At 39.7% G+C, this 144,179-nt stretch overlaps 1 protein-coding gene across 3 annotated transcripts; it reads left to right on the top strand.

Moving 5' to 3' along the window:
* Positions 1–46,063: 46,063 nt before the first annotated feature.
* On the top strand, positions 46,064–105,956 carry LOC148017404 (uncharacterized). 3 transcript variants are annotated; one of them, XM_087663192.1, is made up of 5 exons: positions 46,064–46,681; positions 47,983–48,176; positions 48,271–48,601; positions 105,405–105,421; positions 105,496–105,956. In XM_087663192.1, the coding sequence occupies exons 1-5, from the start codon at positions 46,589–46,591 to the stop codon at positions 105,539–105,541; spliced, it is 681 nt and encodes a 226-aa protein (XP_087519318.1). In that variant the 5' UTR covers positions 46,064–46,588; the 3' UTR covers positions 105,542–105,956. The 3 variants fall into 3 exon arrangements, with proteins under 3 accessions (XP_087519318.1, XP_087519320.1, XP_087519319.1); XM_087663194.1 differs by having other exon boundaries at positions 46,065–46,681; positions 105,383–105,421; XM_087663193.1 differs by having other exon boundaries at positions 46,068–46,681; positions 105,383–105,956.
* Positions 105,957–144,179: the final 38,223 nt, after the last annotated feature.

Raw genomic sequence — 144,179 nt, 5'->3', positions numbered from 1 at the left:
GGAAGCGCTCCAGGACTTTATGAATGTACTCCCTCTGTGACAAGTAGAGGAGTCATTGATGCCTGTCGCGTCTAATGTGCATACCAAGTATGTGAGAGGCATGTCCCAGATCTTTCATCTCAAAGCTCTTTTTGAGCTAAGCCTTAAGAGCATCTAGCTCATCATGAGCTCTCCCTGCTATCACCATATCATCCACATAGAATACCAAAATCAATAAAGAACCATCACGGGTGTTCTTCGTGTTAAGACACGGATCCATAGGATTCCTGCTATAGCCCTGTGACTGTATAAAGGCATCAAACTTGTGATACCACTCCCTAGGTGCGTGCTTCAAGCCATAAAGGCTTTTCTTCAATTTGCACACTAGGTGCTCCCTACCAGGTTCTGCAAAGCCCTTAGGCTGCTCCATATAAATCTCATCATGCAAGTCCCCATGTAAGAAATTCGTCTTGACATCCATCTGGCATAAATCCAAGTCAAGACTAAGTGCAAGGTGGTCATCTTAACCATAGGAGAAAAACCTCATCAAAGTCCACACCATGCTCCTGCTTAAAACCCTTTGCTACCAATCTAGCCTTGTATGCTGGCTTGGGATGTCCAGGGGTACTTTTCAGCTTGTACACCCACTTGCATGGCAAAGCCTTCTTGCCCATAGGCAAGGAGTCCAAATCCCAAGTATCATTCTTATGCAAGGAGTCTATCTCAGACTGCATAGCCCTCTCCCAGTGACTGTCACCCCTGTGCATAGCCTCATAATAAGTGAAAGGCTCTCCTACATCTATAGCCAAGACATAATGCATCGAGCGTTGAAATCTATCAGGTGGATATGTCTCTAGTAGACAATCTCACGACAGGCTCTGATGCCTGCCCAGCTGCCTGTCCAGCACCTTGACCATGACCATCTGCTGCAGCTATAGGCTGTCCAACTAGCTATGCGGGAGCTCTCGACTCCTCCTAAAATATGACCTTGCGGATCTTAACAACTCTCTCAGGCTGTTGATGCATCTTGTCTTGATGGAAGACTATATCATGACTACGGATGACTTTCTGCACCTATGGATCCCAAAGACGGTAACCCATCTCGTCTGCTCCCCATAACCAAGGAGAATGCATTCAACACTCTTAGGATCCACCTTACTTCTCTTGTCCCTAGGCACATGGAAAAATGCCTCACATCCAAACACACGGAGATGCACATAAGAGGGAGGTTTTCTAGTCCATACTTCCTCTACAACCTAGAAATCCAAACCACTAGAGGGTTATCTGTTTATGACATGCACAGCTGTACTAACTGCCTCAGCCCAAAAGCTCTATCGTAGGCCTGTGTGGCTAAGCATACTACGTACACGCTCCTGGATGGTTCTATTCATCCGCTCAACCAAACCATTCTAGGGGGGGTGTAGGGGGCGGTCAACTGACGCTTAATACCCCTATCATCACATAACTACTCAAAAGCACGTGAGACATACTCACCCCCATTATCTATCCTTAGGCATTTTAGCCTATACCCAAACTGGTTCTCAACCAATGCAAGCCATCTCTAAAACACAACCAAGACATCGGATTTTAGCTTAATGGGATAAGCCCAAACTTTCTGTGAAAAATCATCTATGAAAGTAACAAAATACTTGGCACCACCCATATACTGACAAGGCATAGGCCCACAAACATCCGAATGTACCAATGCCAAGGGCTCTCTCATGCGTGACCAGACTTCTTATGCCTAGACCTAGTCTGCTTGCCATAAAGACAATGCTCACATGAATCAAAACATGCATAATCAAGGGGCGGTAAGTACTGCAAACCAGAAAGCATTTTCATTCCCTTCAAAGACATATGGCCCAAATGGGCATGCCAAAGAGATACATGTGGGATAGAACCCACAGACAAAACATGATCAAGGAAAGAAGTGGATACAATTAAGGGATAGAGGCTGCCAGCCTTGGCACCTCTCGCAATCACAAATCTACCATGAGTGATCTTCCATGCAGAGTCTCCAAAAGTTACATGATAACCTGCATCATCAAGCTGTCCAGCTGACATGAGACTGCATGTCAAAGTAGGTACATGACGTACAACTTGCATAACAAAACTGCTGCCAGAAGGAAACTGCAACCTAACATCACCAATGCCCACAATATCAAGAGAACTGTCATCACCCAAGCGCACAAACCCCGAAACAGTATGGTATGAATGAAACCACTCTCGGCAAGGTGTCATATGAAAGGATGCACCTGAGTCCAAGAGACAACATTGTGCATACATAGAGTGTATCTCTGTCATCTTCGAAGCACTAGAAGAAGCTACAAGGATATAATTATCATCAACATCCTCAGGTTGCATAACATTGATCTCTTCAATTTTAACACTGGACTTTGCAAGCACTATGTTGCTGCGATTAGAAGACTTATCCTGCACTTTGTCTTTCCCCTTATCTTTGCGCCTTTCATTGTGTAGTTCATGGCATTGTGGCCTAATATGGCCCCTTTTCCCACAATGGTGACAAGTAACATCTGCATTGCTGCCACGGGATTTGCTACGTGACTTCCACAAGATGGATCGAGATTTCTGAGAATCCCGTCCACGGCCACTGCCACTGCCATGCTTTCCATATCCATCATTCCTGCCTCTAACTGTCATAGCACGCGACACATGAGAGACATCCAAATTCTTACGGTTAACCTCTTCCTGCAGAAGAGCACTCTCAACATCAGATAATTTCAAGGTAGTAGTAGAGGCACATAATGCAATGCGAAATAGATCCCATGACTCATTAAGAGTACCAAGCAAGAAAAGAGGAGTGACATCCTCTGCAAAAGTGATGTCCTGCGAAGTCAAATTCTTGAGTATAGCATGGAACTGGCTCAAGGACCTTTCTTGTCATAGAGATTCTTGATTTTATCCCACAATTGCCATGCACTCTATTCTTCCTCAAATACATTGTAATGAACCTGTTCTGTGAGAGATTATACAATAGTGGACTTGCATAACTCATCAAGCTCAAGCCATTCCTCATGTGGCATAGTTGCAGGGCAGATGCCCGCTCAACCTCAATGGTTTGATCTGCGATTTCTATACCAACACCTGCCAAATATGGCTCTTCCAGTAAGAGTAAATCATACCATCAAGCTTAGTGATGTTGAAAATAGGATGATCAGTGTTGGACGGACTCGCTATAATGCAAGCTAGAAGACTGCAGACAATTTAAAACTGCTTGTTGTTTATTGCAGAAAATGACCAAAAAATCACCAAAATCGAGAGAAAATGGCAAGAGAAGTGTAACCAAAGCTGCTACCCCCACCAAGTACTAGTGAAAGTTCATCATTTCAAAATATTTCAGCATTAAAAATCCATGTCAGTCCGGAGTTATATGCTTGTTGTAATAAATGACAGCAAGGTACTGCGAGAGGCAATTGCTGACCAAATCACTACACCAAGTCAAGAAATGACAGCCAAGACATGACCAACCATAAACGGGCATAAATTAGCACCACACAATCATCAAGACCCTAAGCAAACACCCAAACATGTCACCAAAGCATCCGTCAATGAGTAGGCATACCCTCTGGACAATAAGGCAAAGTATACATAACATTGGCAAGACATGGCACCAATAGGTGTATGCTCACAAGAGTGCAAAGCCCAAGCTCAGGTCAAAAATAACTCCAAGATATCAGTGCATGAACCATGCAACATGTAAGTGTAAGAGATCCCAAAGTCTTAAGTATCTACAAAATGCTTAAATAGCATAAACCTCCTGCTCAATGTCGGTCAAGCATACAAGATGCTCCCACTGGCTCAAAAGGCAAATAAACGAGCTCAACAGCTCAAGCAAACCAAGTCAAAGTACCAAAGATAGGTAACCAAGACAATGCCTCAATAGCATCCAAGGTAGTAATGGAAAAAGCCAAGTCGTAATGGAAAAATCCAAGTCAATGTCCAACTGCTCAAGGGAATACTCAAATGAATGTCAAGACGAGCTCAAACAACTGCTATCCACAGTCAAAGCATAAAGCATTCACCAAGACATCATAACCCGTACTGGGTAGCCTAGGCATAAACCATGTCATAGATGAAATGTCAGCTACAAAGAAGTGACAGTCAAACCCAAATCGAGCTCTAATCTTAGCTCAAAAGCATTCCGGAGCATAAATAAGGCATGTGGCATAGTCCAAATACATCATGACATCATACCGAGTAGCCGGGAGCACCACGTGACCAATAGGCATAACCCAACTGTAGCATAAATAGCTTCAGCCCTAAAGTTTCCAATAGCATATAATCTCTATAAAATAAGCAAATCAGTGCTCAATCCAAGCTCAAATCCATAGGCAAACCATAGGCATACATTCCCATATGTATAGGCACCAACCGGGCATAATCGGGCATCAAATGCCAAGACCTGTAAGCATAAAATTGAAGTAACATGTGGCTGCCTTGTTTTGGACAGATCTGGAATTGTTCAAAACATTCAATGGCTGAGCTAATTCAGCTCCAAATGCGTCTCACATAAGAGGCATAACATCCACAAGTGATCCGGTATCAATAGACATCAGTAGAAGCATCACATAAGCCATAGGCATATAAATACATGATGTCTCAAACCTAAAATCTCTTGCAAAATATTCTATGATTAGAATTTGGTAAATTTGACATTACCATCATGTCTAGAGTGTGCCAAAACCCCAACTTAGACTCTTACCTTGCTTGAATCGGGTTTTGAATGCCCGAGATATGACAAAAAGAGTGATTTTTTGGCCAGATTTTGAAACATGCGCAAAAAAAACGTGAGCTGGGTGGGGGGTCTATTGTCCCATGTGTCAACAATGGGGCCCAAAGGGGGCACAAATGGGGACCAAAGAAGGCCTATACCAAGCCTCAGCAAGCCTTGATCGGCTGGAAGCAAGTTCCAGGTGAAGGAAGCTCCAAGAGATGTGAGCTATGGCTACCCACAACCTGTGAAAGCCCTGTTTACCTAGACCTATGGACTGAGATAAATCTCTGAAATAATGAAGCAATACCTCAATGTCAATGCCCTGATGTGCCTCAATAGGCCGGGAAGAAGCTCGGGAAGCTGGGGAGTGACAGGAGCTCAAGAGAATGAGCTATGGCTGCCGGGAAGGAGACCCAATGCGAGTGGGGAGTCGATGGGAAGTTGAGAATGCCACAAGCCAAGCTCAAGAGTTGGAAGCCATGCTCCAATACCAGTTGAAAGGTGAGAATGATCGAAGCTTGCACCCGAGAGCTATGGAGGGAGAGCAAGAGCAAGAAAGAGAGAGACAAGAAATGGGAACTCCAATTGTCACAATGTGTGACCGGGCCTTCCTTTATTCAAACTATCACTAAAAAAATAAAGAATAAAGTGACGGTGATGGGCACCCGCCACTTGCAATGTGCAGTGGCGGTGACTATCAGTGTAGTAATACACGGGCGGCTAGGCGGAGGCGCCTTTACCCCCAACAATTAGAAACATCACTCTACATACCTCAACTACCTACTCATTATGCATTCTCTCCTCATGGAAAATAGCATCATGATTGTGGAAGGATAACCTTCTAATCCTGTGGATTCAATAGGAAATAGCACATCTCACCTACATCCCCATAACCAAGAAAGATGCATTTCACAAACTTAGGATCTAGCTTATTGCACTTGTCCATGGCAAAAAACCTCACAGCCAAAGATATGCAAAGGAGCATATGATGGAGGTTTTCCAAACCGTACCTCCTTTACAGCCTGATAGTCAAAAGGAGTGCATGGGGGATTGATTAATCAAATGTATAATAATAGTAACTGCCTCAACCCAAAAATATTGTGATAAGCCTACCTAGCTGAACTTGCTCCTGAATCATCCTATTCGTGTACTCAGTCATACCATTCTAGGGTGGCATATACAAGGCAGTCAACTAATGCTTAATACCCCTCTAATCACCTACTCAAAGGATTTAGATGCATACTCGTCTCCATTGTAAGCTCATAGTTATTTCTCTCGTAGGCATTTTAGCCTATACCCAAACTTGTTCTCAACAAAAGTAAGCCAATGTTGAAAGGTAGCCAAGACTTTCAATTTCTACTTTATGGGGTATGCCCATACCTTATGAGAGTAATAATCAATGAAAGTAATTAAATGCTCTGCACCACCTAACAACTTGCAGGTCATTGGTCCAGAAACATCAAAATAATGAATAAGAGCCAAAGGCTTACCCATCCGCATAATACCTAACTTCTTATGCCAATTACCAATATTTCTACCATAAAGACGATTATCACAATAATCAAAACAATTATAGTCAAGGGACCGAAGATATTGCAAATAGGTAACCATTTTCATTCCCCTTACTGACATGTGTCCAAGGCGACAATGCCACAATCATATATGTGGTATGGCAACCACTGCCAAAACATGGTCAATAGATGCATATACAAGTAAGAGATAAAGAGTGTCAAAATTGCCACCTCATGCCATGAAAAGGTTTCCACAAGTAAGCTTCCATGAGGGATCACCAAAATATACAATATAATCTGCATTATCCAACTGTCCAATCAAAAGTAGACTTTCACTCAGAACCAAAACATGGCATATATCATACAAAGTAAACATGAAGCCCCCCCTGAATCAAGTAACCAACACTCAACATACGTAGACAAGGCATAAATCAACTACAAAGCATCAAGAGAAGAAGTACCAAGTATGTAGTCATCATAATCAGTTTGTATGATATTAATCTCTGCAATATTGACACTAGGCTTGCTAAGGACAACGTTGCAATCACCATTCTTTGCACTTTATTCTTTCCCTTTTTCTTATGCTTGCCATCACATATTTTATGGCACTGTGGTAAAATATGACCCTACTTCCCCCAATAGTTAAAGGTCAATGGGGACTTAGGGCCATGGGACTTATTGCGACATTGTCCATGTGACTAGAAGAATAAGACTTTTGAGTGTCTTTGTTATGACAATATCATTACCACTCCTACAATTATTACCTCTAACTATCAAAGCATGAAAGGTGCCTAAAGCATTAACATTATTTCTATTAACTGCTTCATTCAAGAGTGCACCCTCTACATCTACAATTTCAGCCCATCAATAGGCATATTTGCATACATAGCAGTATGAAATGTATCCCATGACACATGTAATGTAATCAGCAACAACAAGGGAGGAAGTTTATCCTTAAATTCCATTCTTTGCAAGATAAGTAGCTAAAAATAGAATGAAACTCATTTAAGTGGGTGAACATGGAGGTCCCCACCTTTATATAGGTCCATGAGTTGCTTCAGTCAATACATAGTCTTTACTTGTCATAGACATTGTGAATCTTATCCCATAATGCAATGTGCTCATCAGATATAACATTATAGTAAGCCTACTTAGAGAGTGGTAGAATGATTGTAGATTTACATAACTCATCTAGTTCATCACAATCCTTTACATCAAAACATTTGGGCTTTACACCCTCATGTCTCAATGGCTTAATCTGTAATTTATGCACTAGAGCCTACCATGCTTCTACCTTCTAATAGCTATAATTTGTACCATCCAACTTCTCAATGTTAAAGATAGCATTGTCATTAGACCCACCAACCATAATGCAAGAAATAAAAGCATAATAAAAAATAAATAGGCTATTATAAATGACAGCAAAATTACCCTAATATCACAACCAAATTAAGGGTTGAGCAAGAAAAATTATAGAAGGATGAGTTGTCCACTAATAATAATCAAGTAACTATCAAATCCAAGCGACTAACCTTAGATAGAATGCATAAAATTGAAATAACAGGCTACTTCATAAACTGTGACAATATGCCAACAACCAAATATGACTGACTAGGAAAGAAAGACTAGGAACAACTAGCACTAAAGGTTGTTACAATTGTAGTGTGTCAATAACTATACATGAAATAGGCATAGACATCATGCACATAAAAGATATTGCGGTAAAGAGAAGAGAGTTGCCAAAATGCATAACCCATTGAGTAAAGCTTAATACATAACCGAGAAGCATATATATACTACTAACAACACAGTGACACAGATAAGTGCTAAGTCCAAAGTAACTGATCAAATCATCCCACTGAAGGGTAACTCCATTCAATACATATCAAGAGAGCATGTACATGAAGTGTCCCACGATTGTAGTGAAAGTAAGCAGAACTACATAAATCTAAAGCTCTATATAATATCCAAAGTAGCATAGGTAACTCCCATTGGAACAAATCAAATGTCAAATGAGCAATGCAAGCTCACAACATCAAGTACATGATATCCGAATATCCAAGATATGTGAAGCATAAGCCACAGGAGCATAAAACCTAATAGATTCTCCAGGCCTGTAACTGTGTAAGCCACTGAAGTAACCAAGGCATGTAATCATATCCAAGATCAATGTAACAGAGCCCAAATCTCAACTCAAAAGCATGCCATAGCATATCGAGAAGTACACATAAAAATTGAAGTAGCGGTGCATCCACTGAGTATCTCATAAAGCATCAATAAGCATTAGGCATAAGCTTTTCACTAATAAATGCATCCTACCTTGTTATTACAGCACATAAATGACAATGAAATCTAAGCTATTTCAAGCTCAAATCAATCCCAAAAGCATAAGCATATCATCTATGCATCAAAATAGCATCCTTGAAGCATCGAACATGCATTATGAAATTTATAGTTTGTTGTCCAAACCAAAACTACTCTATTCTTTATGAAAGAGAGAATAGAAAACTACAGTGAATCAACTCTGTGAGTGAGTACCTAGATCTATAGATCTCATTGCGCTCTTTTTTTCTAGCTATAGAATGCCTAAATTAGATACCATATACAAAAGTTATGGATATGATAGTGCTTTCAAGCTGCCATAGCTGTCCATGACTTCTACAACATGCTCTCTATCCACTCAAAATGGATAAAATGGTTCCTCATTAGCTCAATGAGCACTCAACAAGGCTCATCCAAGCCTTAGGAAGCTCCATGTGAAGCAAGCTAGAACAAGCCAAAAAAGAAGGAAAAACTCAATGCATACTTTGAGAGAAAGAAACAATGGTTGCCATGAAACCTTGAGTTGAAGCTTAGAACCTAGGCTGAAGTAAATGATGAAGAATCTCCTCAAATGGTTGACTCAGATACCAATTGAAAGGTAGGGGTAGAGTGGAAGCACACAAGTAGAAGCAAGAGCTATGGGGCAGATGGAGCAAGAGAGCAAGAGAAAGATAGCAACACCATATGTGGGAACTCCAATAGGCACAATATGTGATCGGCCTTCACTTATTCAAATGTCACTTAAAAAATATTAAATAAAGAAGTAACAATGAGAGACACCTACACCTCTACAGTGCACAAGTATGCGAGTAATGCTAGTGTAATGAATACATGGGCAATTAGGCATAGGAAGCTTTACCCCCAACATAGTCACCCCTTGGATCAAAGAGCATGAAAGAGATTATGTATAAATCATAAGCCATATTGGCTAAATGGAATCTACCTCTTTGGTCCACATGAATCAAAGACACGGCTACTATTAAAATTATCTAATCCTCCAAGCTCAAAAGATTAATGTTTCATATTTGAAACATCCAAAGCTACTCATACTAAAGGCATCAACCACGTGTAGTAGAAACCACTAAAGCACAAGTTGGACCTACAAGAGCACCTTACATAGGTTCAACATCAACCAACTCTTTTACATGTTTCCTAGCCTTACTAGCCCTCTATGTCTAGGTACACATGCATTTTCATATTGTTTTGTCCAAAGGTTCTTTAATTGTCTATATTATCCATACAAGCTGAACCATAAAGTTGTCACTCCACTCATCAATAACATCATCAACAAACTTAGCATCCACATCATATGAAGAAATATTGACATGTGCCTATGCAACATCTAAAACATCTATACTACATACATCCCCAACATCATTATGAACATCAACAATATGAAATACAAGCACCAACATCTAATCCTCAAAGAGATCCACATGGCTAAATCATAGTGTGACCATTTCTATTGCAAAAGAACAATGCTTGTTAGGAAACTTAAGACAAGAGAAGTTATCATCACAATGACTCCTATGTGTAGAGCATGGAAAGGGATGCCTTTTTCGAGCAAGTAAAGCTTGGTCGATTTGTTCTGATTGTGTGTCCTCTTGTGAGATCATAACTATTTCTTGATTTGTGTATCATCATTCATGTCATTGTGAATCTTCAATCAAAGATATACAAGCTTGATCAAAATTGATCCTATCTTTGTTAGGTAATATGGTAACAATATTATCATAAGCAGGATCCTTTACAATATCAAAAAGCTATGTTACCAATTGCTTTCCTGGAATAGCATCACCAGCAACAACAAGCTTATGGATAATGTTCTTGAATGATTTGATATGTGTTGCCATAGAATTTTTTATGTTGTATTGTAATTCAATGAGCTAACTACGAAGATAATATATTTTTGTAATAGATTTTTTCTCAAATTTTGCTATTAAATACTCCCATATAGCTTGTGAGGTTGAAAGATTACATACATCAAGCATAAGAGATTCTTGAAGAGCAGAAAGAATATACCGACGAGTTGCTTTGTCGCATTTGACCCACTCATTATAAGGAGGTTGCCATTCTTCAAAGATAGGTCATTCAGTACAAGGGTATTATCATGAGCCTGATCAATTGGTTGAGGCAAACATTCATAATTACCAAGAACAATATCATGCAAGTCATCGCCTTCAAGAATTAGCGGCATCTTTACTTTCCACCCAAGGAATCCTTGTCCTTGAAAGTGAGGAAGGGAACATTGTCCAGAAGGAAATCTATTGACAATTATCGAGTTTGACATAGCTGGCTGAGAGAATACGTATAATATAAGATCATAGAATCTACACACCATGTACAAAACAACGAGACAAAAGTGTAGCACAACAAATCATATGCAGAAGCTATGTTGTAAGGAAAGATGTTTAGTTCAAAAAACATACTCCAAAAGAAAGAGACCCAAGATAGATGAAACGTGGGCAAGAATAAAGTGACCCAAAATAGACAAAATGTGTGAGAGAAGAAATTGGTCCAACATAGACAAGAAATATAAACAACACTCAAAATGTTATTGCTTTACTTTTTGGCCAAGAATAGATGATGATTTGGCTAATTTTGGCAGAAACACAAAAACACAAGAGTGAGTATTTGTGACAAAACCTCTATCATAGAAGTCTACACGAAATGTTATTGCCTTGTTTGTTTCCTTATTTCAAGTCCAGTTTACTTGAACTGACATAACTTTTGACACAGAACTCTAAATTGAGCAGGGATTTGATAGGAATAAATCTTGTGAGTCCTAGCACATGACAAAAACTAGTTTTCTTGAGAAAGGCACTTCCTTAAGAGTTTCCCAAATAGAAACTTTTAAGGTGTCCAAGCAAAGCATATCTACAATTCAACATATATACAATCTAAATGATGATCAATGATAATCAAGTGAACTTCTTCTATGCTTAAAATTCATAACATAAGATGTTCATAACATACACAATACATCATATTTAAGCATAAAAAGAACATGAATCAATAATTGAAGAGATACTACATAGATATACTTTCTGATTATCTTCTCTAAGGAATTGGTTGTAGTCGATCATGATAGCTCTGATACCATGTTGAGATGTAGAGAGAGAAGATATGTAGAGACATGATAGGAAGAGAAGAGATGCACCATATACACTCCCAAACACTACATCATATTGATCACAATCTACATATATATAGGTGACACCTAGTCTAGATAGGGTAAGCTATATATGGCTCTCCTAACATGCCATACACATCTCCCTTTGGCCTCTTTTTTTGCTTGTCCACTAACCTTAGAGCTTTCTCAACAAACTTTGGGCTAAGCATAACTTCCACCCTCTTGGTTACATCCCCTTGTTTGACTGTCATTGTACCACTGTTCTTCATGGCATCAAAAGATCTAAGAAACTGTATGCACTTGTCGTAATCTATTTGTTGGCTGATCTTCTTGAGGTACTTGGCTAGATTGCATTGCTTGACAATCTGCCTAGCCGCATCCTCAGTTGCCACAAGTTTTTTTAGGTTGTGTACGCTCTAGTATCATAACTAGTTGAAAACATGCATCTCTATGGTTAAGTGATATTTGTTATGTTCTTCTTTGGTAAATGGGAGCCCTGCCATTTGGATTCCTACCATAACACAACAGCTCACAATGAGTTTTCTTTGAAGGATAATTTTTGCTTTAAAAATGAAGTGAGTAGAAGGAAACATTATCAAATTAGTGAAATGTATAAGCCAAAAAAAATTTAAAATCACGTCAAACAATCCATACATTTCATACAAGAACTTCGCAAAGAACTTTTCACTAATTGAAAATTCAATTCATCCTTCTCTTTGGAGTTCAATCATATTTCGATTCATATTCACCTTTCACCTTACTCCCTTTCCTCTTGGAGTGATGAGAATCCTTCCTAGGATTGGAGAATGGAGGGGTAAGGGTATTTGGTACACTGTTGGTGTGCTCTAGTATTTCAAGAGCCAATCGTAGAAGTTTGGGTTATACTCCAATGTAACATGATGATCCATGTTGTGTGGGCAAATTTCCACATGTGTGATATAGGTCAAGAGATCACCTAAGCGCATTTTGCTAGCAACATGAAGTTCTTCTTCAATAAGGATCCTATCTAAATATCGATTTAACATGACATTGTCATCTAATTGTATGTTTCATGTCATGGCCACTACTTGAAACGAAGCTAGGGCCACATAAGTGGGATCATATTCGAAAGTCTTGATGGTGTGTTTTTACTCTACACTGGCCATGATTTGAAAACCCTCTTGTTTCTATAGAAAATTGGAGTCAAATTCAACTTTTCTTGAAGGACTCCAATTTTTAGAAAATTGGTCGTGGTTCACATGATTAACTGTTGGTTTAAGGCTTCTTCTTGAGAGATTTCAATTATTGATAAGAGTATTAAGAAGTCCAAAAGAGCAACTAGTGTGGAAAAGAATGAGAGTAGTGGCAAACTTCCATGAGTTTGACCTAGCAAACACGCTTTGTGAAGTTAAATTGGATGTGAATCTGCTACAAATAATTCAATTATCACCTTTGTGAAGTTAAACTAGATGTTATATCATTGAATCTTTTGGTGTGTCCATTGAGTAGGAAGTGAATAGTGGGATCATGTGGAGAGCATTGCCATAGGGTGTAGGCATATGTCCATGGAATCTTAATAGACAATGCAATGGTGGACCCTGGCTCATCTGTAAACATCATGAGTATGGATTTATTGGAGAGGCTAGTCTGCCAATCCAAAAGGATGTCACAATAGTTTTAAAAATGACTAATGATAGCCTAAGACAACTGGAAGGAATGGTAATGCAACTCCATGTGATGGTTGCTAATATTGAGTGTGTCCTTGACTTCCTGTCATCCAATTTGTTGGAAGCCCAAGCTATCAATTGTCGCTTGGACATCTTGGATATTACATTTCGATTGTTTGGTGGATATCCCAGTTGGTTGATTGGTTTTTGGGTGTGGATTAAAGAGAATAATTTTGGATGCATACCCTGAGTGCCTATTGAATAAAAGGGCATTATCTCCCACGACAGAATGGGAGTCACTCAAGGGAACCTCAGCTATTCAAACCTCACATAGGCTTAGCTTTCCAAAGTTCATAGAGGCACACGAGAGTCACACCATGGGTGGACCATCTGCTTTCAATCTATGTATTTGCTAGCTTTGGCAGGTGATCGGGTTTTTTACATGGTTTTTTATTGAGTGCTAGCAATTCTTAAGAGAGTTCTATGATGATTGAGGAGATTTATCAAGTACTTTTAAATGAGATCATATTGGCAAAGGATTGGATTCGTGATGCTAATGTCATAGAGTTGGATCTTGGGACTCCTAATGATCCTCAACCCATAAAACTTGGTACTATGTTATCTATTGATGAGTGTGCAAATTATCTAGCACTCCTACAAGAGTTTAGGGATATATTTGTATGGGGTTATGAGAGAACTCAAGGGGATTGCCCCCTCTATTGCCATGCGTACAATCCCATTGAAGGAAGGTAGTAAGCCAGTGATATAGAAGGTTAGACATATGGCCTTTGAGCTGAGAGAACCTCTTTTTGAGGAATTGATGTATTTAAAAAAGGCTGGTTTGATCTTTCTCGTTGAACATATAGAATGGTATTCACCTGTAGTAATAAGAAATAAAAAGAACAATCAAATCCTCTTGTGTGTTGATTTTAAGGAATTGAACAAGCAAATGGTGAAGGACTATTATTTTCTGCCCTTTGTCGATCAGCAGTTGTTGGCAAGATGAGAGATACACTCTTTCATGGATTGTTTCACCGGTTATAATTAGATGGCTATTGATGAAGAGGGTAAGCTAAAAATTACATTCATTACAATCTTTTGTACTTGTGCATAACATGTGATAGCTTTTGGCCTATGTAATGCTCATGGGTCTTGGTAAAGAACAACCGACAAGATGTTTGCTTATATATCCCCCTAAAGGCCTGAAGGTTTTCATAAATGATTTTGGGGCAACCACCATGTCTCGTCAAAGACAATTGATTGTTCTACACACATGCTTTTGAGCGATGTCCTGAGTATTGCAGAGCACTGAATCCTTGGAAGTGTATATTCGAGGTGACTTATGGTTTGCTATTGGGTCGTGTTATGAGTCCGATTGGTATTGCCACCAACCCTAAAAAGGTGGTTGTTATTGCGACCTAAGCCCACCAACTTTCCCTAGGAAAGTTCATAGTTTTGTTTCATCCGTGGGGTATTATCGTCAATTCATTAATTCATTGGCCAAACATTCATTACCCTTGACAAATCTTTTATCTCATAGCCATATTTTTTAATGGACAGAAGCATGCAAAGTGGCATTTGAAGATGTTAAAATGGAATTATCCAAAGCATCGGTTTTAAAAGCTCCAAAAAGGGGTGAGGCTTTTTATATATTCACGACTATGACAAGGTGTAGTATTAGTTGTTGCTTATCCCAAATCTAGGAGGTATAGCTTTATCACCCTATTGCATTCACAAGTCGAAAGTTGGGAATTTCAAAGCTTCATTACAGCTATTTGGAGAAGGTTTGCTTGGCTATGGTATTTGCCACCAAGAAGTTCAGACATTATATTCTTTATGAGAAGGTGGTGCTTTGCCAAGGCAGAGGGATTACATGTATTACTAAACAAGCTTCAACCCCCTAATCACCTAGCCAAGTGGTTGATTTATTTGTAAGAGTTTGATTATGAGATTAGGAGCAAGCTGCCAAAGATGCAAGGTATTATAGAGTGTCATGAGCCTAAGGAAGAGTGGACTAATATTAGTGATTGCGAGGATTTATGCAAAATTGATGATGCCTCTATTTTGTCATGGTATGTGTCTATTACGTATTATCTACTAATAGATAACCCAACATAAACTTTTTCTAATTCCGAGAAAAGAAAGATTAAGTAGCAAGCACTTCGCTTTTCAATAATAGTGGGTGTTTTATATAAGAAAGGTGTAAATGAGATTTATCACTATTGTGTGGTGCCTGATGAGGTAACCTTTATTCTTGAGGAATGGCATGATTCAGCATATGGAGGCCATTTTGTTGGATGACTTATTGCCTAGAAAGCTTTACATGTTGGCTATTAGTGGCCAATGGTTTTCCAAGATGCTTTTGCATATGTTAAGCATTGTGATGTTTTCTAGAGACATGATGCTAGGAAAAATTGTAAGCGGCCACTTAATTCTATCCTTGTGACTTTGCCCTTTGAAAACTGGTTATTGATTTTGTTAGACTTGTGCACCCTTCATCTACTATGCGAAAGATTTATATCATTGTGGCGACGGATTACTTTACAAAATGGTCTGAAGCTCGAGCTACGATGAAGGACAATGCCAAGGAAACAACTACTTTTATGATGGAACAAATAGTCTACCGTTTTGGTCCATCTAAGGAACTAGTGTCTGATCATGGGACACATTTTTTGAATAAGGTCATAGAAGCCTTGACTAAAGCTTTGAAAATTAAACATAATAAAACCACCCCATATAATCTCCAAGCAAATGGACAAGAAGGGAGTATTAGCAAGTAGCTTGTAAGGCTTCTATCCAAAACTGTATCGGAGGGTAAGCAGGACTAGGACAAGAAACTTTATGTGGTTGTTTGGGCTTAAAATATGACATTCAAGAGAGTGACAAGCCACATCCCATTTAAGTTGGTATATGGGGAAGAGTGTGTTTTTCCCTTGGAATTTGAGTTCTCTCTTATCATGTGGAGCTCTTATAGGATATAGTGGATGTAGATTTACACTTTGCACTCTCTCTTCTTTCTAAAGTCACACATATCACTATGTAGCTCATTAAAAGGATATATGCTCTGGAAAAGATACCTCAAACATGTGCTAAAGCCTATCCTTGAGTAGCGAAAACGCCTATTATATTTATTCCCAAAAAAAGAGAGAGGAAAAAAAGAAAGAAAAAGAGAGAATCACAATGATACAATCACTACACCTAGGGTCCATGCTTTAGCCCTTACCCCCATACCACAATCTCAAGGCACATCAAGGGTAGGACAACTCAAGCTTGCTCCATAGACATGTCACCTTGGGCATAGCACTACACCACCAACTATGGGTCCTCAAGTGTGGGACAATGTTCTGAGTGTATTAAGAACTCAACCTAGCTTACTAATGCACAGCATGTGCACCCCGCACTATACAAGTTAAGTAGACATATACCTTAGAGAGAGCACAAATACATGACAAGTACACTTAGTGCATCTAAAACCATCAAGATTAGTGGCCAATATCTTCTACTTCCTACAACCTTCTACATATCCTTTAGTAGCAATCCCCTTCTTCATTACCACTAATAGAACATCACCAACCCCACCTCTCTCTCTCTCTAGCATCATCAAAGAATCCATTTCCACCAATATCTCTTCATTAACTAGCCCAACCATCCTCGACATCTACACTATGTTTCTATGACATTACTACCATGGGACTAGCACTCAACTAGTAGGCGGCTAAAATATTAACCATGTGAAGACTGAAGAAAGCAATAGCTTGGAAGGACCACAATTTTTCTTGAATTTTTGAGCTTTATCATTATTTTTAAATATGTGAAGAGAGTTCATCATTCTCCTATGCAAATTGTATTAACAAATGTGTAGCACTTGAGTTGAAGGCATATAAATCAATAGCTCTAGGTGCATGTAAGGAGCAGTGACCGATCACTCAACCAAAAAGAAGGTTTGGAATGCCCAAAGGGGATGGGAAAACCCTAACCCCAAAAACTTATATAAACAAGATGAGAAAGAATGGAACAATATATTCTTGTATGTGCTAACTTTTGGCTCTTCCTTTCTTGCTTCTGTCTTATGAGAAAGAGAATGAACGAGAGAGGTTGAGATTGAGGAAAAGAGCTATTATGAAGAGACAAGTAATGAAGCCTCCTTCTCTAATCATGTACTCTTTCATGGCTTATCCATGCTCGCCTCTTGCATGATGAAGGTTGTAGAGGGTGTGGAAGCTTAAAGAGCACACCTTGGATCATGGGATGCATGGGAACGTTCTTCATGTATGGAGATTTGCTTTGCACATTCACTACAATCAAATGTGGATTTGAGTGCAAGAGACTATATGAGAGGTGCTCACCAACTAAGTGATTGAAGCTCTTGAAATAATAGAAGTGTGTCCAGATGTCCTTAATAGGTTGAGCATGTGCTACACAATAGTATCTTGCATTCATTCATCTCATGTTGATCAAAAGTCAGCTAAATGTGAATGCAAATATCAATATTAAATAGCTAAATATTTTGTACTTTCATGCTCACACTTATGTCTCTCAATACATTATCTTATTAGTAAGGACATATTGGTTACAATTTTTACAAAGCCATTCTCCATGCATTATGAATGAGAATTATTCTACAAAGGGGCTAAAAAATCTACAGGCCTTTAAACAAAAACATTTACAATGACCTTTCTTGATTGTATCTCTTTTATGGCCATAATACAAACATTCTTTATTTTTTTCCATTTTGGGACGTGTTGGGACCAAAAATGGGCCCAATTCTGGCTCTAAGACTCCATCCAAGCTCCTACACACACCAAATAATCCCCACAATCTTGGGACTAGGAGCGTTTGGATAATGGGAAACAATCTATCTATCAAATCCTGTGTTTCAAACTATAGTCTAACCTACTTCCCATCCTACTGCAAGCAAAGGGAGTATCCCATACATATAAGTAACTAACACCTCAATATACACACAAAGAGAGCATTCCCTAGTTGATTGTCATGGCTCCTATGGCCCTCCAACACCCGAGGAATTGGCCCTAGGATGTATTGTCTCAAAAATAGAGAAAAAATGTGACAAAATCCTCTCCTGATATATATAATGATCAAAGAATATTTCAAGCTCACATAACATCTCCCCAAATATTAGTGTGCTACCCTACAGCAAAGGAACCTCACACCCTTAGCATAGGTCACAACTAGGCATACAATTGCTATGCATCCAAGGGTTTCCCTTTTGATACTATGCTCAAATACAAATGCAATGTGTATGACTCATTGTGCTCAAACAATTTCAACTATAAATTAGCCATGTGTCATGTGAAAACAGCCCTTTCATGATTTCATTTCTCTAACATTATGTTGCATTGCAAAGGGATGGACAGTACCGAGCTAACCCATGCTACTATTCCTCTTCAAACTAAAATAAACCAAAGCCTAATGCCATAATGTACAATGAAATCAAAACTCATTAAAATCTTATCTATTTTCAGCACTTTTCCCCTTACCCTGTAGATTTTTACTTCAGTGCATAGCTATAAAAGAGTTTTGTCATCATTTCTCTAATGTTATGTTGCATTGTAAAGGGACAGATAGTACCGAGCTAACCCATACTACTATTTCTCTTCAAACTTAAATAAATCAAAGCCTATATGTCCTAATGTACAATTTAATCAAAACTCATTTAAATCTTATCTCTTTTTAGCCCTTTTTCTCCTACCATTTAGGCTTTTGCTTCCCTACATAGGTGTAAAAGAGTTTTGTGATCATTTTTTTGTATAAATAAGAAATAAATACACACTTTTCACACACAAATGGAGGTAGGCTAAGGCAAATCCTCATGCCCTACTCTCATTATACATCCACACACACTCTTTTAATTTTTGATAAATTTTTTTGTATTAAAAATAATTTCTTTCTATTTTTTCTCTTTTAAAAGATTATTTTTATATTTTTTCCATTGATTTGAATATAGATTACTTTTTTTTATTTTTTGATTTATGTGACTAGTATGGACTGTGTCTATCAACATGTCGATTATTATTCCATACGAACAACGTTAAAGCCACAAAAACCAACAAAATCTCCATTTCCGCATTAAATCCTACATCTCAAGTTTTGCGATTTTAATATTTTTTACATAAATGATTGAAATTTTTATGATTTAAAATTTCAACAAACATAACTCAAGCATTTTCAACTATATTCCATGATAAATATAAGAGATACAATATAATATACAATAAATCAACACCACTTACACTAAATCCCACATATATGATGCATTGTATTTCAAAAATTGGAACCATTAATGCCATCACATAGCTATTGATGCTCAACTTTGTGCTCCCTTGTTCCATTGCTCACATCTCATCATCACGAACCAGGACCCATTCTCCCTCATCCTCTCAAACCATATGAATAGCTATTATGGAAAGAGAGAAAGACAAAAATTTGAACTTTCCATAGAATGCATCATTTCTCTTACTGTTTGGGTGATATGGGCCAAAGAATTTAGGGATCTTAGAGCCAAGAGGAGGAGGCATGATTTGGAGAGACACAAAATACCATTTTTTTATTAAAAATGGGGTGCCGAAAAAATGGTGCCCCTCCCCCATTCATGATGTTTCTTGAGGTTTTGCCTCTATTAAGCCTAATTAAACTCTAACTTGCCAAATAAACAATTCAATCCGTTGTATTCACACTGTTTGAAAGTGGTTTCAGACCAAACTGAGGGACAAATGACCTCAGATTTGTGATTCGACTAGACAAGCGGCTTCTTGGCATCGAAAATATATTACTCTACCCTCTATCACTTGCTTTCCAGCTTCTTCCAAATTAGGTAGCTGCTTTATAATGCCAAACCTTGTTTCCATCAAATGGGGGATCAAATGAACTCCAATTGATGAATGGACACTTGCATTGGATTCCCAATATCGAAATGCACCTAGAAAAGCTCCATCTTCTTGATCTTGTGATTGACACATTTTTCGCTTAAAACACTATTTTTACGACTTTTATGCCTGTATTGCACTTTAAATTCTACCTTAGGACATCATTGAGATTTTGTGTATGTATATGTGTGTATGTGTATATGTGGATGTGCTTTACGTTGTGTTGTATGAGTAATGATTGCAGCATTATGCCTAGAAAGTCTTTGTATCAAGATTGAGGAGATTAATGTGGTACGATTTGATGTATTTGATGATCTTATCTTGGTAGCTTCTTCTTTGGATGCTTCACATCTAACTGATGCTTTGTCAGGATATCCTCATTGTTGGTTAATAGATTTAGGGGCTTCCTTTCATGTGACCCCTCATAGAGAGTAGTTTTACTCCTATGATAGTATAATTGTATCTCTCCATTTGGGTAATGACCTAACATTGGATATAATTAGTATTGGTGATGTCCAGTTGCATTTTGGTTTAAGTGACATGTTCACTCTTCATGATGTGCATCATGTACTGGCTCTCATGAAGATCCTTACCTCTATTGGCACCTTAGATGATGCAGGTTATGTTGTCTCTTTTGGTAATTCCTCATGGAAGATTTCCCATAGGAATTTTATTATTGCATGTGGTGCTAAGTCTAGTACTCTCTATTATTTACTCTTATCTAAGTCAATTGACCATGTTTTGGATGTGACTATGGTTCTATATGTATCTCTTTGGGATTGTCGCCTTGGGCACATGTCTTTGAAAGGAATGAAAATGCTTACCGGTTTGCAATATCTTTTGTCCCTAGACTATTAGTATTTTGAGTGTTGCTATCATTATTTATATGGCAGGTAGACATGAAGTATGCATACAAAGTCTGGCATGAAATGCATGGGTGAGCCTTTGGCTCTTGTTCATTCAGATGTATATGGTCCTATGCCATGTCACTCACTAGGTGGTGTGAAGTACTTTGTCACATTTATTGATGATTACTTACATAAGGTGTAGGCTTTCCCTATTCAGTAAAAATCAAATGTCTTATATACCTCTTCGCATTGACTTGCTCTTGTTCAGAATCAACCTAGATATAGGCTGAAATATCTAAGGTTGGATAATGGGGATGAGTGTGTCTGTCTCAAAAGCTTTTGAGTAGTATTACAATGAGCTAGGTAGTAAGCGTCAATTAACCACTCCCTAGAATGATATTGCCAAACACATGAACAATATGGTTTAAGAGAAAGTCTGTAGTATGCTTAGCCATGTAGGCTTACTCTAGTGCTTTTGGGCTGAGACAATTACTACTACTATTTACTTAATTAACAAGTCCCCTTTTACTACTATTGATTGCCAAGTTGCAAAGGAGGTATGGTTGGACTAGAAAACCTCCATCATATACTCATTTGTGTGTCTTTGGTTTTGAGGCATTTTACCATGGTCCCAAGGACAAGCACAATAAGTTGGATCCTAAGTCCATGAAATGCATCTTTCTTGGTTATGGAGATACAGGTGAGATGGGCTATCACCTATGGGATTCGCAGACTTGCAAGGTCATCCACAGTCTTGTGATGTCATTTTCCCATGAGGAAAATATGCATAAGCAGCCTAAGTATGTGATTGAGATCACAAGGTGATCATTTAGGAGGAGCCTCTCCCGTAGAACTAGCTAGACATCCTACAACAGCTAGTGCTCCAATGGCCCAAGCCCCCCCTATTATACCCTACTTTTAGATGCTCTACTAGAGCTAGACATACGCCTGAGTGCTTTACAACCTCCATGGATTATGTTATAGTGATATGTACATGTGATCCTCTCTCTTATGATGAGGCCATGCACAGAGATGATAGTTACTCACAAGATAGAACTATGCAGTTGGAGTTTGACTACTTAGAAATTAACCATATGTGGGATTTGGTTCCTTAGCTAATGGCAAGAAGGTGTTGCCATGCAAGTGGGTATATAAGCTAAACAATATCCATGGACAGCCCAAGCCCACTTATAAGGCTAGATTAGTAGCTAAGGGTTTTAAGCAAGAATATGGTGTTGACTTTGATAAAGCCTTTTCTTGTATCGGGTCAAAATGATGACCCTAAGTACTAGCATTAGTTTTTCAACTAGATCTGGACCTTTATCAGATGGATTGGTACTAGCATTGGTTGCTCGGCTAGATTTGGACCTTTATCAAATGGATGTAAAGATGACTTTTTTACATGGAGACTTGCATGATGAGATCTATATGCACAGCCTAAGGGCTTTGAAGAAAAAGGCAAGGAACCAATATGCAAGTTGAGAAAGAGCCTTTATGGCCTTAACTAGGCACCTAAGGAATGGTACCATAAGTTTGATGCTTTTATGCATTCACAATGATATAGCCATAGTATTATGGATCCATGTTTATACAAGAAGAAGGCTCATGGTGGTAGCCTTATGATTTTGGTACTCTATGTGGACGATATGCTTATTGCTAGGAGGAGAGCTCATGATGAGTCGGATGCCTTGAAAACTCATCTCAAGAAGAGCTTTGAGATGAAGGACATGGGACTGTCTCACACATTCTTGGGATGCACATCACTCTTGCAATCACTCTAAGAGACTCCTTTATTTGTCACAAGAGTATATCTAGAAAGTCCTTGAGGGGTTTCATATGTAAAATGGTAAGCCTATTGGTTATCCTCTACCTTCTCATGTGAAGGTTAGTCAAGTCAATTATCCACAGTCTGATGAGCAGAAGGCCGAGATGGAAAAGATCCCTTATGCATCCGTTGTGGGCAATTTGATGTATGTCATGATAGTCACTCGTCTTGACATAGTATTTGTAGTGGGAGTTGTGGCACGCTATATAGATACACTTGGAAGAAGCCATTGGGATACTATTGGCTAGGATATAGGAGTCATGGGGTACATTGGCTCTGATTATGCAAGACATGTAGACAGTAGGAAGTCCATCTTTGGCTATGTCTTTACCTTTTCTAGAATTGTTATTTTTTAGATGTCCAAGGTGTAGAAATGCACAGCTCTCTCTACTACCAAGGCTGAGTATGTTGCAACCACTAGGGCTTGCAAGGAGCCTCTCTAGTTAGGCCGTCTAGTGGTAGACCTTGGTATTACTGATGTGGTCCCTACAGTGCATTCAAGTTCTATGAGTGGTGCTATCCAATTAGCCAAGAATATTGTCTTTCATGGAAATACAAAACACATTGAGATGCATTACCACTTCATCAAAGAGGTCATTGAGGATAGGTTTGTTGACCTTGTCAAGATCTCAATTGACCAAAATCTTGCAAATCTGCTCATGAAAAGTCTCTTAGCAGAGCATTTTGCCTTCCTTAGAAAGTTGATGGGTATTGGATGAGATGACATATTTCCTCATCTTGTTGTACTTATGTGTATTTATACTTTTTTATTTTTCTCTCCTCACTAGGGGCACAATCACCTTTAAGTGGGAGGTTGTTGGGGATAAATGTATCTACGCCTAGCTACTTGTGTATTATTGAATTGATAGTATCCGCACACCTATACATTACAAGTGGTGGGCACCTATCATTGTCACTTCGTTCTTTATTCTTTCAATGACACTTGAATAAAGGGAAGGCCGATCATACATTGTGACTATTGGAGTTCCCACATCTTCTCTCTCTCTCTCTCTCTCTCTCTCTCTCTCTCTCTCTCTCTCTCCACCATAACTCTTGCTTCCACTCACATGCTTCCACTCTGGGCTCACTCCCTTCAAGAAAAGGAAGTTGTTTGTACTTCCAAACAACCAAATTCTCCCAAAAATAACCTTTATCACCTAAGTTGAAATAGAAAATCTAGTAGTAGCAACCTCATGTATCTACTCAATCAAAGAAAAAGGATCCACATGGGACAATTGAGAAAGCATCAAATGATCAAAAATCTCCTTTTGAGAGTATTGTCAAAAAGAAATCTAGAAGTTCCAAGACTAATACTACTTCCAAGAAATTCAAGGATCCAAGTGCATAGTCATATTTGCCTATCACAATTGACCAATCCATTGAATCAATACTTACTATTTCCAATTCTAAAGTGGAAACCATACAGTCACAACCTTTACTATGATCAACACTTTTACTTCAACTAAGAAAGAGGCCTCTCATGCTTCTGACTCATAAAACAATGTGAACTCTAGCACTATGAGTACCATGCATCCATTGATTCACAAGTCCTATGCTTCTTCATCAAAAGCTCCAAAGCATTTGAAGCCTAACACTAGTCTTGTGATTTGCCATAGAAGTGGCTGCAAGCCACTTTGATGGCTCATGTGCTATTTCATTATATTTTAAATAACATGTATATATGATACCCAAACTAGATGAGACTTTACTAATGTTGTAAGATAGTAGAATAAAATGTTTAGAACAAGTTTCAAGTGAAAAATCATTTTCTAAAAATTTTGAATTTTTAAAAATGCATGAAAATTGGCCAAAATAGCACTCATCAATGCTATTTGGAGCTGTTAAAAGAGTTGACAATTTTTATCTAATTACAAATCTCTTCATGGAAATGCATACTATGCATACTACATATATCAAGGTACTTTTCATGGAAGTTTTAGCTTGATAGAAAAACTTTTGAGATGGTTTTGATTAGAAACACTAAAAGCTTTCTATATTCTAAAAAGATGATCTCGAATGTGGACATAGAAATATATACTTCATAGCTTGTTTTGTATCTTGCTATATCTTTTCAACTAATATGTTGTGTTGGTCACATTTGTTTAAAATCGTTTCTTCTTAATATTTCTCCTTGATGAGAAATTGAATTTTTAATAGAGGGTCCAAACTACCACAAAAGTGACTTTTTTGCTACAAGACTACTACTAAGCTAGGGTCGACCAATCTATAAAGGAGGAATTAGAAAAGATGGGGCAATTGGAAAAGGAGGAACCCCAAGGAACTTAATGCAACAATGACTTCACTTACTCGATCATGCTGACAATAGAGCTTGTGCTAAAGAATATAAGTAGCTCTTAAAAGGACTATTGATGCGAGTAAAGTAAGAATCCATCTACTTGCATTCTCCAATAGTCAGAGTCGACATCATGAAGTCCATGTCTAAAGCTAAACAAAAAGATCTTCATGTAGAGTAAGAATACATCTACTTGCATTCTCCAATAGTCAGAGTAGGTATCATGAAGTCCATGTCTAAAGCTAAACAAAAATATATTCATTTATTTTCCTAATTCTCCATTGGCCATTGTAAAACCAATAAGGAGAAACTTAAAGCATTGGCATAGAAGGGAGAAGGAAAAAGCATGTGTAAACAAAAATGGTATTCTAGCTATTATTTAGCAACTCAAATGGATTGTGGACTAATGACAATAGCTAAGCACACTCTAGAATTCAATGCATGATCCTACATATATAGCTCCTACTTTCCTAAGAATACTTGCAACCATACAAGATTTAAGCTCCCTAAATAATTCCAAGACCACCCTCTACTAGATAAATTGTTCATTGAGAAAGAATTGCATATTTCAAGTGTAGAAAATAGAAAACATTTTCATTCCATTTGGTAATATCTCACGAGCTTGCCATAGGGTCTTCCAATCCATTGCTCTCATATGGTTTGGTAGTCTTCCAAGAAAGTTAGAGTGAATCTCAAAATCTTTTGGAAGAAACACCTAATGTGATTTATAGATCATGTTCTTCAAATCTCTCAACCTTCCTAGATTTAACATTGGTGATCTACACATAGAGAAACTAGGATAGCAGCTTATCATAAGGCCTACATAGTTCAAAAGCTTAGCATGTCATATTCCATACTATGGATAATTAACATGAACTATTGATAAAGCATAAGAGAATGTTGTACTTGGTGTTATTGCATACATATTTTTACTACTCATAGCACCACCACTCTTAGATGACTATGATGTAGAAATTATAGGGCACAGTGTGACAGAATCTGAGCAAGGAGTAGAGAACACACAACAAATATGAGAAGAATAGAAACTACTTTAATCTCAAACGAACTAATACAAAGATGGCTCTAGCCACCCATGTGCTTCCACTATGGTGAAGCTTAGATGGTGATCCAAGCAGATGATAGGTGAAGAGCTTAAGGGTATATGGAGGAAGAACTCTAATAGGGTGAAAGATAGATTGGCGATGGCTTTGGAGGAGTCTTCCTTTTATGGCATAGGAAGGTCTCTTCCCGACCATCCTATCTAACCATCTGATGAACCTTCCCTAATAGACCAAGGAAGATTCTAGGGAATATTCCCTTTACTATTAGGCCAAGGATGCTACCCTCGGACCCCCATTAGGGAGCCCTACTACCCAAGGGCCACTTCTATGGCCCTTGAACCCCAAAATAGGGGTATGTGATAACTCCCACACCTCGCAACTCGATGTATTGTGTTTTGAGTTGCTACCAACATAACTACTCTATCTAACTAAAGGCTAGACTTGCAAAGGTCACCTTTTTGCCCTTCTGTCACATAGACCTCAACTGACATATAAGTCAGGACCCATGTGCTCACACATGGCTTCTCCTCATAATGGGGGCCTTGCAACTTAGAGCACCATGGATCATTAGTGGCACCTTACAAGGGTGGGACATTGAGCGTATCTAACATATGCTTCTCTTTAATACAATCCTAATTTCTATGGATGGTCTTTTCCAAGGCTAAGAGACATAAAACCTCGTATTTCCTCTACTTTTACTACCACATAAAATGAATCTTCATCAAATGACATAAAATAGAGTGATATATATCAAACTTCAACTAACGTGGACATAATAGCAAAAAGGAGTGTGCTTGAGATCCTAGATCCTAAGCCCAAAGCTATTGATATATGTACTAACCCAACCCACCAATTAGATAGAGTTGAGCCAACTGAATCCTAAAACAATTCAGGGGAAATTGTTTAGACTCACATATGTAGATTAGTGCCACAAAACTTGATCCATATGCTCTTATGGAATCTTTGTTAGTCAATCAATCTTTAAGTAGTATGGTTTGTAGATTTGGCAAAGGAAGACAATTCCTCTAAAATAGAATGGCTACCCCAATTTGAATTTATATTCACTACTTATGCCAAGTTTTTTGCGATGATTGATTTGAGCCTTGCCAATAATGAGATGATTCAAGTCACTTTCAATTAGCATCCCACTTGGAAAGAGAGTGAAGATGTCTACTGAAAAAGCCTATTGGTTTAGGCTAAGTATGCTAAGAGCCACCCTCAAAGGCAATTGAGTCACACTAACTTATCCATCCTTATGCTTTTGTGACCAAAATAAAGACCAGTTAGTAGTTGATTAGCTTGGGCATGAGTGCCATTCCTCAATCGCATTCTTGCAAAAGTGGTTTTCTCATCAACTTGAACTTGCTCACAATGGTAATTGCCTCATGACAACAGTTGACCAATGATGTACATGCAAAACTCTTCAATCTAACCCAACTTACGATATAGGACCTCTTCACTACAATCTATCATCCTACCTTAGAATTTGGGGATACATGCCATCACAACTAAACATCAACCATTGATTGATTAGATTTTGACTGAAGAGGAATTGCATATAGCCAATCACTTTGCAAGACCTTCCTCTTGATCAATAGACCAAGTGACTTAGATGCTTTTGCTAAATTGGAATACAACCCGATTTTCTACGAAAGGTGGATTCCTACAACTATCAAATTCTAACTCTTGGTTATAACTAACCCGAGTGACTTTGTAAATAATTATTATTTCACTCAATGTGTTGTGCTAACAAGGACCAAAGCCCCTCCAACTTTTGAAACAACATTATATCTTGAATATAACTAAGCCTACTAACTTCTTACATAGTTATTATTTCACTAAATGTGTTGCACTAGAAAGAACCAAAGCCCCTCCAACTTTTGAAACAATGCTACATCTTATGTGAGCACCAAATCATAGGTACATGCTCTAAACTTTTGTTCTAAGTACAATAATAAAACATAGCAAAGTTGTCATCACTTCTATCTTTTTCACTACATGGTATTCTCAAAGTTTCACCACATGAATGCATGATAATTAAGGTGACAAGCAAAGCATTGACCATTCAAGACTTGAAGACAAACACTAGTAGAAGCTTTCCTAAAGATTCAGGTTGTGGAAACATCTAACCAACCACCAACAAGATTATACTTCAGCCTCAAATGTGTAACAAAGATATGAGATGAATCATCATCATCAAGGCCCAATTTCTTCAATTGAAACATACATTGACCTCAACTTTCAATCATCATCTACTTCTGTAGGAAGAGTTAAAACTTTCTTCATCAATGGTCACACAAGTCTTTATCAACTAGTACATGTTCTTCAATAATCACTTTAATAACTATGATCCATTGTGTTCTTAATGTCTAGGCTCAATATTCAATCTTCAACATGCACACTTCAATTTACAACTTCACTCTTTGAACCAAATTTACTATTTGTAGTCAGACTTTAGATCTTTCATAGAGTTGTTTGCCTTTTTAAGGCTTCATGCCATTCTATGGCAATGTGATTATTCACAACAAGAGGGGGGACGAGTGAGAAAAAAAGAAGAAAAACAATCCAAAGGAAACATAAGAGAGAAAAAAATGGGAGAAAAAAGAAAAGAAAAGAACAATAAATATGCACTCCACCACATCTAAGGATCCTCATGTTGGATGCATCCAATGACCTTAGTCCATTGGCTCTATCTCTAACCCCCTAAGCCTCTCCCATTTTCCCCCACATTTACTTAGGGCACATCAAAGTCATGACATATCTAGGAGTTCTTGGCTCATCTTGATTAGACATGTCTCCTGAAGTCATTTGCACTTTTTTCCTTTTGCACTTTATTCACTTGATTGCCAAAAAATCCACTTTGAAGAAAATCAAATAAGGTATTTCAATGGAAGGGAATCACTTACATCAAATTCCACATGTTGTTGATCCAACTAAAACCCATGTACTTTAAGAGCTACTCAAATTGGACTCTTGATTTTATCCATCGTACCCTTCAAGGTTTTCCCAAAATCTTCTCCGCAAGTCACTTTTTCCTCACCAATGATGATACTTCTTCCCATTTTTATTAATTCAAGTTTCCTTGCTTTATCAGCTACTATCATTAACAAAAGACCATGGAGTAGACTTCTAAGTATATATTTGTCTATTTAAGCATATGCACTCACGTTATATTTGCACCATAACCTATACACAATTTTGGGTCCTCAAGTGTGGGACAATACTTCAAGCTTGCTTGGAGTTTGATCCATCTTCCAAACCAACAACATCGTATATCTTATGCAGGAATAGAAGACTAGCACTCTCACCATAAGAAGTGATTGCACATGGGGTCTTACTTTATAGGTATAAAAGTTTGTGGAGAAACTTCAATCATCACTTCTAATTCAATATTGAATCTCCTATCTTATACAACCTCCAATTCATTTTTCAACAACCATTCAAGGTATATCCAATAGGAAGGACCATCAATCAAGTGTATTGGCATCCACAATACCATCTTCTAGAACTTGTGTCACCAACAATAAAATCAATTTCCATCCATTTCAATACCAACTGTCATCCATACCATCAACTAGATATCATCATCATTACCAATTATTCATTAGCAATAGCAAGCCTTGCTCCAATTGGCAATTATCTCCTAGATAATCCTAAGTGACAAAGGGCTATTAAGACACTCCAATGACCCTACACATTATACAGGTCAATCATTCTCACGCAAGATCTAGACTCTCCACCAAAACTTCAACACCACCCTCTCCTGGGCAAGGTTCTATGAGAAGAAGAGCTTCGGGTTGTGAGTTACTTTGGTATATCTACCTTGTTATCAAACATAATAGACTATGTCTGTGTATTAATGTGATGACCATTCAACCTTAATCCCTTAGCAAAACTATAATATACCCAAAGTTCAATGGCCAATGGATGCCTAATGCTTAAGGCCAAAAAGGCTTAAAAAATTTATTGCACATAAATTAGAAAACACTCTTTTCATTACACATGAAATCATTTTCCAATATAAGAAATCCATTGCATTCTACAAATTAGTCAATCCATAAACCATGCTAGACACCTTGCAACTCTTTTTAATCAAGAGGCCTCAATGTGCACCAAGGGAGCTCATGCCTTCAAAGGAATCTAAATCCACCTCTTCTAAGGAAGGAGAGAAAGGTAGATCCATAAAAGGGGAGGAAATAAGGAAAAAACAATTAGTTAAGAAAAGAAAAAGAGAATGGCAACTAAACATGCAAAGGAGAGAAAGAAAAAGTAGGTAAAGAAGGAGAAGAAGAATTATAAAAAGTCAACTACTTGGAGCACCTCACAAGAAGCCGAGTTCAAAAATGAACTAAAAGAAAGAATTTGAAGCTAAGAAGACAACCTCTACCAAGGAACACGAGGACATCCTACTGGCAATGAGAATATATTTTGCAAAAATGCATGAGAATGCAAAGAATTCCTAGCATAGTAGCCAAAAGAGGGATTGGCCAAGGCTATAGAAGGAGAAGGTTCTAGGAAAGGAAAAGGGAATGTAGTAGAGGAAACATCCATAGTGATTGAACATGGATGGTCTTCAAATACTACTAGCAATTGTACAAGAGCTACAAAGAAAGATGATTAATGTAAAAAAGCTAACACCAGAGGAAGCAACGATCACATCTCTAATAGGGTGACATGGCAAATAAATCACTTATTCTTAGGACCAATATAGTAGGATAAAACATACATTGGGGAGCATAACCACACTTGAGAGTCTTTATGAAGAGCTCAATCAAGACAAAGCTAGAACCATCAAATAGTGGCAAGAGCTCAAGGTTCATCTTGGTGATGAGAAGTAGTGCACTAGGAGTATGTTCAAGCATCCAGTTGAGAGTTCACAAGAGCACAAGCAAAACTAGAGGGAATGATTAAGGAGATAAAAGAAAATGAGAATAAGGATGGAGGAGATGGAAGAGCTACAAAAGGTGCATAAAGAAACTAGGAATTTAATGGCTAGAGTTATAATGTTGATGGAGCAAGAAAAAGGCATGATGGCTACTCCCAACGAAGGTGAAGATGCAAACACTCCTGAAAGTTGGATAAAAGTAACATTTGGGTCCTAGATCAACTATGGTGCACCCCTTATTTTTGGATGTTGGTAATGATATTGTGCATTCCAGAGCATGTAAAAAATGATAATTTTAAATAAACAATGTAGTAGTTGAGGTGATCATTACATGTAGTTGAGAGAGAGAGAGAGAAGAGAGAAAATAGAGGGGGTAGGAGGAGAGAGAAAAAAGAGAGGACAGAGAAAGAAATAAGAGAAAAAGAAAAAGGAGCAAGGGGAAGAGAGAGTCTAGAGAAAAAGAAAATAGAGAGGGAAAAGGAGGGAGAGAGAGTACGTAAGAAAAAGGAGAACATAGAGAAAAGGAACAAAGAGAAGAGAAAGAAAACAGATAGAAAAATAGAAAAAGAAGAGAGGAGAGAAAGAGAAAATATAGAGGGAAATAGAAGAGAGAGAACAAAGAGAGAAAAAGAAGAGAGAGGAAAGAGAAAATAGAGAGGGAACAAGGGGAGAGAGAGAGGGGGAGGAAAAGAGAGAAGAGAGAGATAAGAGAGTGGAGAGGCAAAAAGAGCATAGAAAGGAAAAAAGGGGACACACACACACTAACACACGAAGAGGGGGGGCAGAAGAAGAGGAGGGAGAATCCTAGCATGCCAAACTCTAGTTCATAATAGTGGAAGCAAAGTCAAATGTTGCTATCATGGCAACTCATGCAAAGCTGTTATGAAGCGGCCTAGCATTTCTTGCATGTGAAGGAACCCTGGAAATGAGACAATGTTGGTGGATATGTAATGTGAACATAAGGGCAATTGATTTGTGTAGGATTTTTTGCACATATTAAAAGAAGCCATGGGTCAAGATGCATTTAGCAAAGTAAGGAATATTTTGAAGCACATAGCTCTTTAGAACAAATTATTTCAAGCTAAGCAAAGCACAACTCGACAACAAAGCATGCTAGTTTTGGTGATATAGTATAAATTTGTCCAAAGCCAATATGCCTACATATACTTGACATCCTATAGGCAATTATTTAAGCAAGCACTTCTAAAATAATAACAAATTTCTAAGGGGATTTGGTATATTTCCTAAAGTTGTTAACATTCAAAATATAGTTGCTTAGAACATTAATGTACTTTGACTTGAGTGGTTAACCTAGTTCCTCAAATCTACTACACAAAGGGCAAGGCTTTGACTAGAGGCAAAGTATATGCTTTGTACATCCCTTTCTTTGAATATGCTTTGTATATCCATTCAGAGTCAAGTACTCACCATCAAACTAGTAAAGTAGTGCAAAATGATTACTTGGACAAGAAAACATGCATCAAAAGGACTTTGGTCCCACTCCTCTATCTTGTCTCGTTTAACATTAAATGCACCACCTCACCATGCTTATATTGTGTGGGAGGATTCTAAGGCACGTATTCAAGTTTGGGCAACCTACGAGTCAAGAATGAATCTTTTGGTAGCCATTACAAACATCTTGGCAACAATGAATCTCTTGACACTCATATAAAACTTGATGGAGTCCACAATATCAAATCAACAATTTGTAACATCTTTCACTTGTAAATTGAGGCACTTGTATACTAAACCTTGAAAACTACTCTATTTTTTCTTCGGATAAGAAACAAATTAAACAATTTTTTTTATTTCATCGCAAAAGCTAATCAAATGCATTTTTAAAACTACAATTTGGTTAGAAAATGTTTGGTTTTTAGTTATTTCCTAGATTCTAGGTAAATGTAATTATAATGACAATATTATTCGTGGAACAATATCAAGCTATATGAAGAATGTTACAAAAGCCATAGATCAGTAATAATTAAGAACTAACACATATTACTAAAGTGTGAAAGATAAATGCCTTCGTAACTTGTTGGATCTAGACATGAAAGAACTATTGACATGCATTTCTTGCAGTTGACATGAAAGATGAAGTAATGGTTGTGACATGCCACATATGTGATCTAACAAACAACAATAAACTTCACACACTTTTACAAATGTAGGCTTGAATAGTCAAAATCAACTCGATAGCCCATTTTGAACACCAAGTATAGCCATAATAATCACATTACTTCCTAACAATTAGGTGGTATGAAAATGCATAATGTATATGGGACCTATCAAATGAAGGCATCTAACCAAATGAAAGCATCATATCATAATATTAACTATAAGGATAGCTCATAATGTATATGGGGCCCTACCAAAACAAAAGCATTCTAGTAACTTGCATCTTTGCTTTGTTTTTATAAACTAGGTCAACCATGTTAAACTATAAGGCTAATTCTAAGATCGAATCTATGTAGCAATTAAAGTTAGAAGGCTAATAAGGTCTTTTTAAAATGAAAGGTATCAAAAGGTATGAACATAGACTAAATAGGACTTGGTTCTAGGGAGAGACATCCCTTTTGCATTTAGAGTACTCTTGTCCATAAACAATTATTATTGGGCCATCAAGCAAAATAACAAATTAAAAGCGTAGAGCTACTAATCTTGATTTGGAGGAGAATAGCAATAGACTTTTCTCCATAAACTTAAAAATGTAAGGGTTGGACAAGAGAATGTAGTCCATTTAGAGCCCAAAAAAGAGAATATAATGGAGGACATGATGGAACAAGGCAATGCAAAATGTTGTTAATATGTAAGGTTGAAGCATTTTTCTTGGCTATCCAAAGCAATATACAACCGAAAATGCTCAAAATGTAAAAAATCATTAAAAAAGTCAATGGCCTTGTTTTATTTGAGCAATTTAATTAATGTGAAGTAATTTAGTGAATAACCATTGAGGCAACTTTAACCATTACAGGAGCACGCACTTGTTGTTAAGATTGCCAAGTTTCCCAAGAATGAATGATATAGCCTCCTTTGATTGTGAGTAAAAGTTATTATAGTGAGTTTTCCTGTGTGGCATGTAAACATTCCTTGTTGTTTGCTAACTCCCATTGATCTTGTATTGCAAAATTTTCTATTGTAGTTTTGATGTAGCATTGTTCAACCATGAGAGAGAAATCCATGTTGTTTTCCTATATATAGTGGAAAATTTGTAGTCAATCTTTTCAATGCTGGCCACTTATCCAAAATGGCACAATTTTGGTTGTCATATGTAGTTGATGTGGTTGTTAACTTATTGCAATGTATTTATTTATTCTGTAACTATGAAATGTTATGTGCATTGCATACATCTTAAATATGCTTAATGCCCCACCCTTGAAAGATGCTAGTAATAATTCATGGTGTGAGAGAAACCATGTGTGACTGAACATTGTGGGCCCCAACTTGTATGTGAGATGAGACCTATGTGGATAGCAAAAAGGTGACCATTGTGGATCTAGCCTTTGGGTTAGATATAATAGTTAAGCCGATAATAACTCAAGCCACACTACATCAAGTTGCAACCTATGGGAGTTATCAGGGACTTGTATTTGGGGCCAAGGTGTTGTGGAAATGGCCCCTAGAGCTAAGGGGTCTTAAGGGATTGCTAGCTTCCCTAATGGGGTTCTAGAGGTAGCACCCTTGACTCGACAATAAAGGGAATATTTCCTAGAATGTTATTTGGCCAACTAGTGATACATAATAGATCAGATAGGCCAACTTGACCACCTTCATGGGCTATAAAACTTAGAGTTCTTTTGGATAGCCTTAAGCTCTTTGCTTAGCATCTATCTAGATCACCATCTAAGCTTCACATTGGAAGCATAGAAGTAGGCATAGCCATCTTGTATCAATCTATTTGGAATCAAAGAAAATTTCTAATTTTCTCTTATTTATTGTGTGCTCTCTATTTCTTGCTCAAATTATATACATTGCATCATGTGATTTTTTAACGTGGTATAAGAGCCTAGGACACTCGAGGGATTGAAGTGTGTGTGAGAGCGAAGGGCTTTTTAAGAGCAAAAAGGAGCAATATCATCATCTAAAAGTGATTTTGGTGCTTCAAGAAGTGGTTTGTGGAGCAGCAAGTATAGTGGTGCTACTATACTAGCAATTCAAACACTAGGGATTCATCCACCAACCTTCAATGAAGGCAAGTTTGATACTACAAACCACATTTTGTGAAAGTTTGAAATTATAGCTATCCTTAATTCTTATGAGCTCCTGGATAGGGTGTTGGGGATTGACCTAGAACCATAACATACCCCTAACCCATCAAATTTGAGTGTAATGATTCCTCCAAATGTTGACCTTCTATGAGCTTGAAAACTCCTTGAAAACAATGAAATGTTGATGCATTGTGTACCTTAGTTACAAGCTATTCTAATAATGTTTTCATCTTGATGAATCATCATAAGCCATTAGAGGCTTGGAATGTATTGAAGAGTCATTATGAAATAAAAAACCAAATAAGGATTCATAACTTGGAGAATCAGCTTGCAAAAGGAAAGTTTGCCAAAGGAGAGATTACTAAAGTATGTACTATTCAAATCAAGAATTTGTGCAATCAGATGATTGGCACTAGGATACAAAAGACCAATAAGGAGCTAGCTCAATGATGTTTTCATATTTATCCATTGAAGTTTGATGAGCTAGTAACTTCCCTTAACACTTAGGTGAGAGCTCAAACTTTGACATTTAAGGAATTTTGTGCACTTCTAATGGAGGAGGAGTTGTAACTTGAAGCTCAAGAAGAAAGCGACAATGGAGATGTTGCATTCTCTACCGATGCAAAAGGCAAAGATAGTTTCCCTACCAAAAGTGATGGTGACAAAAAGACAAAGAGTAATTTGAAGAAGTTTCAAGGAGAGTTCTTCTACTATAAGAAGAAAGGATATGAAATTGTAGATTGTCATGTCAAGCAAGTAAATAAAAAGATTAATACCCTAAAAAGTAAAGGAAAGAAGATAGCCAATATGGCTAAATAAGAGTTAGAATTAATCATGGTGGCCATTAAGGAAGTGTGCTCCTCAACCCGAGAATCATCTACCACTAACTCATGGGTGTTTGATAGTGCTGCCTCTTATCACATGATCGATAAGAAAGGTCTATATAGTTCTATGCAACCTCGATAAGAACCCATCATTGTGATAATTGGAAACAATGTAAAATGTTGTACTGAGGTCTAAGCACTATTTTCTTTATTGCTACAAATGGCAAAAAATATATATTTCAAATGAGTAGTATGTTTTAGATATTAAGAGAATTTTATCATTAGTTTCTTTCATAATTAAACTTATCTCTAAAGTGAGCCACTATTTGAAATGGACACAAGTAAACTTTGGTATGAAAGGTTTAATCTCATTGGATTAACAAAGTTAAAGGATATACATAAGCAAGGTATGGTTGCTCACCTACTTGCAATAGGCTAAAATAAAGAAACCATGTGAAGCTTGTATGATGGGCAAGCAATAAAGAAAGATATTTCCATAAGAAAGTAAGAGTAGAGCAAAGGCTCCTCTACATGCTAACTAGTATGATAAGGTACCTACATAAGCCCTTGGAAGATCTTATTTCATATTGATTGTTGACAAGTATAGTAGAAACATGTGGATATACTTCTTTCATGGTAAGGCTTAAGCTTCTCGTAAGTTCAAAGGAAGGCTACTTTGAAGATATTCAAAATAGATGGTGAATGGTGAGCTCAACTCAAAGGAATTTGAATACTTTTGCTAGAGGGATCAAGCATCAATTAAGACTGCCTCAAATACCTTGGCAATATGGTGTTGTTGAATGTTAGAATTGTATCATTATTTAAATGGCAAGGTGCATGCCAAAGGACAAAACCAATTTGGGCTAAAGTCGTCAATATTATAATCTATTTTCTCAACTAAACCTATACAAAGGCTTTCAAGGGGAAAATGCCTCATGAGGTTTACATTGGCAAGAAATTGTATATTTGACACTTTAGATCTTTTGGATGTGAATGCTACACACATGTTCCACAAGATAATCAGAATAAGATTTTAAGGAAAAAAATAAAAGTGTACTTCTTGGGTTATAATTGAAAGGTGAGAAGGATCGAAGCTTGCATGCGAGCTATGGCGGGAGAGCAAGAGCAAGAAAGAGAGAGACAAGAAATGGGAACTCCAATAGTCACAATGTGTGACCGGGCCTTCCTTTATTCAAACTGTCACTAAAAGAATAAATAATAAAGTGACGTGACGAGCGCCCGCTACCTGCAGTGTACAATGGCGGGTACTATCAATGTAGTAATACACGGGGTGGCACGGCGGAGGCGCCTTTACCCCCAACAACCTCCCACTTTAAGGCGAATCTGCCCTAGTGAGAGAGAAAAGAAAAAGAAAAGACAGTACAAATGTACATAGGTACAAGGGATGAGGAAAGGCGACTTCTCATCCAATGCCCATCAACCTCCTGAGGAAGGCAAAGCGCTCAGTAATGAGGCTCTTCGTGAGTAGATCTGCAGGATTCTTGCCAGTGGAGATCTTGACAAGGTCAATAGACTTGTCCTCCACGACACCACGTATGAAGTGATACCTCACCTCAATGTGTTTCATCTTTGCATGGAAGACCGGATTCTTAGCCAATTGAATGGCACTCATAGAATCCAAATGCAGTGTAGGTGTAGCATCAATCCCAAGGTCAGCAACTAGACGGCCTAACCATATGGCCTCCTTGCAAGCCTCAGTGGCTGCAACATACTCGGCCTCAGTGGTAGACAAAGCCGTACACTTCTGAACCCTGGACATCCAAGAGATAGCCCCTCCAGCATAGGTGAATACATAGCCAGAAGTGGACTTCCTACTATCTGCATGTCCTGCATAATCGGAGTCAGTGTACCCCACGACCCCTGTATCCTGGCTGCCATAGCAAATACACATATCTGTTGTGCCCTTCAGGTACCTCATGATACCCTTCACGGCATCCCAATGTCTGCTGTCAGGTGTAGCCATATAGCGTGCCACAACACCAACTGCATGCGCAATATCTGGACGAGTGGCTATCATGGCATACATCAAACTGCCCACGGCTGAAGCATAAGGGATCTTGGCCATCTCGGCCCTCTGCTCATCTGTCTGCGGACAATCGGCCTATGATACCTTCACATAAGAAGGTAATGGACAGCCAATAGGCTTTATGTCTTGCATGCGAAAGCGCTCAAGGACTTTATGAATGTACTCCCGCTGTGAGAGATACAAAAGCCCCTGATGCCTATCGCGCTTAATGTGCATCCCAAGTATATGTGAGGCCTGTCCCAAATCCTTCATCTCAAAGCTCTTCTTCAGCTGAGATTTAAGAGCATCTAGCTCATCATGAGCTTTCCCTGCTATCAGCATATCATCAACATAGAGTACCAAGATAAGCAAACTGCCATCACGGGCTTTCTTCGTGTAAAGACACGGATCCATAGCACTCCTACTGTAGCCATGTGACTGCATAAAGGCATCAAACTTATGATACCATTCCCTAGGTGCCTGCTTCAAGCCATACAAGCTCTTCTTCAACTTGCACACTAGGTGCTCCCTGCCAGGTTCTGCAAAGCCCTTAGGCTGATCCATATAGATCTCATCATGCAAGTCCCCATGTAGAAAAGCCGTCTTGACAACCATCTGATATAGATTTAAGTCAAGCAGTGCAACCAAAGCCAAGACTAAGCACAGGGTGGTCATCTTAACCACAGGAGAGAAAACCTCATCAAAGTCCACACCATGTTCCTGCTTAAAACCCTTTACTACCAATCTAGCCTTGTATGCCGGCTTGGGGTGTCCAGGGGTACTTTTCAGCTTGTACACCCACTTGCATGGCAAAGCCTTCTTGCCCTTAGGCAGGGCAACCAAATCCCAAGTCTCATTCTTATGCAGGGAGTCTATCTCAGACTGCATAGCCCTCTCCCAGGAGTGACTGTCACCCCTGCGCATAGCCTCATCATAAGTGAAAGGCTCTCCTGCATCTGTAACCAAAACATAATGCATAGAGGGTGGAAATCTGTCAGGTGGACGTCTGTCTCTAGCAGACCGTCTCACCATAGGCTCTGCTGCCTGTCTAACTGCCTATCCAACATCCTGGCCCTGTGGAGGAACTGCTGCAGGCTGTACTACTGGCTGTGTTGGAGCTTTAGGCTCCTCTTGAAAGATCACTCTGCGGATCTCAACCACCTTCTCAGGCTGCCTGTGCATCTTGTCTTCATGGAAGACGACATCATGGCTGCGTACTATTTTCCGCGCCTGCAGATCCCATAGGCGATAGCCCATCTCTCCTGACTCACCATAGCCAAGGAATATGCATTTAATGCTCTTTGGATCCAATTTACTCCTCTTGTCCTTGGGCACATGGCAGAATGCCTCACATCTAAAGACACGGAGATGCGCATAAGAGGGTGGCTTACCAGCCCAAACTTCCTCTGCAACCTGGAAATCCAATCCACTAGAAGGCGATCGGTTTATGACATGCACTGCCGTACTAACTGCCTTAGCCCAAAAGCTCTGTGGTAGGCCTGCATGGCTAAGCATAGAGCGGACACGCTCCTGAATAGTCCTGTTCATGCGCTCAGCCAAACCATTCTGGGCGGGGGTGTAAGGGGCGGTCAATTGACGCTCAATACCCCTGTCATCACAAAACTGCTCAAAAGCATGTGAGACATATTCTCCCCCATTGTCAGTCCTAAGGCATTTCAGCCTATACCCAGTCTGGTTCTCAACAAGAGCAAGCCAACGCTGAAAGACTGCCAAGACATTGGACTTTTGCTTTATGGGATAAGCCCACACTTTCCTAGAAAAATCATCAATGAAGGTAACAAAGTACTTCGTGCCACCCATAGACATGCAAGGCATAGGCCCACAAACATCGGAATGCACCAATGCCAAGGGCTCACTCATGCGTGGCCTACCTGATTTCTTATGTGTAGACCTATTCTGCTTATCGTAAAGACAATGATCACACGAGTCAAAACATGCATAATCCAAAGGCGGAAGATACTGCAAACCAGATAACATTTTCATTCCCTTTAAAGACATATGCCCCAAACGGGCATTGCCAAAGTGATACATGTGGGATAGAGCCCACTGCCAAAACATGGTCTACAAAAGACCCAGATACAACAAGAGGATAGAGGCTGCCAGTCTTGGCACCTCTAGCAAGCACAAGTCTGCCTTTGGTGATCTTCCAGGCAGAATCCCCAAAACAGACATGAAACCCTGCATCATCCAACTGTCCTGCAGACATAAGACTGCGCGTAAGCGCAGGTACATGACGTACATCCCTGAGCAAAAAGGAACTGCCAGTGGAAAATTGCAACTGAATATCTCCACAGGCCACAATATCAAGAGACCTGTCATCTCCAAGTCTGACTGATCTAGATACAGTACGGTAAGAGTGAAACCACTCACGGTAAGGCGTCACATGGAAGGATGCTCTGGAATCCAATAACCAGCACTGTGAATACATACTAGATGTCTTAGTCAAGTGTGAAGCATCAAAAGAACTAGCTGCAAGTATAAACTCATCACCGCCATCGGACTCCTCAGTCTGCGTGACATTAATTTCCTCAATCTTGACGCTGGACTTCGCAGGTACTATGCTGCGATCAAAGGACTTCTCCTGCACTTTATCTTTCCCCTTATCCTTGCGCTTCTCATTGCGCAACTCATGACACTGTGGTCTAATATGGCCCTTTTTCCCACAATGATGACAAGTGACATTTGCATTGCGCCCACGCGACTTGCCACGAGATTTAGACCGACCCTTCTGCGAGTCACGGCCACGGTTATTACCACGATCATTCCTGTCATTCCTACCTCTAACTATCAAAGCATGACTATCACGAGAGGCATCCAAGTTTTTGCGATTCACCTCTTCCTGAAGAAGAGCACTCTCAACATCTGCCAATTTTAGAGTAGCACTAGAGGCACAAAGAGCAGTACGAAAAACATCCCATGACTCATTCAGAGTCCCAAGCAAGAAAAGAGGAGTTACTTCCTCTCCAAAGGTGATATCCTGCGAAGTCAGGTTCTTCAGTATAGCATGGAACTGGCTCAAGTGAGCAGACATAGTCGCATTATCCTTCATGCGCAGATCCATAAGCTGCTTCAACCAGTACATCTGACTCGCCAGACTTTTCTTATCATAAAGATTCTTAATCTTATTCCATAGATCCCATGCACTCTGTGCTTCCTCAAATACATTATAATGTACCAATTCAGTGAGAGACAATACAATCGTGGACTTGCATAGCTCATCAAGTTCAAGCCAGTCGTCATTGTCCATAGTTTCAGGCTGCTCCCCACTCAACCGAAGTGGCTTAATCTGAGATTTCTGCACCAAGACCTGCCAAATTTGACTCTTCCAGTAAGAGTAGTTGGTACCATCCAACTTTGTAATGTTAAAGATGGCACTATCATGCGAAGATGACGCCATTATGCAGGCTGGAAATGCCCAAACAGTCCAAAACTGCTTGCTATTTTACTGCAGAAACTGCCCAAAAATGACCAAAACGGGGTCCAAAGGGCGAGCAAAGTGTGCCAAAAGTTGCTGCCCACTTAGTACTAGGTGCGGTACACCAAATTAGGATATTTCAGCATGAAAAGTACACCTCAGTCCACCAATAACTGCTTGCTGTAATAAATTGCATGTATGCAGTCTAGAGAGCAAACTGTCCCAAAATAGGATCCAATGTCAAGCAAACAATGCTAGGTCTAAAGACGGCATGAAACGGACATAAGCAAGGCCAATGATAGTGAAAAGAACACGAGCTCAACACCGAAGCATGTCAAAATAACATCTGCCAGCGAAAGGCACACCCCCAGACACTCTAGGCAAAGTGTTCCCGTAATTGCCAAAACCTGACACAAATAGGTGTCTGCTCAAAGAGAGATCCAAATATGAGACTCAGCTCATAAGCATCCTGTGAACCAAGAGTACATCAATGCATATCCATAAAGATCGGAGTATGATCCCAAAGTCTCAATGCGTATGTAGCTGCTCAAGACATAAACTGCTCCAATAGCATGCAACTGTCAAAGGTCAAGCAAGCATAATAAAATGCTCCCACTGGCACAAAAGGCGTACAAAGCAAGCTCAAAAGCTCAAACAACCCAAGAGAAAGCACCAGTGATAAGTGACCCTGTCAATGCATCAAGCGCATCCAAGAGAGCATGACATACATGAAGCACCGGTCGTATTAACCATGAAGCAATAGATAAGCCCAAATAAGCTCTCGGTCAACTCAATGACATCCAAATAGCAACCAAGATCAGTGATCAAGTAAGCCGGGAATGCTCAAATACATCCAAATCCAAGCTCCAAATGTCGGTATGGCATACACGAACCAAATAGCATATGTCACGAACCAAAGCATGTAATACAAAAGCCCCTGATGCCTATCGCGCTTAATGCGTATCCCAAGTAAATGTGAGGTCTGTCCCAAATCCTTCATCTCAAAGCTCTTCTTCAGCTGAGATTTAAGAGCATCTAGCTCATCATGAGCTTTCAGTGCTATCAACATATCATCAACATAGAGTACCAAGATAAGCAAACTGCCATCACGAGCTTTCTTCGTGTAAAGACACGGATCCATAGCACTCCTGCTGTAGCCCTGTGACTGCATAAAGGCATCAAACTTATGATACCATTCCCTAGGTGCCTGCTTCAAGCCATACAAGCTCTTCTTCAACTTGCACACTAGGTGCTCCCTGCCAGGTTCTGCAAAGCCCTTAGGCTGATCCATATAGATCTCATCATGCAAGTCCCCATGTAGAAAAGCCGTCTTGACATCCATCTGATATAGATTTAAGTCAAGCAGTGCAACCAAAGCCAAGACTAAGCACAGGGTGGTCATCTTAACCATTTCTTGTCTCTCTCTTTCTTGCTCTTGCTCTCCCGCCATAGCTCTTTCTTGCTCTTGCTCTCCCGCCATAGCTCCCTCTCTCTCTAAAGTTTCTTTGGCATTCTATTGTTGATTTAACCTATTTTGCTAGTTATCATTAGCATGTCCCACACCACGGCCTCTTGAAGAGGATCTACCATATCTCCTTTCTAAACTTAAGTAAAATGCTTGGACATGTTCACCACTTCTTTCTGATGATTCACCCTATATGTTAATCTCTTCAGTGACTCATGAGAGAGACCAACACATCATATGCAATGCTTCTCACCTTCAAAACATACGCACTTATAGACACCTTTCCTTTCTTCAGGGTATTCCACTCTTGCTTGAGTTGAATCTTCCATGCCTTTGTATTTACTAAAAATATATTCTTAAAAATTTTTGAAGCTACATATGAAGTTTTTGCATTTCTGATATGTTTGAGCATAGTATTATCAATGATTGTAAGTAGCCAATCCATTATCTATTTGTATTTTACATTCTATTCTTTCCATGCCCTTCAAATTTTCTCTAGTTGTAAGATTATTTAGCCCTAGCTTCATTTTTTTACTTGAAACAAACTCATAGAGACCTTTTCCAATAAGGAAGTTCATCACATGAAACTGTTATGACATGTTATTGTTATTGTCTAGCTTCTCAATGATGGGGTTTCCACAATTGTCTGTTATTATCACAAAATTGATACAAAATAGTAAGCAAGTCTTTTGCAACCTTTCACAATAAGTACATATCAACACACCAAGTAACCTTTTTCATTGATTCTCAATAATATATATAATCTACAACCTATTAGTAGATAAGAATTGTGTTTGCTTCCAAACAAATATCTCAAAACTTACAAGTTTGAATTCGTAACATGTGCATCCACTTTCGGTCGATAAAAGTAAAATCGCAGTATACCTTGAAATTGTTGTCCACAACCTTGTGGATCTGAAATTGGGCCCGAAACAACCTCAAATGGCCAAAAAAGCATCACGAAAGCTTGTAAAGTGCTAATCTACACAATATAGTGTGCTCTAATTGTACACCAAATCTCACAACAATCTGAGATTTTTGGTTTGCTCTACTTCCGTTGCTTCCACAAGCATTATCCAAGAGAAAGAGTGGAAAAGTGGGAGAGCTTCTTACCCATTGCTTGCTTACTTGAATCCTTGCTTCTTCTCTTCACTTCAGCTTTCAAAACTAGTCTCTCTCAGTGGGGTCGCTTTGATACTATGTCATGAATTGTGTGGTGGGGGAACTTGCTTGAGCTGCTATGCCCAAAACACACTATATACACAAGAGAAAGCTCACTCAAGAACATAAGAAGAGAGACGGAGACCAAAACATTTTATTGTTAGTTTCTTGTTTTCCTTTCACACATAATACAATGTACACAAAATATAGATAAGATACAACATAAAGGAAAGTAACCTACTAAGTCTAACAGTACATAACTAACTATATTAATTGATTGTTGGTGCTATAACTATACCAACTCTAGGTAGGTGCAACAAACCAAATATAATAAGTGATAAGTTAGTGGCCATGTGAGGATTATAATGACCACTGACATGCTGAGTATAGATGCGCGGACCCATCTAACAATGCGGTCCATCATCAATGTTTGCAGATGTTGAGCTTGCCATCTCAACAAGGGATAATAAAGTTGGTCTACTGTCCAATAGAGGAAAATGGAGCAAATCTTTTCACTAAAGCACTTACAAAGGATTTGCCTTGAATCCATCTCTTGAGATTTCACATGAATAGATGATGTAGTTCATATGTAGGGACATTGGGGGAGGGTTTTGTTAGATATGCTTAATTTCCCACCCTTGAAAGATACCACCAATGATCCATGCTACTTAAAGTTGTAAGACTCTCATTATGAGGGGAAGCCATGTGTGATCCCAAACATTGGTTGGATCCTAACTTAAATGTTAGATGAGATCTATGATTGGATAGCAAAAAGGTGACCATTGTGGGTCTAACCTTTGGGTTAGATATAGTAGATAAGTTGTTAGCAACTCAAGTCGCATTGCACATCAAGTTGCACATTGTGGGAGTTATTAGGAGTCCCTATTTTGGGTTATGGAGACTATGAAAGAGGCTTTGGTTGGGAGTCTCAAGGGGATAGCTAGCTTCTTTCATAGGTGTTTTGGGGGCAACATCCCTAACTTGATGATAAATGGAAATGTTCTCAGAATATTCCTCTACTAACTAGTAAAGGTTTATAACGTGGTTTGTTGGATAGACTGACTTGACCACCTTCATGGGCTATAAAAAGGAGACCTTCGGAAAACTATTATCATCTATCTCATATAGTCAAAGTTTTTCTAGTTGGCATTAAATTCTTCACTTATCATCTATCTAAATTGCCATCTAAGCTTCATAGTGGACGTGCATGAGTGGACAAAGTGGTCTTATATGAAATTGTTTAGAATTAAATAAATTTTATGATGTTCTCTTATTAGCTATGTACTTTATATTCCTTGCTTATATTTTATATGCAATATGAGAGAGGGCATACAAAAAAAGAGCCAAGGATTTGGCTATGGTCTTACCATGCTCATAAAGAGAGAAAAAGAAAAACAAAGAACATCATGTGAACAAGCCTTATGACCCTTCATATAAATAGAGAAAAAAAATAAAAAACATGAATAAAAAAGGAGATGAATAAGAAGACAAATTAAGAAGTCGATAAATAAAATTTTGTAATGATAAAGCCTTACATGTATAAGCAATCATTTGCTATTTTATGAAATATTTTTCCATTTTTTGAAAATTCTAGAAGAGTCGACAAAGAAGGCCAAAAATATTAATATTTACTCGATAACCAATCAAATATAAACCATCATTAGCAACATTTGGCTCAATTAGAGGTATGTGGTACTCTTTAGCAAGGCGCAAAAATGAGCACCAAGAGCGCAGACGCATAGATATTTTTGCTGTCAAAGGCTCATAGCCCATGGTTTAAATTCACTCACCCATGAAGCTCAACCCACCCTCAAACCAATTGGGTTACTAGCATAAGCTCCAAGAGTGTGTGCTCCAACCGCTAGAAAACCTCCCCTTAAAAATACCCTTTTCCTTGGGTAGCTTTCTTGGGTAAGCAAACAAAACAAAAGACACAAATCATGAGAGAGAGAGAGAGTCAGGACTAAATTTTTTGAAAGACTTGGAGACGTTAGTCTTGCTGCTGCAACACTGCAGGTAGAAGAAAAGAATCATCATCGTCATCATCAGCCAAGGCCGAGGGAGCAGAGCAGCCCGATCGAAGACAGATTGAATGGGGATTGATTGGTTACCTTGACAGCTCCTGCGATTTCTCATCAATTCATGGCAGATTATTCCAGCAGAGGCCTTGATGCAGGATAACTTGAACGTACACCAGAAGCGTGCAGAGTACCACTCTTAGAGGGATCATGTAGGTTGCTGTCCCCGAGGCAAGGCTCCCCTCCAAACGGTGTACGACCAACAAGATTGAGCTGTGGTCTTACACTCAGTGCTTGGATGCGTGTCAAGGGCGAGTCAGGTTAGGGGAATATGCTGTGCTCCATTGCCAGAGCAAGGATCAGAACATGGTTCCAGGCTTATGATCATCTGCAATCGCTTGCAGTCGTGCTCCTTTACGTGCAGGTTCAGAATGTTCCCCTCATGCATAAGCAGTTATCTGGTTTTAGAGAGAGAGAGAGAGAGAGAGAGAGAGAGAGAGAGAGAGAGAGAGAGAGGGGTCTGTGACTGACCTTCTGATTGTCTCGCCTAGTGAGATGAAAAGGGAGGAAGCCTAAGAGCGATCCCTTTGCCAAGAGTTAAGAAGTCATGCAGCTCTCAGGGCAAGTCCTGCATAATGAGAGGCATTATATATCAGCCCTGAAATGCACCTCCAAGTAATGAATCACCCGATAGAGCATGCAGTACTGGTTCTAGTTGTCTTTTTGGGAGACATCGGTCATACAAACAAGACATGATTGATCCTAGCCCTGCTCTTTCATCTGGAAGTGGCAGGCTTCAGGTCATTGCGTATGTAATGAACATCCATTATCTTGTTTTAGTCTTGCTTTAGGCCAACATTATTTAGGTTGTTGGTGGCTCAGATTATCACATATCTATAACAAACATGCATCAACGTATTTTACTCCTGCTTTAGGCTAACATCTTTTTGTTCATGGGCGGGAGAGATCTGTCCACCAGACCCCTCCTGGTTCATTGCACCTGCTTTGGCAACTCACCTGAAAAACATTGACAATGGACATTGCTGATTATATGAGCTAAACATGCTGCTTGCGTCCTCATTAAGATGGAAATCTGGCAGCCCAACTTACATTTGACAGATACATCAATCAGAATGGGCAACTGGACATGTGAGCAGGGACATTGGGAATATACATGACTTTATTCCACTTTTCTGGTGTTGAAGAAGCATTGCAATAATGCATGTTAAAAAAACAGTCTAAGACAGTTTGTCTTTTTCAGACAGGGTACATTATATCTGAAACTTGTGACATCCCTGTTATAATCTTTCTGTATGACTTGCTTCAGCTAAAATGTAGGTACTCAAGAGCCGTAGTTTTCTGTTGGAAGTAATTCTCATTGTTGACGTAGCACAACAGATATGTTCTATTTGATGATCGTGTCTCAGGGTCTGCTTCTAATTTTTAAGTAGGTGATTTGGTCAGAATGTAGGCTCTTAAAACTGCTAGGAGGTTCAAGCATTATCTGCTGATGTTGATTCTTGCTAAATTGTCATGAGCTAAACTTACTGCTTAAGGGCAGGTAGACATCTTGTAACTCTGGTGATCCTTAATCTGTCTCAAGTACATAGTAGCTTTAAAACGTTGAATAAATGACAAAGGCTGCCAGGAAAGTTATGAATGAAATCAGTGTTGGCGACAAATAAATGTCACAGCATGTTGCATGATATTTTCTTTCTGTTTCAGGTAGGATGCTGTTTGATTGGTTGCTTGGGTGTCTCCTACACGGGACTTCTTGTTGCTAATTTGGCAATTGCACTCTATGCACTTGTTGCAATAGAGAGTGGGAGTCAGACATTAGGCCGCACATATGCAGTTCTACTGGGTTGTTCTCTGCTTCTTGACATAGCTTGGTTTATCCTTTTTGCAGTTGAGATTAGGTATGGTTTAACATTCTTGGCTAATTAGTATCATTTTTGAAGGGTGACAAGTTTCACTCATGCTCGTCCATATTCTGAGGATTTCCTTTTGCAGGCAAATACCACTGAACTCAAATATTGGCAAGTTTACAGCCTTTTCATTACAGCTGGTTCTTTGGATGCAAATATCAGGCTTTCTAGTACGTTTTGTTTCGGCTTTTCTTTGGCTGCAAATGTACAGGCTGGGTTTAGACCATGGAAATGTATATCAGCCTGTTGATATTGAGGGCAGATCAGGAGCTTTTGGGTTTTTGAGTCCCGCCTCCAGTCCTTGCACAACTCGTCAGACTTCACTTAATGATGAGGTTCTCAGTGGTTCTATCTACAAGCCAGCATATTTCTCCTCTCTTTTTGGCAATGCAGATGATGTGCAGGCAGTCAAGGAGGTTAGCTTTCCGAATGAAGCTGTGTTATCTTCTCAGATTAATTGCTTCTATGTGCAGTCTGCTACTAATGCTGAAAGATAAGTAAAGTTTTCAAGTTTGAGATGCTTGGTGGTTTCTGGAACTGCCAAATGCAGCCAAAAAACAGGGATCATCCTCTCTACATGATTAATGAATGAACTTGAATGTAAAGGTTGCAGTACATTTGTCATTTTGAGTTAGCTTGAAATTTGAATCCCGATGACTAGAGTTTAGTCAAATGCCTATGTTTTTCAGAGCATGCATAGCTGTCTCTGCAAGTAACCATATGCTACCTTGAGCAAGCTAGTGGAGATGAGAAGAGGCTTTTGCCATTTGATCCAGCTTTCTTTCAGGTCTAGTGGCATTGTTGCCTGCTGAAACCCTGGAAAAAGTCAACAGACTGTTTGCCACTCTAGATTCAGAATACTGTTATTGATCTAGTGATAACTGAGGGGGTAATGACTTAAGAGGGAGTCATTCATCTAAGTAGAGTTGATTCAATGGAGCATCTTGAGTTCAGAGGCCTTTATTGGAGGGATGGTAATTGTGTGCTTGTGTAGTGCTTGGATGTGCCTTAACCATGTGCTAGGAGGATGGTTTCCATAAGCCAAAAGCTTGGTGGAGAATCTACAATTCTAATTCTATGTGTTCCTTGTTGTTCTAGAGTATGGGTAAGTTGTTTTGGGGAAAGTCGAATTGAGGAAGTTTGGAAAAAGAATGGCTGACATAGACCCGCAGGGTGGGATGGGGCGGGGGGGAGGTAAATGAGAGAGAATCTTCCAAAGCAGAGAGGCCAAAATGATGTAACCTGCTGCTGCTACCCAAAATGCAGGAGTCCTGTGCCTTGGAAAGCTTGTTGACCTTGGAACAGGCTGGAGTGGTCAGCAAACACCTTGATCAGTGAACAAATAGCTGCCACAAGCAGAGGCTTGGAAAGTGTATTGACCTTGGAACAGGCTGGAGTGGTCATGAAAGGCTAGACATATGCAAGAAATGCAGCAATATGCTTCCACAAGGAGATTGAGGAAGTGCTGAAAGTTGATGTGCCTGCAGCAAACATGACAGCAGTAAAAACTTTGGCCTTTTGGGGGGCAGGGGGGGTAAAGAGTGAGAATCTTCCAAAGTAGAGAGATATCTGCCAAAAGCTGCAGGCCAAAATGATCTGAACTGCTGCTTCTACCCAAAATGCAGGAGTCCTCTGCCTTGGAAAGCGTGTTGACCTTGGAACAGGCTGGAGTGTTCACCAAACACCTTGATCAGTGGACAAATAGCTGCCACAAGCAGGGTCAGGCTAGAATATGCAAGAAGTGCAGCAATACTCTGCCACAAGTAGATTGAGGAAGTGCTGGATGTGCTGTGGCAGTAGCAAACATGAATAGATAGCTGTAAAGACTTGTGTCACAAGAAACTGAGGTCTTCAGTGCAACACTCACATGAACAAAAATCATCCACCTTTTGGGGAAGTTTCACTGGCAGAGGAAAGGTTTGTGCTTTGAATCCATGTGGGAACAGAGACCAGAGAAGGTACAGTGAGAAAATGAGTCAACACGATGTTGAACGGATGACAGAGACACTCGGGGGAATCGCTGGATGAGAACTGAAGTGTATGAAGTGTGGGGCTGCCATAACTAGTTATCAGTGAAAAAGCTGGCTGCCCAGGAATATGGCTGACCTAAGTATGTTCGAACCAGTTTGGGCAAAATGCTATGTGACATGCTCAAGCTTTTGCTAAGTACTATACTGGAAAAGGATATATTCTTTGTTTAAGCAAGGAAGTGATCTAAAAGCTAAGAAACTTTGAACTCTTTGAAGATGGGCAAGTGGCCAAAATTACCCGAGTACTGTTGTCCAAATAAAATGTGGCTAATTGCATTTACCCCTAGGTATTGTGGTACAAATAAAGTGTCTCTGATTTAATTATGTAGAAGAAACTTGAAGAGTTGCTTGATAGCCTAGTTGGAGCTAAAAATTCGAATCATGAGTATGAGTCCTCTCAAGGTGGTTGAGGGGAAGTGGGGAGAGGCCAAGGTGGGGACGTAACACCACAAGGGGATAGCATCCCATATTGTGAAAAATAGGCTATGATAGCCCTAAGCGTGAAGGAACAATTGTTACCTCCTATTGATGTTGAGAATCTTCTTGAAGTTAGTGCCAAGATCCTTAAAAGGGTTTGAATGTGATGCAAGTCTAGAGTTTGACCAAGATGTCATGTATATTGTTACATAAATTAAGGTGGTAATTAATTAATGCAATATTTATAGGGAAACATTTCAAGGTGCTAGGACCATATGTATAAAATAGAATATACATATATGGGGTTTAAGGGGGTACGACTAACTACATAGATAAGTGACATGTGTGACTTGTGAAGAAATGCTCTAAATGCAGAAAACACAAAACCAATTGTACAATAAAGCACAAATTGATAAACACAAAACACAATTAGGTTTAAGTTTAGGGTAACTCAGAGATAGTGAACACAAAGAATAATAAAATGAATGAATATTGAATATACAATGCTCATGTAGCAAACACACTATGTAGTGAATATTGAATCTCGAAATCTCATATCTTTGGGATCAAGGTAGAGGTTATGAGCTGGAGAGTGTGTCATACTCCGAATGGATTTCGAAAATGAAGCAAGGTAGCCTTCATGTGTCGAACACCATCAAACGCAGCCAGGGAAAGATGGATTTGATGCAAATGGCATTGCAAGGGAGAGAAAGACTAAGAACATAGGTATTTGAGGAGAGAGAAAGATTGGGTGACAATTGTAATTAGTAGGAAATTGTGCAGAAGATACATGCAACAATTGGAGAAGAGAGAGACTTAGTAAACACAAAATTTGGAGATAGCGACACTGTTTGACTAATGACGATAGCACCAAATGATGTTAGCAACAAACACAACAATTTGATAGTAGGCGATAGTTGCAAGGTGAAGGCGAAGGTTGGAATTAGGCTCCAAATGGTTGCAGATGGCTAGGGGAAGCTCTGACCGTGATGTCCTTTGCGAATGGGATGTAGGCAATAGAGATACAACTCTTGAAACATGCAAAAACGAGATTAAAGGAGAGTGGTGGGTTGCATGCCTATTTATAGAAAGTTTGGGGCACCCAAATCAGGGTTTTGCATGTGGGATACAATAACTCTCTAGGATCGTGTTTAAAAAAAAAGAGAGTTTCTTCATTAATTAAGCATATATTTTGGGAATGTTTAAGTCAAGTTGATGCATTTTTAGCTCAACACCTCCTCTCGGGTTCAAAATTGAGGCATGAGAAATAAGTCATTTTGTGTTTTTGTTTGTTTATTTGTTTTTTGTGGTCGTTTTATCCCAAGGCATTCCACCTCAAAGCAGCCAAGGTATCGGGCAAAGGGTGTACGACGGTTGCCCAATGACCTACCAAGACTACAAAGACGATGATTATCTTACCAAGGGAGCCCAAGTGATTATCCCAAAGAGGCCAGGGCATCGGACCAAGGGTGCACATTGGGTGTCCAAGGGTCTATCAAGTCTTGTAAAGGTGGATGGAATGAATAATGGACTTGTTTTTTTTGGAGGGCTTTGGTTTAGTGCAGCATGAGATTTAGCATTAAATAAGAGTTTTGAATCGGTGTTCATCTCATTGAGTTACTATGCTCCGAAGTACGGGAAAATAAGGATGGATAGTCCCACTATTCTCATAAAACAAGTAAAACAATTCCACATACTACTAGGGTAAGCGCGTAGGGATTTCTAAGAGTGTGTGTGTGTGCCAATCTTATGGAGAATATGTGAAGAGAAAGGTAATACGATAATGGGTAAGTAAGCAAGACAAGCAAAGCCAATATGCAAACATAGGGAAAAAAAAAACATTTGGAGATTGCAATGTGCAATGCCATGAGTATGGTGGATTTGGAGTTGACCATTCCAAGGGTGACTGAAAAGGGATAATTGTATATAGGTGCATGTTTATATGAACAGAATGCCAATGCATGGGGTAATGCAAAGGAAGATGCAAGTATTCATATTCATGCAAAATGTGATGTAACGATTGCACTTGGACAGTGCTCTTGCAAGGGAATTTTTCACTTATCCAAGAATCCTTTTACAATTATGTCATCCTGACAGGATGAATGAAGTTATAAATGTTCATAATAGTCAATACAAAAGACATAAAAGTTTGAAGGTGAAAAACTATAAGCATAATCACTGTTACCATCAAGAGAAGAAGACCGTATCTTCTCAAACTAGAAGGAGAAGTGGAAGAAGTAGAGAAGGGTGTACCCAAGCGATTCGTGGTAGAAGATTTTGTAGAACTGGTTGTTTGACCGCCTTGGTCAAAATATTTGCAAAATTGTCACTAGATGGCATAAACTCTAGGTGAATGGTACCTAGCTTAACTTGCTCTTTGGTGAAGTAGTAGTGAACCGTTACATGCCATGTTCGTGGGGTGATGATGGGATTTTTCGCAAGGGCAATGGCACTTTGGTTGTCGTAGTAGACAATTGTAGGCGATTTGCAAGGAAACTGTAGCACGGCCAACAAGTTTCTCAAATAGATAGCCTCCATAGTATCATCAAAGAGAGCTCGATACTTTGTCTCAGGTGTGAAAATTGCTACTGTCTTTTGCTTATGGCTAGCCTAAGAGATGGGTATTGTGCCTAAGGTGTAGAGGTAGCCACCATGGGAATGCTAGGTGTTAGGATCTCTCGTAAGTCAGAATTAGTGTACCCTTGCAAGCATAAATCATGACCTTAAGTTAGTCCATAATTATAGGTACACCTTAAATATCTTAACACGCAAAGACAAGCAATCCAATGAGACATTGAAATACTGACTAAGCAAACTAATTGAGTATGCAAGATTTGGGCTAGTAAGAATCAACTAGAGTAATTATCCTATAATAGAACGATAGGTATGAGCATCAAAAGATTGACCCGAGGTATCCTTATACAGATGGATAGTTGGATCAAGAGACGTGGCCATTGGTTGCATTTGATTAGTGCAATATTGTTCCACTAGTTGAAGGGTGTACTTTTTTTGTGATAGAAAGATACTTTCCTCAGATCTAACAATTCTTATCCCCAAGAAATAGGACAAACAAACCTAAAATTGTCATCTTGAATGTAGAGCAAAGTTTTGCTTTGATATTTGCAATAGCCATAGAATCTGAGTCAATGAGTAATATATCATTGACATACATTAGGATATAGCCAACCCTTGCGCTGGTAGTGTGTACATATAGATTTGGATCATTGGGGGTAGCCATGAGTTCGTAAGAACTCATCTATCTTGTGGTACCAAGACCTCGGCGCTTGCTTCAGCATATAAAGAGCTTTCCACAAGCGAAATATCTTATTAGTCAGGTCAGTGGAAGAAAAGCCGGGAGGCTTCTCCACATAAACTTCCTTGTCTAAATAATTGTTCAAAAAGGCCTTTTGATGTCCATCTGATAGATTAACTAATCGTGGTGAGCAGTGAGTGCAACCAATAGAAGAAATAATGTCAACCGAGCGGTAGGTGCAAAGGTTTCTTCATACTCAATGCCGTGCTTTTACCTAAAACCTTGCACTACAAGGTGAGTCTTATATTTGTCAGAAGTACCATTAGCCTTTAGTAATGTCCACTTCGTCTCGATGACCTGCTTGTGATGAGGACGATCCACCAATGTCCAAGTCCCATTTCAATCAATACTATCCAGTTCCTTCTCCATGGCCTCACGCCATAGAGAGTCTTAGAGTGCATCCTACCAACTATTCGTTTTAGAATGTGCAATGTAATCAACTGTAAATAGCGATGTATATGAAGGTTGAGGTGTGAGTCGAGAGAACCTCCTTGGGCTCTTCGAAGAGGAATTGAGTGAAAGGATCCCTGAATCTCGTGTGATCTACTAGTATCAGTAAGGTGACGAGTCTCGCGGAGGATGCGTGGGAATTGAAGTACTTGCAGAAAGGTCAAGAGTGGGCAGTAGACTCGGCTTAGTATGCACAAAATGATGTGAGCGAAGGTGAGAAGGAAGAGTCTAGTGTATAGGACTGTACTATGTCTCTCTCATTAAAGACGAAATGATCACCTTGTTCGTCCAAGGATCGAACAAATGATAGTCTTTCGCTTCAGAAGAATAGTCCACAAAGATCAAGAGATCTGCTTGAGGGGTGAGCTTTCTTATCTTGTCATTAGAAGTGTGCGTATAGACATGACTATTGAAAATTGTGAAGTGAGAAATAACAAGCTGAGAGCCAAAGAATGCCTTGTACAGAGTCTTTTTGGGACCGTTGCAGTCGGACATTAGTTAAGGATTTACACCGAAGTGTTAATAGCCTCAACCCAAAGGTGCTTAGGGAGCTCTACTGGAAATAGCATAGATCGTGCCGTATCCATGATTATTCGGTTTCTGCACTCAACGACTCCATTTTGTGTGAGGGAGTTCGTAGAGTGAGCTGGCATGCAATGCCTTGCTCCTATAGAAACTTAGAAAACTTGTGGGAGGTAAACTTGCCGCCGGAATTACTTCTCATCGCACCTACACGACGATCAGTCTGGTTATGGACCAGCAGCACCCAAGCACTGGAATAAGTAAAGGCATCTCACTTGTGCTTTAGGAAGTACACTCACATATATCTAGAGAAATCATCCACTATAAAAAAGAGGTACAACATGCCATTCAAGGTGGCAGTGGATGCGAGACCACAAAGGTCTACATAATGAGCCTAAGGGGTTCAACAGCACAAGTGACAAACTACTGAGGAAAGGGTGTACGATGTTGCTTATCTAGTTGACATGCTTTACAAACCTCTTGAGATATTTAGGTGTGGAAGACCCTCACCATTCCCTAACGCGATAGCTCATAAAGAGAGGCGTAGCCAAGATGTCGTAAGCAAAAATGCTAAAGAGGCTCAGGGTCTGTGGGCTTGTGTGGTGACCAAGGCCTAGAAGTGATGGAACTCCAAATCATCAACAATCGGCGCGGTAAGAAAATGGGTCATGTGGTAAAGGCCATTAGGTTGTGCCTTGCTTCCAGTAATCACTAAATTAGTCTGAGAGTCTAGGACCTTCACTATGGTCATAGTGAAGAAGAGTGCTTGTCCCAATTGGCAAAGTTGTTGAATGGACAACAAGTTTACTCCAAGTTGGGGGACATGATGGACATCATTCAGTGAAGTGAGATTTGGATCCAGATCAATGGAAAAATTGATGCGACCTTGGGCTTGAATCTTGACAGAGGTGTTATTTCCTATGCGAACACTCTTGGCTGTAGGGGCTTGGGAAAGAAAAATGCCAGATACTCTTGGCTGTAGGGGCTTGGAAAAGAAAAATGCTTGCTATTGTGATGGGTAGCTCCACTGCTCACAAGACAAATAGGTGCTGAAGTGCTCGGTTGTGATGAGTGGGCCTCTCTAGGCACCTCATCAGTTGGCAACTTGTAGATGTGAATGAAACTCACATCCGATGTCTCTAACGAGACGATGTGGGCCTATGCAAACCAATCAGACAAACCCTTTGGGGTTGAGTGTTCATCAGCTGTGATGATTGACCAGTGGCAATGTGGATATGGGCTTGCCACCACCCCACTTTCCCTACTAGGGGTTATCCGATTGGGATGAGGGGATTTGATTTTCGGATTTTGGCTGTGCCTCTTGCTTCCACTTCCCCTATTGGGGGTTACTCGATTGGGGTGCAAGGGTTTGATTTTGGAATTTTGGCTATGTGTCTCTTGTCTTAGATCCACATTCGTCATTATAATTGTGAGCCTTTTGACAATGTTGACTATAACTATTCTTCTTAGGTACATTTTGCCATCTAAGTTTAAGAGTAGATTGAGGGGTTCTTTTGGATTCACTAGCCTTGTTGTGATTTTGATTTTGATTTTGAGTTAAGTTTTGTTTGCCCTTGCCTTGTTGCTCCCTCTGAGAAGACACAACTAGAGCCCCCTCTATCAAGGACCTGTTATGAAATTGATCGAACAACCGTGTGCAATGCAACAATTGTTAGAGATCATTGCCAGGCAGGCAGGATCTGGGCTGCACAGTCGGACTGCCACCTGCAGCCCACAGCCGACCTGTCCTATTTTTTGGGCAGATGTCTGCTATTTCAGTCTCATACATCTCCCGACTCTTCTCTGTCGCAGATTACAGACCGGTGCCGTGCAGATTTCTGTCTCTGTTCACAGATTTCAGACAGCAGACAGTGCAGACTGCAGCAGACTTCGAGGTGGACAGCAGGTCGCATCGTCGAGGTGGAGACACGCAGTCCAGCACACTGCGCCCGTGTATATCTTTGTATTCAGCATTCTATATGCAGCAGATCTTCATCGTCCACTGTCTCTTTCTCTCCCTTCTCTCTCTGCGTTCTCTCTCTCTCAGTCCTACGCTTCCGCACCGCTGCACTCTGACATGGTATCAGAGCAGTGTTTGAGGGCTGACTGAGCGCAGAATCAACCTGAAGGGGAGTTTCCATCGCGACACAAATTTGCATTTTTTGCGTTTAAGGGCAGACAGGAGGGCTGCGCCTTGGAACAAGGCTGAAACGAGTGTGGGCGCACAAGAAAGGAGTACAGGTGGTGGATTTGCTGCTGTTTACTGCTGTTTGACGCGGAGGAAGTTTGAGTTTTCAACCTAAAAGTGCAGGTTTTGCTTTTTTATCGCCTCCGGCGGGTGAAGACGCTTCGGGATGCGGAAGAGCCTTAGCAGGCTGAGTTTACCCAGTCAGAGGGGGCTGCTTTTGCATTTGAGAAGGCATTGCAGGTGAAGATGTCTACAGAGATGGACTTGGAGTTCCAGGCGATTATGGACCGGAAGGTGCCTGTCTTACCGGCTCTTCCTACAGATCAGAAGCTCGACGGTGACAACTATCGCATTTGGCGCGTTATGATGTTGGCCATCCTTGAGTCCTATGATTTGGCGGAGTTGGTACAGGAGGATATTGACCGGCCTTCGGTAAGAGATGAGTCCAAACTCTCTTCCGATGCTCGTGCGGAGTTGGCCAGGGCCCAGTCTCATTGGGACAAACTGAATGCCAGGATTCGATCCTTTCTCTTTCTATCATGCACTACAGCCGTGATCGCTCACATCGAGCACTTGACGGTGGCTCGTGAGATATGGCTGGAGCTTGATCAAATGTACAATCGGATGACCTTGATGAAGAGGGTTTCTTTGGAGGTACAGATGCGGACCTTGTCCGTCAATAAGTCTTCTTCGCTAAGGGAACACATTAACAAGCTAAGGCAGCTACAGATGCAGGTTCAGAATGCGGGGAAGCCGATTTCCTCCGAAGACATGGCGATCACACTATTGTCCCAGTTGCCGCCACGATTCGGTACATTTTACTCTGCCCTTATTGCTTCGGGGCGAGAGTCTACTCTTCGCTGGGAAGAGTTGGTTCCTATGGTCTTGGACCAAGAGGAACAGTTAAAGGGACAGAATGCTTCCAAGTCGGAGGCGTTGACAGGTCAAGCCTCTCAGAAGAAGGGGAAGGACCAAAAGAAGAAGAAGGGGGATAACAAGTCCAAGAAGGACAAGGACAAAGACTCCACATGTCATATTTGTGGAAAGATTGGCCATTGGAAGAAGGATTGCCCTGACAAAGACTCGAAGGATACCAAGAAGAAGGAAACCAAGGATTCTGGAGCAGTGGCTGCACCCTCATCAGCTGCATTTCTACATCTAGTTGTCATTGAGGACGCTTCACTGAATGCTTCTGATGTTGCGATGACGGCTCCCCAAGCTCGAGAGTGGATTGTTGATAGTGGTGCCTCACGGCGCATGACTCCTTCATCAGATGGTGTTGCCCAGCTGCGACCTTCGCGTGGGCAGGTTCTCATTGGAGACAGCTCTTCAGTTTCTGTTGCAGGTCGGGGTAAGATGCAGCTTATTCCGGATGGACGAGGTGGCACCCATACCTCAGAGGTTTTGCATGTACCAGGATTAGGGTACCATCTTCTTTCAGTCCATAAGATTTGCTCCCTTGGTCTTTTGGTGGAGTTTGATAGTTCTACAGTCCAAGTCCTTGATCGTGAATCGAGGAAGGTTCTATCATCTGGATATGAGGAGAACGACATTTACAAACTGAAGTCTTCCACTGCCCTCTCTACTCTTCTTCTTACCTCACAGTCACAGTCTGAGTTATGGCATGCTCAGTTTGGTCACCTGAACTATGACTATCTTTGGAGGGCGTCACGTGGACAGCTTGTTCGAGGGTTGCCGGATATAGTGGTGAGCCAGTAGCCATGTGTCTCCTGCATACGGTGGAAGCAGCATAGAGATGCCATTCCCCACACCGCTTCGCGGCGGTCTACTTCACCGATGGAGTTAGTATCTACGGATCTATGTGGCCCTATGAGGAATGAGTCCCTGCGTGGGAGCTTGTACTTCATGCTGATCGTGGATGATTATAGCAGGATGACATGGGCCTATTTTTTGGCACTAAAGTCAGAAGCTTTCTCGCACTTCAAGGATTGGCTTCTCTTTGAGGAGAACCGATCAGGCAGGAAGTTGAAGACCTTGCGATCCGACAAGGGAGGTGAATTTGTGTCTAATGAATTTGCTCGGTTTTGTGCAGATAGAGGAATTCACCAGGAGTTTGCCAATACCAATACTCCTCAAGAAAATGGTATTCTAGAACGGAAGAACCGCAGTGTGATCGAGATGGCGCGCACCATGATGGAGCACCGACAGTACCCCTCAGGTTCTGTGGGCCGAGGCTGTGGCTACTGCAGTCCACATTCTTAATCGATCCCCTACTTCGGCCGTGGAAGGAATGACTCCATTTGAGGCTTATTTTGGGACGAAGCCAGATGTTTCTTACTTTCGAGTCTTTGGGTGTGATGCCTATGTTCACATTCCCAAGGCTCACCGTGATAAATTTGAAGCGGCTTTCCGAAAACAGGTATTTGTTGGCTACAGCTCCCAGTTCCAAGGCTACCGACTGTATGATCCTGTCAAGCGGGATGTGTACACTAGCCGTGATGTGCAGTTTGTGGAGGTTCCGGCTTCTTCAACGGGTGAGGAGCACCCCGTTCTTGGAGATCCAGGGGAGAGTTGAGCTCCTTCTACAGTTCCACTGGAGCCCGTGCCTTTTGATTATGATTCTGTTTTTGACACAGAGTCTACTGTTCCACCGGACACCTCTGCGGAGTTACCACCGGTGGATATTCCAGAGTCTTTTGCTGATGGAGAACGACGAGGGGAGGTTCGGCCTCCTCCTCGCTGGGCCCGTGACACACTCCGTGATTCAGGGATCGAGGGGGTTCCTGAGGAGTGGGGACCGCAGGATGGTCCGCGGCGGTCACGGAGGCACCAGGCGCATTCTTCGGAGCTTGTTTGCTCCAATTATTGTTTGATGTCCCGTGTTATGCAGGATCGAGAGCCCACCTCCGTAAAGGAGGCTTTACAGTCCGCCCCATGGAAGAAAGCTATGGAAGCTGAGTTGGAGGCTATTGAGAGGAATGGCACTTGGTCACTTGTGCCACGCCCCCCGAAGAAGAAGGTGATTGGAGTCAAGTGGGTCTTCAAGACCAAATATCTCAATGATGGTACTTTGGATAAGCACAAGGCTCGCCTTGTTGCTAAGGGTTTTGCCCAGCGCCCAGGGATTGACTGTCATGACACCTTTGCCCCCACAGCTCGTATGGCAACCATTAGAGCTGTTCTTGCTTTGGCTGGCCGTAGGAGATGGCCTGTTTATCAGTTGGATGTGAAGTCGGCCTTCCTGAATGGTGATTTGAAGGAGGAGATCTACGTTGAGCAGCCTCCTGGCTTTGGTTCTTCAGATGGGAAAGTCTACAGGTTGAAGAAGGCCCTGTATGGCCTCAAGCAGGCCCCGCGAGCTTGGAACGAGAAGATTGATTCGTTCCTCCAGTCTCAGTTGGGATATCGGCGGTCCAAGGCCGATCCGCAGCTGTATGTTCACACTTCCGAGGATGGTTGTGTGCTGTTTGTATTATATGTTGATGATTTGATTGTCACAGGTGATGATGCACAGCAGGTCCAGGAGACAAAGTCAGCTTTACATCGGACGTTCGAGATGACGGATTTGGGGCTACTCCATTTCTTTTTAGGCCATGAGATTTATCAGTCTCAGAGGGGGATCTTTCTCTCCCAACAGAGATATGTACAGGAGCTCTTGGTGTCTTTTGAGATGGAAGATTGTCGGGCCCTCTCTACTCCTATGGATCCGAACTGGAAGGCCACTTCCCATTCAGCTTCTCCTTTGGCGGATGCGTCCCGCTATCGGCAGTTGATCGGGTCCTTGATTTGGCTTCTCAACACCAGGGTTGATCTATGTTTTGCTGTTGGGCTCTTGGCAGGGTTCATGAGCGAACCTAAGACGGTGCATTGGCAGGCTGCTCAGAGGATACTTCGGTATCTGAGGGGGACGTCTGATTTGGGGATTCATTACCCTACAGGGACAGATGGGTCAGATCTTGTACTTGCAGGTTGGAGCGACTCGGATTGGGCCGGTGACGTGGACCACAGGCGGTCTACAACAGGTTACTGCTTTACTTTGGGTGCAGTTGTTATTTCATGGAGTAGCAAGAAGCAGCCCACGGTAGCCCTTTCGTCTACTGAGGCGGAGTATCGGGCCGCGTCTTCCACCACATGCGAGGTTGTGTGGCTTCGGAGATTGTTGGAGGAGCTTGGGTGTCCCCAGACTCATTCTACATTGCTGCGATGTGACAATGAAAGTTGCATTGCCTTGGCAAGGAATCCTGTTTTTCATGCCCGGACGAAGCACATTGAGATCCAGTACCACTTCATCCGAGAAAAGCTTTTGGATGAGACCATCACTGTGGAGTATTGCAAGACGGAGGATAATCTTGCGGATTTGTTTACGAAGGCGCTTCCTCAGGCTCTACTTCGAAGACATTCCAGATCCCTCAGGCTTCTGCCCTACCCAGGCTCTGAGAGGGGGTGTTAGAGATCATTGCCAGGCAGGCAGGATCTGGGCTGCACAGTCGGACTGTGCAGTCGGACTGCCACGTGGCAGTCCGACTGCCTGCAGCCCAGTCGGCTGCATTTAATGCAGCCGACCTGTCCTATTTTTTGGGCAGATGTCGGCTATTTCAGTCTCATACATCTCCCGACTCTTCTCTGTCGCAGATTACAGACCGGTGCCGTGCAGATTTCTGTCTCTGTTCACAGATTTCAGACAGCAGACAGTGCAGACTGCAGCAGACTTCGAGGTGGACAGTAGGTCGCATTGTCGAGGTGGAGACACGCAGTCCAGCACACTGCGCCCGTGTATATCTTTGTATTCAGCATTCTATATACAGCAGATCTTCATCGTCCACTGTCTCTCTCTCCCTTCTCTCTCTGCGTTCTCTCTCTCTCAGTCCTACGCTTCCGCACCGCTGCACTCTGACAACAATTAGCACTCAAACTCATAAAATGTGAGCATTTAGGGTTGTGAAATCACCTGCTACACAAAATGGAAATATTTTCTTGGCAGCTTGTTATGGAACAAGTAACCTGATCGTCAAAGGACTTAGGAGTCCTAGTGGTTGAGAACTCAGTGAGGAAATGCTGATACTTAGCTAACTTGACTTTCAAGTCATCCTTGTTTGTGATTTTAAAGTTGTGGAGCTCATGATTCAAATTGATGCGATAGGTCCTACCTCGAGCCGTATAGTGGTCAGTCAAGTGTACCTAATGCTCGAATGCTGAGTAGAAATGTTGAAGTTGAGAGTGAAACTCAGGCAATAAGCCTTGCATAAGCTTGATAACAGCAGCAGAGGTGTTACAAGCCTTCCGTGAGCCGACAACCTTATATGGAATAAGTGCGGGATCAGGTTGGGGTTCCAACCCCTACACTAAATCCCATAGGTTCTGAGAGTCTAAGACATGCCTTCTCAAATTTGACCAAGTGGTGTAACTTGACCTGTTGAAATGGGTCTTCTAATTAAAAGCATGCTTGGTAGATAAGAAGCTAGAATCATGAGTTGTTTGTGAAGATGGATAAGATAGAGGATAAGGTGGTGGTGGATAAGGAGAAGGGGGTTAAAGGTGAATAGGCAAAATTAGGTTGTTGATGTCCGACGAGTGTTGATTGTTGTGGAGGTACCGAAACAGAAATAGGTCCATACAATACCGTAGATTGAGGTGGAGGCATTGGGACACAATAGTTGTCCAAATGTCGGCTCAAGCACAACATAATGACCGGATGGTCCACTAGGTAATGCCATAGAGGTAAATTGCGATACCAAATGATCCGCACTTAAATATGGTTGGGATGCACTCCTAGAGGGATAACTCGAAAGTGTGTGGGTGGGAGGTTGAGCCTCCGTTACAGATACACCACCCAGAAATTGGTATGTAGAGGTCCTAAAGGCTGTGCCTAAATGTGCAAAACCCCTTGGTGTGTTGTGTGGTGGATAAGATGGTGCACTTAATGGAACTGGAAAGGAAGGTGCAGTGGAAGATGAGGGAGGGATGGGTGGAAGTCCAAAATCGATGTGTGATGGATGTTGTGGGAAACATGATTGGTTCCTTTTGTCCATTAAATGCATTAAATGAAGATGCACCTACTCCAAATTGATCATGAGAAATAAAAACATTTGAAGGAAAATGAAGGAAAACGGAATACTTGCAAGTTTTTCTTTTAGTTTCTTACCTAGTTTTGAGTTCATAAAGAAATACCTGTCTTCCTCATTACTTAGAACACAAAGGTTGCTTTGAAGAGTCCCTTCTTGAGAGCATCCCCTGATCCAGTAGAAAATACAGAATTAGTTGGCATAGAATTTGAAATAATAGGATTCGTACCTAGTATTGGAGAAAAGATGTATTGTGAAAGTGATGTGTAATCCAAGCGAGGTTCACTTGCGGATGGCCAGTCCGTAGTAGAGATTCCAAAGGTCTTGCAAGATCATTAGTTTTGTGCACCGAATCTAAAGGAGAAAAGCCAGGCTTATCTTCAACCTTTTGCTAAGCCCTATGCATAAGGATGAGATCATACTTAGTGGTAGAAATCTAATATAGTCTATGGACTCCATGGTAGTTTGATAGTTTTCCACCCATGTCAAATTGGACATAAGCAAGCTGAGCGGTCCACTCTTGATCGATCCTGTCCATGTTTGGCTGTGGAGATTAGGGTGGTGTTGTAAATGTGTTCGAAGTCATCCGACCCTTCTATTGTTCCTACTTTTGTGGATGAGCTTTTCGATCAAAGGCCAAGGTTTCTTAGAGAGTACCTAGCTCTGATACCAGGTGAAGAAATGCTCTAAATGTAAAAAACAAAAAACCAATCATATGAGAAAGCCCAGACTGATAAACATAGAATATAGCTAGGGTTAGGGTCAGGGTAACTCAGAGACAATGAACACAATGAATAATAAAATGAATGAATACTGAATATACAATGCTCATGTAGTAAATACACTATGCAGTGAATATTGAATCTCGGACTCTCATATCTCTAGGATCAAGGCAAAGGTTATGAGCTGGAGAGTGTGTCGTACTCCAAACGGATTCCAAAAACACAGCAAGGCAGCCTGAGTGTGTCGAACGCTAGCAAACACAGTCAAGGAAGGATGGATCTGATGTAGACGGCATTGCAAGAGAGAGAAAGACTAAAACTGTAGGTACTTGAGGAGAGAGAAAAACTGGGTGACAATTGCAATTAGCAGGCGACTATGCAGAAGATATAGGCGACAATTGGAGGAAAGAAACTCAGCAAACACGGATTTTGGAGATGACAATATTGTCTGATTGATGGCGACCACCAGATGATGATGTTAGTAGCAAACGCAACAATTTGACAGTGGGTGATAGCTCCAAGGTACTAGTCAATAGCTGTAGGGTGAAGGCAAAGGCTAGAATCCGGGGCAAGATGGTAGTAGATTGCTAGGGGAAGCTTTGACTGTGATGTCCTCTGCAAACGGGGTGTGGGAGTTATCCCTTGGACGCATTTGTTAGATTAGGTAGTGTTCATGCATTTTCCTATCAGACAGGCATTCAAGAGCGGTTTGTTAGAGTTTGTGTGCGGTAGGTCCCATGTGGGAGTTTGTACAGCCTGTACAGTCATCGCATTTATTGCTGGAGTGCCACATGGCAGCACAGGGAAGTTTCGCACGTGTAGCAGTCAGCCCAGGATGCCACGTCACCAGTGGGACATGCTATGTCAGTAGTTGGACAGTCTGTTTGCACAGTCAGACAGTTGTTTGTGCACAGTTGGGTGCATTTAATGTACCAGATTTTGGGCCTATATATATTTGCCTACCTGCACACACTTAGATACTTCAGATTGCAGAATTCCAGGCTGAGATTGTGGAGATTGCAGCAGACTTCAAGGTGTACAGCAGGGTGACATCATTGAGGAGATATGCAGGCATACACGCTGTGCCAATGTACATATTTGCATTCCTTATTCAGCATTCTTAATATTGCAAATCTATGTTCTCTTCTCTCTCTCTCTCTCTCTCTCTCTCTCCCCCCTTTCCGTGTTCACTCTTATCTCTCGGCATATGCTTCAGCACCGCTGCACTCTGATATGGTATTAGAGTAGGGCAAAGATTGATTGATCATGGACAATTGATGGTGGGCAGGCCTGAAGAGGAGTTTTTAGTGTGACACAAGATTGCGTTTTTAGCATTTGAGGGCAAGCGGGAGGGCTGTTGGGATAAAGTCCTAGTTTAACCCCCCGTGTATAGTAAATGCACATTGTACATGTGAATGCACCCTTATGTGCCCTAAGTATAAATACATTTTACTCTTTGTGTACCAACACATTGTTGGTACACTCTTATCGAATCGTACTTGACTCTGCTCTCTCTCTCTCTCTCTCTCTCTAGCCATCACACATACTTCTCGAACTTGTCACTCCCTCAGTTGAGCTTCCCAACAACTGGTATCAGAGCATTAGGTTCCGCGCGCTTCTCGAGATCTTATGGGATCAGCTGACAGTGCTGACGACTAGCAGACAGTTGGAGTTCTTGGCGACTTGTGTGTCGAGTAGTTGTAGGTGAACATCTCAGGTGACGGATGGCGCGTCAGGCTGATGGTGGGTAGAAGACCACGCCTGCAGGGAGTGACTAGTCGTGTTGGTCACGGGCTGGCAATGGGCAGCAGATGACCGAGCGCAGGCGCGGACAGTTAGATAGGCGCCGTGTGAGGCTGCAGCACGTGGCGAGGAGACGGGACGTCAGCTGCACGGTCGTGACTTGCGACCTAGGCTGGGTCCAGCACGTGGTGAGGACACGGGTCCAGCGCGTGGCAGACACTAGCTGCACGTTGACCCAGACCGGTGAGTCAACGGATCCCCCTCCTCGTCGTACTTTTTTCTAAAAATCAGGTTTTGCTTTAAAAAATCCCTTTTACCCCCTTTCCTTTGACGGCGTTCACGTGTGGAAGCACAGTTTCCAAATCTGTGCAAATCTGGCTTGGAAAAATTGGGGCTTCTCCCAGATTTGACATTGCTTATGGCCGTCAGTGATTTTGAAGTCAAGAATTGCAGACATTGCATGTGGTGACCTCAATTGATTTGGGAATTTTGGCAAATTAGTCAGAATTCTGCTCCTTTGAGCAAAATTTCTTGACATTGGATCCCGAAAATTTGGGGCTTTTCATGTATTGTCAAAGTTTTGCTCAGCTGGGTTAGATTGGCTGACATTTATGCAATTTTGAACTTGAACTTTTGGGGATTTTCGCAGAATTTGGTAAAATTTTGCATTTTTGTTCGTGTGGGGCTGGTTCATGTACAAACAATAGAGATTTATTTCTGGTTGAGAAAGAACAGTAGTGTATTTTGCTGGTTCAGCTTGTGCTTCTGCAGTTTAGTGTATTTACTCTTGTGTTCGTGATAAAATGGCTGCAACTTCTTCCAGTTCATACATCAAGAGTTTGATGGAAATCAAATGGTTTGATGGTCATGGCTTTGACCTTTGGAAAGACCGTATGGCATTTTGTTTCTAAAGGATTGTGAGGATGCTTTGTAGACATATATACCTGCACTAATGTCTGAAGCAGATTGGGCCAGAGTAAATAAAAAGGCTGTGGCTTACATAAAGATGGGTGTCACTGATAACATCTTGATAGACATCAAGGTTTAGATACAGGTTATGCAATATGGGAGAAGCTGAAAACTACCTATGAGATCACCATACTTGTTAATCAGATGCATTTAATGTGCAAGTTGGTGAATATGCGACTGGATGAGTGAAAGCTTGCAACTGAGCACTTGAGTGCATTTACAGGGATTCTAAATCAGCTCCAAGATGCAAATTTGGACTTTGATGATAAGCTGAGGGCGATCTTTTTGATCATGACTCTGCCTGACTCTTAGGAGACCTTGGTGGTTTCACTCAGCAATAACCCCAATCTCTCATATGATGGGGCGAGGGGCTCTATCTTGAATGAAGAAATCAGACATATGTCTAGTAGAGAAGGCAACAACTTAACTTATAATGTAAGAGGTAGGGCTGAAAAGAAAAATGCAAATGCAGGACAAAGAAACATGAGCAAGAGCAAAGGAAAGGAAAAGAGTGACATTACTTGCTATCACTGTGGTCGGAAGGGCCACAAGTGACTTGGATTGTAGACTTTGGTGCCTCTTTCCATCTAACTCCTTACTTCAAGTGTTTTGCTATGTTTAATGCAGGTAGTTATGGAAAGGTGTATCTTGGAAATAACCATGCTCGCAGCATTGATGGGATTGGCATTGTACACTTGTCTTTAGACAATGGTCAAGAGCTTGTGTTGAAAGATGTCAAATATGTGCCTGGTATTAAAAAGAGCTTACTATTTGTTGGTTAGCTTAACTTGCATGGCTACACCACACTATTTGGTGGTGGTTTGTGGAAAGTGAAAAAGGGCTCTATGCTAATTGCAAAAGGAACCAAGAAGGGCACTTTGTATTATTTGCACTGTAAAGCCTTGAATAGCAAATTTTTGGCAGTTGCTGAAATTTGCAGCCACTTAGAGTTATGGCATAAGAGATTAGGCTATATGAGCCAAAAAGGACTTGATGTCCTTACCTCTTTGAAGAGGGTTGATGGAAAAGACTCTAAACTTGACTTTTGTAATGAATGCCAGTTTGGAAAGCAAATAAAAAATTCCTTTTACTATGGTGTCTCTCGTAAGTCCAATGTCTTGGACTTAGTGCATTCTGATGTATGTAGTATGCGTGTGAAATCATTGGGTGGTGCTGCATATTTTGTCTCCTTTATTGATGACCGTTCCAAGAAGATTTGGGTATACTTGCTGAAAAAGAAAAGTGAAGTATTTGCTGTGTTAAAACTTTTCATGCATTTGTGACCACTCAGACAGGTAGAAAGCTGAAATGCTTGAGACTTGATAATGGTGGTGAGTTCACATTGACTGTTCAAGTCCTTTTGTGACTTACATGGTATTAAGAGGGAGCTTATAACCCCTTATAGCCCTTCTTCAAATGGGGTGGTTGAAAGATGTAATAGGACTTTATGTGAAAGAGTGCGGTGCATGCTGTTCACTGCTAATCTTCCTCATGCATTCTGGGGAGAGACACTCAAAACCGTGGTTCACATTTGCAACCGCTCTCTAAATAGGTCCTTAAATAATGGCATCCTTGAGGAGGTTTGGTCTGGTAAATTGGCCTCATATGACCATTTACGCATATTTGGCTGCAATGCGTTTGTGCATGTTCGGGATGAGCTGAGGAACAAACTTGACCCAAAATCCACCAAAGGCATTTTCATGGGCTATGGTGATGAGGGTGAATTTGGCTACAGAGTGTGGTTACCTCAGTCCAAGAAAACTATTCGCAGCCGTAATGTTGTGTTTAATGAGGTTAAAGTGCGTGCAAAATTGTTGAAAGGCACTTTAGCCTCTAATGAAGATCTGAAAAAGGTGAAATTTCAGAGTTCGCAGCCACCTATTACTTCAGAAAATGAGCCTCATAGTGTTGTACCACAGGCTGAAACTGATGATCAGCCGGTTATTTTTGAGCCAGATAATGATGGATAGCAAATAGGAGCACAAGGAGGTCACAGACAGCAAGATAAGTTTGCTGATTATGAAAATGCAGGTGATGTACAGCATGAACAGCATGCTGAAAATGGCTTACAGCAGCCAATAAATACTGAAAATAATATACCTCTAGATGTAGACCCAATTCTTGAAAATGTTGATCATTGGGTACGCAGGTTTACATGCATAAGAAGGCAACCACATAGGTTTGACCCCTCCTTGCATTATGTGATGCTTATAGATGAGGGTGAGCCTCTTACATACAAAGAGGCCAAGTCATGTGAGTTCAACAGTAAGTGGGAGCTAGCTATGTAGGAAGAGATTAAATCTCTATATGCAAATGATACTTGGGATCTTGTGTCATTGCCTAAGGGAAGGAAGCCACTTCCAAATAAATGGGTGTACAAAGTAAAGACAGTTGATGGGAAACCCAAGTACAAAGCAAGGCTGGTTGCCAAAGGGTATGCACAAAAGGAAGGGATTGACTTCCAAGAGGTCTTTTCACTTGTTATGAAGATGACCACTCTACGTGTGCTTTTTGCTCTCATTGCTGTCTTGGACTTAGAGCTGTATCAAATGGATGTAAAAACAACTTTCTTGCATAATGACATTGATGAGGAAATCTATATGAAATAGCCCGAGGGATTTGTAGTTCCTGGAAAAGAGCAGATGGTGTGTAGAGCTGTATCAAATGGATGTAAAAACAACTTTCTTGCATAATGACATTGATGAGGAAATCTATATGAAACAGCCCGAGGGATTTGTAGTTCCTGGAAAAGAGCAGATGGTGTGTAAACTAAAACGCAGCCTATATGGGCTGAAGCAAGCACCAGAGCAGTGGTACAAAAAGTTTGACACCTTTATGCTATCTCATGAGTTTACATGCAGCCATGCAGCTCATTGCTTGTACATGAAAAAGGATATAGATGGCAGCCCCATCATACTTTTTGTATGTGGATGATATGTTGCTAGCTGGGAAAAGAAAGACTAGCTTGAATGCTCTCAGAAATCAGCTGAAATCCTCTATGAAAGATTAGGGGAATGCAGAGCATATTTTGGGCATGAGGATTCGTAGAGATGGAATTCAGAAATCGTTGTTTATATCTCAAGAAAAGTACATTGAAAAGGTATTAGAGAGATTTAATATGGCTGAAGCTAAGCCTTTTGGGATATCCTTACCTCCTTATCTCAAGCTTAGCAAAGCCAACAACCCAAAAGATGACGTGGAAGCAAATGCTATGAAGGGAGTCCCTTATGCATTAGCTTGTGTCTCTCTTATGTATGCTATGGTTGCTACTCGTCCTGACATTGCTCATGCAGTGGGAGTTGTTAGTAGGTTTATGTCAAATCTTGGCAAAACACATTGGGAGACTGTCAAGTGTATTCTTCGATACCTTAAGGGTACACAAAGAAAGTGTATTTGCTATGGGAAAGGTGCACATAGTTTGTAGGGTTATTGTGATGCAAACATGGCAGGTGACTTGTACACTCGTAGGTCCACCAACAGGTATGTCTTCACAGTTGTTGGTGGAGCTATTTCTTGGTGTTCCAGGTTGCAAAACATCGTTGCACTGAGTACCACTGAAGCTGAATACATATCAGCTACTGAAGCTTCTAAGGAAGCTATATGGTTGAGTAGACTTGCAGAAGATCTCAGCATGTCTATGGGTACTGCAGTTTTGGGATGTGATAGCCAGAGTGTTGTGTATCTAGCTAAGAATGCCATGTATCATTCACACACAAAACATATAGATGTGCGATATCACTTCATTAGACAGATTCTGGAAGATGGTCAACTCACATTGACCAAGGTCAAAACCAAGACAACCTTGCAGATGTTCTCACTAAAAGTCTAACCAAAGCTCAGTACGAGCATTGCATATGACTAGTGGGAGTTGGTCAGTTAGAGGTTCACATTGGACCTTTAAGTGGGAGGTGGTTGGGATAAAGGCCTAGTTTAATCCCCCGTGTATAATACATGCATATTGTACATGTGAATGCACTCTTTGTGTACTAACACATTGTTGGTACACTTATCGAATCGTACTTGACTTTGCTCTCTCTCTCTCTCTCTCTCCAATCGTCACACTCACGCTCACTCGAACTTCTGCCACTCTCAGTTGAGCTCCCCAACAAGGGCTATGTATCTGAACAAGGCTAAGGTGAGCATGGGTGCGTGTGTAAGGAGAAAAGTTGCTAATTTTGCTGCAGATTTTCGTTGTTCGGGAAGGAGGAAGGTTGCGTTTTGAGCCTTCAATCGTAGATATTACCTTTTCATAATCTCTAGCGGGTGAAGAAGGTGCAAGATGAGCATAAAAGAGTCCTAGCAAGCTGAGGTCTACAGTTTTTGGAGGGGGCTGCTTTTGTGTTTTTGCAGGCATAGCAGGTGAAGATGTCTTCTAAGACTGATCAATAGTTTTAGGTGGTTATGGATTGGAAGGTGCTCGTCCTATTGGCTCTTCCTACAAATCAAAAGGTAGATGGTGAGAACTACTACATCTACATAGGTATGGCTCCTGAAACTTGCAAAAACGAAATTAAGGGAGAGTGGTGGGCTGCATGTCTATTCATAGAAAGTTTGGGACACCCAAATTAGGGTTTTGCATGTGGGATATAATAACTCTCTAGGATCGCGTTTCTTTTTGAAATAAGATAGTTTCTTCATTAATTAAGCATGTTTTAGGCTATTTAAGTCAAGCTAATGCATTTTTAGCTCAATATGACCAAGGGCTTAGGAAATTTAAACCATGGAACTTCATCCATTTGATGTATGTGCATAGGGGTTAGAGCCAAGTAGGTGGGTCATGAGGCATGTATGCATCCCCTTTGCTAAGGATTAATGTAATTAATCACAAAAGTGGTCATGCCAAGGCTAGGAAGTAAAGTAGCTCACACACTCTTTTCTCTTTCTTGTTTAGGTGCTGAAATTGAAATTGGCCTTTGGAAATTAGTGAAAGTAGTGAATATGATCTAACTTGTACACATGAAATAAATTAGCAAATAAACTAAAAGAATCATTGAAAAAGAGAGCTAGAATACTCTTACATGGTAGACAACACATGATGGGTCCCAAAGGTTGGTGCCTATCATTGAAAGATGAAGGGTAGATGTCGAGGGAGTGAAGTGGAGTTCTCAGATGCTGTCAGTGATGAAGAAAATGATCACTAGTTATCAAGGGAGTGAAGCGTAGTCCTTAGATGCTACGAAGTGGGCCAAGTTGCAAAACGCAAATGCCTAGGTGTGTGCGAGGTACCAAATGCACAAAGAGCAACCTAGATGTTGATGCTCGGATGAAAATGGTTGCTCCCCCTCTTGTATGTTATCGTCTATACTAGAAGGAACTTGGGCTGCTGTCGCATGCTCTTGGAGGGCTCCAAATTGTTGTCACATGCTGTAGGATTGATCACTGGCAAATGTAAATCACATCAACAACCTCTCCTTGCTTTCTAACAGTCTCCTTCTCCCTCACATGTTAAGAAACATGAATCTAGAGCTAGATTGGCTATGGTGGACGCAAGTCATAAAGATGATACATGGTTGGAACGAGAGATTGTAATTCAAGTGAATTAGGTTTTAAGATTGATTAGCTTGGACTCATAAACACAGTCTTGAGTTGATACAAAAGAAAAGTGCTATATATTGCATTGAAATGGGAGCCAAGTACATGTTTTCATAGCCTTTGGGTAGTTTCACTTTCCTCACTGTGCTTATGGGATTTTGACCCTTTCTCCTAGAGCATACATCATTTGTTCTATCTTCCAACACCCCCCCTCAAATGATGAGTTCCTATACTTGTTGGCTTTTACCCCCCCTACATGAATACATGGCCTGGGAGACTAGCTCATAGGCAATGTAGTCAAGTTGAAGCTTGAAACTTTACATCTTTGGCAAGGGTTTTTACAAAGCAACAACCAATATGGAAAATAACGATTCACTATGGGAGATACAATGGAAAATTCTTTAGAACAATTTGTCTGAGTTGTTGTCAGTAGCAAAAGCATCTTCTTCATTCATGAACTGATTTTGATGGTTGTCATTTTGCACTTGTTGTGCTCTTTTATGGTGGAAACATTCATTGGCTATGTGGCCAGTCTTACCATAATAATGATATGTCATTCGATCTTTGTTTTCGGTGTTAAATCCTTGGCCTTTGCCTTTTCCTCCATAAGCTAAGATACTTTACTGTACAAGAGATTGTCTCTAGGTGTTGAGACAATTCCCTTTGCATCCTTGTTTTTATATTTGTTTTCTTTATTCAGTAGAGATTGCTCAATGTCCTTAAATGAGAGATTTGGAACATCACTTAAAGTAGATACAAGGTTTTCATATGGCTCTTGATTTACACTTGCTAGTAATACTGCTATGGCTTCATTTTCATCAATGTTTTTCTTTAGAGTGGTAAGTTGAGTTTCTAGGCTCTTAAACTTGTTAATGTGCATGGTTATAGAAGAACTATCTTTTATATTTAGTTTGTAGAATTGCAAGAGTAGTTTTACCTTGGATTTTTTAGCTTGTGTCCTAAAGATTTTATCAAGTTCATCCCATGCAGCTTTAGCATCCTTGATGCTAGATATGATGCAAAACATCATCGGTCAGTCCCCAGGCAATGATGCCTAGAGCCTTCCATTCTTTTGTCTTTGGTTGGACTTCATCAAAGGTTTTGCCTCCTGCATCTTCTTTCCTGCCATCTCTATCTCTTGCATCATCTTCAAATAGATCCCATAGGTCTTTGTGCATGAGATGATACACGGTCTTCTCTTTCCATGCATGGAAACCTTCACCATTAAATTTGGCTATTTGCTCAAGATTCATCATTGTTAGATAAGGTCTTACCACGAGTTTATGGTACACTTATGCAGTGTCTATCCTTTTACAACAAAATTGAGAGTTTACAAAGTTTTAATCTATGGAGCATTCCGCACACAATAACTTTCCATAAGAATGTGAATTGCTTTTGGGATCAAGATCAATTACATCCAATTTGCAAGGAGGAAGATAATTTAATTGGCAATGTGAACAAGGTTTTGAGTGTGAGGGAGAGGGTGTAAATGAGGTTTAAGCTGAACTAGATTGAGAAGGAAGTGTGAAAGAGACTTGAATGAAAGACTCAATTAGATAAGGCTTTACCTTGGTGTAGGTAAAGAAAAGCTTTAAAAACTTTTCGTGAGCTGAAAGGCGTAAACCTAGCGATGCAAATTTCTACATCTCTCCACATGAACTTGTTGTACTCGATCTGTGGATGGACATTCTCTTGGCAGCAAGTGATGGGTTTGTGGTGGCTACACAAGTTGCTCAAATTCTCTTTCTTTCTCTTTGTCTCTATGTGACAGAAATAGAAGCTCTTGCTTAGCACCTCCAATACGAGCTTCAAACCAAGCTTTTTGATTGAACTAGAAATCACCACATATAGCTTGGGAGATTGAGATGGGGAGTAGATGGTTTGATAAGTTGAGTAGAGAAGAGAATAAGGGAGGGAATGGTTGAGAGAGTATGCCCACTAGCTACCTAGCTCAGTCGGCTCTGATACAAGAAACACGAATCTAGAGCTAGATTGGCTATGGTGGACACAAATCATAAACATGATACATGATTGGAATGAGAGATTGTAACTCAAGTGAATTAGATTAAGATTGATTAGCTTAGACTCATAAACATAGTCTTGAGTTAACAAAAAGAGAAGCACTGTTGAGTTAGCTGCAATGGAGCTTCTGTGTAGAGATGTAGGTTGAGAGAGAGAGAAGAGATATAGACACACGATTTGTGGTATTGAAGAGTGTACCTTAATAATGCTTAAGATAGGTATATGTACTATGTACAGCTTAGCCCTTACAGGCGGACACGAGCACTGTCCTTTATCCCAACCACCTCCCCCCTAAAGGCAATGCGTCCAAAGGTAGAGGAAAAGAATAAGCTAAGTCTAAGTATATACAAAGCTGAAGAGACTATACCTATCCAATACCCACCATTTGCTGGCAATGGGCAAACCTCTTTGCTAGAAGACCCTTTGTGAGAGGGTCTGTAGGGTTATCATCAGTGTGCACCTTGACCAGCTCAATGCTCTTGCTGTCAAGTACCTTCTTGATGAAATGATACTTCACCTATATGTGTTTTATCCTTGCATGAAAGACAAGGTTCCGTGCTAACATGATAGCACTCTGACTCTCATAGTGGAGAACATGAACCTCAGTAATCCCAAGCTCAGCAACCAAACGTGATAGCCACAAGGCCTCTTTGCATGCCTCAGTGGCAACCACATACTCTATTGCCGTAGTAGACATTGCAACACACTTTTGCAGCTTGGATATCCAAGAGACAGATCCCCCTATGAAGTTAAACACATATCTTGTAGTGGTCTTCCTGTAGTCCGCATGTCCAGCATAGTCTGCACCGTAAAGCCAATGATAGATGCCTTCTGCTTACCAAAGCAGATGCACAAATCCTTTGTGCCCTTGAGGTATCTCATAATACATTTCACTACTTCCCAATGCTTCTTGCCAGGGTTTGCCCTGTACCTGCTAACCACTCCCACTGCAAAGGCAATGTCTGGACGTGTAGCAACCATAGCATATATCAAACTGCCAACGGCTGAAGCATACAGAATCTTGGCCATTTCAGCCTTTTCATCATCAGATGTAGGGTTGCCCTTTGCACTAAGTTTTATATATGGAGGCAATGGAACTCCGATTGCTTTTCTTCCCTCCATATTGAAACACTACAAAATCTTGGATTCATATTACTGTTGAGATAGATAGAGTAACCCCTTTGATCTATCTCTGAGTATCCGCATACCAAGAATGCGATTGGCATTACCAAGATCCTTCATGTCAAAGCTGCCATGAAGACTTTGCTTCAATGAATCCAAGGCATGAGTATCCTTGTTAGCAATCATCATGTCATCAATGTACAGAGCCAAGATAATCAGGCTGCCATCTGGTGTCTTCTTGGTGTACAAGCAGTGATCAACTTGACTTCTCTGAAACCCTTGAGACTGCATGAACGTATCAAACTTATGATACCATTCTCATGGTGCTTGTTTCAGCCCATACAAACTTTGTTTCAGTTAAAACCCTCAGGCTGTTGCATATATATATATATATCCTCATATAGATCACCATGTAAGAATGCAGTCTTTACATCCACTTGTATGAGCTCCATATCCTCAGTTGTAACCAAGCCCAAAATGGTTCTCAAGGTAGTCATCTCGACTATAGGAGAGAAGATTTCATCAAAGTCAATTCCATGTTCCTGCTTATATCCCTTTGCAACCAATCTTACTTTGTACTTTGGTGAGGAACTAGAAGTAACCTTCATCTTGTAAAGCCACTTGCATGGAAGAGTTTTCTGTTCTTTAGGCAACTACACCAAGTCCCAAGTACCATTCTTATGAAGTGATTCCATTTCCGACAGCATGGCCTTGAACCACTTCTTGTTGTCCGGTCTAGTCATTGCTTCCCTGAAGCATGACAACTCTCCACAATCTGTCAACTTGACATAATCTGCAGCATACTGCGCACCAAGAACGAACCTGTCAGGTGGCCTTGATGGTTGGGTCGACCTACGGAGCAAAGGCTCAGCATTTGTTGGCTGTTGGGCCTGCAAATCTGCATTTACAGGTTGCTATCATGAAATACAGGCCTGTAATTCTGCATGTACAGGTTGCTGTCATGACAGTTCAGGCTGTCCTAACTGCATGTTTTCAAGCTGAAACTGACAACTGTGGTGTATCATGGGCAATACCTTGTTGGTCATTTCCAGCACTATTTCTTGCATTTTCAGGATATTTACAGCAGGTATGTGCTACTGTCTACCACTGGGCACAAATGACTGTCTAAAAGGTACATCCCTCCTGAAAACAACCTTTTGACTTCCTCAATCTTCTCAGGCTTCTTATGCATGCGGTCTTCATGCAAGATGATGTCATTATTGCGTACTATCTTTTTTTTCTCGGGATCTCAAAGTCTATACCCCATCTTACCCTCCTCACCGTATCCTAGGAATATGCATTTACAGGACTTTGGTTCTAGTTTGCTGCGTTCTTCTTTCCGTATATGCATAAAAGTCTCGCAGCCAAATACTCGCAAATGAGCATAAGGTCGCTTGTTTGACCATTCTTCTTGAGGGACTCTCCCCCCCAAAGATTTGTTCGGTGACTTGTTAATCAGATGAATGGCTATCATAACAGCCTTTGTCCAAAGGCCATGGGGTAATGCAGCATGAGAGAGCATCGTACGGACCTTGTCCTGTATGGTCCGATTCATGCACTCTGCAACTCCATTTTGCGGTGGATTATGAGGGGTAGTGAGCTCCCTCTTTATCCCCTTGCTGTCACAAAATGCGTTAAAGGCTTTGGACACATACTTCTCACCGTTGTCAGAGCGAAGATACTTAAGTGTCTTATTAGTTTGATTCTCAACCAATGCCAAAAACTTTTGAAACCTGTCAAGCACTTCGTCCTTGCTACGAATAGGGTAAACCTATACCTTCCGAGTAGCATTATTGACAAATGTGACAAAGTATTTCTTTCCTCCCAGAGATAACCTTGTCATTTGACATAGATCGGAATGTACTAACTCTAGAGGTAAAGATTTTAGTAAAAGAGATTTTTTATGAGGTATTTGCGCATGCTTACCATAAACACAATGATCATACTGCTCAAAATCAGCATAATGATGACATGGCACGTAACCCAAACGAGAAAGTACTTTTATTCCTGTTTGACTCATGTATCCCAATCGACCATGCCACAAGGATGCCAAAAGATGACGTACTAGTGAGACAATAGGGTTTGCGGGGAGGAACACGGAGTGAACTCGATAAACATGGAGAAGAGAAGAGAGAAGAAACTCTGATGAATGGAATGATGAAGATCTGAATCATGGAGTAAATGTGTAACAAGGGAACAAGGGTGCCGTAGCACAAGGAAAATGATGAAGACAGCCACAAACCACGTATCATAATGTCCTCCTGAAGGGGTGTGAGGGTAGTGGAGAGGTTGAAGAGAAGAGGTGACAGACTAAATGAATCAGTCGTGAGGAATGGATGAGCGAGTGGCCTATAAATAGACATAGTCAGTTTAGGATGGCGCTCCTTTTTGGGGTTGCAAACCCTAAATGCAAAACACAGAAATGCAAACTGCGGGTGAAGGGTTTCTCAACACCCCCTCTCAGGCCCAAAAAGGGGAACAAGAGAAGAGTGAGGTGGAGATGCAATGCTACATGCTGAAGAATGCTCATGTAGCAGGCGCCACTTGGACAATGTCCCTCGTGGGAAAATTGTTTACTTGCCCAAGCACCCTAGTACAAAGATGATGAAAACATGCAATGCATAGGAGGAATGCCAGACTTTGTGTGGTGCTGAGAACCATAAGGATATGCCCATACTCGATCTCAGGAGGTGGCTCCATGCTGTCCAAGTGACCAAGGCAAGAAGAGAAGAGGAGGACAAAGATGTAGAGGATTCCTAAGTTCCAAGATTTCCACCGTAAAGGAAACTTGCAGTAAAGAACAGTAGACAGAGTGAACTGGAGAATCTGAAACTCAACCTCGGGAAAGAAGCCACTAGCTCCATGCATCCATGCTGGAAGGAATATGAAGGCCTCGTCACTAAGTCGCGACTGAATCTCTGAGGTCTTGATTTAGGTGGTACCTGAAGATCTTGGATATCAGTAGAAGAGATGATTGATGGCCATTCCAAGAAAGTAGAGGATGGATGAAGAACTTCATGTAGAGTAGGTTTCCCCTCTGAGGTGGGAGGTGGAGGGGCCTCCGCTGAAGTCGAAGAAGTAGATGCCCCTTGTGAGGGCAAAGAAATAACATCCCCCTTCAAACCCCCCTCTAAAGTAGATAGGGAATCCAAAAACTCACGGATCACGGACTTCGAAATGTTTGATGATGAAGGAAGTGCCATTAGTCATGCCGAAGAAGGTATCTGGGGTGCCGAAGAGCTCCTAGGGCTAGTCTCTTGAACCTGAGTTGTCGAGGGTGGGGAAGGGTGGGACTCAGAATGAGCAAGAGGTGGGCAACAATCGTTGTCTCTCAGCGGAGCGGATTGGGTAGCCGAAGAAGAGGAAGGAGTCGAGTAGCAACTTTCTCTTGAAGGAGCGGACTAACGAGGAGACGGGTATCAAACAATCATTGTCTCTCGATGAGTGGACCACAGATCTGTAGGTTGTGGAAGCCACTGTACTTGAAAATAAATGGGAGAAGACTACCATTGATATTGCGACGATCTCAAGGAGGTCGTAGCACCAATCGACCCTCCTTGTGCTCGAAAGGACTTAGTGCACACTGGATGCGTCTAATTGCCTCGAGCATAGTACTTTGATAGCCGATGCAGAATATTCTCTGTGGCCCAGAAAGAAGAGGTGGCACAAGGAGTGCCTGGTGGATGACGCATATACTCCGGGGGGGTGGGGAGCAAAGGTCGAAGTCGGCAATCTTCAGTGGGATGACCGTTCGTGCCTTAGTACGAGCACCCAGTAGTTTGGTCATCTGTTGGTAAAGAAGCCACGGGTACCAGTGTGCCTTGCTGAAGAAGGAAGAGGTTAGCCACGAACCATGAACTGCAATGTCCACCTCAAGAGGTGTGAGGACAGTGTGAAGCACGAACTGCAATGTCGGCTACAAGGGGTGGGAGGGTAGTGGAAGGGCTGGAAGTGAGTTGCCAGTGGGAGGAGGATGCTACTAGCAGTAAGAGGTTGCAACCAGTAGAAAAACATAGGTGAGGAGAGAGAAAGACTAAAAACGCAGGAAAAAACAACAACAACAGTCAATATGCTGAAATCAACTCCGAACAGTGTGTGATAGGCTGGAAACATGCGCTAGACTATTGTAGACAGCAATGGCCAGCTTGGGCCGCGATGTCCTCCTTGTTCGAGGTGCGAGTAGCAAGCTGAAATACCCGAAATTTGCAAAAACGAGATTATTTTTTGAATGGAGAGTGATCAGCAATAGTCGTTTTGCTGTAAATAGCTGCAAATTGCGGGTGGAAGGCTGGAAATAGGTGCCATACTGTAGATGACAGCAAGGGACAGCTGAGATTGCGATGCCCTCTGCGAAAGGGGTGTAGGCAACAAGTTGAAAACACTTAAAATTTGCAAAAACGAGATATTGATGCAGTGGAAGAAGAAGAGAAGTGGATGCTGAACCCACCACCGGTCTTTGTCGTCATTGGAGTGGAGGATCTTTGCCACTATTTGAGCAGCTCTCACGGTAAGAGGTGACATGAAAAGAGGCACCTGATTCCAAAATCCAAGTGTGCATGTCATCATTCGTATAAGCTATCAAAGCATGTGCACTGAAACATGAAGAGACAAAGAGTACATCATTCCCACTGTCGCTCTCACGGTTGACTACATTCACCTCTTCGATCTTTACACTTATCTTCTTAGCAGGCTTACTCTCTTTCTTCTCTTCCTTGTTGTCATTCGTCTTCTTGCCCTTTCCTTTCTCTTTCTTCCATTTATAGCAGTCATGTTTAAAGTGACCCTTCTTGTTACAGTGATGGCATTCAATATCCTTACCACGTGAGTTACTGCGTCCCTTGCTATCAGATTTACTTTTTTGCTGTGATTTGTCTCTAGTATGTAAATCATTGGAAGACTTACTGAATGCATTGTTCTGCCAATTCATTTCTTCCATGAGTAGAGCACTCTCTACATCAACATATGAAAGCATAGCATTAGAATTGCTCATAGCAGTCCTGAAGGTATCCCAGCTCTTTGGCAGAGTGCAAAGCAAGAATGTAGCTTTGAATTCATCATCAATATTGAACTTCAAAGTGGCAAGTTGACTGAAAATGGAGTTTACTAAGGTGAGTAGACATTGCAGTACCCTCTTTCATATGCAAATCCATGAGTTTCTTCAGCCAGTACACTTCCGAATGTCATAAGAAGAATCCAATCCTTCAATGTTAAATAGCAAAGCATTAGAAATTGATAGCTCAATGGTCGAGCATGCAAGCTCATTCAGCTCATCCCAATCATCCTGCTCTACATCAGCTGGTTTTGTTCCCTTTACCTAATCGGCTTTGCTTGCTTCTTTTGCAACAAGATATTATAGCACTGCTTTTGCTAAGCTGCAAAGTTGTGTGCTTCCTCAAGCTTCTTGATATGCATAAGATGATTGTCACTGCTGCTAGCCATGATTCACAGCCAAGTAACTGTACAGTCCTGAAGATATCCTAGCTCTATGGCAGAGTGCAAAGCAAGAACATAGCTTTGAACTCATCATCAATATTGAACTTCAAAGTGGCAAGCTGGCTGAAAATGGAGTTATACTTACTAAGGTGAGTAGACATTGCAGTACCCTCTTTCATACGCAAATCCATGAGTTTCTTCAGCCAGTAGACTTTGCTTGTAGCACTCTTCTGGGCATACAATTCTTCCAGTCGCTTCCAAATGTCATAAGCAGAATCCGATCCTTCAATGTTAAACAACAAAGCATCAGAAATCGATAGCTCAATGGTCGAGCGTGCAAGCTCATTTAGCTCATCCCAGTCATCCTACTCTATCTCAGTTGGTTTTGTTTTCTTTACTTTAATCGACTTTGCTCGCTTCTTTTGCTTTTGCCAAACTGCAAAGTTGTGTGCTCCTTTAAGCTTCTTGATATGCATAAGATGATTGCCACTGTTGCTAGCCATGATTCACATCCAAATAATTGTTTAGTTCTGAAGGTATCCTAGCTCTCTGGCAGAGTGCAAAGCAAAATCGTAGCTTTGAACTCATCATCAGTATTGAACTTCAAAGTGGCAAGTTGACTGAAAATGGAGTTAAACTGACTAAGGTGAGTAGATATTGCAGTACCCTCTTTCATATGCAAATCCATGAGTTTCTTCAGCCAGTAGACTTTGCTTGCAGCATTCTTTTGGGCATACAATTCTTTCAATCGCTTCCAAATGTCATAAGCAGAATCCAATCCTTCAATGTTAAACAACAAAGCATTGGAAATTGATAACTCAATGGTCGAGCGTGCAAGCTCATTCAGCTCATCCTAGTTGTCTTGCTCTACATTAGCTGGTTTTATTCCCTTTACTTTAATCGGCTTTGCTTGCTTCTTCTGCAACAAGATATTATAGCACTGCTTTTGCCAAACTGCAAAGTTGTGTGCTCCTTCAAGCTTCTTGATATGCATAAGTTGATTGTCACTATTGCTAGCCATAATTCACAGCCAAATAATTGTTTGACAGTAAATGACAGCTAATACCAAGCAATGAGAGCTTCAAAATCCACTCAGCAGTATGTTAGGAATATCCCCAAGTATGTATAACAAGAACATACATTAGTTCATTGCCCAAAATGCCTCAAAAGCATTCAATGACAATAAATATACTAGTTTCTTGACAAAAACAGAGTGCAATCCAGAAATTCTTGACAATACAGCTGGCTGTCCTGCAATTCAGGAGTGCAGTCCAGAAATTCTTGACAATACAGGGTGGCTGTCTTGCGATTCAGGAGTGCAATCCCCTAGACATTTAGGAAAAATCTGTCCTGAAAATTCAGAACTGAAATAACCTCTCAGACTGACTGAGATTAAGCTCCAAAGACCATGCAAAGCTGCTCAAAACATCAAATTTCTTGACAATGAGGTATGCTGTCTTGGATATGTAGGAAACTGTCCTGAATGTACAGCCGTAGATTTGTAAGTAAAGCTGATCCAAAAATGAGTTCTAATCACTGCTCAAATGCATTCCAGAATCAAATCCAAGCATGTAACATCAACCATAAGCATGAATACATGGTATAGAATGCTTGAGACCAAGTTCTAGAAGCAAGATATAATGCATACGCAATCAAAATGTCATTCAGTCTTGTTATTCCAGCAAGCAAATCTCTGTCAAAACTAGGTGAAATCTCAATCAAAATCAGCCCAAATGCACTTCAATACATAGGCATATCATTCCTCAGTGTCTTGACATCACTTGAGCATGTATATGCATCAACATGCATGTCTAAGGACCAGTGTCATTAAAGGAAAGAAAGCTGCCTGTAAATTGCAGGCTGTGGATTGTGTATTTCAGCCACAAGCACGTCTGCAAATTGAGCCAAATGATTGCCAAGATTAGCTCCAAATGACCTCAGGACAATGCCACATGATCCCTGAGACATCCATCATCCATTGACATCCAATAGCCATCAAATGAGCATGATCTGTACGCACCAGACACTCAAAGATATGTGCTGCCTTATTTATTTCAGATCTGAATACTGTGTATTTCAGACCTGAAGCTGAACGTATATCAGCCCCAAGTGTAATACTATACTTCAATGCTCAATGCTAAGCATTAGATGCAAAGTCTAGAGCACAACCATGACGCCAAATGAAGAGGAGCAACTGCTGTAGGTCTTGAGCTTATTGAAAACTAGATCTGCATACCCATGCTCAGGGTTGTTTCCGTACGTAGTACGAATCGATCCGTACAATACGTATCCATACGATTTAGTACAAAAAAATAGACACTTTTTGTCCACTCTCCTTCAAGTCAACAGGAATTCCTAGCCTTTCATCTGTCACACCAACCACACATTTAGAATTTTTGGGTCTCCAAACCCATCTCATATTCCTTTTTATATTCTTATACTGCCTCATTTTGCTGCATTGGTCTAATGGCTCAAAGAAAACTTATTGCTATAGCCAGATGGCCTCACATCCTTAGGGATTCAACGTGGTCTACAACTTTGCATAAGAAAGTTTTTTCAAATTGCTCACAGATTCTTTGTCCCTTCTTTTTTTTTCTTTTTTCTTTCTTATTTCTCTCCCCCAAGCTTCTTCTTTTAAGCCTCCCATCTCTCTCTCTCTCGCTAGCTTCTTCCTCTCTCAACTATAGTTGCAGTAGTACCACGTACGAAAGATTTCATACTATACCATACTTTAGATACCGTACCTTACGTATTAGTATCATAAGGTACCAACTTAATGGATATATCTTTTTCCATTCGAATTGCACTTTGGGATGAGCTAAATGCTTCTTATATTAATACGATTCTCCCGTGAGATTAGGTTATTCGAGATTCAAACAATTTCTCTGGACCTTCTCTCTCTCAAGCCCACACTTCTCTTATTTGTATGATCATTCATGTATGATGTATCCACTTTCATCTATGTAGTTGCAAGTTGTAGGTAGCAGTAGCGCATGATGCGCATGCCGCATTAGGTTTTGGCATGTTACCCTTAAGTATTCATCTTATATACTCTAATAGCATTGCTATTTAGACTTGAGATATCTATTCTATTATCTTTAGTTCAAAATAATCAAGTTTTCTTTTTCGTACTAATATCGTACCGTACCCTATAAAATCTTAAGGTACCATTTAGTACTGTATTTTGCCGTACCGTACCGTACCTTTCGTATTTGACAACTATGCCCATGTTGATGGCACCTTTAGCCTTGAAGGGATTGGAATGCTAGTCCAAGTGTTGGAGATGATAGGGAGGGTCCCCAAGTGGCCAATGATGACTGTCAACAAGCTCAAATGAAGAGGGAAGCTTCAAGCTTCAAAAAGAAGACTCAAACTTTGCTGCCTTGCTTATAGACTCTTCACAATGAACTCTTCTTCAACTTCAAGCTCCTGTACCTGAAGAAATGCCAAGCTCTTGATTGCTTGAACCAAGCTCTGATACCAGTTTGTTGAGTTAGCTACAATGGAGCTTCTGTGTAGAGAGGTAGATTGAGAGAGAGAGAAGAGATAGAGACACACGATTTGTGGTACTGAAGAGTGTACCTCAATAATGTTTTAGATAGGTATATGTACTATGTACAGCTTGGCTCTTACGGGCGGACACGAGCACTGTCCTTTATCCCAACAAGTGCTATATATTGCATTGAAATGAGAGCCAAGTACATGTTTTTATAGCCTTTGGATAGTTTCACTTTCCTCACTAGGCTTATGGGATTCTGAGCCTTTCTCTTAGAGTATACATCATTTGTTTTATCTTCCAACATCACAATGGCTGAAATAGACTTCCACTAGCTCCTAAAAACCTTTTTTCCACTTATATAGGCAAGTTTTGCCAAGTGGCAACCTTGTAATCTTATTTTTTAGCATTATCCATGTTATTAAATTAATCTTCAGAATATTACTTCTGAAGATTAATTTAATAATTATTCTAGTGCTTAAAAAATTAATTCTATTAGTTAATAATTAAATTGGCTAGGCCAATTTGTCTTCCAAGTATCCTTGAGCAGTCATTGATCTTTAGATTTACATTAATTAACTAATTAATGCATAGTCTCTAATGTCACCATTGACATTAGTCACCATTGACATTAGTCATCATTGACATTAGTGGCTAATAAATTGGTCTAGGCCCAAATTTAACACCGAGTACCACCTATTACTTGTCAAGCATAACTTATTACAACTTTTGCCTTTGGCACCGATTGATATCTTGGGGTATTGGGTTCCACAGTATGAATTAATTGTTAGAGATTGGCATTCCTTGGACAAGCAGGTGCAGATCTGAGCAGTTTCTAGTAGTTGCATCAAGTAGTCCATGTGGGAGGAGCTGACGTTAGTAGGTGACAGGACACGCGAAATGTCTACATGGCAGATTGGTGGACAATTGTAGCAAGTCGGACCTGCGATTGGTTGGACAGTTTTTGTCCAATTGGATGTATTTAATGCTGCCGACCTGCATTATTTGAGGTATTTTTCTTGGGCTATTTAGAGGCCCTAGTTTCCACACTCTTGCAGAGTAGTGCTCTCAATTTTACAGGCTGCAGATCATGGAGACTGCCCTCGGGGCTCATGGAGTGTGAGATCTTTGAGGTGGAGATACACAAACATTCTCTCTGCACTCGTGTATATATCTGCATCCTTATACAAGATTCTTCGTTGTAGATTTTCTGCGTTTCATTGTTTCTCTCTCTCTCTCTCTCTCTCTCTCTCTCCCCCCTCTCTTTGTTTACTCTTTGTCTTGGTCATATGCTTTCGCATTGCTTCACTCTGACATGGTATTGGAGCATTGAAGGACATGGGCCTACCTGAAGAGGAGAGTTTAGTGCAACACAAGGCTGCATTTTTAGTGTTCAAGGGCGAGCAGGAGGATTGTGCATCAGATTAAGGCTAAGGCGAGTGTGGGCGTGCGAGAAAGGAGCAGATTTGTTGAAGCTGCTGCTAATTTTTGCTGTTAGAGAAGAAAGATGTTTAGGATCTTTAAGTGCAGATTTTACCTGTTAATTGCCTCCAGCGGGTGAACGAGGAGCGAGATGAGTGGCATCGAGCCCTAGCAAGCTGCATTCACATAGTCAGAGGGGGCTGCTTTTTATGTTTTGTGCAAGTATTGTAGGTGAAGATGTTTTCTGAGGCTGAGACAGAGTTTTAGGCAATCATAGACCGGAAGGTGCCCATGTTACCAGCTCTTCCATCAGATCAAAAGCTTGATGGTGAGAACTATCTGGAGTCCTACGATTTGGCGAGCTTGTTATGAGGCTATTTATCGTCATTCTTCGCGAGACAAGTCCAGATTCTTTTCCAGTGATAAGATGGAGTTGGTGGCGACTCAAGCACATTGGGACAAACTCAATAGTTGCATCTGCTTGTTTTTATTTCTCTCATGCACTATAGCTGTTATCTCTCATATTGAGCATTTGACAATGGTTGGGAGATATGAATGGAGATTGATTAGATGTATAATCGTATGATTGTCATAGAAGGAGTTTCTTTGGAAGTGGAGAGATGAGGACTATGAGTGTCAACAAGTCATCTTCTATGCGGGAGCATATTAACAAGTTGAGGTAGCTTCAGATGCAGGTACAAAATATAGGGAAGGTGATCACTTCTGACTTCACTTTGATATTAATTAACTTGTACCTCACATGTGCAAGTGACATTAGCACATTTGATTAACTTTTAATCAAATGCTAAGCAAAGCAACAAAATTTCATGCCCTCATGACATAGACCGATAAACTATTTTAAGACCTAGTGAGTCCATTCACATTGATTGTCTATTCTTTGACCCTTTGGTCCATAGATCCTTGTGCCTTAATATAGACTATCTCTTGATGGCTCAACTTCGTCAATGCCTTAGCATAGTGGTCCATTACCTACTATTAGGGCTACGGTCGAGCTATCCTACAGATTATGTCCGTTTAGGACCCTTGTCTTGACAACATAAAATATACAAATTAAGAAATACAAATATTTCCACTTAATCTTGGACATTTGACATCTGGTTGGCTCCAAAACTAGTGCCCCTTGTGGTACTTTTTAAACTTGTATTGGCTGAATGTTGAAATATAGTGAGATCTAGCTTGATCTCCTTCAATCTTCAATACATCTTGCTATCCACAGGAACCAACGGGCCTTTAAACCAATTTTCCCCTTGGTATGCTTGGGGATTGGCCTTCAATTTGCCCCTTGAAAGAAAAAATTATGCCCTAAAATTAATGTTGGCTAGTAGGCATCTTGAAATTCTTTGAAATCCTCAAGTTTCAGTTGCTGAATTTGAAGTACTAGGTTGTGAATTTTGAGCACTCTTCCTAGGGTGGTTGGTTAACTCTAATTTCTACTAACTATTTGAATATGTATACATGCATTTTAAATTTTGAGATAAGGTGCATGTGCCTAAGTACACATGGACTGTGTCCTCTTAATATCTTTGTTCCGACATTACTCCTCTGAGAAGAAGGTAGGATCGAAGCTCAGCACAGAAATTAGTAGACAGTATGAGAGTGGAACACGACACCCAATGCAATAGACTAAAAGAGTGTAAGCTGAAAGTACAAGGTACAGCCCTTAAACCTTAGGGTTGTAGGGGGTGTTCACACCTGAACATGGTAAGTGCCCGTAAGTGTGTGTCATAAGCACATACGAAATAATACCATAAGTCTGGGGGAAAAAACCTCTCCTACCGAGAGTAAAAAGTGTCCCAGTGTCCTAGTGATCATTGACACTCCTATGTGAGTGTAGCCATAAGTGAAACACCCAACAAACCCCCTTGAAGTAAAGAGTGATCAAGAGTACAAGGATCATCCGCCACCAAAGGAGATCAAATTTAAAGCATTGCGAAATGCTTCAAATTTGTCACGAGGAAGAGCTTTGGTGAAGATGTCTGCCACATTATTGGAGGTAGGACAATAGACAAGGCTGATATCACTTGCATGTAGCCTCTCTCTGACAAAGTGATAATGTATCTCAATGTGTTTCGTGCGTGGATGAAACACTGGGTTCCGTGCCACTGCAATGGCACTCTGACTATCAGTGAACAAAGGAGTAGGCTCCGTAACAAATATATCCAGATCAGCTAGCAAGCGTCTAATCCATACGCATTCAACTGTGGTAGTGAAAGCTGCCATGTATTCAGCTTCATATGATGATGTGGCAATAGTGGACTGTTTCTTGCTAAGCCAAGATATGCAAGACAAGCCAAGAAAGAAACAATTGCCACTAGTGGAGTGACGTGAATCATAATCACTAGCCCAATCAGAATCACTGTAAGCATGTAATTGCAGTGGTCCCCCCTTGCATAAAGCAATCCAAGAGATCTAGTACCGTGCAGGTAATGGAAGACACGCTTAACAGCTTGCCAATGTGACATGCGTGGCTGATGCATATATCTGCTCAAGGCTGAAATTGCAAATTGTATGTTCGGCCTAGTGTTGCATAGGTAAATAAGACATCCAACTGTTGGAGCATATGTGTTTATATCAAACAAATCACTGTCATCATGTAATGACAGCTTTAGTCCAGGTTTCATTGGTGTACAGATTGGCTTGCAATCTTGTAAGCCAAACTTCTCAAGAAGTTTACCAATGTATCTTGGTGTATTTATATCATGGGCTGAAATTTGCAGGTTGTAGCAATGAAGCCAGAGTTCAAACAAAATATAAGATAGTTGACAAGAAGGTTAGACCAGTTGCAAGACTGCTATCTTTGGATGGTGATGAGATGATTAGGAGAGCTGCTATACAACCTTCTTTACAAGACCCTATTGGTATTGGTCACATGCTTTTAGTTGAGACTTTGAGAGAGATGAAGATTGGGTCTGAAGATTTTCTACTTTCAGAAGAGGTGAGATATTTTGAAGAGATGTTGTGTAGACATGGAAAATCTTTTGCTTTTTTCCCACATGAGATTGGATGCATTGATTCTAGGGTTGTGACACTTGTGGTTATTTTTACCATTCTGTATATCCCTTGGAATCTACGGCCTATTCTTGTACCTAGGGCTCATTGACCAAAATTGGTAGAGCTTTTGATTGAGCGGATCAGGATGGGAATTCTAAAACCATCTTCGGCTCCATATTCTAACAGATGGTTTATAGTTCCTAAGAAGAATGGGACACTCAGATTCATACAGGACTTACAGCCAATGAACAGGGTCACTATTCAAAATGTCAGTGCAGGACCTATTGTGGATGAGTTTGCAAAAGCTTTTGCTGGACATGCTATCTATTCACTTGGTGATCTTTATTCCGGATATAACTAGTTCTAGCTTGCCCTTGAAAGTAGAGATTTGACTACGATGAAGACACCTTTAGGCCTTGTCCGAATGTATACGCTTCCACAAGGAGCTACTAATTTGGTTGCCCATATGATGAATGGGATGAACAAGGTTCTACGAGATTTTATTCCAGAGCTTATCATGCCTTTCATTGATGATTTGCCTATTAAAGGTTGTCTAGAAAAAGAGAAGGATGAGACTTTAGATGATCATGGATGCAGGTTCTTTGTGGCCATACATATCAGAGGTGTTGAGTGAATTCTTTGCAAGCAAGAGGAAGTGAATTTGATCTTGTCAGAGTTGAAGTCTATTTTTGGAACCAGAGAAGTTTTGATTGTTGGACATATGTGTGGATATTATGGCAGAAGCCTTCTCTTGCGAAGGTTGATGCCATAGAGAAGATTGCGGAGACTTGCTCTTCTACTTTGGAGGTTCGCAAGTTTCTTGGAGCTTGTGTGTTTTATCTTATTTGGATTCCTCATTTTACTTATATTGCAGATGATCTCTACCAGCTCTTGAGGAAAGGGCAACGTTTTTCTTGGGAGATGAGACATACTAAAGCTATGCAGAAACTGAAGAAATTACCGAGAGTTGCTCCGACTCTTCGAAAGCAGATTACGAGTGTGGGAGACCTATTGTTCTTACTGTTGATACTAGTCTTATCGGTATCGAATGGGCTGTTGGCCAAGACGATGTAGATGTGAATATGTATACTATTCGGTTTGGGGCGAAAGTCCTAAACAAGTGGCAACGTAGGTATCCACAAATTAAGAGGGAGCTCTTGGGAGTTATCACGGCTCTCAAGAATGACAAGAGTTGTTCATTGGTGCTGTTGTGGTGGTCGAGACTGATTGTTTGCATCTTCTAGGTATGATCATGAGTCGTTCTACTCCAGATATTACTGTGTTTAGGTGGATTGGGTACATAAAATCCATAAATCCTGAGTTCAGGCACATAGTATGTAAAGACAACCCAGTAGCCGATATGCTTTCACGAGTGAGGTATGATGATATAGATTTTTCTTGCATTGATGATATTGATGATAGAGCTGATCTTTCAGCCATGCATGTTGATCATATTTGTCGTGTGTTTGATTTGGAAAGCTTTGATGAGTCTTTGTATATAGGAGAGTATTTACAGCTTGGTCGTTATTTGAGTACCATGTCTAGATAGGATGGATGGACTGATACAGACTAGCTTATGGTTTCTTCTTGCGAAGTGGGCTACTTTGGAAGCATCCACGAAAGCGAGGAGGATAGCCATTGAGAGTTGTCTGCGATAGAGTTTCATAGGTGCGGATCATGAATGAATTTCATGAAAGTCTTTGGATTGGACATCGAGCTGTTTGGGCGACCTATGAGAAGATTAAAGAACACTATTAGTGGAGAGGCATATACAGAGATATCTCATAGTTTGTTGAGGCATGCCCTGATTGTCAGTTGTTCTCTTCAGTGAGGCATAGAGATGAGCTTTATCCTACCTACCCACTACGTATTTACTACAAGTGGGTTTTTGATTTGAGTAATATGCCTGTTGGTTTATGGCAGATTCGCTACATTGTTTTGGCATGAGAAGATCTCACAAATTAAGTGGAAGGAAGAGCATTACGGACGAAGTCTACCTCAGTGGTTTGTAAATTTCTGTTGGAGGATGTTATTTGTAGGTATGGATACATTGGGAAGATTATTGCAGATAGAGGTGAGTTGGATGCTGACGAGGCTAGGGAGTTTTTCTCTTGCCTTGGCATTAAACTTGCTTTGACTTCGGCATATAATCCAAAAGGCAACGGGAAGAGCGAAAGAGGCCATCCTCTGATTGTGAAAGTCTTGACCAAAGCATGTGGTGGATGGGTCAGAGAGTGGCCTAGGTTGTTGCCTTACGCCTTATGGGCTGATCATACTACACACAATGTGACTACAGGTTATATACTAGTTGAGTTGATGTATGGGCAGAAGATAGCCATGCCTATAGAGACTTGTACGTTTACTTGGAGTGCTTTACCGCTGCAGCAAGAAGAGATGATTAGAGAGGATCTTTTAGCTCTTCGTATTCGTCAATTGGAGAGAAGATTTGAATATATTAAAAGAGCTGTACAGAAGCTCAAAGAGGCCAAAATTCGCAACAAAGACCGATTTGATAGCAGACATAGATTGCGACCTAAAGAGATTGAGGAGGGAGATTGGGTATTGGTCTATGATAGTAGTATAGGCAATCAGTATAGTGCTATCCGCAAGGTCTCGAGATGATGGTTTAGGCCTTATTTGGTGCAGCATGTCCCTGACAATGCAACATATTCCTTGGCAGAACTTGATGGTACGGCTTTGCGGATTCCGATTGTAGGGAAAAGAATCAAATTATTCAAGAGAAGAGATAATGTAGCCTATGCAGTTGAGGAGTTGGATGATGCAACTTATGATGGACTTGAGCCAGGAGATGATGAAGATGAAGATGTGGATATTGCAGATGCTTTTACTGAAGATGAGGAGATCACATTGACTGTCGAGCTTGGCAGTGATGAGGATGGGTAGCTGTGGCCCATCCGGAGGATGTGCAGGTTTGGAGGGGGCGGATGTCGTGACATTGCGCGTCCACCAGTGCAAATCTGAGGGTGGAGTTTTCACCAAGAATTTGAATACATTAGTCGGCATCATTAGGAATTTATTTTCGGTTGTGTATGTCTCTTTGTCTGCATTTACATGACATATGAGCACATGTAGTTAGGCTAGGCACAATTTCTTCAATACATTCATAATTTTTTGCCTGGAAGCATCGTTTGAATGATTGCATTACATGCTTTTAATTTGTTAACCGCATGAATGATTGGGCACGAAATTCTATTCCAAAGCATATTTTTGTTAGGGCACATTGCATGGAAGAATAGGTTTATATGAAGAGAATGACCATTTTGAAGATTCCAAGGATGAGAGAAGAAAGATGAAGGAAATTCAAGATTGGGATGAAGGGACATTTAGAACATCAATTGGAACTTTGACAAGTGACGATATAGAATTTCAAGGGGTGGATTCACTTGATGGAAATGAAGAACTTGAAACAGAAGATGGCAAAATTTTTGAGCAAGCTGTTCAAGTTTTGGATGGGTGTCATACCCTTGTATTTGTGAACAGTCAACTTGTTCGTGACTTGTTAGAGAAGGTAGGTTTGAAGGCAATTGATTGGGCTTACACTTCAAATGAGAAAGTTGTCCCAAGAAGGTCATTATGAGCTAGTCTTCCAGATCATACAACGACATCATTTTGCATCACACTGAAAATGATGTCCACAGAAGTGTAAGTGCAGGGTTTCTACTTTACTTTTGTTACAGGGGCTTCACAAATTATTCGCGTCAAGAAAAGCTTCTTGACGTTTCTCCAAATTATGTGGAGTCTTATAAGCGCTTCACATCTTAAAGTTTTCGGGTGTTGGCTTACAAGAAACTATCAGTCATGCCAGTTAGTGCCTTATGCAATATGGACCAACAATTGGTTGAGGAGACCAAGCATTAACTGCTTGCCATGTGGCATCTCAAGTACACATATTATCAAATGCTGTATTGATATTAACAACAACAAAAAAGCAAAGATTGAAAATGATTGATGAAATGGGAGAAGAAGGTGATAGTAGAACAGCTTTTGATTCATCAATGGCTTTTCCATTTACTGTAAAGCATGCAACCAAGGAAGTAGAAGCACATCGAATGTTCAAAATTCTGGGGCGATATTGTTTTGCAATGACATTATTTTGCGCATTCAACGGAAATAAAAAACAAAAGTATGATAATTCAAGAATTTCATAACAAAGCAAACGGCAATTTGGAATGACATCATGTAAAAATGGCGTTGAAAAAAGGTTAGGGCTTTTGAAGCTTGTGATGGCCGCCTAACTGACGTAAGTATTGACGTCGGAAACGAAAGCTTTTTTTGAGGAAAAAGCTCCAATCTGGAATTGTTAGGAAGTTGTAGAAGAGAGAGAGTAAGCTATAAAAACACAAGGCGGTGAACGACAGGAGACATTAGTGAGCATTGCATACGTCTTCTACCTCGTTGAAGGATGACGTTGCTGTGATTGAGGCAGCACCTTCACGGATTGTCTCTCCCAACACCTTAGTACCTCGAAACGGCGTTTCGTGGCTGCTGAAACAGACCGGCCGTTTCGGACCGAAACGGAAACGGCGCAGACCAGCGTTTTGGCGTCCTCCGGTCCGTTTCGGGGTACTCCAGCCGCCGCCGCCGCCGCCTTCTCCTCCACCTCCTCTTCTTCTTCTTCCCCCATCAACCTTTACTTCTTACTCTTCTTCCTCTTCCTCCTCTTCTTCGTCTTCGTCTTCCTCTTTTTCTTCCTCTTCCTCTTCCTCATCCTCATCCTCCTCCTCCTCCTCTTCTTCTTCCTCTTCCTCTTCTTCCCCCCATTAGCCTTTACTTCTTCCTCTTCTTCCTCTTCCTCTTCCTCTTCTTCTTTCTCTTCCTCTTCCTCCGCCTCCTCTTCTTCTTCTTCCTTTTCTTCCTCTTCCTCTTCTTCTGCTTCTTCTTCTTCTTGTTCTTCTTCTTTTCCCCATTACCTAAAGGCTAATCGTGGCGTTGGATCCATATTGGAGACACGTCACTCCAATCAAGGGATACGAGGGCTCCAGGGATCAAAGAAGTGGCGGTGCAACTATTGTGGATTGGAGAATTCAGGGAGTGTAACATGCGTGAAAGACCACTTGGCATGCGTTTCCAACAAAGACATCGGGTCTTGTTGTCCAGACTACAGTTGCCAATCATTCATTGATGTTGATACTTATTACTCAATAGTTACTAGAGTCTAGAGACTAGTACACAGTGTTCAATGCTCATTGGACTTTGGGATTTTAACTGATTATTCACATGACATAGTTACATGTATCATAATATCTTGATTTCACTTATTATGCATCTTGATTCTTGTTCCATTGTTCTTGATGTCAGTCTCCACTGTTCTTGATGTCAGTCTTTCATTCTCTTTAGATCATAGATGATTTAGGAGTCATAAATTATAATTCATTTGTTGCCTTCAGTTTTGAAAATTGAGTCTTAATTGTGTTAAGCTGTCTTAAGTTTCAACCATTGAGTCTTAACTCTTCAATCTTCACTCGTGAGTCGTGACATGTGTAATAAATCATGATTTCAATCATATAACATGAACTCAAAAGTTTTGTATGAAATTTGGGTATATGTTTACATACCCACATAATACTGTATTTATTTTAGTGTACAATCCGAAACGTGTTTTCCCGTTTCCAAAATTTGGCCGAAACTTTGAAACTCCGGTTTTTCCTGTTTCCGTTTCCCCCGTACTATGCCCAACACATTTATACTTATCGCAACGGCTAAGCGTATCATATTTCAATTAGTCCATGATTTGGCAGTATCTCAGACTGTCCGCTGGTATTTGAATGACGACGACAACGTTAGTGAGAAAGGCCATGACGGAAGAGCCCAACGATTTTTGCCTTAGCTTGTTCTATGCAAACACATGGCTCATAATTTTGCGTCCCTTCTTTGGTCGGTACAATACTTATTCCTTTCTGTTTTTGCAGTCGTGCTATTGAGTGTGGCCATTTGATCATCAAGCGTCGGAGGATGGAAAAACGAAAAGTTGATCGAAACTGTCGTTTCTCTGTGGCGGAAGGACTTCGCACCATCTTCTTCAGTCTATGCTCGAGCCTCTTCATAATTCTGGATGGATTGTTGATCTCTACTGCTGCTTTGGAGGACGTGGCCACCTTTCTTGACAAGCTTCTCCGCTTGCTTATATTTGTCATCACCTCTATAACTTCTATTACTTCCAAGGATGCAGACCTTCCTACCTTTCTGCCAGTCTGCAGTCATAATGATGGTGACGTGGGAGAAGACGACGACAATGGTGAAGAAGATCTGGAGTTCTATATAATCATCCTTCTGGCTGTGATTGCCATCCTGGGCTTCAGCCATGAAGCGACGATCAACAGAAGCTAAAATAGTCACCCACTATGGCTTATATCGCTCATAATCATGAACATGGAGACTAAGCTCAACATCTCGCCTTATGTCTTCTCTGCTCAGCATCGTCATCGTCATTGTATCGGACCCGACCAGAGTACCTTATTTGTCTAGTCTTGATCCAACTTCATGTGATATAGCTATTATTCTGTATTGTTCTTTGATTGACAATGAGTCTCTGCTTGGCACCTTTGGAAAAGCTCATATTAAAACCCCTTCTTATGCAAAGATTACATAATCTGAACAAATGCATGCCGTCATTGTTATAGATAATTTAAATTTTGCAGCAAGAGCTCTATTTTCAAACACCGCGAAATAAAGACCGGCTTAATGACCATAATTTTCAGTTCTATTGTTTGACTTTCTTATCGATTGATTTGGTGAGGCCAAGGCTATTCCTGTGGATGATTATTTGTCTCTAAACCTCAAGGCTTACCTATATGCAAGCGTCTCTACATCAAATAATATTTTACACTATCGTAATCCCAAACGAAATCAAACATACGAGTTGGCACATCTCTAACTTAAGTGCAGTAAATAGTGTAAGTGATCAAATCTAAAAGCTCGATTTTTGAGGATTTCTTTTAGTGAAGGGAGTTCTTCCATCTCAAAGCGTCCCTGTGGCGAGTGACGATCACGAACACCCACTTGATTCTTGCGTGACAACAGTAGTTTATGCACATGTGCGCGGATCTATCCTTTTTCTTCACTTACAATATTGGAGAAGCCATGGAGAAGAACTAGGTTGAATAAAGCCTTGTTGGAGATAATCAATCAGTAGCGCTAAGTCGATAATGTAGTCGATTAATGGGTTTATTTCCTAGTAAAACATCAATACTATGCATTACATTACGTTCACGGGGTAAACTTGGAGGCAAACCAGGAGGAAATACGTTGTTGTATTTATTAAGTAGTGGGTGCACCTTATTATGTACATGTAGTAAAGAATGAGGAGAAGAGTTTGTAAAAGAATGTTGTGGTGAGGAATTTTCTTTAAAGAGAGAGTATGTACTTAATTTATCTTGGATTCTGGTAAAGAAATATCCACCACATCATTAATAGAAGATAGACTTGTGTGAAGAAACAAAGAAAAACAATATATAACAAAAATTGACATATTCTACATTATTATAGTTGGCCAAATAATGAAGTTTAGCTGCACATATAGTGGAACATTATCCTCAAATGCAATAGTATCATGCCGATAACAATGTTTTAATGAGTCGTCTAAACTATACAACTATTATTGGTCTAATGCCACATTTGCCCTAGTTATATTCATAACTTAAGAATTTATTTTCATAGTATATCCTTGCACTTCTAATGTAACATTACGAACTTTTATATCCTACACATCCTTATCATTCCTATTCTTGAGAGAGACGACATAAGTATGATTACTAGGTACTTGGGGCAAATGTAGTTTTTAAACTAACATATGACCCAACATCCATGAGAATGTGGACTTGTTGTCCAATGATCATACCATTCATTTAGACCAAGTCATGGGGGCCAAAGGTGGATTGCCATGGTGCAGTAGTCAAACAACACCCATGCTCATTAGTTTGATGACTAATTTCTACAATTGAATATTTAGAACAATCTTCCAAAGGAAGTATCTACACCATGTGCATTGCTTTTTCTTTGTTCTTGTTCTTATCAGGTTTCGACAATCCTTTTTTTCATGAGGGCCTAAGCAATTGAAGCATTACTTTTCCTTATGTGCTCTTGCAAGCTTTTCTTAAGAGTGGCCCTCTAGTCCCTTTGGGCTTCTTAGTATTTTCCTCTTTGGATGTAGCATTGAAATTTCTCTTTTCTACTAATGTTGATGCATGTTTTGAACATACAGATGCATATGTAGATGTTTTCTTATCTAACATATCATTAAAATTTGTGCACTCTTGATGGCCTCTTCTAGTGTTTTAGGATATTGAGTTTTCACCTTGGCATTGTACTCGTTGCCCAAGCCTTGAATGAATCCTTTAATCTTTTGAAAATTATCTAAGCCATTAAGTTTGAGAATGATCTCTATATTTGGAGATGTATTGGCAAACCCTCCATGTGACACTTATAATAAGTGGTCCAATTTTGATCCTTTTCATTTTTAGAAAGAAATTCATTTTGGAACATTTTTTAACTTGGCCCATGTCGTAGGATGAGTAGTGGTATCAAGACTTATCCACCACTTGTAGGCATTGCCCTCAAGTATGAGACTTGCCTCAATGGCTCTAAAAGAATTTGGTGTGTGTATGACGTAACTGATGCAAGTGACTTCACTTTTGTAAAAAGTCTTGATTGCATCTTTGTTACGATCTCGTTTCTCTTCACGAAACATAGGTGGCTTCATGTTCTTTAACATATTATTAACCTCATGTGTACTAAGAGATCTAGAGACCTTGATGCCATGAGGTAGCCTTGTTAATGGAGTAGTGGCAAGAGCAACCCCATCTTCAAGAGGCATACTTGGGACGTTTGAAGCTTGTTGTTGTACCAATTTCTTTAAAGCTACCAGATCTGTATAACATTTCATTAAGAGCAATACAATTTTTCTCTAGTGCTATTGTCCTTTTAAACTTGTGTCTCATATAAACAAAGATGCAAAGTTTCTGACAACATCCTCTTTTCTCAAGGGGCTTGAATCTAGAAGAGGCTTCTTAGTCCTTTTAGATACATCACGAGACGTGAGTTTCATACTCTCATGACATCTACTCATAGGTGATGCAGATTTCAAACATTGAGGAGTTTGATGATCAAGAGGGCCAAGGTACCTTGAATCTTGATTAGGAGAATCAATATCTTGAAGATAGGACATCAAGAAAGTTTCAGGAAGGAGGTTCAGAAGAGTTAGTTCAGGCTCTAGCAAGGTACTCTTTGTAGTTGATCTTGGAGCAGACCTTGCAGTTAAGCGTGCTTGGGTGTAGACAATAGTGGGATGGGTGACTTGGAGGGAAGTTTTGTCTTTAAGCGAACGCTTCCACCTCGCATGGAGCCAATGGCGCATAGTACGGGGGAGTTTCGAAAACGGGGGAAACAGAAACGGGAAAACCGGAGTTTTGGCTAAATTTTGGAAGTGGGAAAATGGGATTTTGGATTGTACACTAAAATAAATACAGTATTATGTGGGTATGTAAATATATCAATGCCTACAACAACATGTATCCAAATTTCATACAAAACTTTAAGTCTTCATGTTATATGATTGAAATCGTGATTCATTACACATGCCACGACTCACGAGTGAAGATTGAAGAGTCAAGACTCAATGGTTGAAACTTAAGACAGCTTAACACAATTAAGACTTAATTTTCAAAACTTAAGGCAACAAAATGAATTATAATTTATGACTCATGAATCATCTATGATCTAATGAGCATTGAAGATTGACATCATGAACAGTGGAGACTGACATTAAGAGCAATGGAACAAGAATCAAGATGCATAATATACGTACGTTATGTTCCCTGATTTCTCCAATCCATAATAGTTGCACCGCCACTTCTTTGATCTGTTGTCGGAGCCCTTGTATCCCTTGATTGGAGTGACGTGCCTCCAATATGGATCCGGCGCCATGATTATCCTTTAGGGAATGGAAAGAAGAGGAGGAGGAGGCGGCGGTGGCGGCGGGAGCTGAAGGAGGCGGCGGAAGTTGGAGTCCTAAGTGCGGCCTGTAGGGAGGATCGCGATTCAAATGTTCCGATGTTTTCTCCGTGGGACATAGATAATCCGCAATACGCTGCCCCGAAACAAACCGCAGGATGCTGAAACGTTGGTCTGCCATTTCCATTTCGGTCCGAAATGGCTGGTCCATTTCGGCAGCCCTGAAACGCCGTTTTAGGATACTATGCAATGGTGTCAATAAAGCTTTTGTAGACTTGTTGCTAAATAGTAGTCTTAAGTTGTGGGAGAACGTTGCTGTGGTGCGAATAAGCAGTGCGGCAGTCACGCGTTTACGAGGCCCGTGTGATTGCTATTGAGCTATATCGTGAACTCCTTGATCTTTTGTTGCTGCCATTTCCATTTCGGTCCGAAATGGCCGGTCCATTTCAGCAGCCCTGAAACGCCATTTCAGGATACTATGCAATGGTGCCAACAAAGCTTTTGTAGACTTGTTGCTAAATAGTAGTCTTAAGTTGCGGGAGAACGTTGCTGTGGTGCGAATAAGCAGTGCGGCAGTCACGCGTTTACGAGGCCGGTGTGATTGCTATCGAGCTATATCGCGAACTCCTTGATCTTTTGTTGCAGCCTCGCTGTGATATCATTATCATGTACGTGTAGGTGCCTTGCCTTCAATGAGCACAAAAGTTGGGAAAATCTTGGGTAACTTCCAAGCCTGTACGTGTGGGCGCCTTGCCTTTAGTGTGAGCACAAAAGTTAGGAAAAGCTCGGGTAACCTCCTAGCCACTCAAGATGATAGCCTCTTAGCACTGCACTGGTATCTTTAGGAAGATCCATAGATTGTTTTTAAGCCCCAACTTTTAGTGAGTCCATTTAGATTGATTGTCTATTCTTTGAGCCTTTGTTTCCCCTTGTTCCCTAATGTAGACCATCTCTAGACCCCTTAATGCCGTCGATGCCTTAGCATAGTGGTCCATTACCTACTGTTAGTGCTACGGTTGAGCTGTCCTATGGATCGTGTCCAATCAAGACCGATAGCCTAAAATACACAAACTTGGAAATACAAATGTTACCACTTAATCTTGGACATTGGACACCCGGTTGGCTCCAAGGCTAGCGATCCTTGTGGCACTTTTTTAACTTGTATTGCTAATGGTTGAAGTACATTGAGATTTAGCTTGATCTCCTTCAATCTTTAATACGTCTTTCTATCCATAGCAAACTAATTTGCCTCTTGGTATACTTGGGGATTGGCCTTCAATTTGCTCATTGGAAGAGAAAATTTACCCCAAACTTAATGTTGGCTGGTGGAAATCTTGAAATTCTTTGAAATCATTAAGTTTTAGCTACTAAATTTCAAGTACTAGGCCTTGACTTTTGAGCACTCTTCCTAGGGTGGTTGGTAAACCCTAATTTCTACTAACTATTTGAATATGTATATATGGATTTAAAATTTTGAGATAAGGCGCATGTGCCTAAGTGCACATTTTGGGGGAGAAATGTCTATCCTAAATTTTTTAAATAAATGTATACATATTTCTTTATTCCAATAAGATGCATGTATTGAAATATCCACTCCAGAAGGGGGACAAGGCGTCTCCCCTCCAACCTTTATTGAAAGATTGTGTATTCTTGCACTTGCTAATAAAATTTTTGAGTATATGATACATTTACGTGCCCCATTGCCTGCCCACTACACCCCCCCCCCCCCCCCCCCAATAGAGAGAGAGAGAGAGTAGTTGATACATTGGGCAAGTGCCACACTAGCATATTTATACATACATGTCAATTTTTCAAAGACATTAGTTAAAAACATAAATAAATATCGTTTGTGAATAGTCCTTCAATAGTTTAAGAGTTAGGGTTTTTAATATGGAACTAGTTTAGTTTTTGTTTCATTGTTTCATTTCACACACACTCTATTTATTGTTGTAAATTAGGGTTTAGCAGCAGAAGCTCTTCCATTTGACCCTCTTGGGACTGAATTTGCTTGAGACCTCGTTAGGAAAACTATGAATTGGTTGAGAGAATGGAGAGGAAGCTGGAGAGAGAAATTTCAGAGTATCATTTCAAAAATTGGCTGAAATGTAATGCTGCCCTGCTATGAATTTGGTGATTGACTGCAGCCCACATGTAGTCACCTGCCCTTGTGGGCCCCAAACTTGTTGCCACTTGCTTGTAGACAGCCTACAGGGGTTGTCACCTGCCTCCAATGGCCTCCTGATCAGTTGGGTGCAGCTCTTTGACGGCTTCTTATGGTTGGGCTGATAAGTAGTGGTTGGGCTGATCAGCAGCTCTCTCCTCCTCTCCCAACCTCTACCATACTGGAATGAGGCTCCAATAGCCTTTCACTCATTTGTATTGGCAAGTTTTGCCCAATGACAACCTTATACATATATTTTTTCAACAATTTTCAGCCAACGAAATCGCTAAAGGCTAGGCCAATTTGTCATCCAAGCAATCCTAAGTATTTATTAGCCCTTGACATGGCGTTAATTAATTAATTAATGCCTAGTTTCTAATGTTAACATTGGCATTAATGGCTAATAAAATATTCTAGGCTAAAAATTGACACCATGTATATCACCTATGAAGGATAACTTATTTTGCCTTTGACACCCCCTGACATTTCGGGGTCCTTGGCTCGTCATTGTGAAATAACTAACTTGCACTTCACATGTGCAACTCACATTTGCACATTGTGATTAACAACTTAATCAAATGCATCAAAATTTCATGTCCTTGTGACATAGGCTGCTTCATATTTGTGATTTTGATCAGGTTGGCGTGTTTAAATGGCGTGTTTTGGTCATTTTTGGCTATTTATAGCCAACCATCAGCTGAGGCAGATTACTCTTCTCTCTTGTAGATTGTAGGTTTCGACTCTAACCTACCTTCTCTTTCTTTGATGGTGCCATTGTCATCATCTTGATTTGGTGCCCTCATTGACACTTTGGGCTACATGTAGGGATTGATTAATCTATCATTGTATTAAGCATTCATTTCAAATTCCGCGCGGATTTGTCTTCTCTTCTTGTTGTCTCTCTCTTCTCTTTCCTCTTCATGTTGGTGTTTCTCTTCCCTTGTGCACTCTCACAGCTAAACTCGAATTTCTATTGTAAATTAGTAGTGAATCCTTGAATTCCATATCTCCAATGGTTGGAATGGTTGGGATTTGTTGAGACAACTTGAGAGATGAGTGGAGGAGGAGAGAGAATTAGTATTCATTTCAGATTCCGTGTAGATTTGTCTTCTCTTCTTGCTGTCTCTCTCTTCTCTTTCCTTTCCATGTTGGTATTCCTCTTTCATTGTGCACTCTCACAGCTAAACCTAATTTCTACTGTAAATTAGCAGCAAATCCTTGAATTCCACACCTCCAATGGTTGGAATGGCAGGGATTTTCTGAGAGAACTTGAGAGATGACTGGAGGATGAGAGGGAATGATAAAAGAGAAAATCCAGGCTTCCATCTCGGAGAGATGTTGGAAATTTGCTACTGCCTTGTCAAAAATTTGTAAGTTTCTTTCAAGAGGGGATAAAATAAGAAATGCGAGTTTTTTCATATAGGGATTTTTAAATAGCTTTAACTGGGGAAAGAGGTTTTAAACCTCTATGGAACTCTCTCTTGAACAAAAAAAGGCCAATCAAGCTTGAGTGATAATACATATTGACAATAATACGTTACATTATTGAGAATACATATTAATTAATGCCTAGTTCCTAGTGTCACCATTAACAGTTGTTAGCCCAAAATTGACACTAGGCACTACCTAGTACCTGTCTAGTTAACTTATTACAACTTTACCTTTGATATCCAGTGACTTCTGAGGGTCCTTGGCTTGTTATTGTGAATTAACTGTCTTGCACAGTACATGTGCACCTCACATTTGCACATATGACTAACAACTAAATCAAATGCTAACCAAAGCATCAGAAATTTACGTCCCTGCTACACCTACAAATAGCTTTCCAATCTAACTAGCTTTCAAGTTGGTGAGCTTGTGTTCTTGCAGAGTAATTTGCCTAGCCTCTAAGACTATATGCTCTACTATAGTTGAGGCTGTTGACATTCCAGGATGTTAAGTAGGCTCCTTTTTAATGTGGTCAAACAACAACTTTGTGGAAGAGTCAAGTTTTTGTAGCCTTTACTGGAACCTTGAACCTTGGAAAACATCTTGATGTATTATCTTTTGTACTTCACACCTGTGTACAAGCCTCATATGAATAAAATGTTAGTCACCCCGTCCTTTTCCCTCTTTTTCCCTCTTATATCTTCTCTTTTCTTGGCTATGGAGTTTCACCCAGCATAGGTGTTTACTGCAGGCACTCTTCCATTTTGTATGTTTGCTGACACTTGAAGAAGCCCAGTGCTAAGCAAGGAAGTGGCACAAAAGGGGTGTAGCTGAGAGAAAGGAGCAGATAAGAGCAGATAAGGAAGAAGATGGGAGAGAGCTAGAAGAGAAGAAAGTGGAATAAGGAGAAAAAGGGGGGTGGGGTGCTGTATTGAAATTTGAGCAAGACAATTGGGGGCAATGGGACAGGAGAAAGAGAGGGAGGCAGCTGCTAGGAAGTGGCAGCAGAGGGACGCTAGAGTTATATATATGGGAGGCAGTAAGGATGAAGATGAGACAAACGAGTGTAGTCATGGAAGAGGGAGGAGAAATGGAGTGTGAGGAAGAGGGCATGAGCATGCAGCAGAGGAGGGAAGGAGGTGGTGCATGGAGGGAGAAGCAACGGCCAATGCCATTTGTGATATTCTTGGTCATAAATTTTTTATATTGTGATGTCAGCAACCAATCAAATGGATGATGTTCTTTTAAGCTAATTTCTTAGGGATAGTCATTGCTTGCTTCTAATAATTGTAGCGCAATTGTGTTCAAGGTTATTTATTCAGTACATGGTTGCCACTTGCATTGGATATATGCCCTTAAGACTACTGGTTTCAACCAATAGTAGGGTTGTTTATGTGCTGCAAGTTTCGGAGCTGCAATGATAGGCACTGCTTGTAGGAGAGAAGCTTGAAGTCAGTTACATGTGAGCCCAACCCGCTGACCTAAGCTGCCCAAAGATCCAAGTAAAATTGCAAGAGAGAAAGGAACAGAGTAGGCTGGGATGATATGCAGTGGGCTGGGTGACAGTGCAGGCAGGATTCAGAGGGGGAGGCAGTGCTGGTGCGCTAGGCAAGAATGTGATGCAGGGCTGTGGAGGGAAGCGTAGGAGACACCTGAGACAGAGAAGACGATTTTGTTTACTATTAGCTACATGAGCTAGTGGTGTTAGAGAAAGATCTGTTTCTCTCATTGTGATATGTAAAAACTAGTGCAGCAAAGGTCATACTCGAAAATATCTAAGGGACCAGGCTTCCAGGCTAACACTGGAAGCAGCCAATATAGAAACTTTATTAGCCAAAAATTGGGGTTCTACTATTAATAGGAAAGCTCTTTACCCTCTGGGCTAATCACTATAGCATCACAAGTGTGCCAAATTTGAGTACCTTCTTTACCCTAGTGAATATGCTGGAAAATGAATAATTTCATCAGTTTTTGCAATCTTCCTTGCCACAAACTTTCTGGGAAAACAAAACTAAATTGGGGATTTTTGGAATCATTATTAATAGTTTTTTGTTACTGGTTTTAGTACCTCTTTTTCTTATGGCCGCTGTGAGTAGCCTAAATGTTTCATATAGGTGTTCACCCTCAACTTTGCTCCTCTAGTCTAGTGAAGCTACAGAGGGAAGGGAAATATCTGAATGATTTTTACTGTTCTGGAGTCTGCTGGGAAAATTAGAATGGAACAAGGAGCTCTTTCATAATTGGTTGGTTGAACTTATTGCATGTGCTTGCTGCTCTTATTGACTGACTTCACTTGCAGACCTCTAGTTATAACCTGTTGAACCTGACCAATGGGTTTATTTCTCTGGATAGAGCCTTGCAAATCTTCTGTCGCTCATTCTCACCTGTCTTTCCAATCTAGATTCTGGTTCCTGTAGCTTAGCTTTGCCATAGCTATCTGCAATTTAGTTATTTGTATACCATGTTTTTTCAATCTCATGACATGCAGAGATTCGTGTTCTTCTAGACCTTCTGGTGGCTATTTAACTTTCCAGGGGCATCTTCATAGTTGAACTTGTTACTAGAGCCATGCTATTATGCAGGTACAAAGATGTCTTGCAAGTCCACATCCATCTGATTGTTGGGAAATCTTTCTTTCAGACCTAAAGATTGGTAGAGAGTTTTTACTTTTAGGAGCATCTTGGTTTGTGTAACATGTTAGTAGAGCCTCAGAAGTCTATTCAATCTGAGAGTCTTGGGCAGATCTTCTGTGGTCTTTTCTGCCAGTTTGTTTGCATTTTGTTCATTGTATAATTTTCACAATTGTGTATTTTGCATTAGTCAGTACTGCTGTCTGGTTTGCATTTACGTTGTCTGGTGACGTGGTATCACGATTTGATGCTGGTATACACTTACTGATGGCTGATTGTTATCCTTGTTGCTACACTAACGCTGAAGCAAATAAATGATGAAGTGGCAATTATGGAGTAGTTCTTGTGTGTTTCATTGACCAAGACAGTACGAGTGTGATCAGTATAGTACCAGTGTATTTTCACTGATAGAATCATCTATTTGTTTTGCAAGAAATTAATATGAAAGCATGTAGCTCAGTATTGTTGATACAAACCAGTGCTTCTCATCTTAATAGATTGCTTGAAATTGTGCAAATCTTATTTGCCCTTTTTTAGAAGCATACTTGGATATTTTAAATCTTGAAAATTGATGTGCTAACTGCCCCTTACAGAATGCTGCTGGGCCTTCTTTAGAACACAATGAGCAAAAGGTGGGTCTACATATATCTTGACTGGAAACAAGTCCCTTGAGGAGATTGACATCAAACTGAGTGTGTGGAAACAGGCCCCTTGAGGAGATTGACATCAAACTGAGTGTGTGTTCGGCATGATCTCTACTGCCATTTTGCCACCAGAGCGCATAAACATTCATGGGAGACCAAGAGTACTTAAGGTTGGTTATACATAATAAAAGAGCAAGAGAAAAAGGGGTGTTGGTATGGCAGATATCATGCGTTGGGCATGATCTCTACATATATCTTGACTGGAAACAGGTTCCTTGAGGAGATTGACATCAAAAGGAGTTCCTAGAGAGCCTCTCTCGAATTTGCATGTACACTTTTGCCGCCTTGCAAATTTTAAATATCTCACATAGCCACTTTTAAGTGCCTCTACTCTGCCTGCTGTTCTGATAGAAAAGCATACTGTGATTGGGAGGCTCGGTCATTCTTTTTGTAATGCTTATTTACGGACTTGTTTATCAAGTTGTATTGTATACTAAATTTAGTTGTTCTGCCCTTTCATTTCTTTTCCTTGTACTTTTCTGACATTGTCTACTCTTTTCTCATATTGTTTTCTCTGGCACTTGTATAGAAATATACACTACCATCATCAGCTGACAATATCGTATTGTTTTCTCTGGCACTTGTATAGAAATATACACTATCATCATCAGCTGACAATATTGTATTGTTTTGATAGATGATGTGATTCAAAATAATGGATCTACCTCAAGAGGGGTTAACTTGATGTTGGTACATATGTAAAAAGAGGAAGTGCAATCTTTTTTTACAAGTGTATACCTGCAATCTAGACACTCGTGCTTCATTTAAAAGCATGTGGTAATCAGAAGGTCAATGGTTTGTGATCAATTGATTTGTGCTTTAGCATTTATAATTGTGAGTAGAATTTGTTCATCAAAGTCTCTCTCAGGGTTTTTATGCACCCAAGATGTTTAGGTGAGCAGGGTAAAAAACTCGCTAGGCTCCAAAATGTTGCAATTCTTAGTCAAGAACGGTTCATATTTGTCATTCCAAATAAGTGGCCCAGACATGCCATTGGTAACATAATGGCCTTTGAAGGGTCATACAAAGAAGAATAACCAATCAAGGATGGATGTGCCAAATCACTTGCTTGACTAAATGACGATAGCAAGGAGTTATCAAAGGCATTGCAATATACATCCTTCTACAATGGATGGACATGTAGAACCAATGGGAAAGGGATGGGCTTGCAAGCAACAAGGGAAGGTGGCTTGAAGAAGGGAATGAGCTATTGTAAGAAGGACAAGCTTTATAAAAGTTGATAGCCCAAAAAGAGGGCTCCAGTCTTTGTATGAAGATATTGAACACACCCATAGGGAAATCTAGAAAAAAGAGAATTGGAAATATGACAATTGGCTGGAAAATTGGAACAAGGGACTATGTTGATAAAGAGGTGAATATGATTGTCAACATTATGAGAAAGGCATCTATAAATAGGGAAACCTACCAATGTTCTAATACTTGTCACATAAACTAAAATGCTATTGGATGTCCCAATAATAGGTGAGGCGGTTCTAAGAAGTGCCATTAGCAAGAATAAATGGCACATGACATTAATTGGACAAATTTGAGCAAGAAAATGAGGCTACATCAAGGTACCTACAATCATGAAATACATAATTTAATATGTTGCATATGAATTTCGTCTAATAATCTACTTGCCACGACTTAAAACACATTAGTTTTGTGCCATCTATCAAGCACAATGCGACTAGTACTATACAAAGTATTATCATGTAGTAAATAGACAAACAAAAATAAATAAATATAAATCCTCTTATTTTCATAGCAATTATCATAACATTGCCTTTGGGGTAAAAATCAACTATCCTTAGTTGATAAAATAAAACCACACAGGTGATCAGTCACATGCTAGTGTTGTCTCATGTGGTGACTTTACACTACAACAATGAGGTAACTAAAAATATCAATGTATTGTCTCAATGCAACAAATTTGTTTATATATACTCTATGAAAATAAGATAGCTATGGATATTCATGAAACATTGTCTCATGTACTAAATTTATGCTCATTGAATATTATTGTGAATGTGAGTGGTATGCAATTATTAGATAATCATAAGTTAGAGTTAGCGACGACTTATAAATCCAGTGGGGTTCTTCAACAAAATGCTATTTATATTTAACTAAGTATTTATGATATTGAGTACTGGTTTTGATAGTGATTTAGTCATTGTCAAGGATAACTTCAAGTACTGACATTTCATTGTCTTTCTCTAATAATGGGAGATTATCCACAAGTAGAGTTATTGGTAGTATTCCCTAAAACATTATTGCAAACTAATATGGAATGAATTGGAAATTTTTTAATGATGAGGAATGCCAATCTAAATGCAGTCATTGATATCATGTACAATATAAAATGGCCCATAATATCTTGGAGCTAATTTAATTTTAGGATGCCTTTTAATGGATTTTAGTCTTCTTTTTTCAATACGAAGCCAAACTAAATCATTTTCTTTGAATGCAACAGCCTTGCATTTTTTGTTTGCTTGAGCTCTATATCTTCATCAGAATTGCTTTATCTTGTCAACCACTTCTTCTAGAATTTATATATGGTTACTAAAGTATTAGTAGTAGTTAGAACATCGATAGCTATGGTGGTCTTAAGAACATCAATAGCTATGATGATTGTAGGAATAAGTAATTTCTTACCATAAACAACTTCAAAGGATGATTTACTAGGGGTGGAGTGTGGAGTATTATTGCAAGCAAATTGCAAGATAGTAGATAAATATTGGTTCGAGTTATTTTGTTGGTCAATTGTGTATGATCTAAGAAGATAGAGAATAGTATTATTGGTTGCTTCAATTTGGCCATCACTTTCAAGCGGGAATAGTATTATTAGTAAAGTTCATCTTAAAACCTGTGTTTTTAAATAATGCTATAAAAAATGGTACAAAATCTATCAACATGGTTGGAAAGTATTACTTTTGGAAATTTGTGATGGGAAAAGATGGTTGTGATGAATAGTTTAGTGACTTGAGGTGTGGTTAGGGACTTTTAGGAGGAATAAAATATGCTTTTTTATTGAATCTATCCACAATAGTCCATGTCATATCGTTTTGGACCGACATTGTGGGTAGACTAGTGATAAAATCCATAGAAATTTGTTCTCATGTCCATTAGGTACAAGAAAATGCATGAGTAATCGATAAGATTTACCATAGTGGCATTCAATTGGTAGACTAATGATACACTTGGAAATAAATTTAGCAATATCCATGCTTCATATCATTCCAATAAAATATTTTTTACATGGAGTTATGGTCAGCTATACGACGGTCTTTGTGAATCATATATATACATATATCTACATATACATATACATATATATACATACATACATACACACACACACACATATATATATATATATATATATATATATATATATATATGTATGTATGTATGTATGTATGTATGTATGTATGTATGTATGTATATGTATATATATATGAATATATATATATATATGAGATACATAATAGTGGTGTTAGTATCTTGAGATCTATGCAATGTAGTGAAAAAAAATCATATTTTGGTGCATATGTAGGAATCATAGCATCAAAAGTTTGAATTTCAATAGTAGATATATGAGAATCAAGTGTGTGTGTGTGTGTGTATACACACACACACACAATTTTATTAAAATCCAATAAATGGTACAATGAAACATTTTCATTCGGTTTATGACTTAATGAATCAATAACCACATCAATATATCCAGGTTAGTATTGTATTATATGATGAAAATTTTGGATCAAAGATATAAATTTAATGTGATGGTGAAAAATGAGCGTCTGGTTCAAGAAGTATTTGATGGCTTATTGGTCAATCTTGATGAGAACTTTAGATCCCATAAGATAATATTTTCAAATGTCTAAGGTGTATACTATAACTAATAGTTCCTTATCACAAGTGATGTAGTTTTGTTTTGAGGGTTTACTTTTTTGGCTTTCATAGGCAATAGGGAAATCATTTTACATTAGAACTACCATGATTTAAAATATATTTTACTAAGAATTTTGGTTTACTTAAGTCTATCCCAATAGGTCATCTACTCAAATAGCTTATTGGTTTTTAACAATAACTTTGTTTAGTGCTTAATAATAAATATACATCATATAGGTCTTATGTCTATTTTCAACCAGATGGACATGTGAACCAAACAATGAAGAGCTAGGGCAGATCATAACTTTAATAAGTAATTCGGTTAATAGTTTTTGGATTTCTTTTTTATGTAAAGAACTGTGCATAATGTAAGGAGCCTTGTGCAATGGAGTTACTAGGGGAAAACTTCTAGCAATGAGATGATGATAATTTGGGTGGATAGTCAATAACATAGTAGTATTTGTACGAGTCTAAACTTTTTCTAGGATTTGGTCTATTTGAAAGATTTAGGAGCTTCAACTTCAATCATAAAAAGAGCATATGTTTTTTGTAATTTTCTAAGAGCTCGTTTAGCTTGGAATTGGCTGATGAGTGGGAACAATTCAATTGTAAGGTCGTTAGTCAAAGAGAGAGATTATCCTTGATATTTAAAAGTGATGTCATGTGTGTGATAGCCACTTTTTTGTAAACAAAATACTATGAACTACCATCTTTTTACAAAATATAACTTCATGGTCTTCCACAAAAGCTTTAATCTTAAGTAAAGCATGTAAAAAGATAGGTGTACTTGGCTTTTCTTTGTTTAATAAGGAGAAGTCATGCCAAATCTTTTAGAGTAGGTGGCCACACTATCACCTTCTTACCAAGATAAATGACCCCAATTTCACCTTGCATGGAGATTAAAGTGAGGTGGAAGGAAGGATTCTTTGACTTTTTCTTAAGATTCATCCCACGCAGTTGGCCAATTTCAGTGCTATGACAAAGGATGTTTCACTAAAGCAATGCTTTTTCCATTAGATAGTTGGTATCACATTTGATTTTGTTTTATTTTCAGAAAAACATCTATCTTGAAGCAATTTTCAAACTAGATCAACCAAGACAAAATAAAATTTCAATCCATTTGGCCATCCAATTTAGAAAATTGAAAAGTCTTATGATTGATTTTCTAGTCCTTGGTTTGTTGTGTTTTTCGAAGACATCTCCTAGGATGCAAGTGATGCGATTGTCCTTGACTTGTGTAGTTGGATTTTTTCATTTTTTCTCTTGAGGTACTTTTGTAAATTTTGCTAGGCTATGTTGAAGTTCAATTTGTTCTTATAGAGATACTTGCACAAGTGAAGATTTCATATTCACTTAATTGTTGTTGGAAGGTTTTAACATCTTGAGATCAATTTCTTTGCACACGAATAGTGTCCAAGTAGTCATAATAGATAAAGTCTACTCCCATGCAAACAGTAATCCTTTGGAGTGTCCATAATTTGTCATGTAGGAACAAGCTTTTTAGATAAAAATGTCCCTCACACACAAAAAACTCCTTGAAGGGCCAAATGTAATTGTCCTCTTTGATGGATTGGAGAAAGGTTTTAAGATACTATATGTGTGTGTGTGTGTGTGTGTGTGTGTGTGTGTGTGTGTGTGTGTGTACACACACACACACACACACACACACACACACACATATCCACACACACACACACACACACACACACACACACACACACACACACACACACACACACACACACACACACACACATGTATGTATATGTATGTATGTATGTATGTACACATACATACATACATACATATACATATATATACATACATATATATATATATATATATATATATGTATGTATATATATATATATATATGTATGTATATATATATATATATATATATATATATGTATATATATATATATATATATATATGTATGTATGTATATATATATATATATATGTATGTATATATATATATATATATATATGTATATATATATATATATATATATGTATCTATGTATAAGAAAAGCTTTGAAGAAAAGCTTGAGTGAGTCCATCATAGTCTATTGCTCAATAGCATAGTGAAATGGAAATCTAGAAATGACAAAATTTTTGAGCTTGAAGAGTGGTTTTGGAACTATCACCTCAGTAGATTCTAATTTGTGGTGCTCTCAAAGTCCTTTTTTCTTGCCAAAAACCATTTCTTCTTCTACCACTAATGGTAGCAGTTTTTTGTGTACAAGGAATTGTGGGTAGAAAAGAGGTTGTTTGGAACCTTTGTAAAGATCCATTTCTCACACAGTTTGATAAAGAGAACATAGGAGATAGTGACATCAAGTCTTTGAATCGGAACCTACTATCCAAAGCATTCGTCGAGTAGATAAAAGTTTGATGCATGATGATGAAGATAATGTTGCTTGCGAGAATGGATACATGCCTCCTTTATGATGCTGACACATATGCCAATTGCCTTGTTTTGATATCAATCTTCTAGCCCTTCACTATACGATAATTCAAACTAATAAGAAGTTGAAAGAAATCACAAATTATGAGAAGAGAAAATAGAGAGAGTGCATGACACAAGCACTAGGTACAATCTCCCCCCATGCATGGCTAAGGACCTCCTCATGCATGTGTTTAAGGATTTACATTATCCTTTTGCACGAGAATTCCTTTTGGGCTTCTTGTTTTCTTTGCTTGAAGACAATGTTTTTGCCCTAATAATTTCTAACTCCTATACGGTAATCCTATTACAAAGTTGAAAAAACCAATTTTATTGCCCTTTAGGCCTTGCAAAAAGGTTACAATCAAATAAATAAATTGCATGTGTGTGGGTATAACAATATTGTGCTAGAGAGTCCCTAAAAATATGATAATTCTGTGCTAATGAAGCATAAAAAAATAATCAACCCTCGCATATCAAAATGCATTCCAATGAAAATGTTTATTTTACATAACTTCATCTAATAATCTCCTTAGCACAATAGAATTCACATTAGTTCCTTGCCATTTATCTACCAAGCATAATGTGATTCATGCTATATGCAATGCTAGACATAACAAGTCAATATCATGTGGCAAATAAACAAAATAAAATTCACAAAAATAAATAAATGTAAAAACATATTATTTTCATAGTAATTATCATAATAAGAGATCCCTTAGAAAGTTGGATTAGATGACTTCTACTAGAGATAAGCATTAAGATGAAAAGCAATCATGACCTTCTTCTAGTGGGGGTTTAGCAAGGTTGTGGTGGGAGGATTAAGCATAGAATACAAGACCTAATTGGGTGCGAGGGGGACAAGTAGAATAGATCTATTCAACATGTTTGGCAAGAAACAAAATTGAGAGGAGTTATGGGGATTCACAATGGCTATATTAAGAGGAGGGAGAGGAGATGTGCAACTGTGTGGTTGGGTTTTAAGAACCAATGGATGGAGACAACTAAAAATATGGATCAAATTATACAAATTCTTTTCTTAAAAAGATCAAGTTTAGCTCCTTGTGTTGTGGATGGCTCTTGGAGAGAAGATTGACAGCAAGGATCTAGCTACTTTTGAAGATCTAGTTAATGTAGCACAACAAAAGATTAAGAAGATGTCAAGAAAGGAAGAGATGGTTTATATTTGTATGTAGGGATTGTTGGTGGTGGTTTAGATTTGTTGATATGATTTGTTTTGAATAGATTGTGCTTAAGATGTAGACGAGGCTTTTTGTGTAGAATATAAATAGTTTTGTGGAAGTTTTGGGAGCTGAAGAGGTAGAGATGATGCAAGAAGGTAGCTAAACTAAGCAAAAATTCATGGTAAATATAAAGCTAATGATATGGATGATGTATCAAACGTTTTTGAGTAGGTGCTGGGAAAAACAATATGATGAAGAACATGGTATTACAAATAAACAACCATGTTTATCCATAGATTATTCTCCTTGTGACTACTGCAAAAAGAGTGATCATCCAACCCATCTATGTTCCAAGTGGCGTTTTGATTTAGATCATAATAAAGCATATGTTGCTACACATGAAAACACTATTGTAGAAACAAATTGTGTGAGTTATTCTATCTCTCTGGAAAGGATACTTCATCTTCATGATGGATCTCTTTTTATTATTGATTCTCGTGCTACGGGAAACATGACATATCAGTCCCAATGGTTACATAATTATCATTCTATTCCTACCAAGAAATTGGTTTATCTTGTTGACGACACAACCTGCCAAGTCAAAGGTATAAGTGATTTATATCTTGATACTCTTTCTTCAACAAGAATTCTGCATTGAGTTTTACATGTCCTAGATCTAGAAAGGAATCTTCTTTTAGTGCAAGACTTGTGTTATGCTACATATGCACTATACAGACACATATACCTATATTATATATATGTATCTATACATATACATGTGCCTATACATATTTATATTCACATCTCTATGTGTATCTATCTATCATGTAATGCAACTAATCATGTTATACTCTGTTTTTGTAGATGTTTCCATTCCTATTGATGCAAGTTTTGATGTGGTGGGATCATCATCACAATATCCCAACCCTAAGGATGAGAGATAGAGAATGATGGGCTACTTGAGAGTGATAGTAGTAGCAACCATGGGTGTAAGCGAAGAGGCAAAGGTTGCTTTGGTAGAGGTTGTTTCAATGGTGATTGGAGTCCCTCTCCACAACAATACAAAGAGAGACCCCAATAACATAAAAAGAGGGAGGTAAAACCCTAGCCATATATGTACTATGAACTAGATCCTTTGGGTGTGGTTCTCCACGATTCCATCGAAAAGGAGGATTTGAGCTACTTGCGTACTATAGCATGTGAAAACTATAGAAAATACTTTTCAACCTTCAAAAACCAAGACCAAATGCACTATAGAGGAAACCATTTCTATAGTGCATGAGAAGTATCCCGATTCCCCACAAATGAGATGTATAGACCACTAGTCTCGAGAAATGATCAAAAAGGTACTTTCCAACAAAAGAGCCATGGTCAAATATAGTGTAGTGGAAAGTAAGAGGAGGTTAGAGCAAGGCTTAGATCCTAGGCCAATACTGATGACCGCACATGCTCAAGAGTGGATAGAAGTGTGAATTAAGGTGAGTAGGGGATCTTTAGCTCATGTTAGAGATAGGCATAATGAATCCAAAAGGAGCGATTTGGTCTATTGCATATTGAGTCAGAGGTATTGACACATAATAAGCAAACTTTACAAGTATATATATATTTTTAATTTTTTATATGTGACTATGTAGCACTAATTGTATCCAATACTTTTAGTGTTTTCATTTTTTATTTAAATATTGTTAATTAAATGTCCACGAGCCATGAGATGGTGTAACGTGCCTACTTAGCGATTGTCCAGGAACCTTTTTAGCGGTGCATGAACCTAAGCGACACCGCCTAGCACTCCCATGGAATGTTACGAGGTTTATCGAGTCCACCTAGGGTTTCTCGAGTCCGCCTCGCAATGGAATGTTCATGGTCAAATGCACTGGGATCGACTTGAAATTTGGGTTCCTAGTGGTCAAGGTCTCCTAACAACATTCTAGCATCGGGTCTTGGACATGCTACTTTATGCAAAGATACCCAATCCGAAGCAGATCCATGCCATATTTGGTTCAAAGAGAATGGGAAATGAGAGGGATGCGCTGCTCAACCTCTCTACCCATAGGGCATAGTCCCATTTTGGTTCCCTAAAACATCATGAATCGGGATCCTGGCCTAACAATTACTAAGCGTTAGTCATCGGTAAAACCTTGTGAGAAGCCTCCCAGTTCTTTGGGACTAGCCTGGACCTATCAGGGGTTCTGCCCACCCACTTCCCTCAGTAGGCATTCTTTAGTTATCTAATCAGGTCCTATCACATTTATGTGTGACATTTAAAATGAGCTTCCTTAATTAAACATTTTAGGAAACATTATTCATTCATGTAACTTATAACACTGACATGAAAATAGAGCAAACAATCCTTTTGACAAACAAGTTCCTTAACTTATCTTCAAGTTAATCTTTATCTCGTGCCCATACATGAGAAATTATATGTCCCTTTTGCCCTGCAGAAGTACCCAGTCCAAATCACATGACACCACAATTTCCATCCTTTATCTAGAATAGGATCTTCCAATCCCATAGATGTTGGGGCCATGGTAGTCTTCAACTCTATTCCTCCAGACTTGGCAAGGGGTGTCCAGAGCTCCACCTGATCCACAAGCTGCCTAGGAGTGAGCACACCATTTCCGTGGTTGGCCTTTTCTCTACTCGACCTTCGGCCCATGAATCGAGTAGTGCCCTTTTTAGTTAATCCGCAGTGCAATCTTGGAGGTGATCCACCCGTGCAAAGAATATTTCCTTAATTAAATCATTTAAGAGTCAAGCACAAACAAGGCATTCAGCCCTAATATCATTTTTCAGAAAACATTCCTTTATTCCCATGGCAACTTGTCATCACCACAGATGCCTGCCATGAATTTACCATCAATCACAAGCACTTGGAATAATCATCCAAACCATAATCCAACAATCATTTGAATGTAAAAGAATTTAGGGTGTTGTTTGATCAACCAACAAAAACTATGGTATTCTTTTCCAAACATTGCAAGAATAGTCATGATAACCTTTTCATCGCATATTTGCTCTCCCCCTTGGGATCAAAGAGCGATTCTATGCAAAATTTACTTAACACTTGTATGCACAAGTCTTAATGTCATTATTTTTATGATTATTCCATTCATAACCCCTAACTGATTCTTTCTTGTAATTGCTCTATCAACGAATAAGCCATATGCAACTAGGTACAATTAGCTTCCCTTGATACGTGCACTTTGCAAACTCCATCTTTTGAATATTTGCGATGAATTTATCATTTTTAGTAACTCATTCTCGTGCGGCATAGTATGGACTTGTTGTGTCTCATGAAAAACCAAAGCAAGCATCTTAACAACTTAGAAATGTATTATTTATATCTGGTACCATAGTTGTATTGGTGGTGATACCCTCACCCGAGGCTTATTGCGATTTGTGGGATCTTCGCCCACACCCGAGATTCTTTGCTTGGGGGCCATTCTCAATCTTCCTCATTTTAAATGTGGTCCTCAAAAGACTTAAGCTGTCTCTTTCTCAAATAGCGGGGGCCAATTGGGGGGGGGGGGGGGAATTAGGCTTGCAGATAACCTCATGGGAAAGGGGGAAGAACAAGTGCATCTGATCACCCTCTGAGGAGGGGAAGAGAAGAAGAACCTTGGAATATTCCTTCTCTCTCTCTCTCTCTCTCACACCCTCTCTCACCCTCTCTCACCCTCTCTCTCTTTGTCACTCACACACACACAAACACACAGACAGACAGACACACACACACACACACACACACACACACACACACACTCTCTCTCTCTCTCTCTCTCTCTCTCTCTCTCTCTCTCTCTCTTTGTGCAATGTCCAAGCCGTGCTATTTTTTCCTTGTGATGGGTGGAAGAAGAGATGTGTTGAATTGTAGTCCTAGGGGAGTTTTATAGTGGGAGAGGTGGGGAGGAAGTAGAGTGGTGGTGGTGATGTCTCCACCACCTATCCGTTCTGCATGGCAGAGGGGAAGTTTGTGGACTGGGTGTGGTGTCCTGGGGGAGTGACAGGCCATGTGGCCTCCCCCTCGCAATCATCGTCATCTTCTTGTCAACGTCATCTTTAGCTTCTCCTTGTTCCCCGTTGTCATCATCATCGAGGTCGTCTCCTTATTCCTCCCCTCGCCACCTATTCGACGAGACGATAGGAGGGAGGGTAATAAAAACATTTTCAATTTCCTTTAATTAAAAGGGGAGGGGGGTTCCTATGCGGGCATATTACAGATGGATTATAAGTGTCATCACAATAGGCTTGACACATGGACACACTAGTGGCTTGAAGATGACATCACATAGTAATAATGGCATGAAATCATAGTACAAATAATTTGTCAAGTTATCTCTTTTTTTTAATAAGTTATTCTAAGCTAGAACGTTTTTCATCTATAGGGACAACAACCTAATGAGGTAGTTGGAGAGTAAGGAAGCTAATGCAAATCAAAGCAAAGAGCATTATGAGAAGGATCAAGATAGTGAGGAGGATGATTAGAGCGATGATGTAGAGGGTGGGGATAATGGTGATAGCTCTTCAGAATACATGTGAGCTTTGATTTAAATAATAGCCTATTAGGTACTAGAAGTCATACTAGTTGGCTTGAAATTCATGTACATATCTTGCATATATTTTAAGAAATACTAGCTAGTCTTGGTCAATTTTATTATCTACATTAAATTGTCTCAATCTTTGTTAATGTATATAATAATTTCATAATATGTTCATACAATCTATAAAGTTGATGCTCAACCCAATGAGTATGCAAGGAGGGGTAAAAAAGAAACCAATGAGCTATTGGATGTAGAACTATCACTACAAACCACACAACCAACTAGCAACTCCCTAGTTTCCTTTTTTGTGTGGAGCACATTTATAGTAACGAATAAATGAGTGTCGAACTTGCAAGTCAAAGCATGTTTAGAAATCCTTTAAAATTAAGGTAAAATTGCAAGTTCTTTCAATTATAAAAAAGTGTAAAATATCTTATTTGTAAGTCACAAAATAAATGTGATTTTGATCATGGGTCTCCTAATGTTCTTGTTTTCACGACCATAGACATGCTCGTAAGTTTTATTTCTCTATTGATAAAATGCATCAATAAGGTCATTTGTGGGGCTAATCCCTTGAGGTTGAATTGAATGATTTTATTTAAGTCTAATGCCTTTTTAAATAGCCTTTCAATTAGAACAGTCTTTCCTCTCTTTGTTTATGGGATTCAACACTTTGACATGCATTACATGTGCCTTTAGTATTGAATCTAGCACCATACTTTTTACACCACCCCTCGGCTAGTGCTAGCTTACACTCTAGATTACTACACCTAAGGATGTAGATTCCCCCCCTTGATGCTTGCAAGGCCTGTTTAGCTCATTCAATGTCATGAGAGTATAGGCAATACCATTCTAATTTTTGGTCTCTCTTGGTCCCCTTGGCTACATCATTGGTGCTAATGGTGGACATTATAAATTTTTAATTAATCTTTGGTGCTTACTCTTCTTTGACTCTTTAGTCTTGGTTGATCTCCTCTTTTGATCTTCTTCTCCTTGGCTTTGGCTCTAGTTTTGATCTTTTGGCTGTCAAGATTGTGGGAGAGAAGGAAGGAGTCTCACTTGTAGCTTTGTCACTTACACAATGGGGGAATACACACAAAGGTGGAGGCTGAAAACAATTTTCCCATTCTTAGTTGTGTAAGCCAAAAAGAACTCTAGTACAGAGAAATAGAAGAACCCTATACATGGGTCTCAAACCAAACTCAACTAACTAAGGTGGCATACTAACTGAGCCACAAACTAGAGTAGATAAGGATAGCTGTCATCTAGCTATTATTCATGGGTGGTGTACCAACCGCATCTGCAGCTAACAAGTCAGTGACATAAATGCACAACGGTCACCCTGGCATATCACGAGTGGAGCTTGATATCTCAACACTCCCCCTTGAGCTCAATCCCAATTCCTGCACACCAAGCAGGTCTCTGAACTTGCGCAGCTTCTCTCGCTCAATGCCTTCATAAATATGTCAGCTACCTGATCCTCTCTGCTGATATAAACTAGATCAATAAGACCTAGTAAAACCCTCTCCCGCACATAGTGATAATGCACCTCAATGTGCTTTGTTCTAGCATGATAGACTGGGTTATTTGCCAAGTGTATACTACTCATGTTGTCACAATAAATGACAACTGGCCCATCTGTAGGCTGATGCATATCATAAAGTAGCTTATGCAACCAAGCTACCTCACATGCAACCATTGTTGCACCCTTGTACTCAGCCTCTGTACTCGACAAGGCAACTGTAGGTTGTTTCTTACTACTCTAAGTGACTGCAACACTCCCAAAAGAGAACACATATCCACTGGTAGATCATCTATAAAAAATACTACCAGCCCAATCAGCATCAGTATATCCATGCAACTGTATCTGAACCCCAGTCTCATAAAATAGTCCATATTGCAATGTGGACTTCACATACCTGAGTATGCATCTAGCCGCATCCAAATGCGGTTTCCTTGGAGCTTGCATAAACTAACTTACCAATCCAACAGCATAATTCAAATCTGGCCTGGTAATAGTCATATAAATTAAACTTCCTACTATGCGTCTGTACATAGTAGGGACTTCCAGAAGCTCACCTGCATCTGGGCTCAGCTTCACATTCTGCTCCAAAGGAACTGAAATAGGCTTACAGCCTGTCATCCCATATTTGGACAGCATGTCCAATCCATACTGCCTCTGCAATCCCACTTGGTGTTCTAATCACCTCAATGCCCAAGAAATAACGCAGCTCTCCCAAATCCTTCATCTCAAATTTCTGCTTCAATAGCATTTTCACATGAAGGGTATCTTTATCACTATCACCCGTCATAATCAAATCATCAACATAAATGACAAGTAGCATAATACCTTTCTATGTTTTTCTCACATAAAGTGAGAAATCTACCTTGGAAATCTGAAAGCCAATAGTGACAAGATACTGTCCTATCTTGTCAGACCATGCTCTAGGTGCTTGCTTCAAGCCATACAAGGCTTTCTTTAACCTGCAAACAAACTCAGGATGAATAGCATGCACATAACCTGGTGGCTGCTCCATATAGACCTCTTCTTGCAAATCACCATGCAAGAAGGCATTCTTTACATCCATCTGATGTAAAGACCATCCCTTTGATGTAGCCATAGCAATGACTACTCTTACGGTTGCCATCCTTGCAACCGAACTAAATGTTTCTTCATAATCAATGCCATATGTTTGTGCATACCCCTTGACTACTAATCTTGCCTTGTATCTATTCACAGAACCATCTGCATTGTGCTTCACCTTATAAACTCACTTACAACCAATTGCATTCTTATCTTTAGGCAAAGGTACCAATTCCCATGTAGCATTTGCTTCCACGGCATCCATTTCTTCATCCATGGCTTTCTCCCATTTTTCTTTTCCCATGGCTTGCTCAAAAGAAGTGGGTTCTGGTTCCTGTATCACTTTGACCATATAGGTATAATGAATGGCTATAAATCCATCATATTTCAGCCTATCCACAGGATACCTAGCTCTGGTAGACTTGCGCAAAGTAGGTTCACTCCCAGGTGCTCTCAAAACATCCATGGTATTCCTTACTCCAGGTGTAACAAAATAGAAGGAATACCCAACTCATCATCAATGCTCTGTTTAGAGCCACTGGATTCACCATCCACATAAGAGTGACCTGCATTCATATCAAACATGGGCTGATCTACCTTCTCTTTTCCTTTTCGTGAAACCTACATACCACTATCTGCATTGCTTTGAGGAGATTCTCTTGATCTCAATCTGCCTGTCCATGGCGAAGAATGTGAACCACTGCTAGAGGACACTCCAGGTCCACTAATATTTTGTGACTGCTGCTGTGAATTCTGTGCAACATTACCATTTTGTGCATCCACATCATCAATCACATTCACTGGTTTATACCAGCTACTCATCTCATCAAAAACAACATCTCTACTCACTCTAAACTTACGAGTAGAAGGGTTATAGCATCTATACCCTTTTTGTTGTTGCAGAGAGTAACCAATAAAGATGCACTTCTCACTTTTGGATCCAACTTGGATCTCAACTCATCTGGCACATGAACATAGGCAATGCAACCAAAAATTTTCAAATGAGAAATATCTGGTTTTCTACCAGTATACCTCTCCTCTGGAGTCATCCCATGTATTGCTGCAGTGGGAGTCTTGTTCATTATGTAGACTACTGTAGCAACTGCTTCAGCCCAGTAAAAATCAGGCAAGTCTTTTTCGTTGAGCATGGCACGAGATACCTCTCCAATATGCCTGTTTTTCCTTTCTGCAATTCCATTTTGTTGTGGGATATGACTACATGAATATTGCTGCTTTATGCCATGCTCCTGCAGGAACCTTGCAAACTCATTTGAGAGGTACTCTCCCCCTCCATCTGACCTTAGGCATTTTATTTGCAGACTTGTTTCTTTTTCAATCATAGCTTTAAGAGTTTTAAAATGCCCAAACACTTCACTTTTCTTTTTCATAAAATACACCAAAACTTTTCTGCTATAGTCATCAATAAAAGTGACAAAATAATGACAACCTCCAATGGATGCAGCTTTACTAGTCCAGACATCAAAGTGGATTAATTCCAATGGCTTCTTACTCTCTTGAACATGTCTAGGAAATGGTTTCCTTGCATGTTTTCCAAATTGACAGGCTTCACATATCTTATGCATTTCTGCAACCTTGAATTAGGCAATCCTGCAACAATATTTTGGGTCTACATTGATTTAAGTCGTTGTACATTAACATGACCAATGCGTTTATGCCAGATATCAATATCTGCAACTACACCGGTCCCATGTGCAAACATTGCTGCACTCAATTCAGGCATTTCTGCATCCAACGTAAACATTCTGCCCTTCTTCTTTCCTTTGGCTATCAAGCGACCTTTATTTTTCATATACTCAACAAAGCATCCATGAGGATTAAATCTGACCTGCAAGCCCTGCTCAACCATTTGACCAATAGAAACTAGATTCTTGGTGATATTCGGGACATGAAATACATCCGACAGGTATTTCCTTTTTCTATCCTGCATAGACAAATGAAATTTTCCAATCTGCACAATAGGATGTGAAGTATCATCACCAGTCTCCACAAATCCTGGTTTTTTCATCTTCCTTACATCCTGCATCCATTCTGCATGACCTGTCATGTGGTTTGATGCACCTGAGTCAACATACCACATATCGTTGCTTTCTTCTGCACTTGTCACAGAATTGGTCATGTGCTGCACCATAAACAAATGCTCATTTCTGTCATCACCCAGTCTACTGGAAGATGCATAATTTCCTTGTAATTTTTCATTCATGATGTCATTTTGCTTTTTATAGGTAGCAGTCTTTAGCCATATGACCCATTTTACCACAGTAGTAGCATTCAACATTACTGTTTGCATTTTGGCCTCTTTGCCATCCACCACGACCTCTTTGGCTCCCCTGCCTCTAGAGTTACCACGTCCTCCTCCATAGGACTGGTTTTCTTGAGTTTGCTGCATATTTTGATTTCTACCACGGCCTCCAGATCGGCCTCCTCTACCTCTGCCTCTACCTCTTCTAGCATTTGAGTAGAAGACAATTTCTTTTGAAGTTCCTCTTGAAGAAGATGCATCACCATTTCTCTGCTCCTCAGAAATTAGAAGAGCAATCAACTCCTTAAAATTAGGAAATCTTTCACGGACGGAAATGGATGTTCGGAACTATGCATAATCCTTTCCTAGACCATTCAAGGTCACGGAAACTAAATCATTATCTTCCACTCGCGACCCAATGGAAGCAAGTGCATCTGCAATCTTCTTCACCTTCATGTGGTAGTCATTGATGCTTATACTTTCTCTTTACACATTGTGCAACTCTTGCTTGAGCTACATTTTCCTGGCTTGTGTATTTGTGCTATACATTTTTGACAAAGTATCCCATGCCTCCTTTGGCGTACTTGCATCCCGAATATGCACAATCATAGATTCTGAAATACTGATAGACAGCCAGTACATAACTTTTATGGCTCTCTCATGCCATCCTTTAAATGCCTGCATTTGCTATTGATTGGGAACATCAGGAATAACTGGTTCATCTTCATTTTCTGCAACAAATTCCCAATATCCTTTTCCCATAAGGAAATTCGTCATTCTAAACTTCCATGCTTGGAAGTTGTTCTTGTCAAGCTTTTCAGTGACAATCTGTGAAAGAGAATCAGACACCATTACAAAACATTGCAAAAAATTCTGTCACTGCAAAAAACACAGCTTCAGCCTCACAAGGGCAAATCTGCAAAACTGACGAAAGGGGTATTTGACCACACAGTCACTTCCTAGTGACACTTTTGTATCAACAGGCAACAAGGATGATTCTGTAACTCCCAATGTCTCTGCGCACAGACATACGATGCAATTTCTATGGTAACTTTTCACTGACCTGTAGAACAATGGTCGCACAGTAAAAAATAGGGCCTTTTCCTGAGTGTATGTGCATAAAACTTCCACCTCCAAAACAGACCCCGAAATGGCCTCGAATCAAAAAAACAGGGCAACTAAGGGCTAAAGCCCTTTCCCGTAGCAGATACTGCCCTCTTGCTACACCACGAAGGGCGTCTCAATCTGAGGCAATGCACTCTTGCACTTTCCAGTTGTGCTACGTGTAGAGACTTGCTCCCAAACTCGAAAAATGAAAGCAACACTGGTCCTTTTACCAGAACACTGCGAACTTGGTTTGCTTTCTTGAGCTCCTTACCACGAACTAGGCTTTGATACCATGTCAAGATTGTGGGAGAGAAGGAAGGAGTCTCACTTATAGCTTTCTCACTTACACAATGGGAGAATACACACAAAGGTGGAGGCTGAAAACAATTTTCCTCTTCTCAGTTGTGTAAGCCAAAAAGAACTCTAGTACAGAGAAATAGAAGAACCCTATATATGGGTCTCAAACCAAACTCAACTAACTAAGGTGGCATACTAACTGAGCCACAAACTAGAGTAGATAAGGATAGCTGTCATCTAGCTATTATTCATGGGTGGTGTACCAACCGCATCTGCAGCTAACAAGTCAATGACATAAATGCACAACGGTCACCCTGGCATATCACGAGTGGAGCTCGATATCTCAACATTGGCTTCCTTCATGGTGTCCTTGCTCTTGATCTCCTTTGTCTTCTTCATTTGATATTTTACATTTGCTTTGCATCCTTGAACTTTTTCTTCATGGACTTCGCCTTTTCTTGATTGAGGATTTTTATTCCATGAGAGTAAACAATAAAACTTACTTTTTGCATTAACTATCTTGGCTCAATGGCTTCATGGCATACATGGGTTGATAGGACATTATATGGATCATTTTGGGATACATGGAATTTGCAATCTCATTGAACTTTGACTCTTCATGTACATTTAAATTGATGTGGCCTTTACATTTCTTTGTGCATTGCTCAATGTCTTCCACATGATTGAACACATGATTTTTCTTAAGGCTTTTGACATTTTTGCAAGGTCATGGCTTTTATGCATCAAAGATATGGAGAGGCCTTACCGGGTTATTTCCCATTGTAGTGCTTATCTTCTTTTTATGAAATTGAGACTTCACATCTCAAATAGTGCTCATGAAATTCCTCTTTACTTTAGAATAAACAATAGAGTGGTTTGATATACAAACAAGGTTATGAGCTTAAAGATATATAAAACCTCAATGAGTTTCTTCAACCGATGTGAACAGTGCTTTGATCAAACTAGTTCAAGCAAACATAAGTGTGAAAAGGCCTTAAATTTGATTAAGGTTTAAAAACTTATTGAATAAGATAAGGAGAGATTAAGAAGAATAGGGTTTTCATGGATAACGAGGTGGCATTGAGCTACTATGAACCCCCTAGGTGGAAAGGATATGTGTGCACTAATGAAGTTCCTTCAACCAATGTGAACAATGCTTTGATTGGACTAGTTCAATGAAACATAAGTGTGAAAAGGCCTTAAAATTTATTAATGTTTGAAACTTGATTGAATTAGATGAGGAGAGAATAATAAGAATAGGGTTTTCATGGATAGCCAGGTGGCATTGAGCTACCATGAACCCCATAGGTCAAAAGGATGCATGTGCACTGATGAATTAATAAAGAGCACATTTTTGTAGCTATAATGACTAGTTTGGGAGATCAAATGGAATCAAATCATCTCTCTCTCTCCTCTCTTTTTCTTCATTGATCTATTTTTGACAAAGACAAGTAAGGCCCTTTCTTGTTTAAACAAGTTGCCTCCATCTTGTCTGGTTAAAAGCAGTCCGTGTGCTTCTAGTTGCAAATAAGCCCTTAGCTTTTTGACAATCTACCCTCTTAGGAAGTAATGTAAAACCTCTAACAAATAGGGCATATGAAACCTTTCCAATAACAACCCCTTCTCTTATTCTTGATAATGAAAAGGCTTTAAGGAATATATTAAAAGTGATAATCGACACAATGAAGAACTATACCTCAAGGATTATGACCTTCTTTTCTTCTCTAACAATCTTGGTACCTCCCAAACATTGAATCTTCTGACCACCAGCTTCTTGGAGATAGCACCTGTGATGTTTTAATTTCTTCAATATTTTGGAGCTATGGATAAGAAGAGGGTGATGAGCTATGGAGGAAAGACGAAGAACAAGCAGAGAACCATGATGGCACAAAAGAGTCTTGATTCACTAGAACGCTGGTTCCTCTCTTTGCCCATGGGATTCAACACTTTGACATGCATTGCATGTTTCTTTGGTAGAATTGACTCGAGTGCCATAATTTTAACATATGTTACATAACTTGAGGAAACAAAACGATGTGGCTTTCATTTAGAAGGTGAAGTACATATCCAACTTCATTCCTTTAGCATCTCAGCTTCTATTTCCTCTTCAACAAGTAGTAAGGTTGGACCTTTTAGTTATAGATGGAGGACTATGAGGAGGCATTTCTCATAGTAAAGTAAGTGTTGGGAATCTTGAATAGTTTTCAATCTCTAAATTGGGAGAGAGATTCATTTATGAACCCTACAATGGGAAAATGTAGTTGGACTACTTTTGGTATAAAAAGGAAAGGCTTCTCATTACATAAGGCCAATTTATTTCACAAGCTAGGAAATAATTACAAGAAAAAGAGTTCCTCAAAGAATATATTCTCATGATTAGTATGTTATTTTCTTGGCAAAATATTTTGGATGTATCTCCTGTCCAAGAATTTTGATGTTTTCACAAGATATTTCTTATTACCCTACTCGATGGACAATGCCAAACATCAAAGAGATCAATGAAGTGGGTAGCGGATTTGGAAGTGTCCTACTTCTCTTTTCTTGTAAATGGAAGGACCATAGAAACTATGGTTGACTTGTTCAATTTTCAAGAGAATCCTAGAATGATTGAGGAAGAAGATGTACTTAAAACCTCACAAAAACCACCTAATGTTAAGCATGTTCTCACTCTATTATTTGATGGTTCTTATAGAAGATCACATAAGGAAGCTCAGAGGCCTTGAGTTGTATAGTTCCTATGGTAAGTTAATCAAAAAACAAGGATTTAGGATAGAATTATAAAGTAAAAACAATGGGGCACAATACTCAATGTTGGACAAAGCGTTGCAAATGCTTCATGACTTGAGAATTAGGACATTGAACATCAAAGGAGACTCTAATGTTCAATCTTTGCAAGTGGTTCATGACTTGAGAATTAGGACATTGAACATCAAATGAGAGTTTGATATTCAATCTTTGCAAGTGGTTCATGACTTGAGAATTAGGAGATTAAATATCATAGGAGACTTTATAGTGGTAAAATAAGTTCTAGGGGTGTAGGAAGTAAAGTATTCTAACTTGAAACTGATATGCAATAGGATAAGAAAACGTTTGTAGATTCTTCAAGCATGGAGATTAAGGAATATTGACATGAAGGAGAAGGCTATTCTCATATAGTGGCATCAAAAGCTATCATGAAAGAGAAGGCTATTTCTCATAAAATGGCATAGAAATCTATCATGAATATGTTTATGGCTACTACAGATGTTCATATCTATTAGCGTAGAGAGTCTTTAGCCCTAAAGGAAGAATTCTTATGGATTGGTATGGTTCCTAGAGAGGAGAAAAGAGAAACATGCATTTCTTTATCACACTACAATAGAATCATAGCATAGGCACGAGCAATAGAGACTCATTTATGCGCACATCTATCTACACATGGAACAATACAATTAATATCATGAATAAAAGAAAATCTTTGACTCACATTTTACCCAAGACTGTAAATGCATTGTATCTAAAAGTGTACATGCATATACACAACCATAAATGTGCAATGGTTCAAATTTACATGGGTCTCATTTGGAGCTTTTCTTTCAAAGAAGAAATAAATAACACAAGCATATAGTAAAATACATGAGAGAGAAAGAGAGAGAGATCTTAGAACCAATTCATGAGAGAGCTCTCACAATGCTGATGGAAGGCAGTTTTGCTGATATCAACATTATATATTCTTTTCTTCCTCTTGATGCAAAGGGTTTCTAGTTTAGGCTTAGACTTATGTTATTCCTTGCTACTTTTGTGTGTGAGTTTGTAGTGTTAGATCGTGGTTATAGATATGCTGACTACAATGTGTAATTTACAAAATAAACTTATTTGTAGCCATGACTTCAAACATGTTGTTCAACATCACAAATAGTTAGATGCCTATAGATGTAAGTGTACTCTATGTTCTTTTATTTTCATGTGTTCCTTTGTTTAAAAAATGTATTGAAATTGTATTTATTCATCATGAACAAGTGTGGTAAGGTTTATCAAGCCAAATACATAGGCATGGATTATCTTTTGGGAATGAGGTAAGGTAAGAGAATAATTGTGTATTGATTTTGTGCTATCAAGACATTTCAAGGGTTGGCCAAATCCATAATCATAGTATAATCCTAATATATGCTGTGATAGGTAAACATAAGGTGCAATGTTTTTTGTGATTGAGTGATCTGTTTGTACTCCTTAGAGTTTTGGCTAAATGTAAGCGTACACTAGATGTAAGTGTAAGCTAGAGTTTGGGATAAAAATAAGTGTAAAATAGAGTAGAGAGAGGCTAGCTTGGATATCATGGATGGTGTGGGTATAGCCATACACATGGGATAAGTGTAGGCTAAACATTGATGTAGCCTATGCGAATAACTAGGCTAAATATAGCCTCAACATATGTGTAGCTAGGGTAAGCCTCATGTAGCCTATGCAATACATATGTATATATGAGGCATAGGTGTACACTAGGTTTGGTATAGGTAATGTGTAGACTAGGACTAGTCATAGGCTAGCTTGGCACGACATAGAATAAGGGCACCTATAGGCCTATGCCTCAAATAGACCTAGCCTAGGAGTATGCCTAGAATTCACCTTTTCCTAGCATAAGAATAGGCTAAATATAGGCTAAACATACATGTAGCCTATGGCTCAAGCTAGGCATCACATAACCTATGCCATGCATAGACTATGCATAGGCTAGGTATCCCACAAGTAGGTCTATGCCATACCTATGCCTCACCTATGTCATGTCTATGCCTAGCCTAGCCTATGATTGGCCTATGTCAAGGCCTATGTCAAGCCTAGCCCATGCTTATGCATTGCCGATGCCTAGTATATGCCTACCTTATAGCATGGCCTATCCTATTCTTCCCATATGCCTATTCCATGCCTATGCATGGACTATGCCTAGCCTAAGGCATGACCTAGCATATGGGTCTTGTAGACCTATGACATGCCTATTCTAGCCTATCCTTCACATATGCATTACCCTATGCCTAGCCTCGAGCATGGCCTCAGCTAGATATGCCTATGCCATGATTAGCATACAAAAGGATTACTATAAACCAAGCAAATCTAGAGAAATAAACTTAGGGAAACAAGGATGAAATGACCAATGTTGCACATGAATTGATGGAAGATAGACTATTCTTACACCACACTTTTTTAAGAATCACACATTTACTCTTCTATACATGCCAAAAGTAAACATGTTAGCCTATTATAACCAATACATATTTATCAAGAAATAGGAGAACACAAAATAGTTGTATATCCTTTCCCTTCAAAATCCATCAACAAGCCCAACTAGACCAAAATGTGGAATACATCACATGATTAGCACCAAACCCAAGTCTCACTTTCAAATATAAAAAATTGCCTAAGCACTATCCATAGAACATTATGATGTCCTAACAGTGCTTGGGTGATCTCTGACTTTGTTTGATTTGCTTGATGCATAAATTTGTGAATCAAGGGCTCCAATCCGACAACCATAATGAACAAAAATTATAGATGACACAAGGCATGTAGGGCTTCTTATTTCATTCTTGTAGAGAAAAATCAGAGCATGAGCATCATGGAAAATCACATAGTTTCATAGCAAAGGCAATCCCTATCTTCTTTGATTCCACTTTTGAAACCCCAAAAAGTGGGACTCACCGAGAACAACTATAGTCTCTTGGATAATTTCTCATTGTTGCAATAGATGAGTACAACCAATGCACTCATCATTAGCCTTCCTTAATTTCTCTCTCCACCTAGCAAAAGAGAATAGCTATATCTACGTACTAGGGAGTTACTATTTCAATTAGAAACAAGGAAGCATCAGGGAGGTCTGGGTCATCCTGCTCCCCTTTGTCACTCTGAGGGATTCACGTCAAATGATCACCAAGGACATGGGAGCGACTAGGTTTGGTAACCACTTCAAAGTCAAACTCCTAGAAGAGGAGGAGCCACTGCATCATTTGGCCTTTCACCTTTTCCTTATTTATTAGGAAGGATAGGACCTCATGATCCACATAAAATTTGAAGTGTGCCAACAGTAGGTAGTATCAAAACTTCTCCAAGGCAAACACCATGGCAAGACATTCTAACTTTGTCACTATGTAGTTTCTTTCTTGACCTTATGGCTTGGATAATAGATAGGTTGATCTAACTTTGAGGAGTCAAAAAAATAAGACTGCGCCTAACCCTTCTCCAGATGTATCCATGTGCACATGGAATTTCTTCATCCAATGAGGAGGTTACAATATGGGTGCTTCAATCAGACACTATTTCAAAGTATTGAATGCTTTCTCACAATCAACAATCCATGTAAACTCTACATCTTTCCTCAAGAGCTTATGCAAGGGGGCTACCTTTGTTGCAAATTGTGTAATGAACCATCTATAACAGCCCACATGACCAAGAAATCCCCTCTACTATTTGAGGTTGATTGACATTATTAGAGTTGCAATCTTCTCAATCTTGGCACAATCTGTTGCTATCCCTTGTGCCATAAAGACCATGTCGCCAAGAAGAACTCCTATAGAGACTCCAAAGATGCATTTGTTGAGGTTGAGAGAAATCCCATACTCTCAATGTCTGTCAAAGCATTGCTCTAGGTGTCCCCAATGCTCATAGATTAGGCTACATAAACAAAAGTCATCCAAGTATATCTCAATGAAATCATGCAGGTGATTTTGGAATGCGGCCATCATCACTCTTTGAAAGTAGTAGGAGCATTTTAAAGACCCCAAACGAAAATTACTCTATATGCATAGTTTTCCCATCCTGTTGTGAAGGTTGTTTTGGATTGATCTTCTTCTATGATTTGGACTTGGTTATATCCACTGCATCCATCCGGAGTAAAGCTCATGGCATACCATTGTGTCCAATAGTTGGTCTATGAAAGGAATAGGGAAATGATCCTTCTAAGTCTTAGAGTTTAGCTTTCGAAAGTCTACACATATTCATAGTTTTCCATTCTTCTTGTGTATTATGATGATAGGCGAGACCCATTTACTATTGGCCATTGGATAGATAAACTTGGCTTCAAGGAGCTTCAATAATTCAAATTTTACGAGAGATGATTAATTTGGATTCATACACCTCTCTCTTTTCCTTACAGGTTTGGCATCAAGCTCTAAGTCGATGTGATACTGACACATGGTGAGATCAATTTCCTTCAGATCTTTTTTACGACAATGCAAACATGTCCAAGTTTTTTTTCAATATGTCATGCAGGGCCAATAGCTCTTCTTCTAGAAGACTTGTATCCACCTTCAAGTGGCATTTGGAGCCATCAATATCCATAAAATTTAATTTCTTTTCACCTTCTACTTTGTGGATGAAAGTCCCATGGAGTGCTTCTGGATACAGACCCAACTCCTTCAAGAGAGTAGCCTCCTCATTTGATACTCCACTGGAAATGACTTCTTCCTTCCATGGGGACTCTACTGACCCTTTGGAATGTTGAAATGGTACCATGGATATTTCAGATCTTATGGGAGGATTACTTATCTCTTGACTTGAGGACTCATCTCTGAGGATGCCTCCAAGAATGTCACATAACAGGAACCCTCTAAGTTCTATTGGGGCCATGGGGCTGGTGCTTGTTGGCAGGGTGCATCATCATCGTTCTTTCTTGAGAAGGGTAGATTAGGGTGACAAGAGCCACTAATAAAGAAATGCTTATTTTTCTTTATCCATTTCTTATGGATATTTTGCATATGTTGTGGCTTATTAATTAGGCAAAGGGTACCATTATCATTCCGTCCAACAACATCATATCTTCAATTTTTGTAGCCTCTAAAACTTCCTCCTCATTTGTATCCTCTTCAAGCTGGATATATTCTTCCCATTTTCTTTTATAATCTTCTTCTGTACCATCATCATTGTCCTCTTCAGACTCTGTCTCTGCTTCTATAAGGGCTATGTAAGAGAATAATAGATTCTCTATGTCATCTTCTACCTTTATCTCTAGCTTTGCTATGGCCATTATGTAATAGGGAGAGCAGTACATCCATGCCTCTATCTCACTGTGAGAGATGATTTTAGAGGTCATTCCTGGTTCAAGCAAGAGGTATCCACCCATTAACAAGGACTTTGTGTCTTTTTGGAGTAGACTTATAGTGCCCATTATTAGGGACTATGCCTTTGTTTCCTTGGGAAAGATCTATTTGACAGCTTCTTTATCTGCTGATGTGCCATCTATTACTTCATTGGAGGAGTCTGTTGTTAAGACTTTAGTGGAAGTGGATTCATTAACTTTTTGTGAATCATACAACTTTAGCATCACTTTATTGGGTACTCTGCCTAGGATTAGGGTCTCTTTGAACCAATCTATCCGTGCTCTTGCTTCAAAAATCCATGATCTTCCCAGTAGCAAAGGATATGAGGTCCTGTAGGAATTAGGTTTTACCATCAAATAGGTCAACCAATAGTCTCATCCTGCGAGAGTTGTCTTCACATATGGGGGCCCAAAGGCTTAATTCTACTTTGGTCTACTAGTTTTATAAGCCACTGTATAGATTGTATACCTTGTAGGCCTAAATCTTTCATTGTCACATCTGTCATTATGTTCACTAATGCTCCATCAATCAATGCATTTGCCATAAAACATCTCTCAATCCAAATGCCAATCTTTGGGATACCAAGATTCAAGAAGGTATTAGCTACATTCACTTCTTTCACAGGCTCTGGGACTTTATTAGACTTAGTGGTAGTTGTAGAAGCAATCCTTAGGCCACATAGTCCTATTAATATGCTTTTAAATTTCTTTTGACAACTAGGGGACAACATTAACAACTATTGGAATGCTAGGTTTGGTATAAAGGTATCTAGGTATTTAACCAAGTCATGCTCTTTGATAGGATCCATAGGATTCTCCAATTGGCTAGGGAATAGGGAAACATCCACTTTTATATTTCCTTTTTCCTCTAAAAGTGGCAACATCTACACTTCTTCTATCACTAAGGGTACTTTTGTATCCTCTTTCTATCAGACCTATGATCTTGTCTCTGCAATTGTCACTATATCCTTTTGTGATACTGGATTGCTCTATACTATACCATTCTGTCATGTATTGTTTTGTTTCTCTTTTGGAAGATTGAACTTCATCGTTTTGACACAGGGCATGTTCTCTTTTGGAACTATTCTCTTTTCTTTTGGTAGGCATTATTGTTGCAACTTCCAATTCCACCAAGTCGGAGGTAGGTTCTTGGGTATTCTGTTGGTTATTAGTGGTGTTGGCTTTCACAAGAGCTGGAATAGGGCAGCCCTTTGTAGTGTGGCCTTCTCCTTTGCATCCATCACATAAGGGTTTGTAGTCCATGGACCTTCTAGGGTTTTTGTAGTGTGTCCTTCTCCTTTGCATCGACTACATAAGGGTTTGTAGTTCATGGACCTTCGAGGGTTTGGACAATTTGGTGAGATATGTCCCTTTTCTCTACATTTGTAACACTCAACCTCCTACAGGACTAGATATGTTGGTGGTATTCATCTTCAACATCTGCAGCTGTTTTGTAATCACATCCATCAGCTCTTTCTTTATGCTTGCTATGAATTAGAAAAATAGTCCACCAAATTTTCTCCTCCCGGAGTAGTTGTAGTAGGATTTTGGGAAGGCTCTGCAATCACTGCATAGACTAGTTGGGTTAATCCAGAGGGTCATCTGTTGTTCTAATTTTGATTTAGAGCTCCTATTGAGATTGGTGGTTGTTGGTTCTAGTTTGATAGGGTTCCACTGTTGCTGTTGAGTTGCCATTGGGGGAATTGTTTGAGGCCACTATTATCATGGTTAAACCATCATTTGAGGTACTGCTATTATTTGGGCCAACCATTGTGGATTCAGTGCACTCATTGTTTGATTAAATACTTGAAGGAAACTCTTGACTATGGTATCACACGCAGTTTTGGAACTTCTCTTATTGGGAATTGTGACTCAGATTGGGCAAGAGACAATGATTCTAGAAAGTCAATTCTGGTTATCGTTTCTCTTTGGGTTCAGGAATTTTCTCTTGGATTAGTAAAAAGCAGCCAATAGTGGCATTGTCTTCTACCAAAGCAGAGTACAAGGTAGCTTGTTTTGCTGCATGTGAAGCAATATGGTTGAGAAGGATTCTATGGCATATGGGAGTGCAAGATGAAGAACCAATTGTACTGAGATGTGACAATCAGAGTTGCATTGCCATTGCCAAAAATGCAGTGTTTCATGCGCGCACCAAACATATAGAGATCCAATATCACTATGTGCATGATTTGATTGAGGATGGGATAGTGGAACTGATCTACTGTCCAACATAGGAGAATGGAGCGGATATCTTCACAAAAAACACAATATTAGGGAGTTTGGGAATCTCCCAATTCCCATTTTTTGAATACTAAAAAGGTGGCACACGGATAACATGCCCATAAGTTTCTCAAAACCATATGATGTGACCTATCATTGGAAAGTACTTGAAAAATGGAATTTATTGAGCTATAGAGCACTTGATTTGGAGTTATAGTGTTCAAGTTATGACAAATCCAAAGATATGACCACATGTTCCAAACTTATGGGAAATTCCCATATTCCACAATATGGTGTTCAAAGCACTTATGAAGGATTTGAGTCAAGTTCATCTTTAGAGACTTGGCATTGGGCCAAGGAGATAGTTCACCTGCGATGGGTGGACATTGAGGGGGGGTGTTAGATATGCTCAATTCCCCATCCTCATAAGGTGCCACCAATGATACATGGTGCTCAAAGTTGTAAGGCTCCCATTATGAGAAGAAGCCATATGTGAGCCTCGATATTGGTTGAGTCCTGACTTGTATGTTAGATGAGGTCGATGTGATCGAATGGCAAAAAGGTGACCATTGTGGGTCTAATCTTTGGGTTAGATGAGTAGTTAAGTTGGTAGAAACTCAAGGCACATTGCATCGAGTTGCAAGGTAAGCGAGTTATTAGGGGCCCCTATTTTGGGGTCTGAGGGTCGTAGAAGCGGCCCCTAGTAAGGGTCTAGGGGAAGTGCCCCCAACCCTGACGGTAAAGGGAATATTCCATAGCCAACTAGTGGAGGCTCATATGGTAGGTCAGTCAAGCCAAGACCTATAACCGCCTTTGCGGGCTATAAAACCTAAACCCCTTCATAGCCATCCATCATCCATCTTTCATCGAGTCAGAGTTGTTCCACCTAGCCTTAAGCTCTTTACCTATCTTCTATCTAGATCGCCATCTAAGCTTCACAATGGAAGTGCATGGGTGGAGAGAGTCATCTTTGTATCAGTTGTTTGGAGCTAAATAATTTTTTAAAAAATTCTCCTCTTATCTATTGTGTACTCTCTATCTCTTTCTCAGATTTTGTTAGCTGCGCCGTCTGATTTTTACAGTTGGGTCAATCCAGAGGGTCCTTTGTTCTAATTCTAATTCAAAGCTCCTGTTTGAGACTAGAGATTGTTTGTTCCAATTGGTAGGGTTCCACTTTTGTTGTTGAGTCGCCATTGAGGGAATTGTTTGAGGCCACTGTTGCTATGGTTGAGCCATCATTTGAGGTATTGCCATCTGCGGTGGCCATTGTGGATTTGGTGCAATGTATTGTGGCATTGTTTGCATCTAAGGGTACGGGTAGGGAACTGTCCCTAGGATTGCATTTGGTGGGTATACCATTCTTGGCATGGAAGGATGTAGGAATCCTCTTCTTAAGGTCATCAACAACCTTGCTTCAACTTCATCATACTATCTTGCAGCTTGTAGATTAACTAGTCTTCTCAATTCCATAAACTTACAAACTTCTGGTTGTAGGTCTCTAAGAAAAAATTCATTCTCGATGCCTTCATCCAAGTGATGGTTGGTCCATATCTTTAGTATGGACTTCATTCTAGAGACATGCTTCCACTCATTCCTGACTTAGGTACATTAACTCCTCTTGCATCTGCTCTTTAAAACCTTCATGCTTGAATTTAGTGAGGAAGGCCAACTTCAGGTCATCCCATGTGCCAAAAGTTATTGTTGCTTGTCTCTCATACCATTGAAATGCCGCACCTTTGAAAGTGGCAGGGAATATCACCAATCAATGCTCGAGGGTCTTGGCATTGTTAGCCACATACGCTACCATGGACTCTGATACATGAAGATTAGGATCTTCATTGTACTCTCCCTTAAGATAGGAAATGGGACTACATTCGCTGGCTTGTCATCAATATTTCCAAGATAGATCTGACTAGGAAGGGGAACTTGAGTCACAATGGGGCCTTCTATGTAAAGAGTGCCACTTGAGTGACAAAGGAGGCTTCTCTTGCTAGCTATCTCTTAGCTTTTATTTTTGCCTTCTCTCTTCTCATGTACCTTTGGACTTATTTTAGTGCTTGCCTCTTGATTGCATCATTCATCAAGAAGTTAGCTCCATCTAGTTTGTTTGTGCTCAACAGAACATAATTTTAGAGGCTTCAGTCTCTAGAGGAGTCTCTTGGCAATATTTCTTCTATTTTCTTCTTTTCAACATCTCTTAATTTAGCTTTCATTCCACCACAAAGGGAAAAGTATTCAGCTCTGAAGGTATCAAAACTCTTTATTTTGAGATCATTGTGACACCGTCATCATTGTTATGCCATCTTCTGATGGTTTCAATAGTGTACGTTGTGAAGAACACTTTGTTCACCAACTTCCAGTGGGTTGCTAATTGGACAAACAGAAGGTTGTCAATGCACCATGCATCCTAGGTATCCTGCTATTGAGCATCCACGAACAGATTCCAACTCTTTTCCTTCTTGTTCTCATGAACCTCCCCACCACTAACCACGACTCTTGAAGCTTCTTCACAAATTTCCACTTGATGATGTCTAAAAACTCTTCAATGAATGATAAATCTTCCATAGATGGTGATTCTCTCTATTCCTACACTTCAGTGTGCTCCCAAACAATTTGCCACCAATATGCACATCTTTGTTGCTTCAACAGGGAGAGGAAATAGTCCACTACATAGAGCTCGCATCAAGATGGTAATATGTTTCCACCATTGTGGGGTAGATTTCTTGTAGAAAGTGGCTTTGGAAATCAAAATTTCCAATTCTTCATTGATTGAAGAAACTTTGCAAGCATCCATTGAAATCTTCTCCTCTCAGCAGTGCCATTTTCCTCATTTTCAGCCTCTTCTAATGCTTGTTGATGGAGTCTTTCTTGACTGTGCACCAAAATCATGGAGCCCCAAGAGGAACACCAGGAAAACACAAAATCTACTGCAAGAAAATCTATCTTGTATCATCAACAAATATCTTTTTCATATTGTATGTGACCACAATAACAAAAACAACACCAAGAACAAGAAATCTTCACTCAAGTTCATAGAAACAATTCTCCCATAGCTTTAACTTGAATAAAATTGATTATGCTTTTCATATTCTTCATAGAATTCATTAAAATACCACAAGACACAAGATAATACACAAATTTGAATGGAAATCATCACATAGCATTTTTTTTCAAAGAGTTCCATAGCTTTCTCTCACAGTCTCTCACTCATAGATACATTGTTTTGCATAGATTCGCTATCTCTCTCTCACTCACTCTCTCATACATGTTCTCTCTCAATGTCACATTGTAATAATGAATAATAATCATTAATAATCCCTCTTTGTTCATGGATACCCCTCCCAAGAGGTATGTCTTGTATGAAAGGTCACTGGACCACTACAGTGTCTCTTTGTAGCTTAACAGTGTCACTGTCACTTCAGTCTTTTCTTGAGTCTTCAGCAGCTACTTCTTCCACTTCTTTGAGCTATTTTGAACTTATATTAATCTCTTCCCAAGGTTGGAAAACTTCTCCAAGCTACACATTTATCTCACATAGCACTTACAAAGGCATACAAAACAGAATAGAACAGAAACAAAGGTTCTACAGATAGTCAAAACCAAGGGTCTACAATACCATACATAAGGCTATCAGAAAGCCTTTAGCTCAACTTAAATAATTCAAAATTATCAAGAATCAACAAAGAAGCTTCCAAACACTCTCAAAATCCACCAATCACTATTCTAACCGCTCATATATAAAGAAAGCAGAGCAAAACAGAAGCTCAATAAAACCAAGCAGAACCAATCAAACACCATCAGAACATCAACAAAACATGTTAGTACATCATATCTCCACTAAAAAAAAATCATGAGCTTCTAAAAACTAATCAACCTCATCCAAAACACTCTCAAACACTTCCAACTAATCATCATACAAAATCCATTAAAAAATCAATCATTTAGTCCACAAAAACAACAAAAATCACTCAAAAAATCAAATCATTTCAACCCTCAATACCGCTTAAAGGGGAATGTGCCCCTAGTGAGGAGAGAATAAGAAAAAAGTGAAAAGGTACACATGTACATAAATTAAAATAGGATGAGCAATAGATGTCATCCCATCATATGCCCATCACCTTCCTAAGGAAGGAAAAATGTTCCATTGAGAGTTTTAGTAAGGAAATCTATAGGATTCTCGTCAGTTGCAAGCTCAATAGACTTATCCTCTACCACCTGCCCAATGAAATGATAGCACATCTCAATGTGCTTTGTCTTCACATGGAAGATTGGATTCTTGGCAATTAAATGGCAATCATAGAATCTGAATGCAATGTAGAGACCACATCAATATTACAAAGGTCTATGATGACTAGATGACCCAACTAGAGAGCCTCCTTGTAAGTCCTAGTGGTTGAAATATACTCTGCCTCTATAGTAGATAGGGCCATGAATTTCTATATCATGGATATCTAAGAATTGTGCCTTTAGTAAAGATAAAGACATATCTAGAGATGGACTTTTTATTGTCTACATGTTTTGTATAATTAGAGTCTTTGAACCCCACAACTGCCTATATCCTAGCCACCACAACATATGCATAAATCTATATTTTCCTTAAGGTACCTCATAATACCCTTCACAACATCCCAATGCTGCTGCTAGATGTAGCCACATAGTATGGTCATGTAGATTATTGCTTTCTATGAGAAACTTTCAGATGTCCCATGCATGATGTGATAAGGAGTGTAGGGGATAGGTTCACAATAAACTCGATGTACAAGATGGATGGAGTATAGTAGCACTGAAAATTTTCAAACCAAAATGTAGTTCAAGGGAATCTCTCCTAATGTGTATGCCCTTGCTCGCAACTTGAAAGCTTGTGAACACCTCATATACAAGCCATGATCTACATGATAAGGTTGTTGAAAATAGGTCAATGGAAGAAGACATGGATATATATGCCAAATGTGGCTTTCTCTCAAGAGCATAAGGAGTGTTTGGTGAATTTTCCATCAAAGCTATGAATGCATTAAATGTAGGGGATCGAGAATGTCAAGAAGATGAAGCTCTAATGCCACTTGTTGAGCATCAAAGTCCTTGGGTATCTTGAGGGCAATGAGATAAGGTAATAATGCAATAGAAATAATAAAGAAGATACCAATCTTGGAGAGCCCAATTGTCGGGACAAAAAATGGGCCCAACACTGGCTTTTGGGCTCTAGCTGCAGGCCTCCTAGACTCACCTGAACAATTCCATAGCTTTGTAGGCAGGAACGTATACACACTACGAATTGATTTAACCAAAGAATGCATTTGTAGATACTATTTCTGAATTGTGGTCCAATGTATTTCCCTTTCCAACTCCAAGAAATAAGAATATCCAAATATAATACTGTCTAGCACCTCATAAGACGAATGAAGGGAGCACCTCCCACTTATCATTGCGGCCCCACTACAGCTCTCCTATACACCAAGGATTAGGCCCATGATGCATTGTTTCAATATAAAGCACATACGCAACATAGTCATCTCTTTTAATGAAATGTTCCAAGAGATCATTTAAACCTCACCACATTAGACCCCAAGGAAATGATAATACTAATCCTACACAACTTACAAAACCTCACACTCAATGTGGATCAACTATTTGAAAACAAGTGCTATGCATCTAGGGGATCACTCTCTTCATACCATATAAGAAAATGTAGATGTAAAGTGAATGCCTTTAAGTGCACAAACAAGTAAACTTATAGATTAAGCAATGTGGATATGCACAAACAATTCTTTTCATGACTTCACTCTAATGCCACATGTCATTGCCAAGGCAACATCGAAGTAATTCGTGCTACCTTGGATAATATGCATAAAATCAGCATTCCAATTATATTCAACTTTCGAAAAATCCCTTTCCCCTACGTTTAAGATTTTGCATTCATTGATAGGTGTAAAGAGTACTTTTTATGTATTTTTCATATATGGAAAATGATAAATATGCATTATAACATAAAAAATGAGAATAATCTAGGCTAAACCTCATGTCCTAGCCCCACCATACATTCACAAACATATTCATAATTTTTGGTAAATTTTTCATGCATAAATTATATTTTTATCTATTTTTTTTATGATTTTTCTTATTATTTATGATTGGTTTTTCTTATTTTCAAACATGTAGAGGTCATATGAACCAAGATATAACATTTTACTCCATATGAACACCATAAGAACTATAAAAACTCATAAAACCCTTAATTTTCCCAAAATCTCATAATTCTTGCATTGTGAGTTTTTGCAATTTCCATTTTAATTATACAAACAGCAAGAAACAATTGCGAATTCTAATTTTTCAAGCAAGGAAAATTATATTCAATCATTTGAAACCATTTTCTATAATATGAATAAAAGAATCATCATAAAACATCAAAAGTGAGCACTTACACGATTAATTTCATACGAATCCACACGCATTTCAAAGTCAAGAAGTTGCTTACACTCTTCCATGGTCGTTGACACATCCTTAACCTTTGATTTATGCTCCATAAGACTTCAACATCATCACATGTCAAAATATTTCATCTCAGTATACCCCCCCTCTCACATAGAATAGCCATGGGAACAAGGTACAGAGAAGAGAAAGCTAAAGGAGAGAGAAAGATTGAAACCAGATAATTTTATTTGTAGTGTCATATCGTGTATATGTGTAGTCGAATTGAAGCCTCTAGTGTGTAGATCAAAGAATTGCCTTCCATTCTTACCAAAATTGCATGATACGAAAAGCCATGATGATGCCAATTGAGGCAACACAAAAAAATTGCGCCCCTCCCCCTCACTCCCCCCTCCTGCATACTAAATTCTTAAGTTTTTAAAGCTTCTAAGGCTTAAAAATTAAACCCCCAAAGTATCAGGTTCAATTTCTACACGTGCACACTTCTCAAAAGTGGTTTCGGCCTCATTGGAGCAGTAAACAACCTCTGAATTCTAATCTGATTGGACGCCTAGCTCCGTGGTATAGAAAACTATCAATTTGGCCTCCGTCACATAGTTTTTAGCTCTCAAATTTGATAGATGCTTCATAGCATTATATCTTGTGACCATTAAATGGAGACCCAAATGAACTCTGATTGATGAACGAATACTTGCATTGGATTCCTGGTGTCGAAATGCATCCAAGAGAACTCGAGCTCCTTGATCTAGACTTGATTCATTTTCCATGAAAATTTTCTCTTTTATGCCTCCCCCGGGCTGATTTTACACTCTAAAAATGGCTTCACAATTTAGCTCTCCTTAGAGACCATGGGATAGGGCAAGTCGGTCTGTTGAATCCAAGAACTAACTTGTACATACATAAACTATAAAGAGCATCAAGCTGCTACAAAGAAGAATACACAACTAAATACAAACACAACTCTCACCCTACCGCTTGACAACATTAAGGCATGAAGATAGGCCAAGTATCATCAGATAGAGATTTTGAATTGGTTTTTGCTCCAACATAGATTGGCTAAAAAGAACTATCAAAGGAGTCATCCTAAGTGGTGGTCTTACTTGCCTATCTAACTTAGGACAACTAAATAAGGAACTCCTACTAGGAAGAACTCCTATAGCATGGTCTTTTATTTTCAGACACTTCAGTTATTACTTTTTTTTTGTACTTCAGGACTTGATACTCGGGCGTGTAAAAAGGAGGGAGCTAAGCATATTGTCAACCAAGGAGAACAAGGGATTAGCCTCATTACCTGGCTTAATACCCAAGAACCTACCAAGCTCTTGCAAGGTGACACTAAATCCCTTTCTTTCACTCACTTTTATTTTTGCTCTAACCATCCTTATTTATTTTTTTAGCCAAATGTCACCCTAGGAAGACAAGGCACCGATTGACTTGTCCCCACAGACCTACCAGGTCTTTGCAAGACAATGAGCATCTGCTCTTGAGATTTTTCTTTCTTTTCATTTCTTTTTTTTTCTTCAAGGGTTAGAACCCCATTTTACACACCTTTGTATTTGAATATATATCATATATATTCATTGTTTCTTCACTTTCTTTTATGTAGTAGGCTTCTCTATCTACCACATAACTAACAGAAGCTCCAAAAAATAGCTATCTAATATGCTAACAATATAGGGTCACTAAGGACTAATTAAAAAAAAAATCTTTAAATGCCCGACAATGCCTTTACAAGAGGTGGACAACTACTCAAATCTCCCCAGAATATACCAAACCTAAACTTTGGGACTTCATGCTTGTTGGTCCCAAAAAAAAGAAAATCACCCACATACATGTATACATATGAGAAAGAACTCATAAAGAAAGGACATCACCTGGACTTGGCCATAAGAAGCTTTTGTATAGCAAGAGGCTCACTCCAAGTACTCCACCAAATCTATTTGGTATAGCACTAAGACATGAAATCATTAATTGCACATGCACCAAACAAATACATGGCTCTCTTGGCCTTATAAAACAATTAGTGATCTGCAAAAGAAATGGCCCTCTTGGCCTAATAAAAATATAACTATAAATCATACCATACAGTATCTTATGGCTAAAAATAGACCTCTGTATTTGAATATATAACACAAAACCAGGGGATGGGCCGCTTAGGCCTTATACTAAATGCTTCAAAATATTCGCTAAGCCCCTTGCATAAATAGCAAGGGGTGTTAGATAAATATGTTGTTTAATGATCCTATGCATCCATGAAAGAATAGGAAGATGGTCAATTGCAACATGACTCATCACCCATGCTAACCATATCAATGGCCATAACAAGACATGTCAACAAGCAATCCCCAAAGTAGTCTTAGGTTAAGTTCCACTAATGAGGAATCCATTGATAAGTCACTCTCTTAAACATCTACATTATATCCAAGGCTGCACGATGATACATCTACAGAATGAGATCCCTTACACTATAAGTCCCATTCAATTGATTAATCACTAAATAAGAATTTCCTTTCATCAATAAACAATGAATACCACCATGTCAATTGAATATTTTATACTTTTATATCCTTTGCTTACCTAGCGGATATCTTGTATTGGTGGAGAGGATGTGTTGCTTGCAATTTTTCCAAAACCCTTCCAAGACTTTTGTAGATGAATCTCTACCCATGGATCATTTCTAAAACCAACAATCTTTTAAGATGAATCACCTTCATTGATATCCTTGGGTGTATTTTGATGATTTATAATGTTATATCTCTTGTTTGGAGGTGCCATATAGATGGTTATTTTGTGTTTAGTATCTCTATTGTGTGTATTATTTGTATGATGGGATCATGATTGGACATTCAAACTGTTTGAGAAGATACATTTTTGAAAATTTATGGTGATGATAGATGGGTGGATGTAGATAAAGAAACTCTCATATCCTTTAGGAGTTTGTTTAAATTTGGTTGGTTTGATTATGTATGTTCATGATCTCTTGTTTTGGGATTTTTCCTTGAATAATGGATTAGATACTGGTTTTCTTTTTGAAGATGAAGCTAGAGCACTTCTTGGTTTATGATTGGATACTTGAAGATAAAGTGATGAGCTATTATTTTGAACTTTTATTCTCTTTTTCTGAGGTCACGAGGACGCTCCTTGATTAAGTGTGGAGATATGCTAAGGGTTGATATAACTATATTTTTGGCTATTTTTTGTATGATATTTGAATGATAATTGATTGGTTTGGAAGTGTCTAAGAGTTTTGGATAAGATTGAATAGGTTTAAGAAGCTCATGATGTATTTCGATAGAGATATGATGTGTTGAAAGGTTTTGTTGAGTGTTTGATACATTCTGTTTAGCTTCTATTTTGTTCTAATTTCTTTCTTTATGAGAGTTTGAAATGATGATTTATGGATTTTAAAGGTTTTTGTAAGCTTATTAAATGATTCTTGATGGTTTTAAGTGGTTTCAGTTGAGTTGAATGCTTTCTTATGACCTTCTATAGTATGGTACTATAGACCTTCTGTAGATCCTATATATGTCTCTATAATAACTATATTTTGTGGGATAAATGTGTAGCTTGGAAAAGTTTTCCAGTCTTGAAAAGAGATGAATACAAGTTCAAAATATCTCAAAGAAGTGGAAGAAATAGCTGCTGAAGACTCAAGTAAA

The sequence above is a fragment of the Lygodium microphyllum genome, chromosome 22, assembly GCF_053477565.2.
Source record: "Lygodium microphyllum isolate KBCC chromosome 22, Lygodium_microphyllum_v1.1.10, whole genome shotgun sequence".
Lineage (NCBI taxonomy): Eukaryota > Viridiplantae > Streptophyta > Polypodiopsida > Schizaeales > Lygodiaceae > Lygodium > Lygodium microphyllum.
This window is presented reverse-complemented; position numbering and strand designations above follow the sequence as displayed.

Bases quoted from the DNA above. Each gene is read 5' to 3' on its own strand.
- LOC148017404 (XM_087663192.1), top strand. From the start codon at position 46,589: ATGCTGTGCTCCATTGCCAGAGCAAGGATCAGAACATGGTTCCAGGCT. The intron at 46,682-47,982 runs GTTCAGAATGTT...TTTCTGTTTCAG, and splicing joins TCGTGCTCCTTTACGTGCAG to GTAGGATGCTGTTTGATTGG. The intron at 48,177-48,270 runs GTATGGTTTAAC...TTCCTTTTGCAG, and splicing joins CTTTTTGCAGTTGAGATTAG to GCAAATACCACTGAACTCAA.